The sequence below is a fragment of the Rhinopithecus bieti genome, unplaced genomic scaffold (assembly GCF_001698545.2).
Source record: "Rhinopithecus bieti isolate Rb0 unplaced genomic scaffold, ASM169854v2 scaffold_73130, whole genome shotgun sequence".
NCBI classification, from domain to species: domain Eukaryota; kingdom Metazoa; phylum Chordata; class Mammalia; order Primates; family Cercopithecidae; genus Rhinopithecus; species Rhinopithecus bieti.
Window position 1 is genome coordinate 304,921 of NW_016827546.1, and position 125,911 is coordinate 430,831.

At 36.1% G+C, this 125,911-nt stretch overlaps 1 protein-coding gene across 7 annotated transcripts; it reads left to right on the forward strand.

Moving 5' to 3' along the window:
• The first annotated feature begins 12,036 nt into the window (after window positions 1–12,036).
• Window positions 12,037–116,363, forward strand: PALS2 (protein associated with LIN7 2, MAGUK p55 family member). 7 transcript variants are annotated; one of them, XM_017863938.1, is made up of 15 exons: window positions 32,986–33,415; window positions 57,785–57,914; window positions 58,658–58,816; window positions 61,349–61,470; window positions 75,308–75,460; window positions 80,488–80,640; window positions 81,346–81,573; window positions 92,695–92,736; window positions 94,299–94,430; window positions 96,310–96,409; window positions 96,740–96,808; window positions 99,203–99,364; window positions 107,542–107,744; window positions 108,801–108,929; window positions 115,919–116,363. In XM_017863938.1, the coding sequence occupies exons 3-15, from the start codon at window positions 58,732–58,734 to the stop codon at window positions 116,093–116,095; spliced, it is 1,755 nt and encodes a 584-aa protein (XP_017719427.1). In that variant the 5' UTR covers window positions 32,986–33,415; window positions 57,785–57,914; window positions 58,658–58,731; the 3' UTR covers window positions 116,096–116,363. The 7 variants fall into 7 exon arrangements, with proteins under 7 accessions (XP_017719430.1, XP_017719431.1, XP_017719427.1 ...); XM_017863939.1 differs by having other exon boundaries at window positions 32,987–33,415; window positions 61,352–61,470; XM_017863940.1 differs by lacking the exon at window positions 92,695–92,736 and having other exon boundaries at window positions 33,123–33,415.
• Window positions 116,364–125,911: the final 9,548 nt, after the last annotated feature.

Consider the following 125,911-nt stretch of genomic DNA (forward strand, 5'->3'; position numbering starts at 1 on the left):
TTTGTTCTTTGGTTTCCATCAATGTTTCCTAACAGGTCCTCTCATCTCCAAACAAAAATCCACACGACCACCAGAGCAGCCTTTCCAAATCAGATATCTAATTTTTTGAAAAAGTAATTTGATCTTACCATTGCTCATAGGACAAAGCCACTCCACAAGGTGCTCCCTCTACTCACTGTCTTTCATCTGCATTTCATCTTCTATGCCTCCCTACTAGGTGCTTCCCAAACTGTACACATCAAGTTGTTTCATACCTTCCTGATTTCCCAGTTCTCACCACTATCTCAAATATCTTTCCCTTTTCCTAACCTTATCCAACAACTCCTTGCTACTCATTGCTTAAGTACCACCTTGGCTGGGCACAGTGGCTCACACCTGTAATCCCAGCACTTTGGGAGGCCAAGGCAGAAGGATTGCTTGAGGCCAGGAGTTCTAGACCAGCCTGAGCAACATGGCGACTCCCTGTATCTACGAAAAATTTAAAAACTAGCGGGGTTTGGTGTGTGGTGGTGCATGAACCTGGTTGGGGGCAGGTGGGTGTTGCGAGGAGATCACTTGAGTCCAGGAGTTTGAGGTTACAGTGAGCTATGATCATGCCACTGTACCTAGACTGGGTGACAGAGCAAGGCCCTATCTGTTTGAAAAAAAAAAAAAGTCCCACCTTAACCATCTCCAACTCTAAGAAATTTTCTCTGAATTATTTACATAACTCATCTTACCTCCTTTTTTGTTTCTATTATACTTTGTATAAAACATAAGTACATCCTTTAAAACACTGTAGTGTAACAATTATTTGTGTATCCATTTATCTATCAGACTGCATTACTTGAAGATTAAGAGGACATGTTAAATAGCCTTAAATAGCCAATACCTAAAAAAGAGGAACATTTTAACTCTAACCCATCTAGACTGCATCACGGTTTATACAAAATTAAAATGAACTCACATTTCACAAGTAATATAACTCTTGCTATATTTTGAAAAAATTTTATAATTGTGCTTTGAAAATTATTTAGCTACAAGCAACTGGTTTAATTCTAAGGGCTATGATTTCAAGGCAGTTCTTAAGCAGACCCAAAATTATTGTTAAATATAATGAAATAGTAACTTAACAATAACATTTTTGTAGATATTTGACAAAATACTTCTTCTCTTAAAGTTGCCATTTTTCTAAAATTTGTTTTAGAATCAATAAAAGGTTTTCAAGTCTCAAATATTTTCATACCCTTGAAAAGCTCATGGACCATAGGACTGTTCTTATGGTGTACAATTGGCCACAACAGTCATTCTACTGATACATACTAGGTACTACATAAATAAGTGTTTTCATGAATTAACAAATAGCTATGGCTCTTTTATATTTTTAATATTTTGTTACCATTTATTTTGCCTCTGCCAGGTGCCTTGTACTGTACTAATCAGTTTTTATATGTCTTAACTTAATGCTCACTATTATCTCCATCTTTACAGATGGAAAAACTGGATGCTCAGGAATATCAGGAAACTTGTTCACTCAGTTAATTGATGGCAGGGCCAAAATTCACCAGGCTGCCTGACTCTCAGGCCAGGTCTTAACCACATATAATCTTTAGTAGACCCATCAAACAATCTGACTTACAACTTCCTCACTTATAAACTGGAAATAATTACATATTTCTCAAAATATGTATATTTTGAACAAGAAGTGAAAGGAGTCTAGCATAGTACATGGAACATAGTTGGTATTCAATAAATAATTTTAGTTTGTTAGGGGTTGAAAATAATTCCCCTGTGCAGGGACAGTGAGTGAGTTTGGCACTCCTATTATCTGCTCCCACAGCAGCCTGAACTTTCCCTATTACAGCACCAGTATGGAATCTAATACACTTGTTTGTTTCATTGTATTCCCATCTAGACCATGAGCTCTGTGAGGACAAGAATTATGTCTGTCTCTGTCATCTTTGTAACCTAGTTCCCAGCCCGTTATCTCCCATAGGTATTAGATGCTTGAAATCAGTATTAGTTGAATTGTTAATTTAGAAAGCACTTACCTAGTGGTATGATTCCTTTCCTTTCGAAGAAAGGAATCGAAGTCAAGTCTTATGCTCATAAGTAGCCCACATTTTAGTTGGGATGAAAAGGTCATAGGATGGTATTTCTAAAGCAACACATAGTCAAATCAGTTATACAATAACATCTCACAAAACCTTACCAGTTTTTCTCTCCTTAGAATCTCATTAAGAATACAATATGAAAAAAATTGCCGTAATTTTACTAATGTTCTTTAAGCATACTAAGATATGCTTAAGATGTAAGAAGAAAATGAAAAACATCAAACCCATAATGATATGTAAATGATATTGATCTAATCAGTCATGTTTGCTGTCATAAAGAAGTCCACATGATTACAAAATATTTCACATATTGTGTGAGCATTATTATAGTGTACATCATCATCATTAAACATCCATCTGTGTAAGGCACCCTGGTAAGTACCATGAAAAAGACTTTAATTAAAACAAGTTAAATCCCTACACTTTAGGAATCAAATTTACTCAAATAATCCTCTCTGCTCAAAAAAAGAAGTTCCCTAATACTTTAAGTTTTAAATTTAAAGAAGAATAATTTGAGCAGCTGGATCCTATCCTATTGACACTTTCATTAACCTTCATAAATCATCGAGTGTAAAAAGATGAATCCTAAAGAACACTGATTCAACCAAGCTTACATTTGTCATTTATTAATGTAAACTGGATTTATTTACTTATGTTTATACTAACTTTTAGATATTCTTTGTATACGAAGACTCTGAACACTTTGCCATGACTCAACTTTGTTTCTAAACTTATTATTTCATTTTCAATTTTAATTATAGTATCTTTTTTCCAAAACAAGTCATCTAGTCACAGTTTTTAGTCTTTTAATTATAGTTTCTATCTTGGTATAATGGTGTATTTTCTCCTTTGGATTTAAATCTTTAGTTCATCTGGAATTTATTTTCTGAATGGTAACTTTAACATGTTTTGCTAATTATCTTCACACTATTTATGAAGTGATCCAAACTTTTCTACCAATTAAAATATTCACTTTTGCATTCCTAAATTTCCATATACACATGGATCTATTTCATCACTACTTTATTTCATTAATCTATCTATTCTTTCTCTAGTACTGTATGTTTAAATTGCTTTGGCCTTATATTCCAATTTCTGGTATGGCTCATTTTTGTTTCAATTGTGAATGGGATATTTTCTTTTTCAGTCTAGTTTTCTATCTAGCTATCATATATACAAAAAACCAATTGCATTTCATAAATTTTGATTAGATCTACCAAATCTTTCTTTTTATTATTTAGCTCTTTTACTTGATTATCTTGGATCATCTAGAGAGACAATTTCATCATCAGTAAATAATGATAACTTTATCTCTCCCTTCCAATATTAACACCATATCTCTTACTTATCTCTTTTCTTTCTTATCTTATTGCACTGGCTAGAACTTCCAGATCAAGGCTTAGCAATAGTAGATAAAATGGAAACTTTGTCCTTTTTGGGATGAAAGATAATTTAATTAAGAGCATTCTTAGCTTATAATTATGCACCAAAGTAAATTAGCAAATGACTATTTGCTGTCCTACAACTACACTTTTGTGAAAATAATAATAGTAATTACACTTTTATCTGAAAAAGCAACTATATCAGGCATTTGATAGGTTTAATTAATAATTCTTAAAACACCCTGCAAGGTAGGTCTATTATACTTATTTTGCATTTGAGAAAAGAAAGATTCTTATACACTGAAAAACATTCCTAAGGTTACTCAGCTTATAAGTGGTAAATCTAGAAGTAGAACCTAGACTTCTCTGATTCTAAACTCTTCTTTTGTACCATATTAACTGCACTCTATAAATACTATTAGGATTTAATTCTGATATGTACAAATGGATCTGTCTCATTGGTCAATCGATATAGGGTTGCAATGATATACTTAATATATCTTAGGTATTCAACTTGTGAGAATTATAATACTGACTTTGAATGACAGAAATTATAATCATTACTCTTAATTTAAAAAATAGAATTAATCAAATAAATGTTAAGTACCTACAATATGTCAGTGTCTTCATAATTATTTACCTAACTACATCATTTAATAACATACAGGTTAAGCATCTCTAATCTGAAAATCTGAAACTTCCTCAATGCCAACATGATGCTACAAGTGAAAAATTCCACATATAAGTACTCAGCACAAACATTATTTTATGCATAAAATTTTTTTAAATATTATATAAAATTACCTCAGACTATGCATATAAGGTATATGTGAAACATAAATAAATTTCATGTTTAGACTTGGGTCCCATCCCCAAGACACCTCATTATGTATTCGCAAATATTCTCAAATCCTAAAAAATCTGAAATCTGAAACACTTTTGGTCCCAAGCATTTCAGATAACGGATTGTCAACTTGTATTGATCAGACTGTGACTTAGCATTTCATAAAGGTATAACTTCTGCAACAAATAAATCGTCTGTAAGTCAGAACTCTATTGGTGACAAGTGATGGAAACTCAACTCAAATTATCTTGAATTTAAAAAGGTCTCATGAATTTATGTAACCAGAAAAGTCCAGAAGTAAGGCTGGCCTCAGGCATGACTAAATCTTCCCTTTTTTGAGATTTTCAAAGTGTTGATTTGAAAAGAGGGAAAAAAAACAAATTTATCTTTCTTCCTACTGCAGTACAGAAAAATCCAAAATTTTCTTTATTTAGGTAACATGTCTACGTCTTGCACTAATTCCTGTGGCTGAAGGGATGAGGCGCTCTGATTGGCCAGGCCTGGGTCACATGGCCACTCTTGTAATTTAAGAGTATGGGGAGGATATGGTGATTAGTAGTCCTACCAGAATCTAATGCAAAATAGATAGCCTTTCCACAAATTCTACATTGTTAAAATACATACAGTAAGTCTGCAGATTGTGGTGGTGAATCTGAGTTAAATAACATGCTACAGAGAACCTCTAATTGTGGTGACTCGTACTATAATTCATTCCAGTTGAATTGACCTGAGAGTTGCAAAGCACTCTGTGTATGAAGTGTGGGAATGAGCAGGAGCTTTGCAGAAGAGCTTCTTTAAACACTTCCTGATTCTGGAGCCTGAGCCGTTAACTCCTCTTCACTTGTTTTCTCATTTGTAAAATGGGACTAATAGTAATGATCCCCATGGGATGCTCCATATGAAGGGTATACACCAGTGTCTGCCACACAGGCATGAGCTCAATAGACAGTTGTTACTCACTATTATTACCAAAGCAGGATTTTTTTTTAAAAAGGCCTGGTCTTTCATATTTATAAATAGCTGATATTTTAAGGAAAAATGAAATGCCCTGTATTTCCTAGCATGAAGATGGCATCACTTTAAAATGGGTCATTAACTTCCCAGAGTGTTAACAGCCAAAACAGCTTGCCATGGCTGCCCCAACTCATACACATATACCCCAACTTCCATCGTTGTTTCCAGGTCCCTTATCCTATCCATCTTTCATTCATTTATTTACCAAAAATATCTTAAGAGCCTACTATGCATCTTCATGACTTGATTTTACCCTCATGACTTCTCCTCAGTCCTTTGGAGGAGCATCAGCCCCACAGTTTGACATTTTGCTTTTATGTTCAATCACCATTGACATCCTTTTTGTTTGTCATGCCAGAAGACTCTTCCAGAAGACCTCCACTGCCCTCCAGGACTTCGTGTCTCTCTGTGTTTTCAATGGGGAAAGGTATACACTATATATGTTTACAATTTTTTAAAAAAGTTTTTCCTGTTTTCCTATTTCTTTTACATCTTCTTTTTGATACTTGAGTAGGATTTTTTTTTCAGTTCATATATAATGGGAGAGGTAGAATTTAGAAGCCAATTTTAAATGAGGATCTAAAAGGGTTAATTACATATAGATGCCGGCTCCTGGTGAGATAAAGTCAAGCTGCTCAATTAAGGTCCCCGCTTGAAATCTGACTGTCTTTCTAAGAGCTCTTCATCTGTAACTTGCATATTCTGGAACAAGTGTTCAACTGTAATCAGCAACATTTTTCACTTAATTTTCTTTAATTTTAGAAGTCTACCAACTAACAGGTTTATCTGTTTCAATAAATGAGCAGGTACTATGCCAAGTGCTACAGGCATTCCTGTACACAGCACCCTGGATTTTACCAGCAAGCAAGAAGGGGATGGGACTGAGTGGTCGTAAAAAGAATGCAAAGATAAATAATTGAAAACATAAATGATGCTTTTATGAAGCAGAATAGGAAAGGAGCTATAAGATGCAATTAAAGTGCTACAGGAGTTCAAAGGAGAGCAATTACAGTAGTCCCTTCTTATCCAAGGGTGCAACCATTCCAAGCCCCCCAGTGAATACCTGAAACCATGGCTAGTACTGCACTGTGCATATTATTTATGTATATAATGTGTGTATATATATATAGTACTATGGGTTTTTGGTAGACATAAATACCTATGATAAAGTTTTTAACTTATACATTAGGCACATTAAGAGATTAACAATAATAACTAAAAATAAAATAGATAATTATAACAATATACCGTCATAAAAGTTATGTGAACATAGTGTCTCTCTCAAAATATCTTATTGTACTGAACTGAGGAAAACTGAAACCTTGAAAAGTGCAACCATGAATAAGGGAGGATTGGGGGACTACTGTATCTCTGTTTGAGGTGAGGCAGAAAGGGTTTCATGGAAAAGGAGGGTGTGAGATGAGCACACACGCTTGGATTTTAGCTAGCAGAGATGGCAGAAGGCAAAAACAGGGGTGGAAACATAAAGATACAAGATATGACTAACTAGAATATCCAAACAGGGAAGCTTTGACTGTCATTGTGAATGACCTAGTGAATGGAGTCCCATAGGCAGTGAGGAGACAGGGATAAAATGACTGGCACCTGGCAGTCAGGTACAGATGAGATTAGGGCAAGGAGGCCCTGAGGCAGGGAGATGAGTTAGGAGACTCTGTAGGACTAAAGGAAATAAATAAGAGAATCCATTCCTATAATTTTGAGAAGGTGGGCTGCAAGGGATTTGAATATGTATTTGTTCAGGAGACAGTAAAAGGAGGTAAAGGAAAGGAAGTTGCCAGAAAAACCAGCAGGAGCGACCCACAAGTAGCTTATCTAGATGGAGATTTTCAACAGTGAGTTGAAAATATGCCTCAAGGGAGAATAGATACAGATGTGGAAGCATTGGTGCTAGAGTCCTAAGGATACCTGGGATTCTCAAGATAAACAGTGCTATCTGCTCTTTTTACAGTTTCTCCTCAAACATTTATTGCATTCTAGGGGAATATTTTTCTTTAGGAAGTAGGAGGAGATAATGCAACAAGGTAAGGGTCAGAGATGGAACAGTTAGATCAAAAGAGCTCCCAGGTGGTATGGTATCAGGGAAGTTAAAGGAAAGGAGAGGTTTAGAGAGTGAGGGTATGATAGATTAACCGCCTCAAATACTGCGGAGAAGTTCAATGGCATGAACACTAAGCAAAGACTCTCCCCACTAATTCTGTCATATACTGTTAAGACACCTGGCATAGCACTTATTATGTAATATTTTGCTTATTATTCTTCACCATGAGGTAGGGACTACTTGATATTGCTAATTTTTTATTTTCAGTATGCTTCACTAGTAAATGAGTGAATGACTGAATGAACACATGAATGAAAATGTTAATTGTGATGGAAACAGTAGTTTCAGTGGAGAAGTGGGTGTGGAAACCCAATTCCAATGTCTAAAATAAACAAATAATGGTAAGAAAAGTCAAGGTGATATGCTGAGATGTATAGTTTTCTTTTTTAAGGAAAAACCAAACAACCCCAAAACTCAAGTTCTTACAATGCTTGGCTGTAACTGTGATGATTAAAAAATAAAAAAAAAAAGAACTGCCATTGTATCAGGAAATGTTTTCTCAGACAGCTAGTTTAGAGGAGAAAGTTCTGCTAAGACATTTCTGTTTGAGATAGTTGACCCAGTGGGACTTTTGGAAAGATTTAGATGATTATAAGAAAAGCCTCTGACAGATATCTGTGAAAGTAAGATTAAAACAATGATGCACACAATCAACTGAGGTCCAAGGGTTTGTAAACCAGTGCCACTCAGGATGCTCAGAGCTGGGAACGGTGATCTTCAAGCAGCCAGGTGAGACTAATCTGGAGAAGCTTTAGAAAGGAGATAAATTTAAGCTGTTTTGAAAGGGGACTATTCTAGTCAATTGGCAAAGAGTCTTAAAGCACGGGATTAGGAATTTTAATTTGATTACTCGAGGTAATTTGGAGCTACCCCAGTGTTTTGAGAAGACTTGGTAAAAATGTTGTTTGGAAGATGATTCATTTCCATAGTTCTTAACCCTGTCTGCATATTAGAATTACCTGGAGAGCTCTGAAAACTCCTGGCGCCCAGGCTGTGCTCCAGAGTAATTAAGTCTGGGGTGGTACCAAAGCATCAGTGCTTTGTTTTGTTTCTTAAAGTTCTCTGGGTGATTTCAATAAAGAGCCAAAAATTAAGAAGCACTGCTCTGAGTATGGGATAAATAGCAAGGAAGCAAGAGAAAGGCTAGAATTAGAAAGGTTAGCCAGGAGGCTGGAAATTGGAATCTGACCTAGCTTTGTGAGCAGAGATAAAAGGGGTGAAGCTAAATAAAGTATTCCGGAGGAAAACTTGGTTGAACTTTGTGATGCATGCCAGTTGCATTTTTAAATAAAGCTATCCTCCAGGAGTGTCACTGCTTTACTATAATAGATTAGTTGAAAAACAAGCACACAGGATTTGCTTTTGCTAAAATTTGGGGCTATTAGCAAAATTCCCAATTTCTGTAGGAGCAAAGCAGGTCAGCAGAGAAAAGAAAATGTAATCACATTAAAAGTACATGTTGTTTATATTTGAAGGGGGAAACAAAATTGAGTGATGGATGCTCCTGAATTAAGAATCTAAATTCAGATTTTAAATTGAATTACCATTGGGAGATACCGGGCTGTGGTAAAATTACGATCCCTTTAGAGTAACCTTGAAGGAAATGAAAAGTCAGACTATTAATGAACTGAAGAGAAAGATCCACCATCATTCTCAATCATATTATTCCCCTTTCTTGGAATGAAGAATTTGTAATGGGTATGGGAAATGGATGGTGGTGTCTCAGTTTGATGACCTCTCAGAAAGCTGAGTTAGGAAGCAATGATGGGAGTTCCAATGTTTAATTGAGAACACTTTAAATTTATCCTGGCATGTCCCACCTTTAAAGTTTAGAGGAAGGGCAGAATGTTATAAACTGGGACTATTATTTGTAAAAGGAAATAGTGTTTCCTTATTTAACTGTGTATGAGTATTTGATGAAATAGAGACACTAAGAGAGGAACTTCACCAGCAAGAGCTTCCTGAGGGAAGCAATCGAAGATAGTTATTGGAGCAAAATCATTTTTCTGACTCTAAGAATGAAGCTGAGTCTTACAGCGGTGATAAGCCTCCATCTGATAGCTGCTGTCATTACTTAGAGCACAGACTTGGAACTGTAAATGTAAGATAATTATTCCTGTATTCCTGCTCCCAAATGGTGGGTCTCTGGTAGATGCAGAGATAAAGCAGTTGGCCAGGAATGGTACCAGCTTTAAGTCAGGTACGTCTGCATGTAATTTGAGGGTCAGAGCCTCCCCTAACCCTCCCTCCCTAAAACTTCCTCAGTTAACATCATTCTACTTGCAGGGAGCAGGGGTAGAGTAGGTTAGGACATTGTTTCCAGAAGACCCTTGAGGAAATACAAGTGCAGTATTAAGGATCAGTAACACATCTGGAAATGACATTCATACCCCAACTCCCACCCCAACCCCAGAGGAGCTTAGGGCAAGTAACTAAATAGCTGGGTCCAAGGGGATGTGTTAAGGTAAGGATCAGAAGGGAAGAGTTCACAAGCCTGGGTAGGGTACAGCAGGGAGGACCCATGGGTGTCCTGTGGGAAGCAAGTGGGCCTGGGGCAGCAAGAAGGACCTGAAAGGTCTTGCTGACACCTGAGAGGACAAACCCCATCCTTCCACTTTGTCGCTGCCTTGGGCTCCGAGCCCACTCCACTTCATTTCATCCAGCCACCCTGACTACAGGAGGCCCAAAGCTACTCTGTGCCCTGGGCACGTTTGAGTCTCCTTAAATGCTTCCAATTACCTTTGCCTGGGTTTGTGGTTCCAGGAAAGAAGGTTCTAAAGTAACGCTGTACAAGGCCCCCCTGCATGTTGGTTTGCAAAATTAATGATCCTAATGGAAAAGCAAATTAATTTTTGATGCTTGGTTGAGGATAAACACAAAAATCTCTGTTTTGGACACTGGACCTTCTTAATACATCTCATCAATAGTATTTTCTCTCTCCCTTCCATGCCTGCCACATTCATAAAGAGAGGAGACAATATAACTTATAACTCCATCTCTGAATCCAAAGGGCTACGATGCACGCATTTATTCTGCAAACATTTATCAATGGTCTGGTTTGTGCAAGTTGCCCAAAAGAAGCCAGGAAAGGCTGCACAGAGGAGGCCACCTGATGACATCCCTCACACGTAAAGTTTGACTTGCACTTTCTACATTCATGGTTTGAAAAGACTGCAGTAAGCATTTTGTAACATGTAAATTACATTCTTCAATTTTAGGAAGAGTACAATAGTTTTTCCAAAAGCCGCCTGTCACAGTTCTGAGGGTTTACAGAGCTCTTTTAAGGGGATCGGAAGTTCTCTGGCTGCCTTGCTGTTTTTCTAGCCAGAAGTCTCTGCTGCAGTACATTGCTCAGTTCCTTTCAACTGAAAAATTAAATCTGCACTCCTGTCAAAATGTGTCATCTACACACCCGGACACTCATCACAGTTCACCAGGCTCTACGCAGAGTCCAGCCTGAAAGGATGGCATGCCCTCCCCAACCCCACCCTTTTGAGGTCTGGGAAGCCCAGGTGCTGGGGAGGAGCTGAACAACTGTGTCCAGGGAGTGTCTGGCAAAGCCGGCCCAGGGAGTTCCACGGGAGCCTCGGTGCTATGAAAAGAGCCAGTGTCCATCCATTTCCTCGTTGTGAATCACACTGCCCGGTCGGGCCTTTGGGAGAAAATTAATGAAGGACACACAGTCAGCGCCGTAGAACCTGCCAAATACACATCAGATCCAGGGGAGTCTGTGAAGGGGAGGGGAGATTTTCCAGAGGCTTTTCTTCTCGTTCCTTTTCTCTTTTGTGCCCCACGACCGGGTTCTTGAATGTAAAACTCTCAGAAAGGTCAGGGCGGAGCCTCTTTTATGCCCCGCGGAGTATCTTGCCCACCGGTAAACGCTGAGTGACAGCGGCGATTTCGGCCCAGGAGACCCGGCGGGGACTGGGTCCAACCAGCCCCCTTTCGCAGGCGCGGCAGCGGCCCCAGGGCGTGCGCAGGGACGGGGGCCCTGAAGCTAGGCGGCCGGACGCAGAGCTCAGTCAGCCCAGACGTTCGGAGGCGGGGAGGGGGCTCCACCTGGGCGCCGCACCGCGGCGGGAGGGGCGGGGCCGGGCTTCCCGGAGGCGGTGGCGCCTCCTCGCGCACGAGCGCGCGCTCGGAGGCGGCGGCGGCGGCGCGGGCGGGGAAGCTGCTGGCCGCCCCCAACCCGGCCCGCGCGGAAGGGGTGCTCTGCCGGGCTCCTGGCTCTCTGGCTGCCGGCGAGCGTCCGGCCGGGCCCGAGCTCGGCAACGTGTCTGGCCCATACTGCTGGCAGTCGTTCCCCACGCGCTCCCTGGCGCGGCCCCGGCTGGGGCTAGGGCCGCAGACGCGCGGGGCCCCATCGGGTGCGGAACTCGGGTGCCGACACCTCTGCGGCGGGAGTCGCGGTGGAGCCTGGATGGAGAGCTGGCCCGGGGGCGGCGTTGCTGTGACTGACACCTCCGGGGTCTGTCCCAAGAGGGGGCGATTCTCCCGGCTCCCGCTTCTCTCCCGAGCTCTGAGTTCCTGGGGGAGGAAGCTTTCTGCAACTACCGCCGCTACTTCCGAGGTACGAGACTCCAGTTGTTTGGCCAAAGTGGCTTTGGGCCGAGCACACGCTGCCCCGGGGACGTTCGCTGCTGAGATCGTGCTCGCGGATCCTGGGTATGTTTGTCGGAAACCACATAGGTGCCGGGGCTTTTTTTTATTTTTGGCTGGGTGGAGGGTCAGCAGGGGAGTCGATTGAGGTATCCGATCGTGTGGTGACAGGATGTAGATTGGTTGGTAGATGTTTTTTGCAGAAGGAGTTTTTAATACTTTTTTGGGAGTTTATTCTCAATCCTACCAGTTTCTGGGATTGCAGCTCGAGATTACATTTATTAAACTTCCATCAGTTGGGTGTGCATCTGTGTAGGGGGAGGGGGTGAAGCGAGGAAGAGAATTGAAGACTGACGGGGAAGCTCAGAAAATTCTCCGCATTACTTACAAACAGCCGGGTAAGGTCAGGCTAGCCACGTTTCTTTCCTACGCCTTTGGAGAGTGTTGGAATTTTACTTTGTGCTTCAAGTATATTACAAGTGGTCTTGTAATGTTGCTGAGAACGTTTGGGGTGCGTTAAAATGCTCTGCAATTGGGGTATGATTTAGCAGCCATTTCTTCCCGTGAAATCCTGCAAATCATTTGTAAACTTATGTTGGTCGGATATACCAGGCGAAGTAACATTGTTAGTAATGCGGTATATAGTTTCCGTATATAGGTATAGCAACGAACCTCAAGTAATATTGCTTATTGTAGTCTTCTACTGTGCAATGATGATAGGGTAGTCGGCCTGGTTATAGTTATGTCTTCAGAGGCCTTATTAACAGTAAACAAAGAACTTTTGTGGGTTGTGTCATTTTGAGGTCATCTGTACCTTAAATCTGTCATATATTTAAGTAGGTGTTTGCATGTGTGTTCGCACGATGTGTTACTCTTTAAGGTCCATGTTTCTTTTATTCTAGACTACGGTTACATAATACACAAATGGTAACACTTTTAATTGTTCAATTTCGTCCTATGGAGACTGCACACCATCTTTATGAAAGAGGTGTGTATGTGCCCTTACTGATGCCACTGAATTCTTTTCCATCTGAAATGTCAAAATGAATTATTTTACATTCTAGGTTAAATCAACACTGGAAAAATTAAGGTGCTTAAGCAAGTCTAGTAGCTCTATATAAGACAGAATCTTTTTTTTCCTTTAGGCCAACTGCTGAATTTTTTTAAATGAATCATATTTTTAAACATTTGAGGGAGCAGTTTGCTTCTGAGTCTCATTTTAGGCTGAAATTGTTCCAGAACACTACATAGCCTGCTTCTCTCTTTCTCTCCCGACTCCCCCTCTTTTTAGCTTGAGATAACCAAGAAGACATAATTGTGACTCTGTGTTATCTTTTTTTAAAGTTGTTTTAAAATTGAAGTTGCTTGTTTGAATATTTACTATCCCTTTACATGCTTTACTACTTAATAATGGATTAGCAGAAGACAACAGATGTTTTAATTAAATGCCTTTCATATTTTTGACATCTGAACTTTGTTAAAATTGAGTAGCATCATATTATTGCTGAGAGAGTTACACATAATACAGGGTTGGTGCTAGTCAAAGGCTAATTGTAAAAAAACAGCAAGAAAATAAAATTAGAAGAGGTAAGAGGACCCATTTATACTTTTGACATCACTTACTCTAATATAAATTACCTATTGCTAGGTGGTTTTTGAAAAAGAGTATCTTGTAAAATTCACATTAGGTATATAATAGTTAATAGTTTTTCTTTCCAGAGTGATTCATTTGATGAGTGATTAGATTTTTTTTTTTTTTTAATCAGAACTCTACTGCAGGTAAGTATAGTTAACCATGTAAGTGATGTGCTGTTTATTTCAGGAAGAATGAACACTTACCCGTTTGATAAATATTGAACTAATTGGGAATATGTCAATTATTCCTTAAAACTTATGCAGAGAAAAATTATGCTACTTTTGTTTTAACTGTAGGTTCTTTCTTTAGAAAAGTAGTCTTCACATTTATAAATATAAGAGCAGATAAGCACAAGAGATCTCTTCCTTGATATGGTGCTAGTATTGAATTAAAGATTTTATTTTTTTGTTGTAGGAACCAGTTTTGCTTAGTCTTCCTGTTCAGTCTCACAGAAGCTGCAATGATTTTCCTCCTTTTCTGTTACTTGTATCTGACCACTGGGGGGAGACTTTACAATTGGGCTTGACCATATTCCTCCTTTACATACATTGGCTGCTAATCATCCTGGGCACTTTGCCAAACTGCTCCTAAGTGTGCTGAGGAGGGTGCACTCAGAAGCAAGTCTCAAGGTGTTTAATGACTTTTCTTTCTTTAACTCACACCATGCTTACAAAGTATCATTCTTTATATACTGTATTATTAACAGTCTACTGTTAAGTGGTCTAAGTATGCCTCTAACATAACGAAAGATAAGATTCCTGAATACATTATAGCTTTCAAAGATCCGACTTTACTTGCATTAATCTTAGAGGCAGTGTAGGTTTAATTACTTGCTTGGTGTACACAGATATTAGTTGTCTGGAAGGATCTGGAAAGATCATCACTCTTCTGTGAAGTATATCTATATCCAAACCTCTTTAAACAAATTGGTCTCCTCTTATAAAAAGCTTTTGGAGGAGAAGGTATTGAAGCTAAATTTTAGTGTTCATTTCACCACAGAGGGGAGGTTCTTCCTTCATCATAGTCATAGAGATAAGATTAAAGCCCACAACTTTGTTGACCATTAAGCTGTGACCATTATTACCAGGTGTGATAAGTCAAAAGCCTGGTTTCTGCTTTTTCTTTTCTGACAGTATTTAACCTTGTTAATGTCCAATTCAATAATAATGAATTCAGTAAACAGAGGCTGCTACATTTACGGTACTTTAGAAAGAACTTAAGTTTTATGATCTTCCTTAATTATGATAGACTAATTCAAAGACCTTTCTATAATCTTTATCATAGTAAATATATTCACAGAGTAACGAACAGAACAAAGTTAGTTTCTATGTTCTTTAATCCTTGGTCATTTTCCTTCTTTCCTTTAAGATGACTTTACTCTCCGGCCGGGCAGGGTGGCTCAAGCCTGTATCCCAGCACTTTGGGAGGCTGAAGACGGGCGGACACGTAGGTCAGGAGATGAAGACATCCTGGCTGACACGGTGAAACCCCGTCTCTACTAAAAAAATACAAAATCACCGGCGAGTTGGCGGGCGCCTGTTAGTCCAGCCTACTCAGGAGGCTGAGGCAGGAGAATGGCGAAACCCGGGAGGCGGAGCTTGCAGTGAGTTGAGATCCGGGTCACTGCACTCCAGCCCTGGGACAGAGCCGAGATTCCTCTCAAAAAAAAAAAAAAAAAAAAAAAAAAAGAGTTACTCTCATGCCAAAAATTCCCCCCTTTTTTCCCTCTTTACTTTTATTTTATTTTATTTTTTTAAATGAAGTGTACTAGGAGAGATACTTTCTGCTTAGGAATATTTTCATTTCTGGCTAACTTTAGGATTGTGTTAAGTACTTGGAAATGTAAGTTTCTAAAAGCCTGTCAGAGTTATCTCTGATTCAAGGCAGAATGAGAATTAAAGACAATATAATGAGTATTTCATAAAGCTCAAGTTATTTTCAAATCCTTTCTACTGCTTGCTAGTTTTGTACGTGATTTAATCCCTCCTTCACCAGTTTACATCTTTTCCTCTTAAATCCATCATTTCTTTACCTTCTTCTTCCACTTTTTGCTATATTTCATCTTCGTTGCCCTTCATTTTGTTCCTCATCAATGCTGTGACTTGCTCCTAACTTAGGGCTTTTACACTCTGTTCACTCTTTTGGGAACTCTTTTCCTAAATCATTACATGAGTGACTACTTTTCATCATTTCATGTTGTAGTTCAAATATCACCTTTTCAGACAAGCGTTGCTACCTAACCATCCTTCCAGAATGACACTAGCCTCATCCCCCTCTATCCCTTTACCTTTTTTACTTAAAAATTTCTGCAAACTATTTATCACTATCTGAAATTATATTTTTGTATTATTTTATAATCTCCGTACTCACTAGAATATAAGCCCCATGATATCAATGATCTTGTCTCTCTTTGTTTTTCTTTTTGAGATAGAATCTCACTCTGTCACCCAGGCTGGAGTGCAGTGGTGTGATCATGGCTCACTGCAGCCTGGAACTCCTAGTCTCAAGTGATCCTCCCACCTCAGCCTCCTGGTAGCTAGGACTACAGGCAACAACCACCATGCCCAGCTAATTGGAAAAAAAAAAAAAATTGTGGAGAGAGAGTCTTGCTGTGTGTGTTGCCCAGGCTGCTCTCAAACTCCTGACCTCAAGGGATTCTCTCTCCTCAGTGCCTCAAATACTGGGATCATAAGCATGAACCACCATACCCTGCTGATCTTGTCTCTTTTGATTAACACTGTGTTTCAAGGACTTAGACCTGTTCCTGGCACATAGCTGTCATTAAATAAATCATCCTTTAAAAAAATCTGAGGTCATGTTCTGCCTGAGGTTTCGGTGTTAAAATGCTCCTTTATAAAATGATAGTACTATAGTAAACAGGCCTCTTTTGGCCATAAGTAATAGAAATCCTTTCTAGTTATTATAAAGGGGATTTATCGTTAAGATGCAGCCAGTGTCCGATGGAATGCAAGGACTGGGACTCCAGTGCCTGCAGGGCACATTATATCTTTTCTCTGTTCTTCTCTGTACATTTGCTTCATTCCTTCTCTTGTTGCAGAGGACCACTTCTAGTCCTCTTAGTGGAAAATATGGCCACCAGCAGCTTCTGAGTTTTCATAGTACCAGCCCAGGAAACTGGAGAAAGGTTCATCTAGTTCTTCCCTGTTCAATAAACTATATCTCATTATTAGAACTTGGTTGTACTTGCTGTAACCACATGTAATGGGATTAAACAGACAATCCAAGTAGGTGCCCCTGTGATAATTAATGTTCATACTTGTTCGTCTGCTGCAAAACATTCATCTCTCCTCTTCTTAAATTTGATCTTGAAATCTGAAGTATCTGAAAAGCACTCTCCTGGAAATATAGAAAAGAAATGTGATATCTTTCATGGGGGTGATTTGCGGTTTGATTGAGGAAGATAAAATATATACAAAAAGGAAATAAAATAAAAATAGCATGATGATAATGGAGGAACTGGTAGAAATATTTGCAATTTGTATGATAAACAAGAGTCTAACTTCCTTAATATTTAAAGTGCCTACTAACCAATTAGGAAAAGACCAACCATCAAGTGGGCAGAGATCATGAGTTGAGTAATTCTCGGAAAAGGAAATGCAAGTGTTTTGTAAGCATCTGAAAAGGTATTCAACCTCACACATAGTACAAATATTATAAATAAAAACTATGAGATACTGTTTCACCTACTGACAGATGGAAAATGATAATACTTTTGAAGAGGGTAGAGGTTAACAGGGGCTTTCACGTTGGTGGTGGAAGCACAAATCAATAAAATCTGATGTGGTTGAAATTTCTGAAGAGCATTAAGGTAAATAGAAAAGGCTGGAAATATGCATTAATTGATATAGATGTTTGTGAGAAGGTAAAAAGTTAATACACAACTTATTTGAACACTAACTTGCATTGCTTTGTTTTTGGCTAAAGTCATAAACAAACTGAAACAGCAGGCCTCCTCCCCCAAAAAGAGAGATCTTTGGGTGGTATTTAGTTACCCCTTTCCATCTTCTCCATTCCCCTTTCTTCTATCCCAGTACTGGTAAAGTTGTTTATAAATCTCTTGAGATTTTCAGATACTTTGTATCCTTCACACAGCCCAGCACTTTGTTCACTACTTAGTAGCACTAAGTAAAGATTTAATTGAAGGAGCTTAGCTTACTACATTTTATAGACCCAGTTCATAATTTTATGCTTTTGAAAGAAATCTTTTATAAAAGTGATTTTGAATTTCATTTGATAAATATACTTAGAATATTTATTAGAATAGGCAATAGAGCAATTTTTTATAAATCTTGGTTTATTGTATAGCATATTAATAGAACTTTACTTTTTCATAGTTCCTTTGTTCTGTAGGATATTATTAGATATTAGTTGGGTAGGGTTAATGTTTTTAAAAGGTAGAATAGGGCAGCTGGACATATGTGGGACTTTTAAAGAAAAGTTTATGAGAAAGTGTGGGGAAAGTGATTCTCTGAGCAGACTGGGGGTCATATGCTTAGAAAAGGAAAAGTGAAGGGTGAGGGCTTCATTTACAGAAATTCTGTGGTGGAACTCAGAGGGGTACATCTTGGGAGAAGTTTTAACTTAGGAAAATACTAAGCTGATTTACTTAAATGCATGCTTCAAGGATAAATATATACTTTCTATTTTGTTCTGTAGGTCATTTTTACCATGAAGTGACTCTGGCAGGGATTCTTTACCTAAATGGGCATCAAAATCCTTTGGAGGTATCCTACACTAAAGGATTCTAGTTTAGTAGGTCTGGTATGGGGCAGGAGCATGTTTATATTGTTAAAATCCCCAAGAGCCAGTATTTTAGTGTAAAATAGTACTTCCTGTGGAATATTCCGTTTTAATAATGAAATCATTCAACAAAGCTTTTGAGGTTGTATATCATTTAGGTAACTCTAATGCTGGAACTTGGTCTCACCAGGTCAATACGTTTGCGGATATCTCGTTGATCCCCATTGCTTTACTCTCTTGCGTACTCTTCCCTCCTCTGCCTTCTTCTTTCTTTTCTGCTAATGAATATTCAGGCATGGTTCTCCAAGGAAGCCATCATTAGATGGCCTCATCCATAATTTATCTTTTCAGTACAGAACAAAGTATAACACAGCGCTTATACAATGGGCAAATACACTCATCACATGAGAAGATGATTTGTGTGTTTTCATTCATACCCAGTTTTACTATTTGAGCTTCCTTGTTTTTATCTTCTTGCTATCAGGAGGTTGGCATTTAGTCATAGTTAATGCTGATGTAAGCATTTGGTAATATTATTGATACCACCATGTTTCAAGGTCTGTGTTAAGTGCTCTCCACACATTATCTCATTTGCTTGTTGCAGATTTAAAATTATATTTTAAGTCACTAAAATCTTTTATGATTGTATTAGTTTTTTGTGACTGTTGTGACAAATTGCCACACACTTAGTGACTTATAAATAAATTTATTTTCTTACAATTCTGAAGGCCAGACATCTGAAATCAGTATAATTGGGCCAAAATGAAGGTGTCAACAGGGACAATTTTCCTCCAAAGAATCTAAGGGAGAACTTACTTGTTACCTTTTCCAGTTTCTGGTGGCTTCTGGCATTCCTTGGCTTGTGGCTACACACTGCAGTCTTCAAGGCCAGCATTTCAAATCTCTCTCAACTCTGTGTTTTTCATTTCCCCACGTGTGTGTATGTGTGTCAGAGAGAGAAATCTCCCTCTGCGAAGGACACTTGTGAGGGCATTTAGTGCACTCTGGAATAACCTCCCATCACAAGATCTTTAATCACACCTGTGAAACTTTCCAAATACGGTGACATTCACAGGTGTCAGGAATTAAGACATAGATAGCATGTGGAGGGGGAGACTATTATTCAGCCTACCATAATGGTAATTTAAATGGTTCAAAGAAGGGAGGAGGAGCTGATAAGTCTTTTTGTCCCATCTTCATCACTTTCTAAGTCAGTATTTCTCAACAGGGATGACTTTGCTGAACCCTCTTCAGGAATATTTGTCACAACTGAGAAGGTGTTGCTACTACTATGTATAAGGTATAGGTCAGGGATGCTGCAAACAGTGCACAGGGCAGCCCGTCTCAACAAGGAATCATCCAGCCCAAAATGTCAGAAGTGATGAATCTGAGAAACGTTATTCTAAAGGCAGCTATTGCCAATAGCTTTTTTGGGGTATCCAGAAAAAATTTTGATGCCTCTATTATGAGTAAAAGCATTTAATCTGATATGATCAGAACTTGTGATAGTTTTGGCTGATTGAAAGTGATTTAAGTGAAGAGTCATAAAAAACGATTCACACATATCTTAAATAATATATTACTTAAAAATCTACATTCATGTGTCAGTCTTGTCTTTGAGTATGTGTCTTTTGCCAGGAGCTCTGGGTCATCATTCTTATATAAGCCAATGCATTATCACTGGTTACCAGCTTTCGAGTGAGAACTTAAAAGTTTGTGAAGCAGTCTGCGTATAAGATCTAGATTTCTAATGTTTTATGACTCCTCAATTGTTTATACTTGTTTTACCCTTAATTTACAGCAGTTTATCATTCTGTTTTGTTGTTTTGTCACTTGCTTTTTTGGGGGGGGGGTTTCTTTCCAAAGCATCAGCTGATTTTCATATAAACAATATAACGCCCATCATCTTGTATCAGATACAACATGTGATGCATATAAAGAAAATGAAATCCTATTTTGTAACAATTGCTTACTAAGGAATTGGAAGTACTAATTCTAGTCGCAGTTCATTTGAACAGCATCCAATCTGGTGATATAGTGAGGGCTAATGTCAGTTGTTTACAAATTCTTGAATGTTTCAGAACGTTCTGTTCTAGTTCTGTAATGGCAGAGTTTGTAAATAATCTATAGAATATTACTATAAATACTTTATTGGTATTACCAGCTTAGTGCTTGAGTTACTTTTCTAAAAGAAACATTGATTTTTTTCATTAACTATAATAAATATTATTTGAAGTTTGAATGTGGCTATCTTCGAGTGGATTTGTCTTTTTATTTACTAGAATATGTATGTCTATGTGCACATAATAAATTGTTATATGGAAAATCTAACTTTAGTTACATAAATAAAAAATTATTTGCCTTTAGTTCCTATTTTAATATCCTTCTAGCTCCAAGCTAGAAGGTATAAGAAACTCAGATAATTGGGTTTCTTATAGAGAGCTTTGATATAAGAAACTCAGATAATTGAGTAAAGAAGTTTATTAAAGTTGCTTTTTTTTGAAATGATAATCATGCTTTTTTTTTTTTTTTTTGAGACGGAGTCTTGCTGTGTCGCCCAGGCTGCTGGAGTGCAGTGGCACGATCTCGGCTCCCTGCAACCTCCGCCTCCCGGGTTCAAATGATTTTCCTGCCTCAGCCTCCTGAGTAGCTGGGATTACAGATGTGTGCCACCATGCCCAGCTAATTTTTGTATTTTTAGTAGAGACGGGGTTTCACCGTGTTGGCCAGGATGGTCCTGAACTCCTGACCTCGTGATCTGCCTGCCTTGGCCTCCCAAAGTGCTGGGATTACAAGCGTGAGCCACGATGCCCGGAAATCATGCATATTTTTATACAAATCAATTTAAATGTTTTTTATTTTTTAACTAGTAATCTTTTGGAATGGAGCTTCATAAAAAAACTGTAAACCCCATTTTTAAAGGGTTGGAATATCTTGTGAGACAAAGTAGTCTCGGTTTGTCATCACCAACCCTTAGCATTAAGCTCTTGAAAACCAGTAGGTGGAGAAATTTTCCATGAAGGAATTTAATAATCTTTATAAAGTTTTACTATTCACCCAAATGTTAGATTATCATTTTATGCTACTCAATTTGGAAATACCAGATACTATACAATTAGTTTCCATTCACCATTACTTTCTTGAAAGAAACTTTTCAGGACTTCCAGTAAGGCCCCCCGCCCCCAAATAAAGTGCTTATAAATCCTAGGAGGCATTTTTGAGGGCATTTTATTCAGATCCTTTCTTATGTTCACTTAAAAGTTATTGATTCCAACTTCTGTCCTAGAGATAGCATAACTTGGATGTTTGAGATTAAAAAAAAATAAGCTTTTAGTAACCTTTATTTAACTCGCTCAGCTTGCTATAGCCAAGTTGGTATTTATAGTTTGTTTCCACCCTTGATAATTTCATGCCAGTACTCATCAGAATGTAACCATGGAACACTGACTTGGCTCTGTCTGTCCTTATGAATATCTCCATCCCCTCCTTCCCAACACACTGCAATTCTAGGCTGCAAATTTATTTTATCTCTGCCTCTGTTATCTCTTCTAAGAGTGTGCACTGCTAATATCTTCTACTCCTACTCTGCCATCAATCTAGTTCCCTTCTCTTTTATCATCCAAACCTGGAGTTCCTTCTTTCGCAAATTATCTCCAAAAAGAGCAACTTAGAATTACTCTCCAGTAGAAATTTTCACTAAAAGCGAATCTGTTTATATATGTATATACTGGTATTACACAAATAAAAAGATTATATAGTTTATTTGAGGGAAGAAGCAGTTTCTTTGTATTCCCCCAGTCAGGCATCATCCATTAACATAGGCTTTGCTATTTTTGTTCTTTTTAATTGAAGATGTTAGGCGAAAACACAGTTTAGCCATATAAGTAGTGTTTTATCATGTGTGGCAGACTGTAAGTTCTGAAAGAATTCAGAAGAAGAAATGTTCACCTTTGGGGAGAGACTTGCTACTTGATTGAGTTAATTTTGAGATGAGTTCAGGGACTCATTTTAGCTCTAAAATTTTATTCTACAAAAGCAAGAGATAGGTCATAAACTGGGTAAGTGTGGAATAACCAAGGAAAAAAGTAGTCCTTAGATGGGATGAGTAACAAAAGTGAAGGCATTTAGGTGAGAATTAGATATGTGGTTGTGCATATAGGAAGTAAAATGATCGTTGTGGTTAGAACAGAGAGTTTATATTAAGGCATAAGAGTGCATTAGGTTGAATAGACGGAAAGCTAGATATTAAGAAGAGAAAGTTAAACATCCCCAGAAAATCATGTTTTTCTAATGCAATCTGGTCATTAAAATGGTTTTTTAACATGTTTGGTGTGATAGTCTTACATCGAGTGGATTACAGTGAAGAAGAGAATGGTAGGAAGAGGCTTGTGGTGGTAATTTAAAGGTGAATTAAGGAGAGCCTGAAAGACATTGGTGGCAGAGGGAAGGGAGAGTAAAAGATAAATATAAGGACGTTGCAAATTCACCATGACAAGCCAAATGACATAGGGTATCTTGAGGCTTTCAAGGAATTCCTAGGTGAAGGCAGTCTCTGGATTTTCAGGGTTTGGAAATTCCCCGCACCCACCCCCCAAGATTCTAGTGTTTTCCCCAGAATAAACCCTGGTCTTGTTTTAAAGGTTTTTGTTTTGTTTTGGGGTTTTTTTTTTTTTTTTTTGGTTATTTTATTTTTAAATAAGTTGTTATTGCCCCTAGATTTGAGCAGGTTGTTCTCATGTTTGACTCATTTATTACTAAAGGATGGAAAAGTTCTTTAGAAACTACCTACCTGGGTATTAATTAGTTGGTCAAATATCTTTTATCCCCGCATTATATACTGTTAAAAACAATGGAAGGACGTTAACTGGAATGACGATGGATGAGTGTGGGTACTGTCATATGGGGAGGGAAAGAGCAGAGGAACTTTTAAATTATTAAATTATTATTATTAAATTAGAAGAACTGAGAAGGATACTGATAGGAATATATAATTTTTTATTTTATTTTATTTTATTTTGTTTTATTTTATATTTTTTATTTTATTTTATCTTATTTTTGAGACGGAGTCTCGCTCTGTCGCCCAGGCTGGGGTGCAGTGGCGCATTCTCAACTCACTGCAAGCTCCGCCTCCCGGGTTCACCCCATTCTTCTGCCTCAGCCTCCCAAGTAGCTGGGACTACAGGCGCCTACCACCACGCCCGGCTAATTTTCTGTATTTTTTGTTAGAGACGGGGTTTCACTGTATTAGCCAGGATGGTCTCGATTTCCTCACCTCGTGATCTGTCCCCCAAAGTGCTGGGATTACAGGCGTGAGCCACTGCGCCCAGGTATTTTTCACTTTTTTAAGATAGCGTCTCCCTCTGTCACCCAGTTGAGTGCAGTGGCCTGATTGTAGCTCACTGCAACCTTGAATTTCTGGGCCCTAATGATCCCTCCCAAGTAACTGGGACTACAGGTCCACACCACTATGTGCAGCTATTTTTTTTTTTTTTTAAATTTTTGTAGGGTCCAGGTCTCACTGTGTTGTTGCCTATCCTGGTCTCAGAACTACTGGTCTCAAGCCATCCTCCCTTCTTGGCCTTGCATAGTACTGGGATTACAGGCATGAGCCCACCATGCTAAGTTTTGTGGGGAAGTGTGGAAAGTATGTGGCTTGATTCTTACCAGAAAGTTTCACTTTACTTTTGGTCTGAGCCTTCCTCTTTGACATCTTCTTTTCAATTTCGTAAAAGAACACTATAGCAAATACATCTTAGAACCATGACCATACTGTCTCTAGAAAGCCAGAATATTATGAAGCATTTAGTAGGTGAGCAAGAAAAGTGGAGTGATCCTGATGCCAGAAATAGCACAGAGCTAATACAGTTAGATCTATTTGTTATTTAGAATATACCAGTGATTCTCTAAGGGGGCAGTTTTGCCCCAAAGGGACATTTGGTAATATTTGAAGCCATCTTTGGTTGTCACACCTAAGGGTGGGATGTAACTGACATCTAGCGGGTAGAGGCCAGGGTTGTTACTGAGCAATTCATTGGGACAGACCCCACAACAAAGAATTAATCTGGCTCCAAATGACAGCAGTGCAAAGATTGAAAAAACGTGGAATATGGAGTAGGCAGGTTCTTCCCTGGACACGTTTGGAGACACAGGTCAATTTTTTTACTTCCTTTTCTTCTAGGCTTGACCAGATATCCTACCAACAGCTTACAATACCATATAGATTCTTACTCTTTGTTTCATTGTGTTCTTATCTTAAGGGTGTATCTTAGACACTTCAATTAAATATTTCTCAATATTTCTACTCATCTTCATTTAGGGTTGCTTTTTTCTGCTAAGTTTATTTTTCTGTTTTATCAATTTATCTCTTGAGGGATCACTCTATTTTTAAATAATTGAGGGCCTCGTGATGATGTCTTAGGTATTTTCTTTTACGTTTTCATGTACTTCAAGTCCCAGGTCTGGGTTGAGCTAGTTCTCGAGTCCAGATTTTTCTCATTATAGTGTTTGAACCTGTTCTGATTTTTTAGTATATAAAAGTTTAAACAACAAGGCCCTTAAGGGAAAACTATCTTGGAGTTCTTTTAGAATAATTTTATTCTTGCTTACAGATAAAGATTGCCATACATTTAACAGCTACATACAGAAAGGCTGTATAATGGTTTATAGCACTGAATGGAAAACACTGAAATTCTAGAATGAAACAAGGTTTGCAAGAACTTCTGTTTGGCTTTATTGTTTTTGTTAAGCAGAGCAAAATAATTCATAGTATGAAGATAAAAGTTGAATGACTGTATCATAATTGAGAAAGGGGTATGTTTTTAGAAAAACAGTTTATTTTGTCCTTATCCCACCTCCATTTAATGTTGATGTAAACATATTGGCCATTTAATATAAAATATAATTCCAGTCTGCCTATGTATAACAACTACACTGTACAATAAAAAGAGATGGAAAGCAAAAGTATTTCTATACTGTAGTGGTCAGGATGTGATTTGTAGATCCAGAATTTGTGTGTGTGTGTATTTGGAAAATTTGGGAGGCAAAGTTCTCGAGTAAGTGCAGATCTTCTTTTAGTAGACACTTCCTGTCTGCTTCGTATACAGATCAATTATATCGTCATCTTCCATTTTCACCTGTACAGATGTTTCATTAATTGGCCTCCCATCACATCTAAAACCAAGTTGCCTCACTGATAGATCAGTTGTTAACAATAGGCTCTCATTAGTTTGCTACGTGATGCACTCTTGAGCTGTACCACTGAGCCATTCCACCCCACCACTACAACTCTGTATGGTTATTTTTTTGAGTCTTGACTCCTTTCTTGGGCTTTTTGTCAGCCGTGGAAAGCATTACTGTTGCAGTTGCTGCCTCTCAAAAGAAGTTTTAGGTACCTCATGCATGTGCACACAACCAGCATTAGTAAGTAAGCCTGTTTTAATTCTGGAGATATTTTAACTAAGAAATATTTAAGTGTATGAAGAGACTACTTTTCTGAGCATAGAAATTTCAGGGCAGTCACATACTTTTCTGTATTCTTCATGCTCTGAACAAGCTAGTATACCTGGAGGGAGGAATTTATGTTGGCTAATGAGTGACATAGTTCTCCCATCGCGTTACTTATTTATGATCAATTTATTTTTAAGTAAGCTTTTAAAATTATTAATGCTACATGACATGCAAAGTTAAATCAGCATGGAAGAATGAATGTACCATGAAAGTTAAAGGTTTCTATCCCTACTCTTACTTCATAGAGTTAATCATGGTTAGTAGTTTCAGATTTAGTTATATTAGTAAAGTGGTTCTCAATTCATGACTGGCATTTTTGGCAGTACTATACTTTGCAATGCAGGATTGTCCTGACCTGAACACTACTCAGTGTTTAGTGTCCCTTAATATTTAGTTTTCTACCATAGTTACTGAGACAATAAAAAATGGCATAGTACATTTCCAAATGCTCACTAGGGAGAGGTGGTATGGTAATTTTTAAAAATATACATCTTAGCATATGTTTCTGTTTTCAATTTTACACACTAACTATTGACTCTAGTATGAGTCATTTTAAGTGTGCACAGACTTCTTGAGGGAGGTGCAGAGAAAGTCCACTTGGGAGGAACTGTGCTTACTTCTAAAGTCTTAGATTTTAAGATTTTTCAATCTTACCTGCTTTCTTTCCTGCTAGTATTACTTTCTTGTGTTTTCAGCTACCTGTCTTTTTGTGTTTTATGATTTTTGAATTGTGTGCTCTTGCTTCGCTTGGTTTTATTGAAGGAAATTCTGTGCACCTCGGTTAGAGGACACATTCTTTCCAAGGCTTGCCAAGGCTTTTCTTTGGCATCTTGGGAAGCCACTGACCCAAGATCACTTTGTAGTTTCTCTCCTTGGGGTGTTCTGAACTAGGTAGGTATATTTGGAACCCTGAATCCTTGAGAGTAGGCTGTGATTACTAATTCTCAGGTGATATTCTTTCTGCTAATATGGAGTCCAATCTGAGACAGGCCGACTTCCTTATTGTCTTCCTTTGCCAACAGGCATGTTTTTATTAGACTACTCTTACAAAGTAGGGGTTAGTCCTGTAAGGTCTTAGCTTCATGTGGGGAGGTCTAAGTTGCATTCTTCGTCTTGAACAGGCCAGGGCCTAAATGGCAGCTTCTGAACTCCTGGGTACTGAAATCCTAAACACCCCAGGGCAGTCATAACTTCAATACCTACTTACTAGTTTGTTTTCTCCCCTTCTTGTTGGTCCACAGGGATATTCTTGGGGACTTTTTTTTTTTTTTTAGAGGATGTTTTCAGTGTTTTATTTAGCATTTTAAATGTTTTGTGAGAGAATTATCTTCAATTTTTCAAGTGTACCTTCTTTGCCAAAACAGCAAACTTTTCTTATCTGTTTTCTAACTTCTAAACAGTTCCTAAAACTTCTGGTTTGCTAATCTCTTTCTCTTTTATTTCTGTCTCACCTCCCTTCCAGTATTATTGCTGTTTTATTCTTTTTTAAAATTATAGACCTGCTTTGTCATTTTAGTGGGTCCTCAGGAGGGAGGGAACGTAGGCATATGTGTTCAGTCTTCCACTTTAACTGGAAGTGTGTCTAATAGTTTTGAGGTCTACTATGCCTATTAGGGCCAACTGACCTGAGGAAAAGTCAATGTAAATGCCTTTTGATTTAACTGTCATTTTAAGTTTGAACTTAAAAAGCATAGTCTTTGGCTATAAAAGAGGGACAGGCTCGAGAATGAAGGATGACATTCAGACCATTATGCAATTGAGCAAGGCCTCACTGAAATGGGGGGCCAGTGTGCAGCTTGACCTACGTGGGCTCTTACCATAAAGTATAACTATATAGAGCAAATCACATTACAATGATGAGAAACCAGAATTTTAAAATTTCATTCAATTAGTATTTATTACATGTGGTGTGTCTGGAGTAATACTAAGAATTAGAGTACAAAAATAAATAAAATGCCATATCCACAGTGAGCCCACTAATTTTCTGTAGGAGATAGACATGTAAATTAAAATACAGTTAGTTATTATTCAAGATAGTTATGGTGTATAAAGTCTCTGCAACTGCAGAATTATCAAATACTGAGCTGTTGCTTCTAGGGAAAATGCGGGGTTAGGTTCCTGCAAGTCTTTAATCACAATATTTCATCAACTGGTCAATATATAGCCTTTTTTATGTGTATTTCTCTATAAAGATACTTTATTATATATTATTGATTCATTAACATTGTACTCATAGCCAAGCTCACTATAACTCATGCCTCAACGAAGCTTGTCTAATATGTACATTTTTCTGTAAGGCACACCAGAATCTTGTCATGATAAACACTAGATAGCATTTCAGTGCTATGACTGGGGACCATTTTGTGAAATCAAAAACAACAGAAAAATGCAAAAAAAAAAAAAAAAAGGGGCACAAAATAAACTATAAAAAGGATACTTGCTTTTAGTATGAGAGCCGAAACAAGAAAGCAGAGTGTTGCTTTGTTCCACCTCAGCTGGGACTGTGCAATGTTGGGTGATTCAAATTTTTCACCAGTCCGTGCATATCCACTAATGACCACAAAAGCTCTATAAGTATCGATTATTGGATTATAAGTAAATTTTAGCAAGTAGGCAAATTCGCAAACACAGAATAATGAAGATCAACTGTACTCTATAATGTGGTAAGTGCTCTATATTGTAAATCTGCTAGGACGGGTCAGGGAAGTCTTCATTTGAGACAATTAAGATGAAGTTACAGCAGTATGAAGCAATGGGAATGGCAAATGGTCCAGTGTGGTTGGAATAAAAGGGCCCCTGTAAGGAGAGGCAAGTAGGGATGTTTGGAGTGGTCAGCTAGCAGAGGAGAATGTGAAGGCCCTTATGCTATATTAAGGAATTTTGATTCTGTAGGTGATGGGAAACTATTGAATGATTTTAGCCAGGGGAGAAACATGGTCATATTTGTATTTCAGAAAGCACACACTGCTAGTGGTATTGGGTATAGATGAAGTAAGGAAAATAAATACAGGCATACCTCAGAGATATCATGGGTTCAGTTCTGGACCGCTACAATAAAACACATATCACAATGAAGCAAATCACACAAATTTTTTTGTTTCCCAGTGCATGTAAAAGTATGATTACACTATACTGTAGATTATTAAGTGTATAATAGCATTATGACTAAAAAATGTACATACCTTGATTTAAAAATACTTTAAAGCTTAAAAATGCTAACAATCATCAGAGCCTTCAGAGAGTTGAAATCTTTTGCTGGTGGAGGGTCTTGCCTTGATGCTGATGGCTACTGACTGATCAGGGTGGTGGTTGTTGAAGGTTGGAGTGGCTGTGGTAGTTTCTTAAAATAAGACAAAAATAAAGTTTGCCACATTGATAGACTCTTTTTTCATGAAAGATTTGCTGGTAATACGTGCTGCTGTTTGAGAACATTTTATCTACAGTAGAACTTCATTAAAAATTGGAGTCAATCCTCTCAAACCCTGGTGCTTTACCAGCTAAACTTATGTAATATTCTAAATTCTTTGTTGTCATTTCAACAATATTTACAGCATCTTCACTAGGAGTAGATTCCATCTCAAGAAACCACTTTTTTTGCCCACTTGTAAAGACCAACTCCTCTTCTGTTAACGTTTTATCATGAGATTGTAGCAATTCAGCCTACATCTTCAGGCTCCACTTCTAATTCTCATTCCCTTACTTTTTCCACCACATCCGCAGTGACTTATCCACTAAAGTCTTGAATCCCTCAAAGTCATTGATGAGAGTTGGACTCAACTTCTTCCAGACTCCTGTGAATCAACATTTTAAAGGATGTTTTGACCTTCTCCCATGAATCACAAGTGTTCTTAATGACATAAATGGTGAATCTTTTCCAAAAGGTTTTCAATTTGCCCGCATCCATCAGAGGAATCATTATCTATGGCAGTATTGTCTTATGAGATGTATTTCTTAAATAAGATTTGAAAGTCAGAATTACTCCTTAATCCATGGGCTGCAGAACAAATGTTTTGTTAGCAAGCATGAAAATAACATTCATCTCCTGTACATGTCTGTCAGAGCTCTTGGGTGATAAGGTGAGTTGTCAATGAGCAGTAATATTTTGAAAGGAATCTTTTTTTCTGAACAGTAGGTCTCAACAGTGGACTTAATAAATTCAGTAAACCTTGTTGTAAACCGATGTGCTGTCATCAAGGTTTTGTTCCATTTATAGTGCACAGTTAGAGTAGTTTAGCATAGTTTTTATGGGACATAGGATTTTTCAGAATAGTAAATGAGGATTGGCTTCAGCTTAAAGTCACTACCTGTATTTGCCTCTAACTAGAGTCAAACTGTCCTTGCAAGGTTTGAGGCCAAGCATTGACTTTTCACTAGCTGTGAAATCCTATATAGCTAATACAAAGCTATTTTGTCTGCACTGAAAATCTATCTGTTGTGTAGCATAGTCACCACCTTCATCAATGATCTTAGCTAGATCTTTTGGGTAACTTGTTGCAGCTTCTACATCGGCACTTGCTGCTTCACCTTACACTTTTATGTTATGAGATGACGTCTTTCCGTAAACCTCATGAACAACCTGTGCTAGCTTCAGACTTTTTTCCAGCAGCTCTTCGCCTCTCTCAGGCTTCATAGAATTGAAGGGAGTTAGGGCCTTACTCTGGATTAGACTTTGGTTTAAGAGAATGCTGTGACTGGTTTGATCTCTGGACCACTCAGACTTTCCCCATATCATCAATAATGCTGTTTTGCTTTCTTTTCATCACAGTACTCATCTGAAACACTCCTGTGTTCACTGGAGTAGCACTTTTAATTTCCTTCAAGAACTTTTCCTTTGCATTCGCAACTTGGCTGTTTAGCTCAAGAGGCCTTTCAGCCTCTTTGCTTTCAACTTCCCTTCCTTATTAAATGTAATCATTTGTAGCTTTTGATTTAAAGTGAGAGACTTGCTACTCTTCCTTTCACTTGAACTCTTAGAGATAATTGTAGAATTATTAATTAGCCTCGTTTCAATATCGTTATGTCTCAGGGATTAAGGAAGTCTGAGGAGAGGGAGACGAGGAATGGCCGGTTGGTAGACCAGTCAGAACACACACATTTATCGGCTGTCTTATATGGGGATGATTCATGGTGCCCAAAAGAGTTAACAGTAGTAACATCAGAGAGCACTGATGTGATGGATATGGTAATTACCTTGACCCGATCACCATACGTTATATGTATTGAAATATCACCCCATGAATGTGTGCATTTATTGTCAATTTTAACAAGATTACTGATCATAGATCATCATAACTAGCATAATAATAATGAAAAAGTTTGAAATATTGTGAAAATTACAAAAATGTGACACAAAGACATGAAGTGAGCACATGCTGTTGGAAAAATGGCTTCAGTAGACTTGATCAGTGCGGGGTTGCCACATTCAGTTTTTTAAAAACCACAATATCTGTGAAGCACAATAAAACGAAGTGCAGTAAAATGAAGTATGCCTGTAGAAGGTTTTAGATATTCAGGTGAGAGATGATGAGAGAGTGAACTAAGGCAGTGACAGTGGAGATAGAGAAAATGGGATATTATTTGAGAAATATGCAAGATTTAAATTAAAAATTCTTCATGACAGGTTAGATAGAATAAAGGAGATCGAACAGCTATTCATGGTTGCTATGAAGATAGGCAATACAGGAGGAAGACCAAATTTAGGAAGTAACATGATAATTTCTGGATATACTCATTTTTGTGGTGCCCATGGGAGATTTTCTGTGGAGATGTAGGCAAGGAAATATGAATCTGAAGCTTGGGTGATACAGCTTTGAGAGACATCAGCTATATGTCTACTGTGTGTCAAGCACTGTCCTAGTGCCAGAGGAGACGGAACAATGAGTGAATTTTTAGTGAGGGGAAACATAAACAAAAAATAATTTCAGATGAGTACTGTGATGAAAATGAAACTAATAGGATGGTGAGTGACTATATAGTAAGGGTGGTAGCATAGTTTAGAATGGATGTTTGGGTTTACTTTCTGGGTAGGTAATAGTTACACTGTGACAAAATGAAGAGAATATTGGTATGTGTGCGGATCTCTGGAAGGAGCATTTCAAGGAGAGAGAACAGAAGATGGTAAAGATGGGAAATGAGAGATGGGAGATGAACTGGTCTAGTTTGAAAACAGAAAGGAGCCCAGTGTGACTGGAGACAGCAGACAAAGGGAAAGAGTTGGAGAAGTTGAACACAGAGAGGTAAAATGGGTGCCAAATCCTGAAGGCTCTAAGCGGCCATGGTCAAGAGTGTGGCTAGTTTTCTAAGTACAGTGGGGAAGCCTTTGAATAGTTTTAGCAGGAGAGTAACAAAATCTGTTTTATGTTTCGAAATGATGGCTCTAGCCACTCTGGGGAGAATATTGTTGAGAACTAGAGTGAAAGTAAGGGAACTGGTCAAGTGACTACTACGGCAGACAGGCAAGAGATGATGGTAGCTTAGAGTAGGGAGATAGCAGTGAATGGGCAAGGGAGTCAGATGACTTTTCTTCAGTCACCTCCTTTGTGACTGAATTGAAGAACCAGTTTATCATTGGATCTGTTATGAATTCTAGGTATTTTTGTAAGTACATATATAAAGTATTATTTTGAAAACAGACCCTATCAGTGAAATTTATTCTAAAATTACATAGTTTTGAGATTCAAATTAGAATACTTAATAAACTATCTCAGTGATTCTATAATCATATTTCACATTTATGAATGTTTATTAGGTGTGTGCAACATTTTCAAACAATTTTGATTCATTATACTACATATTTTCTTGTAAAATAATGAAGTTTTGACTTGCTTTGTTAATTGGTGGTTGGGTAAATAAAAATTTGTTCAAAGCAGGACTACTACATTATGAGAGTAATTGGCAACAGTGCTATTTTTTTGAGTTCTAAAAAGAAAAAAAAGGACTCTCCGTATATCTAGCTTTCTCCTATGTGAGCTAAATATCCTATTTAACAAGGATATTTCCGGACATAGTAGGAAGCTTGGACTATGGTAGGGAGAGATTGGGGATTAGTAAACCAGTTAAGAGACTTTTAGAGTAGTCTAGGCAAGAGAAGATTAGAAACTCTAAACCAAACAGTGAAATTTTTAGAGTGAAATTGTGATGATTAGAAACTCTAAACCAGACAGTGAAATGTTTAGAGTAAAATTGTGATGAAGATTACTTTGAGACTTTTATGAAGTAGAATGAAAATATTTGAAGAAGAATTAGATGTCTGGGGGTTAGGGAGAAGAAAAACATTGGGTGATTCTGAGATTATAAGCATCAGAGAATGGGTAGTTGGTGATGTCATAATATAAGTGAGAGGCAGAATCTATAGTCGTGGTAGACTTGGTTAAAGTCAATGAGTAGTTTTGAAAATGGTAAATTAAAGGCACCATCTTTGGGACTCCCAGGGAAAAACGTGAAGAAGGCAGTTGAAGAAAGGTGAGTGCTGTAACTAATACTTGGAAATTATCATCATATGGAAACTAGATGAAGCCTCAGAAATAAATGAGATCACTCAAGAAAAGAATGAAAACCTGAGAGATAGCATCAGCAGTGATAGTCTGTCCTTAAGTAGAATGAAGACGGAGTGTGTGATTGGTTTGTCAGTTGTCATTCCTGATCTTTTCCAAGAAGTTTAAGGAGAGCTGTGGCTGAGATGGCACGGGTGGAGAACTAGAAAGATAATGCACAGCACAGACTACTCTTTGAAAAGTGTGGTGGGGAAAAGGAGAGAGATAAGGCTGTGACTTAGAAGTGAGGTTTCATATAGGGATTTTTAAAAGTTATTATTTAAGGATGGAGAAGATGTCAGCATATTTGTAGATGCAGAAATATCAAATGAAAAAATATTGAAGTTTTAGAGGAATAACCCATGGATCATGGTCCCACAGTGAGTAGGAGGAGTTGATTGATTGACAGGTAGTAGCCTTGTAGAGGAGGAAGGGCATACCTTCTCCTGAGATACAAGGAATAAAGAGTGGTGGTAATGTGTTTGATTCTGCAAGTGAAAGGGAATTTCAATAAATCGTAGGTGATAGACTCTTTTTTTACTTTTTCTTCTGACAGAATCTTTTAACAATTTAGTGTGGTAAATGTTTGAAATAGAGAATATGAGAGAACTTGAGAAGGGGCAAGTAATAGAACTGTGCAGCAGTATTTGGGAGATTCTTTTTGTAGGACCAGGGCAATTTGAGAATATTGCAATATTTGGGGATAAGAATAGGAAGGCAGGCCCTGGAATGGAGGAAAGAGCTGTGGAAAACAAGAGGTGAGGGGAGATGATTACTTCATGATTTGCCTAGGGCTACCTATATTAAAATATGTGCGGGCAAGCTATTTCTAGGCCAATGGGCAGATCTTTTCACTGAGTCCAAATGTGAACTACATCATTAATGCTGTTTTATCAAACCAAAGTATATAAAGGAAGTTCTGTTAAAGCAGAAAATTATCATTATGGAAAAGGACTTGTGAAAAGTTCTACAACATTTGAGACAGGTATTTTCATGTAAAGTAAATTTACGAAGGACAAGTTATTGTCTTTTTAGTTCATATTTTTAGTTCATTTTGTTACCAGTATTTTCAAAATGTACCCAGCTCAATCTTTAATTGTTAGAAGTGAAGGGCTAGCAAGGATGTCCAGTTGTCTATAGTGTTGATGCTTGCCATAGAGAAATTTGCAGTGAGAAAAGTAATTTCATCTATTTAAAGTGTTCTTTCACTGTATTGAACAAATTATCAGATTGCCTAAGTTTCTTATAACCAGAAGTCTTTCATATAAGAAATGTGAGGTTAAAACTTAAAATAACCTGTTCATTATAGATTGTATAATCTGCTGTTTCACTGAGTTAGGACCTCTTTGGACTTTGCGAATTTCTGAAACTGTGCTAAATAAATAAGGCTATTATGAGCAAGGTTTTATCTGGACACACAGAATCAAAGTTTTCTAGTATTTGAACTGTGTTTTTATATTCCATCCTAGGATTCTGTGTATGGTGTGTCTGTGTTTCACTGTCTTGTTAATGTGAGCATTCACGTCCAGAAGGGATGACTGGGAGGCATTATACCTTTGAAGAAGATAATTTGTTTCCAACTTATTTTACTGTCAAAATATTTTTTGTGCTTATTTTTAATGCAGTGCTTTGTATATACTTTTGTGAAATATTTCACCCAGTACTTTAAAGGGTGATATAAGCAAAAGTAAAAAACACACTGAGTGTTGAACGAGGCAGGAATAAAATACAGTCGTGCATCACTTAACAAAGGGGATACATTCTGAGAAATGCATCATTGGGTGATTTCATGATCGTGCAAACATAGAGTGTACTAACACAAACATAGATTGTACTACCACACACATAGATGGTATAGTCTGTTTTACATGTAGGCTGTTTGGCCTGTCATTCATAGGCTACAAACCTGTGTAACATTTTACACCTGTGGCTTACCATGAATGCAGCTTGCAGAACTGGAAGTTGCTCTGGGTGAGTCTACTATATGTAGGCTATTATGGCCTGTTGTTCCTAGGCTACAAACTGTACTCTGTGACATTGTATACTTGTGGCTTACCATGAATGGAGCTTGCAGAACTGGCAGTTGCTCTGGGTGAGTGAGTGGTGAGTGAATGTGAAGGCCTAGGATATTATTGTATGCTACTTTAGACTATAAGTAATTTATTTTTAAAAATTTTTTCTTCAGTATTAAATTAACCTTATCTTACTATAACTTTTTTACTTTATAAACTCCAACTCTTGTGTAATAATACTTAACTTAAAATACAAATGCATTGTACAGCTGTACAAAAATATTTTCTTTTTTAATGTCTTTATTCTATAAGCTTTTTTTTTTTTTTTTTTTTTTTTAAAGATGGAGTCTTGCTCTGTCACCCAAGCTGGAGTAGAGTGGCTCAAGTGATTCTCCTGTCTCAGCCTCCCAAGTAGCTGGACTTATAGGTGTGCACCACCACACCTGGCTATTTTTTGTATTTTTAGTAGTCGAGGTTTCACCATGTTGGCCAGGCTGGTCTTGAACTCCTGACCTCAAGTGGTCCATCTGCCTCAGCCTCCCAAAGTGCTGGGATTATGGTCATGAGCCACTGCACCCAGTCCTATAAGCTTTTTTCTATTAATTTTGTTTTAACCTTTTAATCTTTTTTGTTAACGAAGATGGAAACACATTAGCCTTGGCCTACACAGGGTCAGGATCATCAATATCAGTGTCTTCTACCTTCACATCCTGTCCCACTGGAAGGTCTTCAGGGGCAATAACACCCATGGAGCTATCATTTCCTATGATAACAGTGCCTTCTTTTGGAATCTCCTGAAGAACCTGCCTGAGGATCTTCTTGAGGGGGTATCACTCTTTTCAGAAATCTGTTCATGGTGGTTTCCTTGGGTTTGTTTCTTTTTTTCATCATAGATTTGCTTATAAGCAGATCTATGAACATTCCTGTCTAGTAATGAAAACCTTTCATTGTCGGGGTTCATGTTTTCAAACTTTTAAGGAGCTTGTTGAAGTCAGCAAAAACTTCTAAACCCTTCACTGTACATTTTCTTGAGATAATTTTTCTTTCTTTCTTTCTTTTTTTTTTTGAGACGGAGTCTCGCTCTGTCGCCTGGGCTGGAGTGCAGTGGCCGGATCTCAGCTCACTGCAAGCTCCGCCTCCCGGGTTTACGCCATTCTCCTGCCTCAGCCTCCTGAGTAGCTGGGACTACAGGTGCCCACCACCTCGCCCGGCTAGTTTTTTTTTGTATTTTTTTTAGTAGAGACGGGGTTTCACCATGTTAGCCAGGATGGTCTCGATCTCCTGACCTCGTGATCCGCCCGTCTCGGCCTCCCAAAGTGCTGGGATTATAGGCTTGAGCCACCGCGCCTGGCCGAGATAATTTTTCAACTGCATTATAATTTTTTGGAACCACTGTTGTATATGTGGTCTGTGGTCGACTGAAATAATGTTATGTGGCACCTGACTGTATCCAAACTGATGAGGTAATTCTAGTAGCTTATAAAATATCTTACGTATCAAGATCCATGTCATTTCCCCCTGAATCAAGGGCGAAGAAGAAAAAAGATCTGTTATTTTAAGTATAACATATTCAAATATAAATTATGTTTGATTATAGGTCAATAATTTTTGAGCCCCAGTTTCTTATGAGAATGGAATTGGTAGTGTGCCAGTTAAGGAAAGTTTAGAGTGACACTAGATAAACATGGCAGTAAGTAGAAGCAGTTCATTTTGTATAAGTTAAATCATTACGTTTATAAATGTAAAGAATAGCCGTTTAACTATTTTATAGGTTTTAATTATAGTTTTATATCTTAGGTTGTAGTTGAATGTTCTATTGAAATATATTTCATGTCATAGTATATAGAAAAAATAATTTAACAAACCATGTCATCTAAGGATAACTTTGTGTTCTCCAGGTTTCTGTCCTCAAGCGAAAAAATCTTGCCTGTTTTTAACTCTAGAAAAGTGGTTATAATTATTTGATTTTTCAGCATGCAAACTAGTACTATTTACACATTTTATATATACATATATATTTTTTAGGTTTTTATATTTTATTAAAACTATTAATGCACATATGGATGAAAGACCAGAGGTGCACCCCAATTCTATTTCTGTTTCTTCCTCCCAGGAGGCTACTACATTTAACATTTTTAGCTGATTCTTTTGGTATGTCAGTAAATGGTGTGCAAATGTTGCTGATTCTTGATTTTTTTGGTTTTAACCATTATGGAGGATGAGGATTTAGCTCTTTTCATTTTCCTTCACCACATATACATATCATATACTCTTCCAATCCCTCAGTTCTTTCACCTAATTATATTCGTAATTTTGATTAGATTAGTATTTGTTAGCAGATCCATTAGTAAATTGTAGTTGGTATTCTCTATTCCTGTATTTTCATTTTCTCAGACTTAATTTATTTGCTTCGTTTTTTGTATATACTACTTGGCTATAATTCAACCCCCAAATCTGTGCTTGTTTTCAAAATCAACTCTCAGTGTGTTGATTCAGATTTGTCAACTTCATTTTCTTGAAGATGTCACTCCTGGAGCCTTCTAAGCTGAAGACAGATTCATTTTCTGTAGCTGGTGTACACATGTCATCAATCTTCTCGGAAATCATCTTTGTCTTTTTCATGAGTTGGGCCTTCTAGATCCGGTATTCTCTATCTCCCTCTTTATGTTTTGCTTGTTTCATGCTTAGAGAGCAGCATGTCTTTTGTTTTGTTTTGTTTTAATCTTTCTGAGGAATAGTGTTTGTGGTAGGTTAATTTTGTGAAACCTTGTGAGCAAGACTGAAAATTGTTTTTAACTGTCCTCACACTTGATTGATAGTTTGGCAGGGTAAAGAATTCCTGGGGGAAAATGTTTTTAAAGGCATCATTGCATCATCTTCTATCTTTAGATGTCATCACTGAGCAGTTCAAAATCATTCCTGATTCTTGACATGTTATTTTTTTCTTTTTTCTCAGTATTCTGATATTTCACAACAAAATATCTTAATATGAGTCTGTTTTCATCTGTTTTGCTGGGTGCTCAGTGTACCATTTATTCCAGCAACTTACATCTTTCATTTCTGGAAAATGTTAAATATTTCATTATTGTTTTTCTCCCCTCCATTTTCTCTCTCCTTTCTTTCCAAAACCCATCTGGTTTAGATGCCCTCTAATCGGGTTCTCTAATTTTCTTCTATTTTTCTACTCCTCTGCTTTTCTACATTTTGTGGTATTTCCCCATATTTACCTTCCATGATTTCCGTTGAATTTTTTCTTTCTGCTTTTGTATTTTTATTTTCTAAGAGCTCTTTTGTTTCCTCTATAACTATCTTATTCTAGTTTCATGAGTACAATATTCTTCTTTTCTTTGATAATTTTATGACTGTTGCTTTTTTCAGCCTGAGTAATTTTTACCTATTTATTTTAATCTCTTCCATTTACTAGGCTTTTCTCAGCTGTTCAGTATCCCAAGATTCTTAGCTCATTAAGAGTCAGGGGCTAAAAACTTGATGCTCTGATTTCATGTTGAATGTCACTGTAGCTAGTTTGTAGCTGGGTTATTTGGGGGTAATACCTGATCTTCATGTCTGTGTCTTTCTTGTTGACTAGTCATATTCTGTAGAGTATGAAGAAGACTTCACATCTGCCTTGAAGGTAAAGACCAAGCTGAAGGCTTCAGATAGTCGAGGGAGAATCAGGTGGAGGGGTTTGCATCAGCATTTAATAATCCTGTCTTCCATATTATTTCATTGTCTTTGGTTGAGAGGTACCTCTTATCTTACTCTCTCCAGAAAATAAGCCCCTGGTTTTCAGTCCTGTGTAGTGGAGGAAGGTAGGTGATATAGTTTGGCTTTGTGTCCCACTTATATCTCATCTTGAATTGTAATCCCATACTACATGACGTGGGAGGGACCTGGTAGGAGGTAGTTGAATCATGAGGGTGGTTTCCTGTTCTCGTGATAGTAGGTGAGTTCTCACAAGATCTGATGGTTATATAAGCATCTGGTATTTTCCCTGCTGGCACTCATTCTCTCTCCTGCTGCCCTGTGAAGAGGTGTCTTCCACCACCATTGTAAATTTCCTGAGGCTGGGGAGCCATGTGGAACTGTGAGTCAATTAAACCTCTTTTCTTCATGAATTACCCCGTCTTGGGTCATAGCAGCATGAGAACAGACTAATACACTAAGAAGGCATCCCTCTGCAAACTAGGAAGTGAGCCAGCACCTTGATCTTGGACTTCCCAACCTTCAGACCTGTGAGAAATAAATTTCTGTCATTTAAGCTACCCAGGCTATGATATTTTTGTCATAGCAGCCTGAATTAACTGAGACAGTGAGATTAGGACTAGCTGAGAAAACCAGCAGCTTTGCTGCCCAAGAGTTGTGGAGTGACTTGATTCAGGCTAGGAAGGAAAGAGAAGACACACAAACTAAACCTGCGACTTTGCTGGTGAAAAGTGGTGGATTTGGTTGGAAACAAATAGAGAAAACCTGCTGCTGTGCTAATTTGACATTGTGGCCCAGGAGAAATTTAGTAGGGAAATCCTAGAAATGAGAGAGCCATGGAAGGGTTAAGATGAGCTCTCCACATAGGGAGACCCAAGAGAACCTGGAAAAAAGTGAAAGCGATGGGGACTTGAGAACTGGTTGCAACTTTGAATGCATTTATTTCCCAGTCCATCACAGCTCAACTCACTGAGAGTGAAGTCTTATAAACTTGAGGTTTTTGAACATAACCTTTGCTGATTTGGCCACAACATTGACTCAAATTGCTGTTGGAGTACAAGATTGGTCCATCATTAAGCTTTACAGACATAGGTACAACCCCAGGAGAGAGAGACTAAAATGTAAAAATAAGAATTAAAATGTTAAACCGATGTCCTGACAGCATACCTTGGAGGGAAACCGATTCTGCAGTTTAAGTCCAGAACAATTATTTAAAAACTCAATAACTCTGAAAAAAAAAAAAAAAAAAATCTAGAGTTACTGTTAAGGGTTCCGTATTCAACCCCAAACTGCTAGACATGGCAAAGAAAAGAAATACCGGGAAAACGTGACTCATCATCAGGAAAAATAGTCAATAAAACTTACTCTGACTGGGCTCAGTGTTGGATTTATTCAAGACTTCAAATTGGCTATTTAAAATATGTTGAAAGAATTAAAGGAAAATATAGTCTGGGCATGGTGACATGTGCCTGTAGCCCTAGCTACACAGGAGGCTGAGGCGGGAGGATTACTTGAGCCCAGTAGTTCAAGGCTGTGATCACACCTGTGAATAGCCACATCGGTCTAGCCTGGGCAGTAAAGATACTGTTTCTTTCAAAAAAAAAAGAAAAGAAAAGAAAAGAAAATACGTGAACAAGATGCTAACAGGACACAATAAATAGAGAACCTCAGTAAAGAAGCAAACTCGAAAAGAACCAAGTAGAGATTTTAGATTTGAAAAGCACAGTGTTTGAAATGAAAATTTCATTAGATAGACTCAACAGATTTAAGATGGCAGAGAAAATATGAAGATCAATAAAAAGTATTTGTTCCAACAAGAGAAAGAGATTTGTAAGAATAGGGAACAAAGCCTTGGAGACCTGTGGGACAATGTCAAACATTCCAACATACATGTAATGGGAGTTTCAGACAGAAAGGAAAGAGAGAGAAAAAAATATTTGAAGTAATAGTGGTCCCAAACCATCTCAAAGTTTTACTAAATTTTGTTCGAAAATAAAACCTAAAAAGAATTTCAGTAAGATGAAGTAAGCACACTATACCCTAACATGGTGGAGAGAGTGAGCTCTGGTCCTTTCAGCTTCTGAAAAGGGCATTCCAGCCAAGATGGGGGCTCCACCCTCATGACCTTTTCTAACCCTAATCACCTCCCCCAAAGACTCCACCTGAAAATACCATCCCACTGGGAATCGGGGTTTTAGCATATGAATTTGGGAGGGACACAAATGCCTAGGCCATAGCATTGATAAAGCTTCAGTTACCACCAACTGAGCTGGGACCCTGGGGAGGTACATGGGGACAGCCCTAGGCAAGAAGGCCACAGAGTCACACTGTTACCTCAAGCTCTAGCAGTTTTGCAAGAATAAATGTGCCTCATTTTTCTAACGGTCTGGGCAATTTTCAGCACCCTTAAAAGGCTGTCTTTGATGATGATGTCCAGTTTTATATTTGCTTTTTGCAGAGGGGAACTGTCGATCTCTTCATGCCAGTATTATCAGAATTTGAGTAATGTTTTTAATAAAAGATTTTCAATGTTTTAATATTACTGAACTTTCATAGTCACAACTTAATTATTAAGTGAAAGAAATTGTGATATGGGCAATATTGTTTCTAATGATGCAATTCATTAGGATGTTCACTGCAGCATTTCTTGAAGACATGGGAAAAATAGAAACAACTGCCATGTTTCTCAGAAGCTAAATAAACTACACTCATCCTATGAATCTGCAACAGCTAAAAGAATAACATGGTTTCATATGTACTAACCTGAAAAGTTCTCCAAAATACATTTTTCTGTGGGAAAATAAGCAAGTTTCATATATCACTAATATAGTAAGATATTACTTGTATAAATATAGTAGCATATTATGTTTTAGATATATTTAAGTATTTATAGAAATGAAGCATACATAACAATACTTCATATTTTCTACAGGTACAAATATGTAAATATATAGGAATAGGTCTGTAGAGACATAAAAACAAAGTGTAACAGGCATTATCCCTAGGGAAAGAGCAGAGATGGAAAGCTGGCCGAGTTAAAAAGACTCTTGTCTCTATCCAGTAATACCTGAAATTTTTTACAAAATTAATTTATGTACACCTGTGTAATGAAACAATAATTTAACAAATGGATTGCCCAAGATATCAGATATGTATATGCAAAGTCGATATCATGAGGATTTCTAGAAGTTTCTATACAAATTCAAAGGGAATAAAGAAAACCATTTTACCAAATAAAATTAAGCACCCTTATATAAAAGATTTTATTAGGCAAAACATGCTTGACATCATTTCTGAAGTCATGGATTTGTCAACCCAAAGATAATCTCCTTATATAGAACATTTCATCTTTTAAAATCCCATGCCTTATATGTTAGTTTGTACTTTGTATCATGGATTTCTTTCCTAATAAGCCATTTCAGTCTGTGTCACATTAAACAATATCTTTTTATAACTTTAACACGTACATTTCAAGTTACAAGATTTCTTTAATGGGTACAGTTAAGAATTACTATGAGTGAAACTTATTAGCAAATTACTCTTAATTCTTTAAATCATCTTATGAATCAAATATTTTCTGCTAGAAATACTTTAATTACAACCTTCATAGATTTTAAAAGGAAACAGACTCCAAGACACTGTGGCAATAAATGGAAATAATTTATCTTCCACAGTTCTTTTAAGAACAGAATGATTTTATAGGTGATAGGAGAGGCCTTGAGATACTATGTCAAAGTGAATTTAAGTACTATCTTCATATTTTGAGCTCTGGTTTTCATATTCTAGCATTTGTTGTTGAGATTAGTTTTCATTGACACTTTGAAAAATTAGTATAGTCACAAAGAGATGGTTGATGAGGTGCAGAATATAGATAAAACAGAATAGCATTTATGTTTTTTGTAAAGTAGCCATTTAATTAGGTTTTTTGTTTTGTTTTGTTTTTTGAGATGGGGTCTTGCTCTGTTGCCCAGACTGGTCTTGAATTTGGGCTTAAGCAGTCCTCCTGCCTCAGCCTCCCAAAGTTCTGGGATTATAGGAATGAGCCACTGCTCCTGGCCTATTTACTTTTATTATACAGGTTGAGTATCCCTAATCTGAAATGCTTGAGACCAGAAGTGTTTCAGATTTGGGATTTTTCTGGATTTTGGAATATTTGCAAATACATAATAAGTTGTCTGGGGAGAGGACCCAAGTCTAAACAAAATTCATTTATGCTTCATGTACACCCTGTGTACATAGCATGAAAGTACTTTGATATCGTATTTTTAATTTTGTGCATGAAACAAAGTTTTGACTGTGATCTGTCACGTGAGGTCAGGTGTGGAATTTTCCACTTGTGGTGTCATGTTGGTGTTCAAGAAATTTTGGAGTTTGGAGCATTTCAGATTTTTGGATTAGAGATGTTCAACCTGTATAACCTTATGAGTTCTATCAATGTCGTTTATATTTTTCAAGTAAGGAGATAAATGTGTGGTTAGATTTTTTAAAAATACTACGTTGGGGAAAATGAGATTAGAATTCAGAATTTCGTTTTTACTCTATTTTAATCACTCCTTTTGCCACACATGTCCTCAGCATTTATACTGGAGTGTTTTATGAGGCAATTCATTATTATTATTTTAACATATAATGAAATGAAGCCCTCTTAATGAAAATGTCATTGCTACAACGTGTTTAAAGGATAGTATGACAATATCTGACAATTGAAAAATCACGTATCCTTTGATCTAGCAATTCTACTTTTAGCTCTTAGTGTTTACTTGCTAATGTGTGTGTGTGTGTATATATATATGTTCAGAGAGAAATATATATATATATATATATATATATATATATATATATATTTAAAATCAGCTTCTGTGTGATACTGGGCCCTGGGAGCAATTGAGTTTCTGACCGTGGGATGTCAAATACCCACGAAATCAGAGCTATTCTCCAGTTTACTAAATCACAAGGGGCAGCACACCCAGCAGCAATCCATTTTAAGACAGGGCACATCCGGGATCGGGCAGAAACGGAATCAGAGTAAACAGCATAGACAGGTGGTGCAGATGTCCCGTGAGTGCAGACTGCAGTGGCCTCTGCCTCAGCTCACATCTAAGGGTACATAGAGAATCTTTGCTTGACTCCCGGATGGGTCATCTTATAATGCTTACATTAGGGCGCACTGGAAGAGTCCTGCCGAACTTCAAGCTATGATTGCTCTCTGGTCACTTCAACCTCCTCATACTAAAAGACCATCAGATGAAGAAAAGGGTTCCTATACTCACAGAGATAATTGACACTGATTGTCAGGAAAAGACAGGACTTTTATTTCACAATAAGAACAGGGTCAGATGCTGCATTGAGTCTCCACTGATACTTCATTTTAATATTGAATGAAAACATTCAATAACTACAGACTGAGATTGGCATAATAAAAAGGGGCTTAAACCTTCTANATATATATATCTCTTGTGTGTGTATATGTATTTGTTTTGGATGCTGATTGCCACACTAATTACAACTGCAAAAATGGAAGCAGCCTGTATGTCTTTCAGTAGAGGACAGACTAGATAAATTTTTATGCATGCATACAATGAAGTACTAGGTGTCTCTAAAAGAATGAGCTTCAATATGGAAAAATTACTAAGATTTTATTAAATAAAACAATTGCATTCATGTAAATAAAGATTGATGTATTCAATTTTGTCTGAAAATCTTGTGTAAATTTGTCTAAAACGCTAGAAAGAGACTTCTTTAGGGGAGAAGATCGTTTTGTTTTTTGATTTTTAAATATTTCAGTATAATTAGACTACATCTTTTATCACATACACGTGTGTTTATATACACATACATACACATGTTTATATACATATGTGTGAACCTATAATGGATTTTTTTAAATGTTATATGTAAAGATTTTTTTACTCGCTTTTCATCAGAACTTTGGCATCTACTCCATTATCTCCGGGTATTCAGTACTATCAGTAATAAATGTTGTGCAGGTTTGATTATTGTTCCTTTAACATTAACACCTTTTTTTCTGGAAATCCCCACTTTTTGTGTTTTAAATATTCTGCAGTTTCACTTAGTGTTTCTAGATTTGGGCCATTTTCATTCCATCTGCTCTGCACATGGTAGACCCCTTCATTCTAAAGTTTTCTATGTCATTTAAACTCAAATACATTTTCTTCTGTTACTTCTTCAACTATTTCCTCACACTTATTCTCTTCTTGTCTTATGAAACTCTTAATAGGTAGTGTTGGATTTGCTTCTGGGTTCTAACTTCACTCTCATATTTTTCATCTTTGTTCTACATTTGGAAGATTAACTTGACTTGATTTTCTGGATTAGCAGTTTCAACTTTATTCCATCATTAGTCTGCTGTTACATTTTAATTTTAATTTTTTTTTTTTTTTATAGAAACCCGGTAGCACAATCACAGCTCACTATAACCTTGAACTCTTCAGTTCAAGTGATTCTGCTGTCTCAGCCTCCCAAGTATCTGGGACTACAGGCACGTGCCACCATGCCCAGCTAATTAATTTATTTATATTTTCTTTTTGTAGAGACGAGATCTTGCTCTGTTGCCCAGGCTGGTCTCAAATTCCTGGCCTTAAGCCGTTCTCCCACCTCAGCCTCCTGAAGTGCTGGCATTACAGGTGTGAGGTAGCATGGCCAACCTTAGATTTAAATTTGACAATAATGTTTTTAAGTGCCAGGAACTTTCTTATTTTTTGGTTGCTCCTTTGCTCCCTTTTAGTGACTTTTTCTTTTATGAATGCAGTAGCGTCTCACATGTCTCTCAGAATGCTAACAAAAATAAAATGTTAAAATTCTCTTCTATTCTCAGCACCATCTGTTTTTCCCCCAGTTTAGTTTGTTTAGTTTTACCCACTATCACTGATGTTTTCTTCAAATGCCTGGTGGGTGATACAATTGCTAGGTTTTATTTATAAATGAAGGACTAGGGTGACGATTCAGAATATGTGTCTGAGGAGGATTTCCTCTGTATTTGTGGAGGGTGCTCCTCCCCTCCTCCCACCAGCCTTCTACCTGGAATGGGAGGCCATGGTCAGGCACTGAGTAAGTGGTGGATTTGTCCTCAGGCAGACTGCTGCTTCAGATTTATAGGCAGAGAGCAGGTGGGAGCCCTGAAAATAACTAAATTAAGAAGGAAGAATACTCTGGATATTGGACTTATTAGGGTAAGGCTACAATGGGAGGACGGAAGAGAAGAAAGTGGCACCACCCCTAGAGTTATTGGGAAATGTAGTAAGGGGAACTTTTGGTTGTTATAACACCTGTGGAAGACAACAGGCATTTGATGAATAAAGGAATTTTTTTTCTCCCTAAATGGCTGTGGTTTCCTGTTTGAAAAACCCTGCTTTAGTGCATTCACTCCTAGGCAATCTCCCTTCCTCCATCCCGTCTCCTCTAGTATCCTTTACAAAGAACCAGATCTACCTCAGCCTCTCCTCTCTTTTTTTCAAGTTCCTTCATCCCCATTCAGAGCCCTCCCCAAAGAGAATAAACCCTCACTGTCTTTGGAAAGAAGTTTGTGGTATTTAGTCAGGCCAAAATGGGTGTTCTTCTATATGGGATTCCTTCATGGCCCGGAATGACTGCCCCTCCACTGTGCCTGCACTTTGTTGTTGTTGACTCCAAGCTCGGATTTTCTCTAGGAATGCTTTAGGAAATTCAGCTCTACATTTGTTTTAAGGCTTTAAATACTGTCAGAAATTCAGTGTTTTTAAGATGAAATTCGGTTTGCTTTTTTCCACTAAGATACTTGCAGTGGTGTCTCCCCATGTGTCTCATCTTAACACCCTGCCCAACCCATCAAATAAAGAGTTAACTGCTTTCCCGTATTTCCACAATACTAATAATGCAGTAGGAAGTATTGTTCTAGGAGTTTTCCATGTATTATTTAGCAATAACAACCCTGTGAGTTAGATACCATTGTCATTCCCCCATTTAACAGGTGAAAGAAACCCGCTTTAAGAGGGTAAGTAATTTACCCAGGTTTTCAGGACTAGGTAAGTGATAGAATGCAGGTTCTTTACCACTGTGCTGTATCACCTTTTTCTGTGATTACTTCATGATGATCTTATCACCAGTTTCATAACATGTGTTTGTACATTTTGGTCTACTCTAATAAATTGAGTTTTTGGAGAACAAATAGTTTGTCCATATATTTTCTTCAACATCTAACAACACGTCTGCCTAGCGTCTACCTCTGAGTAAATACCTATGGAATTATCTGTGCACAGAGTCCTACTTTTCTTCTTTGATTCAATATAATAATACTAAATTACAGTTTCAAGATAGTAGTTTGAGAGGGAAGGTTTGGATAGCATATTGTCATTTTATAGAAAAGTATTTTAATTGATTTAACTAATGTTTTAAATGAACTCTGGTTATAGTCAAATCAGTATGTGAAAATAGTTGCATCAAAATTTAATCTTAAGAAAATGAAATTTCAATCAGTTCTTTTCTATATCATCTCTTGGAAATGTACTTTACAAAAGAATGTTGCTGCTCTATTGCAAAAACATTAGAAATAGTGCAGGTGACTTTTAAGTGCTTCCTTTAAGAATATGCTTAAATCTTTCCAAATAATGCATAGAATGAGATTTTGTTTTTCATTTCATAGATACTGTAAGTTATGCAACATGGATCTGGTAAAATAATTATTTTATCTGTAAAATGTAAGAGCAGAAGTAATTTTTAACGTCTTATGAATGCTTAATTTAGCTGTCATATTTTCAATGGAAATTCAGTTTGTGGAATTAATTGGGTGTGAACCTATCACCTAATGTGGTTACAAAAGGATTTTTAATATTAAAATAGGCACGGCCTAGTATATTAAGAATAGCTCATTTACTTACAGTTCTAAACCTGGGTAGAAATGCTTTTGTAAACCAGTTGTTACAGAAAAATTCTGGGACAGAATATAGGCAAATAAATACCACTTTTATTACAATTGCTTTACATAATGGACTGTATTGTAAAGAGCTAGAAATACATTTATAGGCAGGAATTATTACCATAAAAGCTTGCCATTTTAGTAGACTAAAGATACCACTTCTATCTTTATGCCTTATTACGCAATTCATGGGAAGTTGAGAGCTTTAAGAGTACTACTCTGTAAACAATATCACCTTTTACTGCTTCCAAGTATTACACAATTTTATTTATAAATAGTAATATATACATTGAAAACTATTCTTGATTTTAGTAACAGAAAATGTAACATTTTGTGACTGTGAAGCTATGCCACCAAGAAGTAATGATGTCCCAGATGTGGCCTAGTTGTTGGGGATGCAAAGATGATTTCTGCACTCACAAGACTTAGAGTTTAGAAAAGAAGTTGTGCATTAAATACCAAAAAATTTATATAGGTTTATCAGAATTGTGAAGTATAGAGTACTATGAAAGTATGTATTAGGAGAAGTTATCCTAATTAGGGCAGTTAGGGACATTGATATTTTGCCCTTAAAGGATGAGTGTGAATTAGGTATGCAAAGGTGGTTGTGTATAGATGGTGGTAAGTGCAGGGAGGATTTTGCATCAGGGCTGGGATAATACTGGTATGTCTGACGCTGTGGGGTGGAGCAAATTGAATCTAGCAGTATATTAAAATGCTTATAAGCCATAAAATCAAATTTTAATTAATTCCTCATGGGTTATATGTAGATACTAGGCAGTTGGTGTAGTCTGGGTACGATATGATAATGGCAAGGACTCATTAGGGGGTGATGGAAAGAAACTGATAGATTCTAGATTCTAGAAATATTTATGAGGTAGAATTTACTGCTTCCTTTGCTGTGTTTGTTTCTACTCCTACCATTTTTAAGCTTTGAAATACTTTTGAATATTTTTGTCCAGTGTTTCTCTTTAGCTATTCCCTTTGTTCATGTGGTTTTTTGCCTTCATTAATACTTTGCTGCTGTTTTAATATAGATTGTGAAGAGAAAGAATATAAACTCAGGTAGTCAGTCTAACATATTTTACTGAACCCTAGCCCACTGATTTGAAATGTCACCTTTATTGTATGTTGTTTCATTTGACTACTCTGAAGATTTGTCTGTTCCTAGGACAATACTGCACTATTTGAATATACAGTGTTTTTACAGTTGATAGCAGGTACCTCCTTTACATTTATGCTTTCCTAAAAATCATGTTGGCTAGTTTTACATACTTTCCCTTTCAGGTAAATTTTAGGATAAATTTACCCAAAATACTTTTGGGATTTCTATTAGGATTTATTCATTTTTTTAAAAGAATAATTTGGAGAGAATTGGCATTTTGACAGTATTGAATCTTATTACCTCAGAATGTGTTTCTCTCCATTTAATTAATTTAATTTAAATGTCTCAGCATAATTTTAATGACTTTCATACCTGTCTGAACATTTTAGCCTTATTTGGTTATTACTGTTATTTAGGAAAACTGTTGATTTTTTCTGTGTTGCTCTTATGTGTAGTAAGCCAAACTCTCATAAATAACTTCACTAATTTTTTCACTGATTTCTTCAGACCTTTCGCAATTCCTTGAGAATGCACTTATATCATCTGCATTTCTTAAAATGCTATGTCTTACTACATTACTTAAAACTTAAAAGTTTGAAAAGTAGTCATTGTAGTGGGCATTCTTGTCTAGTCCCTGACTTCAGTAGTAAAGCTTCTGACATTTCTCCATTAAATGTGATGCTTCATATAGAACCTGGTATAAAATGACTCTTATTTCCTTCTATTTTTACTAAGGTGAGATTTTTTCCATCGGAATTGGGATTTGAATTCTGATATATGTCTAAGCATTGAGATAACGTTTGGGGTTTTTCCTTAATTCTATGATATATCTTAAATGCAAAGCCAGACATTATACATTTTTAACCTGAGTTTTTGAAGTCTGTGTAGAAAATCTGAAAAGCTTTCAGTCTTTTGTTCTGTTTTGTTTAAAAATGTGAGTTAACCTCTATCTTAAGAAGCTTTGATAGGCCGGGCGGCGGTGGCTCAAGCCCTGTAATCCCCGCAGCTTTGGAGGCCCGAGACCCGCGGATCCACGAGGTCACGAGAGATTGAGCACGCCATCCCCCTGGCTAAGCACAGTGAAACCCCGTCTCTACTAAAACTAATACAATAAAAAACATAGCCGGTGAGGTGGCGGGCGCCTGTAAGTCCCAGCTACCGGGAGGCTGGGCAGGGAGAAAGGGGGGGGGGAGGGGGGGGGTGGGTAAACGGGCGGGAGGCGGAGCTTCCGGCAGTGAGTGAGATCGGCAGCCACTGGCACTCCCCAGTCCCTGGGCCCCGACAGAGCCGAGCTCCGGGCCTCAAAAAAAAAAAAAAAAAAAAAAGCTTTGATAGAATTTAGTTCTTAAATCTATCCAGATCTCATGCGCATTTTTTAAAGAGAAGGACCTTGAAAACCTTTCAGTTTCTTCTAATTTGATCTATTTTCATTTTTTACTTCTTTCTTTGATAATTGACTTTTTTTTAGAAAATCATCTACTTGACTAGATTTTAAAATAAAGTGTTCATTATATTCTTAAAAGAGATTTAAAAATCTGTACCTACAGTTATTTTCTCATCTCATTTCTAGTGTTACTTGTGTCTTGCCTTTTTTTTTATTGACACATAATCATTGTACATATTTATCAGGTACTTAGTGATGTTTCAGTACTTAAACTGTTTAGTGATCAGATCAGGATAATTAGCATATCCACTATCTCAAACATTTTTCATTTATTTGTGTTGGGAGCATTCGAACATCCTCTCTTCAGCCATTTGAAAATGTAAAATATTGTCAACTACAGTCACCTTATGGTCCTATAAAACACTAGAACTTATTCCTCATATCTAGCTGTAATTTTGTGTCCTTTATCACATCTTTCTACCCCTTCTTTCCCCCATTCTTCCCTGCCTCTAGTAACCTCTGTTCTACTTTCTACTTCTGTAAGATCATCTTTTTTAGCTTCCACATAAGAGTGTGAACATGTGATGTTTAACTTTCTGTTCCTGATTTATTTCACTTAATGTCCTCCAGTTCCATCCAGGTGGCTGCACATGACAGGATTTTATTCCTTTTTATGGCTGAATAGTATTCCATTATGTATATATACCACATTTGCTTTATCCATTTATCTGTTATTGGACACTTTGATTCTGTATGTTGACTATTATGAATAGTGCTGCAGTAAACATGGGGGTGGTACAGATATCATTAATATACTGATTTCCTGTACTTTGAATAAATGCCCAGTAGTGGCATTACTGGATCATGTGGTAGTTCTGTTTGTGGATTTTAAGGGATCTCCCTACTGTCCTCCTTTGTGACTGTACTAGTTTACATTTCCACCAATAGTATAAAAGAGTTCCCTTTTCTCCACATCCTAGGTTGAATTTATTCTTAGGGTTTTTGTTTTTTGTTTTTTTTTTAGTTATTATAAATATAATGGCTTTCTTGATTTTTAATATGTGGTGTTTGTGTAAAGAAATACTAATGATTTTTGTGTGTTGGTTTTGTATTCTGAAAACTTACTGAATTTATCAGTTCTAAGAGTCTTTTTGGTAGAGTCTTTTAGGCTTTTCTATATTGTAAGATTATGTCATATGTAAACAGTAACAATTTGACTTCTCCCTTTCCAATTTGGATGCCCTTTATTTCTTTCTCTTTTCTGTCACTCTTGCTGGAATTACCAGTACTATGTTGAATAAGACTGGTGAGAGTGGATACTCTTGTCTTGTTCCAATCCTTAGAGGGAAAGCTGAAAGCCTTTCAGCTTTCAGTGGGATATTATTAGCTGTGGATTTGCCATATATGGCCATTATTTTGTTAAGGTACATTTCTTCTCTATCTAATTTATTGAGTTTTTATCAGGAAGGAATGTTGAATTTTGTGAAATGCTTTTTCTGCATCTATTGAGATGATTATGTGGTTTTTATTTTTCATTGTGTTCGTGTGTCACATTTACTGATTTGTGTATATTGAACCATCGTTGCATCCCTGTAATCCCACTTGATCATGTTGTTTGATCTTTTTGACGTATTGTTGGATTTGGTTTGATGATAATGTTGAGGATTTTTGCATTTATGTTCAGTAGGGATACTGGTCTGTAGTTTTCTTTTTGTGTGATGTCCTTGTCTCGTATTGGTATCAAGGTTATTTTGGCCTTGTAGAATGAGTTTAAAAGAATTCCCTCCCCTTCAATTTTTGGAGTAGTTTGAGAAGATAATTTAGTGGTGAAGTCATCCAGTCCTGGACTTTCCTTTGTTGGGAGAGTTTTTTTGTTAGTGATTCAGTTGTATTATACATTGTTGGTCTGTTGAGGTTTTCTGTTTCTTCTTGACTCAATCTTGATAGGTTTTATATGTCCAGGAATTTATTATCTATTTTTTCTAGATTTTCAAATGTATTGGCATATAGTTGTTCATAATAGTCTTCAATGATCCTTTGTATTTCTGTAATATCAGTTGTGACATGTTTTGTTTCTGATTTTATTTGGATTTGCTCTCTTTTTTCTTGTTGATTTTATTTTTTCAAAAAACCAACTTGTTTTGTGTACTTTGTATTATTTTAGTCTTTAATTTCTGCTCTGATCCTTATTTTCTTCCTTTTACTACCTTTGAGGTTGGTTTGTTCTTTGTTTTTCTAGTTCCTTCAGATGCATCATTAGGTTATTTGAAATCTTTCTCCTTTTTTTTTTTTTGAGACGGAGTCTTGCTCTGTCACCCAGGCTGGAGCGCAGTGGCGCGATCTCTGCTCACTGCAAGCTCCACCGCCTCCCGGGTTCACGCCATTCTCCTGCCTCAGCCTCCCGAGAAGCTGGGACTACAGGCGCCCGCCACCACGCCCGGCTTACTTTTTTGTATTTTTTAGTAGAGACGGGGTTTCACCGCGTTTGCCAGGATGGTCTCGATGTCCTGACCTCGTGATCCGCCTGCCTCGGCCTCCCAAAGTGCTGGGATTACAGACATGAGCCACCGCGCCTGGCCAATCTTTCTCCTTTTTTGATGCAGGAATTTACTGCTATAAACTAGTCTCTTACTACTGCTTTTGCTGTATCTCACAGGTTTTGGTATATTGTGTTTCTATTTTTATTTGTTTCAAGGAATTTTTTAAATTTCCTTTTAAATTTATTTACTCATTGGTCATTCAGGATCATGTGGTTGAAATTCCATGTTTTCTTACAGTTTTATATGTTTCTCTTGTTCTTGGTTTCTAGTTTTATTTCGTTGTGGTCAGATAAGATACTTGATATTATTTTGATTAAAAAAAAAATTTTGTGACTTTTGTGCCCTAACTATATGGTCATAAATGTGGTTCGCAGTACTTCTCATTACTTACTTTTCTTTCCTTTGACATTGTACATTTGTCTTTATTTTTCCTAGAAAATGTTTCATGTGCTGATGAAAAAAATGTGTATTCTGCAGCTGTTGGGTGAAATGTTCTGTAAATGTCTGTTAGGTCTGTTTGGCCTATGGTGCAGTTTAAATCTGATACCTCGTTGATTTTCTGACTAGGTGATCTGTCCAATGCAGAGAGTGGGATGCTGAGGTTTCCAGCTGTTATTGTATTAGGGTCTATCTCTCATTTTAGATGTAATAATATCTGCTTTATATATCTGGTGCTCCAGGGTTGTGTGCATTTATAATTGTTTTAGCCTGTTGCTTAATTTACACTTTTACTACAATGTCCTTATTTGTCTCTTATCACAGCTTTTAAAGTCTGTTTTATCTGAAATGAAATAAGTGTAGCTATTTGCATGGAATATCTTTTTTCATCTCTTTGCTTTCCCTCTGTGTGTCTTCACAGTTGAAGTGAGTTTCTCGTAGGCAACATGTAGTTGACTCTTGTTTTTTTAAATCCATTCAGCCAGTTTATTTTTTTTAATTGAGGAATCCAATCCATTTACAGCCAAGGGTGGTGTTGATGCGTGAGGACTTACTCCTGTCATTTTGTTATTTTCTTTTCTCTTGAAAAAATATCCCTTGTTTCTTACATTCTCTTATTGTTTATTTTTGTGGATGAGTGGTTCTCTGTAGTGATGTTTTGATTTCCTCGTCTATGACTTGATACTTTTCTTTTGCTGTTTTTAGAACTCTTTGTCTTTGACTTTTGACAGTTTGAGTATAATGTGCCCCAGAGAGGACTGTTTGGATTTTTATCAATTCGAGGACTTTTGTGCTTCCTGGATCTGGATGTCCATTATCTCCCAAGACTTGGGAAGTTTTTTACAACTAGCTCATTAAATATTTCCTATGATGTTTCCCTTCTCTTCTTCTTCTGGAACTCTCATAATGTGAATATTTGTTCACTTAATGGTGTTCCTTACATTATTCTTTTTTTCTTTTTGTCTGCCTTAGTTATTTCAACAGACCTATCCTAAGTTCAGAAATTAATTCTGCCTGGTCTAGTCTTTTGTTGATGCTCTTCGTTGTATTTTCTTTTAATTTCATTCATTGAATTCTTCAGTTCTAAGATTTCTGTTTGTTTTCTAGTATCTCTCTCTTTGTTGAATTTCTCATTCAAATAATGAATCATTTTTCCTAATTTTGTTGAATTATGTATCTGTATTTTGTTTCTCACTGAGTTTCCTTAAGATTGTTTTGAATTCTTTTTCTGATATTTTGTATATTTCCTAATAATTGGGATCTGTTGTTGGAGAATTACTGTATTCCTTTGGAAGTGTCACGTTTCCTTGTATTTGCATGTTCGATGTAGCTCTACATTGATTTATTTCTACACATATGGTAAAAAAGTTGCCTTTTCCAGTTCTATGGAGGTGTTGAAAAAACTTGGAGTATTGGTTGCTGGGGTGCATTCACTGTTTTTAGGTAGACCCAGTAGTGCAGTCTCTGCAGATTCTTCAGCAGTAATCAATTTTAGTGATGTTTGTAAGTGTTTCAGTGGCCTAGGCTGCAAGAGTTTGTGGCAGCGATGGTGCAGCTCTGCCAGGGGTGGGCTCACTGGGCTGTTTCTCAGGTGCATGAGTGAATAATGTGATGAGGCAACCAACTTGGTGTCTGGCTTGCCGGGATTATGGCCATGGGGCTGTTACTCTGGCTGGTGGCATGGGCACATGCCTGCTTGGCTGGCTTGGAGACACAACACCTGGGTTGGAGCCACTGGGCTATTTCTCAAGTTCTGAGGGATGGTGTGTAGCCACTTGGCCAGTCTAGGGGCATGTCTGCCAGAGGAGAACCCACTAGTCTGTTGTTTAGGTTCTGGATTGGGTGCACAACTGCTCAGCCAGTCTGTGGGCATGTTTGTTGAGTTCAGGCCTCCTGGAGTATCTTAGGGCCTAGGTGCCAATATGCAGCCAGTCCAAGGACATCTTCACCAGAGGCTAGCCTGCCAGGCTCTTTTTCAGGCTCAGGACATGGATGTGCAACCATCTAGCCACCATGGGGACATGTCAGCTGCTCAGTTGCTCAGGGACCTCTGCTGCTCAGGGGAGGGCATACAATGGTGTGACTGGCTCAAGGGTGGGTTCTCCCTGGGTGTGTCCACCAGATTGTTTGGCCGGAAGTGCTGGCAGCAGGGATTGGTTTCCTTGCTCTGCAGGACCAGAGTCACAGCAGATCCTGGGCTCAGGCTCTATGCAGCTGGGGTTGTGGCATTCAGACACCTGTGTGGACGTAGTGGAATGAAAACAACTCCTAGGCTGGAAAAGTGGATGGTGTACTTCAGAAATGGTTCTGGTCTCGAGATGATGGGTGACATGCTGCAGCAGCTTGGCTCACAGGGAGTAAGTGGTGGGTGAGGAGTGCAGATCTTGTGCTCCCAGTCTAGGGGAATACAACTGTGTAAATTCACAGCAGCTCCCCAAACTGGGCTCAGGGCTTGCAAGGACTGTGGATTCTCTTAGTAAGGATTGCGTGTGTTTGCAGTGGGAGTGGAGGCTGCTGAGGTTCCTCTGATTACCTTCCTCCCCTACCCAAGCCCCCAACCCCGCAAGAAGTCCCTCCTGACTCTGGGCCATTCCAGGTTTGGGGGATGGGATGGCAGAGGCAGGATGCCTCCGCACTGGCCTTGTGGGCTTCCAATCATCACAGGTATCTCTCCACTTCCCTACTGTACTTCAGCACTCTCCCTTAAACACTACAGTCAAATCTTAGCTGTTTATTTATTGCCTTGGTCCTTTCTTGAAGCGGAAGAATGTGTACCAGACACTTATAGTCAGCCATCTTACTGACGTCACTCTTCATGTCTTGTCGTTTCTTGATTAAACTAGCCGAGTATTTGTCTATTTTAATTGGTCATTCGAAAAAGCCAGCTATTTATTGACTTACTGATTGAATATATCTCTTTTGATTGAATGACTTTTGCTTTTCCTTTTATTAATTCATTTCTGGATTTGATTACCTTGTAAATTTTGGTCTTTCATGATCCATGACAATTTACTCATACTTTCCCACTCTTCGCCCTTTTTTAGTGGGAGTATTCTTCAGCTTGATCTTTCTGCGTATCACAATTTAATCTTGTTTTTGTTTTTCCGTCTTTTTGTTTCCTGGTAATTCTGTTTCTCTGGAGGTTCATGCTTTTGTTTGTTGAATTTGGTTAGTCTAATGCATGCTGCTAGTTTTCATAAGTGATTGGTGATTCATGGTTTTATTCATATTTGTAACTAAAGAGTCTAGATTAAATCTGTTAATTTTTCTCTAGCCCATGTGAGAATCCCATTTATGGCCGGGCGCGGTGGCTCACGCCCATAATCCCAGCACTTTGGGAGGCCGAGGCGAGCGGATCAGGAGGTCAGGAGATGGAGACCATGCTGGCTAACACGGTGAAACCCCGTCTCTACTAAAAATAGAAAAAAAAAAAAAAGCTGGGTGTGGTGGCGGGCACCTGTAGTCCAGGAGAATGGCGTGAACCCAGGAAGTGGAGCTTGCGGTGAGCCGAGATCGCACCACTGCACTCCAGCCTGGGCGACAGAGCGAGACTCTCTCTCAACAACAAAAAAAGAATCCCATTTATGTGTTATTGAATCTAGGGTCTGATTAAAATATTTATCTCCGGCCGGGCACGGTGGCTCACGCCTGTAATCCCAGCACTTTGGTAGGCCGAGGCAGACGGATCACGAGGTCAGGAGATCGAGACCATCCTGGCGAACATGGTGAAACCCCGTCTCTACTAAAAATACAAAAAAATTAGCCAGGCGTGGTGGCGGGCACCTGTAGCCCCAGCTCCTGGGGAGGCTGAGGCAGGAGAATGACGTGAACCTGGGAGGTGGAGCTTGCAGTGAGCCGAGATCGCGCCACTGCACTCCAGCCTGGGCGACAGAGCGAGACTCCGTCTCAAAAAAAAAAAAAAAAGAAAGAAAAAAGAAAAAATTTATCTCCTCTAGAGATTATTAAGAAGGAGTGGAACTTGTAGGTGACTTACCTGTTGAGTTTAGAGTCTCCTTTCTTCCTGCAATCTCTAAGTAAATTGGAAAAACTTCCCTGTTTTTCTGGCTCCTGTCTTAACTTTGTAACCCTCCCCTTCCAGAGAGCCTCATATTTTATATATTAAGTATTTACATATGCTAGAGTTGTCTAGTGTTTATCGATATGTGAATAATCATTATAGATTTATGTTTTAATATTTTATAGGACTAAATCATTTTGCCACTTTAAAAAAATCATGAAGGTACATTATTTGAAGTTTGAGGAAGAAAGGACTTTGGTAACAAAGGACAGCTATTTTAAGCAGAGAAACAGCAGGAGAGATTTCTGTAAGAAGGTACCAGCTCAGATTCCACTGTTCATAATTTTGGTGAGGGACTCTGCAGAATCACGTTTACTAAGTTGGGTTAGGCCCATCTCTCATTATTTGTTATAATTTTCTCACATGATTTTTCTTTATTGTTTCATATGCTTTTAGGATAATGTAGTTAAAAAGAACTATGTATTGTATTTTGACTATAAATCTACCAAATATACAAACTTAATTTGAGAATGATTGACAGCATTATAATATTGGAGATTTCCAGGACAAGGGATGTTGTCAAGTTTATCCATTTCTAGATTAAATTCTATATGATTAAGAATCAATAACAACTTAGGAAGATCTTTAAAATAACCAAAGATCTATTTCACAATTTCCATCACTTTTCTACTGACTTAAACACCAATTTAAAAAAAAAAAAAAGGCAAGCACCTCAAGAATCAATATAGAAGGTACATTTAAAAATCATCTTCAGTACAACTGGAGTTATGAACACTGACTAAACATTTGATAACATTAAGGAATTACTGTTAATTTGTTAGGTATTGCTAATTTGATACTACTGCTAACAGTATTTAGGTTATGTTGTTTAAAAAGAGTACTGATCTTTGAGACATATACATTGAAATAGGATTTCTGGAATTTGCTTCAAAGTTATATAAGGTAGAAAGTATATAGGAGTATGAAACAAGATTGACCATGAGTTGCTAATTGTTGATCATTGTGTGGTTTATTATATTATTCTGTTTTCTTCATAGATGTTTGAAGTTTTCCATAATAAAAGTTAAAAATAAAGACAAATGTGCAATATCAAAAGGAAGAAAAATAAGTAATGAGAAGTACTGCTAACCACATTTATAGCCACAAGACCAAAGTACTTTTAAAATTTGATTCTATTGTTCCCTGCCCACTTAAAGGTAACCTGTTGACCTTAAGCAAAATTACAAAGTAGGTGTAGTTTATATTATTTATTTCTTATGTCATCTTTCTTCATCTTAGTCCAATACTTGTTTTCCTTCTCCTTTGTCAAGTGCACATTGTCCTCTTGTTCACCTCTTTACCTTCAAAAATTGTCAGTAATCCATGAAACTCCCATAGATGAACCTGTCCAAGTTAACATACAAGAGAAGAATGCTTTGTGAGGGAGATCAGGGATAGAAGACAGGAAATAGGTCTGATAGAGTATTAGAAAAAGATTTGAACATTTAGAAAAGTACTGGTAAAAATGTGAGAAGCTTGTTGGAACATTTGGAAAAAACAAGAGTTCCGTATGAAAAACACTATTGATTTTATTTTTAAAAATTGAGAATCTGAAGATAGAGAAGGTAAAAGCTGAAACCTCTAGTATTCTAACAGAAAATAGATAATGTCCAAAATGAGTCGATCACAAAGTAGCAATATTAGCATATTATCCAGAAAGAAGAGAAACTACGAACAGATCTGATTAGAAGGAACAATTAAGTTCCTAGTAATTAATTATGGGAGTAGGATAAGTTGGGAGAAGGGTAAGTAGCATGGAACAGAAAACTGTATTTGTAAGCCATTTAGTAGTACAATCTGACGTTTAACAGTGTTTGCATTTTATTTTAATAAAATAAAATATTAAAAACGACTTCTGTATTTATTGTTGATTTATTCTAAGAAACATCAACAAGAGATAAAACTAATAAAATTAAGATTATAATAGGAGGGGTCTAGCATCAGTCTCTTACGTGTATATATGTTGTCCCAGCATCAGTTGTTGAAAAGACTGTTTTTTCTTTATTGCATTGTCTTGGCACATTGTCAGAATCAATTGACCATAAATTTATGGATTTGTTTCTAGCCTCTTGTTTAGTTGTGTGTCTGTCTATATGCTAGTTCCACGCAGTCTTGATTACTGTAGCTTTTTAGTAAGTTTTGAAATTGAGAAGTGTGGGGTCTCCAACTTTGTTGTTCTTTTTGAAGACTCTTTTGGGTATTCTGGGTTTTTTCGAGTTTCCGTATGAATGGAATGAGCTTGTCAATTTCTACAAAAAAAAAGAAAAGGCAGTTGAGATTTTGATAGGGAGTATATTAAACCTGTAGGTTAATTTGGGAACTGTTGCCATTTTAATAATAAGTCCTCTGATCCATGAACATGGGATGTCATTCCCTTTATTTAGGTCTTCTTTCAATGATGTTTTATAGTTTCATTGTACAAATTTTGTACTACTTCTTTTACATCTATTTCTCAGTATTTTATTGTTTTTGATGCTACTATAAAAGGAATGGTTTTCTTCATTTTTGGATGGTTTGTCACTAGTGTATAGAAATACACTGTATGTAACAACATATTGATTGTTTCGTATTAATCTTGTGTACTGAAACCTTGGCGAACGCACTTATTAATGATAATAAATTTTTGTATATTAGGATTTTCCATATACAAAATAATATGATCTGCAAATATAAATTGTTTTACTTATTGCTTTCCAGTCTGAATGCCTTTTCTTTATTTTCTTTTTCTTTTCTTTTTTTGCTTAACAGCCCTGTCTAGAACCTCCAATACAAAGTTGAATAAAAATGCCAAAAGTGTACAGCCTTATTTTATTCCTTATTAGGAGTAAAAGCACCATTAAGTATGATGCTAGCTGTGGGTTTTTCATAGAGAAGCCTTTTATCAGTGAAGAATTTCCCTTCTATTTTTAGTTTGGTGAATGTTTTTATTATGAAAGGGTTTTGGGTTTTGTCTAATGATTTTCTTTGTCTGAAATGTCATTTGGTTTTGTTCTTTGTTCTATTAATAGAGTATATTGATTGAGTTTTTCTATGTTGAACCACTCTTGCATTTCTGGGATAAAATGAACTTGGCCATTATGTACAGTTGTTTGTATATGTCACTGGATTCAGTTTGCCAGTATTTTGTTTAAGATTTTTGCATTTGTATTTCTAGGAGAGATTGGCGGTAATTTTTTTGTGTGTGATGTTGTTGGGTTTAGTATCAGGGTAATTGGTCTCATAGAATGAGTTGAAAGGTGTTTCTTTTTCTTCTCTTTTTTTTTTTGAAGGAGTTTGTGAAGTATTGGTTTTAATTCTTTTTTAATTAATTGATAGAATTCAGCGAAGGCTGGTTCTGAGCTTGCAGGAAGTTTCTGATTCCTAAATTAGACTTTTCCTTCTTATAAGTCTATTTGAATTTTCTATTTTTTTCCTCGAGTAACGTTTTAAATTTGAAAATATAAAGCAAGTGCAAAGTTGTAGGTGTATATAAGGTAGTCTGATAAAGTCCAAATTGCATATAAAATCTATCCTGCTTTTAATTCCTGGGAAGTCAATTTGAAACTCATACTGTTTAACAGTTTCATTTTTTAAAATATTATTTTTCAAAAGAGTATTCTTAATGTCTATTTGCATTATTAAAATAATTTTACTTCACAACGGCTTGAAATTTACATTTTTTGTTGTTTTTTATGTTACTTTTATCTCAGCAGCAATGCAGCAAGTCTTGGAAAACCTTACAGAGCTGCCCTCATCTACTGGAGCAGAAGAAATAGACCTAATTTTCCTCAAGGGAATTATGGAGAATCCTATTGTAAAATCACTTGCTAAGGTATATAGATTTATTCATAGGATTACTGAATTATTTTGGACATAGTTTTTACAGAGATATTTTCAGATATTACTGTTTTAGAAGTTGGTTGATATACATTAGGTTTAGTTAGCAAATAAAACACTTAGCACATAATGAATTCTTAGTATATGCAAAATTAGGCCACTTTTCTCTTTTCTATTCTGACTTTAAATACAGGATGAAATGACTCTTAGTTTTGCCATAATGCCTTTAAGGTTTAGAGAAATCATACCTGCACAGTTGTGTTTTAACAGGACCTGTGAAAAAGATCCTGATCCTATTTCCATTTTCAACAATGGCAAGGTACTGATTTTCTTTTTTTGCATTACACCGTGTACCTACTTTTCATTTAAGTTATTGACTTCCTTTATCTAGTGCTGTTTTGAAATTTTGTTATTTGTTGCATAAGCCTGATATTTTAAGCCTGTTTCCCTAGTCAACTGTGGAGTAATCTCTTTAACTCATTGATAAATATACTTTACAAGCATTTTTATTAAATAATTATTATATACTAAAGCTTAATGTATTATCTGTTTTACAAACCTGCTATACACTTCTTTAGAGCCCCCCCAAATGACTCTTGCTTTCAAGAATCTATGCCACATGCCTTCTTTGACCTTTTCTTCGTAGAGCCATCTTGTGCCTTTTAGTTTTTGCACTACGAGAATGTTGATTTCACTCTCTTCTGTGATTTTTTCTTAGCCACAGTTTATTATTTGTTTTCTTCCAAGATCTCTGAAAAATACCTTTTACCGGGTTTTCTACTAGTGAGAGTGAGTTAATGATGCAGATTCTTTTTTTTTTTTTTTTTTTTTTTTTTGAGAGGAAGTCTCACTTTGTCGCCCAGGCTAGAGTGCACTGGCACAATCTTGGCTTACTGAAACCTCTGCCTTCTGAGTTCAAGTGATTCTTCTGCCTCAGCCTCCCAAGTAGCTGGGACTACAGGCATGTGCCACCACTCCTGGCTATTTTTGTATTTTTAGCAGAGGAGGGGGTTTCATCCTGTTGGCCAGGCTGGTCTCGAACTCCTGACCTCAAATGAGCCACCAGGCCTGGACAATGATACAGATTCTTCATTTTACTTACATATTTACTCATGCTAAAATCACATGGTATAAAGGTCCTTAAGCAGAAACGAATCCTCTTGCAGATCATCCAACTGGAATTTTTATTTTAGTCATTTTTTACTATATTTTCCAATGTTCATTAGATATTTTTATATTTTAATAATAATATACAGGGTATTATTTCAGATTCAAACTTGTCATAAACATTAATTCCTGCTGTGTTAAAGTAATAGCTCCAGGGTCTGTTGAAATTAGTAGGAACTGTTTAAGTTTATGTTAAGTAGTTTACCTGGGTTCTTATTGTACTTTTAAAATAGTTTTTTACTCTTTTCTTGATGTTATTCTGTTGATTGTCAGTTTATTGTCCATGTATCTGTTACACTGTTATGTCCATGTTTGTTTGATTTATAGCTTTTGATCTATAAATTTAAAAACTATATAATAAGGCACTTATAACATGCTTACAGTTTACAAAGGTCTTTAAAATACACTGTTTTGTCTTAACAACTTTATGAATTTAAAATATACTGTTTTATCTTTCAACAGCTTTTGAATCGAAAAGTAAGACTCAGAGTAAATAAGTGTTGTATCTAAGGTCTCTCTGCTAGCAAATGACAGATGAGGTTTTAGGCCATGTGTTCTATCGTCAAATTCTGTGTTCTAACTGCTACAACACAGGGTAATGGGGTATGTGTGTGTATGTGTATACTTATCTTAAAACTGGTGTGAGTAAAATTTGCTGGTTTTGTGCCATTAATGTTGGCATTTCAGAGGATCATCTTGTTCATTATTCTTAACAGTTGCAATGGTTGGATGACTTTTGAGCAGGTAAGGTGCTACTGTACTCTTTTGAGGATAAAAATGAAATAAAGCAAAGAATTACCCAATAATATGCAACATCCAAGCAGACTCTTAATAAGGAAAAACAATGGTAGTTCAATATTCCTATAATATAGGTTAAAAAGAATCCCAGAAATAGGGGAGGAATTCCGCTTCCAAGAAAGAAATAGTAAGTCACAGCAGGTTAGCACTCTCATTTAACAAGTAAAGGGATAAAAGAGGCACACATTGCTAGATATACAGAGAGGCAGGAATATCTGGCCACTAATCATGAGAAAAACAACAGAGGCAGTCCCAAAAATGGTTCTTTTATTAGCATTTATACACTAGGATTTGAAAATAACTTATTAATGTATTTTTAATAGAAGAAAAGGGAGAAAAGGCATGTAAAATAGTATTAGAAAATCAATAAAAAAAATCAAATGAACAATTTAGGATCAAGAATACAGTATCTGAAATTAGTTCACGGATAGAAGACTAGACACAACAGAAGAGGGAATAAGTGAGTTTAAAGATAGGTTATTAGAAAATATTCAAACAAAAGCTAATAGAAAAGAAAGAATGAAAAAAAGGTAACAGAATATGTGAAATATACTGAAAATGTTTAATATATATGTAGTTTGTAATTCCAGAAAGAAAGGAGAGAGGGAAGAAGAAATATAGGCAAACCCTATACTTTTGCATTTTACTTTATTCCCCTGTGGAGATACTGCCTTTTTAATAAATAATCAGCTAATGGGCAAAATAACCAGCTAGCACTATAATGACGGGATCAAATTTACACATAACAATATTAACCTTAGATGTAAATGGCTAAATATCCCAATTAAAAGACATAGACCAGCAAATTGGATAAAGAATCAAGACCCACCAGTCTGCTGTATTCAGGAGACACATCTCATGTGCAGTGACACACATAGGCTCAAAATAAAGGGATGGAGGAAGATTTACCATACAAATGTAAAGCAAAAAAAAGCAGGTATTGCAATCCCAATCTCTGATAAAACAGACGTTAAATCAACAAAGATCAAAAAAGACAAAGAAGGGCATTACATAATGGTAAAGGGATCAATGCAACAAGAAGAGCTAACTATCCTAAATATATATGCAGCCAATACAGGAGTACCCAGATTCATAAAGCAAGTTCTTAGAGACCTACAGAAACTTAGACTCCCACACAATAATAATGGGAGACTTTTACACTCCANGGATCAAATTTACACATAACAATATTAACCTTAGATGTAAATGGCTAAATATCCCAATTAAAAGACATAGACCAGCAAATTGGATAAAGAATCAAGACCCACCAGTCTGCTGTATTCAGGAGACACATCTCATGTGCAGTGACACACATAGGCTCAAAATAAAGGGATGGAGGAAGATTTACCATACAAATGTAAAGCAAAAAAAAGCAGGTATTGCAATCCCAATCTCTGATAAAACAGACGTTAAATCAACAAAGATCAAAAAAGACAAAGAAGGGCATTACATAATGGTAAAGGGATCAATGCAACAAGAAGAGCTAACTATCCTAAATATATATGCAGCCAATACAGGAGTACCCAGATTCATAAAGCAAGTTCTTAGAGACCTACAGAAACTTAGACTCCCACACAATAATAATGGGAGACTTTTACACTCCACCGTCAATATTAGACAGATCAACAAGACAGAAAATTAACAAGGATATTCAGGACTTGAACTCAGCTTTGGACCAAGTGGACCTAATAGACATCTACAGAACTCTCCACCCCAAATCAGCAGAATATACGTTCTTCTCGGCATTGCATAGCACTTATTCTAAAATCAACCACATAATTGGAAGTAAAACACTCCTCAGCAAATGCAAAAGAACGGAAATCATAACAAAGAGTCTCTCAGACCACGGTGCAATCAAATTAGAACTCAAGATTGAGAAACTCAAAACCATACAACTACATGGAAATTGAACAACCTACTCCTAAATGACTACTGAGTAAATAAGAAAATTAAGGCAGAAATAAATAAGTTCTTTGAAACCAATGAGAACAAAGACACAGTGTACCAGAATCTCTGGGACACAGCTAAAGCAGTGTTTGGAGGGAAATTTATAGCACTAAATACCCACAGGAGAAAGCAGGAAAGATGTAAAATCAACACCCTCCAATTTTGCAAGAAGTTTTGCTTGGATAAAATGCTCTCAAACAACATTACGTGCTATGGAGAAATCTTTCATGAAAGGAGAGTCCATCAATTTGGCAAACCTTATTATTGTCTTATTTTAAGAAATTGCCACAGCCACCCAAGCCTTCAGCAACCACCACCTTGATCGGTCGGCAGCCATCAGCATCAAGGCACGACCTTACGCTAGCAAAAAGATTTCGACTTCCTGAAGGCTCTGATCATTAGCATTTTAACCTTTCAAGTATTTTTAAATTAAGATATGTACATCGTCTTTTAGACATATTGCAGTTGCACACTTAATAGACTGCCTTGTCATGTAAACATAATTTTTATATGCACAGGGAAACAAAAAAAAGTTGTGTGACTTACTTTGTTGCAGTATTTGCTTTATTGTGGTTATCTGGAACAGAACCTGCAGTATCTCTGAGCTATGCCTATACTGCTAGTAGAATGTTGAAACCTTCGACTATAATAGTAGATTAACCTATCTCTTTTTGCAGTTCTGTCATTTTACCTCCCATATTTTAATGCTCTTTTGTTAAACACACATTCACTAAGATTGTTATATCATCTCAGAAAATTAACTCTTATCATTATGTAATTCCTCTCTTTGTTCCCAATAATTTTTCTTGCTCTGAAGTCTGCCCTGTCTGAAATTAATATAGCTACTCCAGTTTTCTTTTAGTTAATGTTAGCATGATGTGTCTTTCTCCATACCTTTAGTTTTAATCTCTCTGTATCTTTGTATTTAAAGTAAGTTTCTGGTAGAAAACATGTAATTCCATCTTTTTTTATTCACTCTGACAGTCTGGTTTTTTTTGTTTGTTTTTTTTTATTTTAGATGGAGTCTCACTCTGTTGCCAGGCTTGAGAATGCAGTGGCGCCATCTTGGCTCACTACAACCTCAGACTCCCTGGTTCAAGCAATTCTCCTGCCTCAGCCTCCCAAGTAGCTGGGATTACAGGCACGCCCAGCTAATTTTTGTATTTTTAGTAGTGATGGGTTTCACCACGTTGGCCAGAGTGGTCTCGATATCTTGCCCTTGTGATCCGCCCACCTCAGCCTCCCGAAATGCTGGGATTAAGGCGCGAGCCACCGCACCCAGCTGACAGTCTCTTTTAAGTGCTTTAGATCATTGATGTTTACATGTTTATTGGTGTAATTTGATTAATATCTTTCATACTATTACTGTTTTGTATTTGTTGCCTGCTTGCCTGCCTGCCTTCCTTTTTTCCTTGTGTCTCTCACTCATTTTGTGTTTTCTGTTTTAACTAAACATTGTATGTGATTTCAACTTTTTCTCCTCTCTTAGCATGTTAATTAGACTTTTAAAAAAACCTTTTAGCAGTTCTTGATTTCGAAGACGTTTGCAGTCTAATGTACTTTCAAATAACACCATACCACTTCATGGGTAGTGCAACTACCTTATAAATAACAGTGTTTCCAGTTTCTCTCTCCTGTCCCATATAATATTGCTATCATTCATTTCATTTACTCATAAGCTATAATAATCAAATACCTTGTTGTGAATAAAACTATTATCTATTAAATCAATTAGGAATAAGAAAAGTAAAAGATTTTATTTTACCTTTTTTTCCTCTCTCTCTAGCACTCTTCTTTATATAGACCCAAGTTTTGCACTTACATCATTTTCCTTCTTTCTGATGAATGTCTTTTAACATTTCTTGCAAGACAGGTATACTAGTAACAAATATTCTCAATTTTGTTTGAAAAGTCCTTTTGTTCTGTCTTGTTTTGTTTTTTACTTTTGAATGATAACTTTACTGGATAGATAATTCCAGGTTGGTGGAGTTTTTTTTTTTTTTTTTTTCAACATTTTAAAGATTTCACTCTATTCTCTGCATGTTTCCTGAAGAGTTCAGTATAATTCTTATGCTGGCTTCTCTACAGGTAAGGTTCCCCCCAACACCTGTTGTTTCAATATTTTGTTTTGAATTTTCTGCAGTTTGAATATAATACACCTACACTTAGAATTGTGGGTTTTTATCTTGCACAATGTTCTGTGAGCCTCCTGGATCTGTGGTTTGGTGTCCATCATTAATTTAGGAAAATTCTCAGTTTCAGATTTTGTAACATTTTGGATTTTAAATTTTTGGATTAGAGATACTCAACCTATATTATGAATAGTGCTGCCATAAATGTTGTTGGATACACTTTTATGTAGACATAGTTTTTATTTCTCCTGGGTTTATAACTAGGTAACTCTGTCTCATTGAGGAACTGCCGGACTGTTATCTATAGTAGCTGTACCATTTTTTATTCCCACCAGGAGTGTACAAGAATTCTAATATCTCTGTATCATCTTCAACACTTGTTATTTGATTTTTTGGTTCTTAATTGTCCTAGTGGGTATGAAGTGGTATTTTATTAGGTTTTGATATGTTTTTCCCTGGAGACTTAATAATGTTGAGCATCTTTTCATGTGCTTATTGACCATTTGTACATATTTTTTGGAGAAATATCTATTTAGATTCTTTGCCCATTTTTAAATTGAGTCATATTTATTATTATGAAGTTATAAGAGTCTTTTATGTATTCTAGGTACAAGTCTTTTATCAGATATATGATTTGCAAATATTTCTCCCATTATATAGATTGTCTTTTTACTTTTCATCATAGTGCCTTTTGAAGCACAGAAGTAGTTGTTTTTTTGTTTTTTTTTTTTTTTGAGATGGAGTCTCGCTCTGTCGCCTAGGCTGTAGTGTAGTGGCACGATATCGGCCCACTGCAAACTCTGCCTCCCAGGTTCATGCCATTCTCCTGCCTCAGCCTCCTGAGTAGCTGGGACTACAGGCACCCGCCACCATGCCCTGCTAATTTTTTGTATTTTTAGTAGAGATAGGGTTTCACCATGTTAGCCAGGATGGTCTCGATCTCCTGACCTCATGATCTATCCACCTCGGCCTTCCAAAATGCTGGGATTACACTTGTGAGCCACCATGCCCGGCCAAAGCACAGAAGCTTTTAATTTGATGAAGTCCAAGTTGTCTTTTTGTCTTTTGTTGCCTTGTGATTTTGGTCTCGTATGTAAGAATCCTTTGCTAAATCCATGGTCATGAAGATTTACCCATGTTTCGCAAGAGTTTTATAGTTTTAGCTCTTACATTTAGGTGTTGGATCTATTTTAAGTTAGTTTTTTGTATATGATATGTTAGGCACCAACTCTGTCTTTTACATATGCATCTTTAGTCCATTTGTTGAAGAGACTATCGTTTCAAATGGTGTTTCAGCACCATTTGTTGAAAGGAATATTTTTCCCCATTGAGTGGTTGTGGGCACCTTTGTCTAACATGCAACAGTTGGCCACTGACATGTTTTTTTTTTTTTTACTTCCAGTTCTATTCCGTTGATCTATTGATCTTTCCTTGTGTCAACATCATGTTTTGATAACTCTTGTGTAGTATACGTTTTGAAATCAGGAAATGTAAGTACTCCTACTTTGTTCTTTTTCAGGATTGTTTTCACTGTTCTGGATCCCTTTGCAACTCTGTAAGAATTTTAGAATCAGTTTGTCCATTTCTATAAACGTGTCACTGAGGATTCCAATAGGCCTTGCATTGAATCCGTAGTTCATTCTGGGGAGTATTGCCATCTTAACAGTGATAAGTCTTCTGATCCATGAACATTTATTTAAATCTTTAATTTCTTTCAACAATGTTTTGTAATTTTCAGAGCGTAAGTCTTGCACTTATTTCGTTAATTATACTCCTAGGTATTTATTCTTTTGAATGCTGTTGTGAATGGACTTGTTTTTTAAATTTCATTTTCAGATTTTTCATTGCTAGTGTATAGAAATATAATTGAGTTTTGTAATTTGATCTTATATATCTTGCAACCTTGCTGAACTTAATTTTTTATTCAAATAGTCTTTTAGTGAATTCCTTCGGATTTTCTAAATACAAGGTCATGTCATCTGAATATAGACAGTTTTATTTCTTTTCAACCTGAATGACTCTTTTATTTTTCTTGCCTAATTGTCCTGGCTGTAACCTCCAGTACAGATGTTAAATAGAAGTGATGAGAGTGGACATCTTTGTCTTGTTTCTGCTCTTAAGGGGAAGTACCTAATCTTTAACTAGTAAATATAATGGAAGCTGTGGGTTTATACTGCTATCCTAAACCTTGACTTTTTACATAAAATTTTGTATCAGTACCTGTGTAACAACTTTATTCTTTGTAAATGTGACATAGTATTTTATTGTGTGGATATGTCAGGTCTTTTGAGTCAGCCTTCTGATATTTAGATGGCCTTTTTCTTACAAGTTATGCTGTAATGTGTAATCTTACTACATGTTATTTTGTACATACACATGCACACACACACACACACACCCCTTTTTATGATAGATCTGAAAAGAATCAGTGTAAGGCTGGGCATGGTGGCTCACACCTGTAATCCTAGCACTTTGGGAGGCTGAGGTGGGTGGATCTCCTGAGGTCAGGAGTTCGAGTCCAGGCTGACCAACATGGAGAAACCCCGTCTCTACTAAAGATACAAAAATTAGCCAAGCGTGGTGGCGCATGCCTGTAATCCCAGCTACTCGGGAGGCTGAGGCAGGAGAATCGCTTGAACCCAGGAGGCAAAGATTGCAGTGAGCCGCGATTGTGCCATTGCACTCCAGCCTGGGCAACAAGAGTGAAGCTCCATCTCAAAAAAAAAAAAAAAAGAATCTCTGTAATTTTGGTGGATATGGTCAGTTTGCTTACCAGTGTATGTTCCCACTAGAAAAAATACGTCAAAATGTCTGTCTTCTCCCACATTCTCACTGATCAGAATTTTTATCTCTGCCAATCTGATAAAGAGAAAAGGTATTTCATTATAGTTTTAGTTTGCACTTCTCTTATGAGTGAAGTTGTGTGTCTTTTCATATGTTTGAGATATTTGATACACAGTAGGTGACTATTGCAAATAACAGTGTAATACATATTTCAAAATAGCTAGAAGAGAAGATTTTGAATGTTGTCATCCCCCAAAAAAAATATTTAAAATAGTGGATATGGTAATTACACCATTTGATCATTATACTATGTATATACATGTATTGAAACATCACATTGTACACCATAAATATGTACAATATGTGTCAATTAGAAATATAAAATTAAATTTTAAAGACAGGTTCCTGAATTTTCTTTCTGTGAATTTTTTGCTCAAACTCTTCACCCAGTTCTCTTAATGAGTCATTGATCCTTTTCTTATTGATTTGTAGAAGTCCTTCATAAGTAGTGATATTAGCTTTCTGTCTTGAATATGATTTGTGTTTTGACATTAGTTTGTCATTTGTATTTTGACTTTGTCGATTTTTGATGAGAAATTTATGCTGTTCATGAAGTTAATTTTATTGGGCCTTTTTTGAAATAATGTATGTATCTTTCAGATTTTGTGTTCTAGTTAGAAAGATCTTTCCCACTCAGAGGTTATAAAAAGGTTATTTTGTATTTCCTCTGAATACTATTAAAGCCAAGCTTTTAAAATGTTCTTTTTCTTTTAAAAATTTAACAGATTCCCTTTTCTAGTTGTTTGACATGTGTGGCTCTCCTAATTCTACAGATGTATCTAAGAGAAACTCAACAGTGCTATTTAGAAGTTTCCTGAGTACCTTGATATGTAACTTATCTAATCTCTGAGTTTGTGTTTTGGTTAACTAGGTGATTTCTGCTATATTCTTTACTCACTAGAGAATTCCATTCTGATTTACTTATGCTTACTCTTTTTTTTTCCAGAGCAACAGAGCTCATTCTTTTTGATATAATGTATGCAGAAACAAAATAGAAATTGAGTTCTCCATTCTCTCTGTCCCATTTCTACTCTCTGCTCAAAAATTCTTCTTTATTTTTGAATATTTGTGGACCTATGTTGATCTTGAGTTTTAGGTCTCTAGAATAAAAGAAGAGGGTGGTGCTTGATCATAGCCAAACTTATTTCCCATTTACTTAGCTTTTTCAAGATATCATAAGTAACTACTACATACATAACTCTTTTCTCAAAATATAGAAACAAAATTTATGTTATTGCCCTTGTGTTTTGGAAAGACCAGTTTTCTACACATAATAATAATAATATGATTATTATTTCAAAATGGTATTTGTCACTTTAGATATAGCCCACAACTTTTGTTTGCAAGCATGGTTGGATTGTCCTTGAGTGAAATGCCCAGAAGTTCTGAAAGAACATTTTCTTCTCTGAAGTTCATTTCTCAAAGGTGCAATGGTGAATAAAATCCTCAGAACAGGATATTTAAGAAGGCTAGGCCATATTTGTATCAGCTGCAGATATTCAATGCCAGTCATAGAATGTTCTTCCAACCACTTGTGGCAAGTGAAATATATTTTTATTGAGTTAAGCTAGTGTTGCAATAGTGGTCTTTAATTAAAAAAAAAAAAAAAGGAAACAAGAAGTATTTATTTAAATAGCATATGGCTCACTTGCTCCTCTGATTATTTTTTTGTGTTTTCTTTGTCTTTTTTAGTTTAATTAGTTAAAGTTGGTACTTGCCTCTTGGCAGCTAATTAAAAAAAATCTGACCTTAAAGTGAATTAGAGGTTCCAAGTTTCTGACAACATCTCAGAGCTTAAAAAGCTATATGTTAATAAATGTGGACCTGCATTTGCTTTCTTAGAAAAAGTAAAATTGATCCCAGTTGAACCCAAGTATGTTGGTTTTCCATGTTAATATATTTATACCTGCAGTTTCAAAAAAAAACTTTTTTCTCCCTTCAAGTTTTGTATTTTCTAGTGAGATTCTCTTCTTCCGTAGAACCAAACTGTGAGGCTGATATGAAGAAATCTTCAGATATTTTGGGGTTCTCTTCTAACATGATTCTGCCCTCTCACATGACTCTCCCGCCCGACCCCCAACCTCTTACCATCGGTCTTTCCACATTCCTACTTCTCCTCACCCAATTTGGGAGCATCGGGTTAATACACATACTAAGGAATGGAGTTTTCAAGTCATTGATCATTTCTGTTCCTTAACTTGTCCCAAAGTCCTGAATTAAACCAAGGACTGCTGATGTCTAAAGTACCGTTGCTGATCATATAACATTTTCCTGAAGAAATAAATGGTCTTTTTTTTTTTTTTTTTGAGACGGAGTCTCGCTCTGTCGCCCAGGCTGGAGTGCAGTGGCCGGATCTCAGCTCACTGCAAGCTCCGCCTCCCGGGTTTACGCCATTCTCCTGCCTCAGCCTCCTGAGTAGCTGGGCCTACAGGCGCCCGCCACCCTCGCCCGGCTAGTTTTTTGTATTTTTTAGTAGAGACGGGGTTTCACTGTATTAGCCAGGATGGTCTCGATCTACTGACCTTGTGATCCACCCGTCTCGGCCTCCCAAATGAATGGTCTTTATAGCTCTTACTTAGGGCAAAGGAGTGAAAGTCTAAGGGACAAGTAGTATTCTGAACCATAGAAGTATAAAATAACTATGAGGATAGATACGGTGTAATGGAATTAACACATCTAGACTGGAACAGTCATGCTAATAAGCAACAACTAAATTAAACTGACTGAGATATGTGTCATACATTTAAGTGAATGAGAATAATGCATCATTTATTGGATTGAATAATTAACTGCAATTTAATGTTAGAGTGGCTCTCTATATAAAGAAGAAGTCAAGTAAGCTTTAGTAGATAGGAGTTCAAGTCTTGGTATTAGAGTACCCGACTCTGCCATTCACCAGTAATGTGAACTCATACAAATCACTTCACCTTTTTTTGCATCAGTTTCTTCGTCCATAATGTGAGTATAATATACCTACCTTTGCTGAATACACACACGCACACACACACTACTTAGAATATAGTATCCAACACAGAAAAAAAGTCCTTCAGTAGATGTTAAGGTTCTTCCCTTCCTTTTTTTTTTTTCTTTGAAGCTTTCTTTTTATACTACGTTAAAATAATTCGAGTATTACAAGGTTAAAGATGCTAAATCAGGTAGTGGCTGTTTATTCCAGCAAATATTTCTATCTGAATAATTGGCGATTCTAGCTTATTTCATAAGAGTTAACTAATTCTGTAGATTATTTTCTGTTTTTTTCCAATGGTGATAATCTTTTTATGATAAATATTGAGTGTCCTCATCTTCTCATCCTTATCTGGCTTGTATTATATGTTCAGAAAATTGCAAATTTACCCATTTTCATTTTTTGTGGCATTTTCTAGTCTAATTTTTTTTTTTTTTTTTTTTTTTTTTTTTTTTTTTTTTTTTTTTTTTTTTTTTTTTTTTTTTTTTTTTGAGACAGAGTCTCTGTCGCCCAGGCTGTTGTGCAGTGGCATGATCTCGGCTCACTGCAACCTCTGCCTCCTGGGTTCAAGCAGTTCTCCTGCCTCAGCCTCCTGAGTAGCTGGGTAGCTGGGATTATAGGTGCCTGCCACCACGCCTGGCTAATTTTTGTATTCTTAGTAGAGATGGGGTTTCACCATGTTGGCCACGCTGATCTTGAACTTCTGAGCTCAAGTGATCCTCCCGTCTTGGTCTCCCAAAGTGCTGGGATTACAGGCATGAGCCACCATAGTTTAATTTGTTTTAATCTAAATCTCATAAAACTTCTTCTTCTATTTAAATTACATTTGGTCTTTTGATACTTTTCTGTTTAGTAAGAGTTTTTTCTTCTTTCTCAGTATTTCATATGACTTTTAGAATTTCTTCTTTTAAGGTCTTTCTTTAAAATCTTAATATGTAGCTCTCTTTTCCACTTAAGAACTTATTTTACTCCTGTGAATTACCTAGAAAAAATAGATTTAAACAAGAAAATTGTCTTTTAAAATTAGAATGTTTTATTTGGACTCTGAAGGATCTACTCTGTATGAAAAAAAAAACCATCTGAAGTATTATAGTTCAGGTATCTGAAAAAGTTTAGTTGATACTGTTACCATTTGAAATGTGGATTTTTCTTTAGCAATCCTGGAAATGAATCCTAAGATACAAGATTTGCCATCCACATGGTTTTATTTATGAATTAAATTTTAATAATTATGCTTTTCCTGTCTTCAAAATTGTATAGCAACCATTTATCAGAAAAGCAAGGAATGCTTAAAAGATGGAGCCTGCTTAGTGTTCATTCTCAGTTTGAACTTAAAACTCGGCTTTACTCCTACTATGAAAGGATGATTAGAATTACTTACTTTCTGTAACAGTGTGGTTCGTGGTCTATTTTCTGTGAAAAAAGATTGTGAGATTAAGAAAAAAACAACTTTACTTGTAAAGACAGGAGAGGATCATTTCCCTAATTATGTAGTCTTTCAAAATCCAATTTAAGGACCACCTGCTCTAAACTGACTTTTTTTTCCCGCTGATTTTCAACATTGGAAGATACAAGCTTCTGGATTCTGGGGTTTCCAAAATTATTTTTATCATTTAAAAAAATATTCGCATATATAATTATCACATTCCTATTCCTTGTTTTTATTATGCATTCTCTTGGTGGCAAGGGACTGTAATAGGTTTTGTAAATAGTCAGCTGACCTGTCTGGTTTTTTCATGGTTTAGTTACAAAATGAGTTTTCATGACTTTCAGGATAGAACTAGAGGCCAAGATTTATTATATTTCTTGATATACTTACTGTAAAATCTATGTATTGCCTCTGGTTGAAATACTAAATTTGGTTTATATGAATTAAACCTCCAAGTAATATATTTTAAAACTTTATGGAAAAGAAATAAACCATGGTCTGGTGCAAAACAAATAAGTATTATTACTTTAATACACTGTTATTTTTTCAGGCTCATGAGAGGCTAGAAGATTCCAAACTAGAAGCTGTCAGTGACAATAACTTGGAATTAGTCAATGAAATTCTTGAAGACATCACTCCTCTAATAAATGTGGATGAAAATGTGGCAGAACTGGTTGGTATACTCAAAGAGCCTCACTTCCAGGTGACTTTCCCTATCATTCAACTCTCAAGTTCCCTATATTCCCAAAGTATTCTCCTTTACTTTCCACTTTAAGGTGATGTTTTCTTCCAAGACTATTTAGGGCTATAATAGGTAAGTATGTAAATTCCAACCTTGGTATTTTAATGTCCTGATATACTGAGGATATATAAACAGACGTATATAACTACAATGCTACATAAATGTACACTGTTGCAGAAATACATCACAATGGATTTTCCTTTGTGCCGTTAAAGAAAACAACCTTAATTCACCATCAGACCACATGCTGGAGCCATTTTCCTCACTATGATAATGGATTTTTTTCTTCCTCACTACCATTCTGTTTCTTAGTCAATACTTTTTAGTATTGCTTCTCAAGATTGTTGTGCAGTCAGTGACCATGGAACATAAGAGAGCTGTGACAGTATAGAAACCATTATATAACATAATCTCCACAGGTACAGAAGTAAGTATGATTTTAGTAATGGCCTGTACCAGTGACGAGTTCATCAGTTTTACAAAGAAGAATGCATTTCAGAAGAGAAAAGGCAGGCAAGATTTCTTGTAACATATAATAATTAAGACAGTGTGGTATTGGGGAAGGTGTTAGAAAAATTAACTCACTGAAAAGAAGGAAATCCCCGATAAATACATCCCAGCCATATATGGTAACTTGATTTATGACTGGGACATTGCATTTTAGTGGAAAAAGAGTGGTGCTGGGATAGAATAAAGTAAACATCACCTGCTCTCTGCAAATCTTGGCACTGAAAATCAAATGGTAACAGCCTTTTGCTCTTTCTCAGCCAAAGATTTTATGTGACTCTTCAACAATGTTACTGCAAAATATGAAGGTTTATAGTGAGATGGTTCCGACATAAATTAGTATCTTAGGTACAAAAGAAATATGGACACATGTCTCAGAGACATCTCCTGTGCTGGTCCCTGTTGACTGAGTCCTTATGAAGACAAACTGAGTTATTTGGACTTTATCCTAAGGGCAATGGGAAACTTTAGGTATGGGTTGGATATTAACCAGGGAAAGGTCAGGTTTGTGAAATGAGATGGTTAAGTTCCAAAGCAAGAAATTACGATGGCAGTACATATAGATAGTAAGAAATTTAAACATTTTCAAGCTTTAATCAGTAAAATCAACAGGGTTTAGTGATTGATTGCATATGACAGTTGTGGAAGAGAGATGGGAAGTTGATAACACTATTTATGACTTAAACAATTGATGGCTGTTCAATGAGATAAGGAACACTAGAAGAGAATGTTTTGGACATATTTATGTTAAGGAAACTGGCCATCTTAGGTTTGTGATACATTGGAAGGATCTAGGTTTTCAGGAATGCCGCATATCAGTAATAAATATTTATAATTTAATAAATATATAAGCACATACATTTTATGAAGTGTAACATATAAAAATTTTAGAATACCAGCAAATAAAAACACAAAAATGAAAACATCGCCTTTCTTCTACCCAGATCACTACTCTACTGTCTTAGTGCATATTTGTCCATATTTTTCTATGCACAAATGTATGTATATAATTTTTTTACTAATTTGAGATCATTTTGTACAAACGTGTTTTACTCTTTTTTTAGTTATTTCTAATTTTCTATTTCAGTGAACTTCCATCTCATATAATACACATACCACATTTAGACTTCTCCATTTGATACCACAGTATTATTTACAGGTGCCCATTCAGTATAATGTTGGCTGTGGGTTTATCATAGATGGCTCTTATTATTTTGAGGTATGTTCCTTTAATACTTAGTTAATTGATAATTTTTAACATGAAGGGTTGTTGAATTTTATTGAAAGCCTTTTCTACTCTATTGAGGTAATTATGTAGTGTTTGTCTTTAGTTCTGTTTATGTGATGAGTCACATTTATTGATTTGCAAATGTTGAACAGACCTTGCATTCTGGGGATGAAGCCTACTTGATCATGGTGCATTAGCTTTTTGATGTGCTGATTGATTTGGTTTGCAGGTATTTTGTTGAGGATTTTGGCATTAATGTTTGTCAAGGATATTGGCCTAAAGTTTTCTTTTTTTGTTGGGTCCCTGCCAGGTTTTGATATAAAGATGAGGCTGGCCTCATAGAATTAGTTGGGGAGGAGTTCCTCCTCAGTTTTTTGGAATAGCTTTTCTATGGGAATGGTACCAGCTCTTATTTGTACATCTGGTAGAATTCAGCTGTGAATCCATTAGGTCCCAGGCTTTTTTTGGTTGATAGACTATTTATTACTGATTCAATTTCGGAGGTTGTTACTGGTCTATTCAGGGAATCAGTTTATTCCAGGCTCAGTCTTTGGAGGTTGTATATGTCTAGGAATTTATCTGCCTCTTTTAGGTTTTCTGGTTTGTGTGCATGGAAGTGTTCATAGTAGTTTCTCATGGTTGTTTTTATTTATGTGGGTTCATTAGTAACATTCCCTTCATCATTTCTAATTATGTTTATTTGGCTCTCCTCTCTTCTTTATTAGTCTAGCTAGTGACTTGTCTATTAATTTTTTCAAAAAACCAACTCCTGGATTCGTTGATTTTTTAAAAAAAAATTTATTTATGTATTTATTTATTTTTTGAAATAGAGTCACTGTGTTACCTAGGCTGGAGCACAGTGGCACGATCTTGGTTCTCTGCAACCTCCACCTCCCAGGTTTAAGCGATTCTTCTGCCTCAGCCTCCTGAGTAGCTGGGACTACAGGCGCGTGCCACGATGCCCAGCTAATTTTTGTATTTTTAGTAGAGATGGTGTTTCATTCTGTTGGCCAGGCTGGTCTCAAACTCCTGACCTCAGGTGATCTGCCCGCCTCGGCCTCCCAAAGTGCTGGGATTACAGGTGTGACCCATCATGCCCAGCCTCGTTGATCTTTTGAAAGGTTTTTTGTGTCTCAGTTTTCTTCAGCTCAGCTCTAATTTTTGTTATTTCTCATCTTCTTCTAGCTTTTGGGTTGTAAATCAGCATTTTCATCAGAGGTTGCAAAATGATGTTTTTCTATTCTACATTATTTGCTAGTATTCTTCCATAATGTTGAGCTTCTCATCAACTGGGCTGCTTAGTGCATTTCCTACTGAAGAGGCAGGAATGTACTTGATCCTTCCTTTTACTAAGTTTCAAAGTGAAGAGCTGTTTAAAATTGTGGTTTCAAGTGGTAACAAATGAGTTTTTTCAGTCTTTTTTTTTTAATAGAATTGTGGATCTATGGATTTTTTATTCAATGTTTTAATCTTTTACAGTCCCTTTTTTAAATTTTCAAATTGCCATGACTTTGACAAGTTGTGGGCAAATTTTTACTATAAAAATCTGAAGCACATGAGAGTTCTGAACTAGAGATAGAAATTTAAGAGTTGTCAATGCGTAAGTAGTGGCTCAAGTCATGGGAGAAAATAATACTGCCTAAGGAGGATATAGGGTGGAAAACTAAGCAGCCCAGGTTAGCAATTTCCAGCATTTATAGGAAGAATCCTTACATATGTATTTGTGAGTTGTTTTTATTGAATTTTTTTCTCCACTGTTTTGCGAATTGTTTTATGAAATGACCAGAAATTACCAATTATCCTGATTGCTTTTATCCCGAACCTGTTAATGTTTTCTGCTTTTATTTTGATTTGTTTTTGAACTTGAATTCTATCCAGCCCCTCAAGAATGTTTAAACTTAGTTTTATGTTGAATATGCACAGTTGCAGTAAAAATTATCCTTTTTTTTTTTTTTTTTTTTGAGACAGAGTTTCACTCTTGTTGCCCAGGCTGGAGTACAATGGTGCAATCTCAGCTCACTGCAACCTCCGCCTCCCAGGTTCAAGCAGTTCTGCCTCAGCCTTCAGAGTAGCTGGGATTACAGGCACATGCCACCATGTCCAGCTAATTTTTTGTGTTTTTAGTAGAGACAGAGTTTCGCCATGTTGGCCAGGCTGGTCTTGAACTCCTGACCTCACATGATCCACCTGCCTCGGCCTCCCAAACTGCTGGGATTACGCCTGGCCTAAAAAGTATTCTTTTAGGATAAGAAATGAAAAAAAAAATTAACATTTTAGTATTAATTAAGAAATTCCTTGGGAGGCCAAGATGGGTGGATCGCGAGGTCAGGAGATCGAAACCATCCTGGCTAACGTGGTGAAACCCCCCATCTCTACTAAAAATACAAAAAATTAGCTGGGCATGGTAGCACACACCTGTAGTCACAGCTACTTGGGAGGCTGAGGCAGGAGAATCACTTGAACCTGGGAAGTGGGGATTGCAGTGAGCTGAGATTGTATCACTGTACTCCACCCTAGGTGACAGAGTAAGACTCTGTCTCAAAAAAAAAAAAGAAAAAAAAGCAATTCCTAGAAAGCTGGATCAAAACTACCCATACTGATAGCACATGCATAGTAAATTTGGGAGTTAAAAAAATACATTGTATTCAGGACTATTTACTGACTTGTTTTTTCCTCAAAAAATATTCTTTTTATAAACTAAAACCTTTATTGGTAATATAAAATTTTCTGTCACTGATATAAAATGCTAATATTTGTCCATTTTCTATTGAACATCTTTTAACAGACATTTTGTACATATAAAAAGTATATCATATTACTAACATACCAATATTAGGTAAAAATGTCATTTGAATTTGAATTTTTATGATATTTTAATAAATACGATTGATGGTAAATATTGAATGATATGATGACAATGGTGGCAATGAAATCCAGTACCTTCCTTACACCAGACTGGAAACCTAGGTTCGGTTTCCAGTAAACTTGCCAGTTTTTAAAAAGCATCACTAAACTCTGTCAATCTCTTCATGTCTCAAAGAAGGAATATGATATTGTTTGATAATAAAACTGGATATTTTTATATCTCTTAAAATTATGTATTTATTTGATCAACCTGATATTTCGAAATTTAATACTATGTGCCTTGGAAATTTTTAGTAAGCCCTTGGAATAATGAACTAACAAAGTACTTTTAGTAACATATTTCATCAACATATTGTAAATAACCACAGGCTATTTTGACTCCTCATAGTCACTGTTGGAGGCCCATGATATTGTGGCATCAAAATGTTATGATTCACCTCCATCAAGCCCAGAAATGAATAATTCTTCTATCAATAATCAGTTATTACCAGTAGATGCCATTCGTATTCTTGGTATTCACAAAAGAGCTGGGGAACCTTTGGTGAGTATAGATAAATCAGTGCCCTATTAAATCTGAAATATGACATAATTTGTGGTTCAGTCACTATTTCATTTTTTTTCCTTTTCATAATGTTATGAAAGCTGTATTCTTATTTGGCCTGTGTATAAAGACACAGCTGATGCTGTCTCAATTTGGTTTAGTCTGCAAAATTAAACCAAAATGAAAAGTTAAACTGAGCTAGAAGTAGAAATATGGCAAGGGGTAGCAAAAAATTTCAGAAGATGACTACTATGTTTCTTCCTACCCTTAGAAGGCATGAACTGCCCTTGGAAGAAATGGTGACAGTATCAAAATATAGAAGGAAGTTGTTATTAAAAATCGAAGCCGTACTAGGACTAAGTAGTGAAGTTTACTATTCCTTGGTAAAATTTTTACTTCTGGATCTGACTATAAGAACGGTGAGTGCAAAAAAGGAAAAGCCAGGAATAAGTCCATCAGAATGCACAAAATACCTTTTTTTGCTCTGAGTTTCCATTTAGACTGTAAGATACATCCTATCCACTAGTGTAGTAAACTATACTAGTACACAGTTTAATGGGAGTGAAATACTGAAACAGGAGAGAACATAGGAAAAGTAAGAATGATTCCTTTTACCTAGTTTTAGAATTATTTTCTTACATATGTTCATTAATATTTAAGCATTTCTCCCTAATAAATGAGAAATCTCTTTCTTATTTCTCATAGGGTGTGACATTTAGGGTTGAGAATAATGATCTGGTAATCGCCCGAATCCTCCATGGGGGAATGATAGATCGACAAGGTCTACTTCATGTGGGAGATATAATTAAAGAAGTCAATGGCCATGAGGTTGGAAACAATCCAAAGGAATTACAAGAATTACTGAAAAATATTAGTGGAAGTGTCACCCTAAAAATTTTGCCAAGTTATAGAGATACCATTACTCCTCAACAGGTGAGTAATAAAATTTTGGTAGTATTAAAATACTTTCATGTTCTTAATCACAGTGTTGGAAATAGCTATCAGTTGCTACTATTTTGCTAAAGAAAAGAGAAAAACAATCGATTTGAGTGTTCTGAAATGCCTTATTTTGTCATGGGTGAATTTTTGAATGTGTAAACAATGCTATTTTACTATTATAAAGGAAGTAGTAAGATTTCTTTGTGAACACCAGGAACCCTGGCATAGCAGTAACCTACAGCCAGGTATCAGAAGAACCATAAAGTCTTTGAATTATTAATGTAGCAAACATTTCTGACAGCTGTTATGTTCAGGCATTGTATTAGGCCCTGGGAGAGGATAAAAATGCAGTCCAGATCACCTCCAGCTTAGTGTTTGTGTGATGGATGAAATGACTGATGAGGCCAGAAAAGAGAATGGGTATAAAGAAAATCTTGGGCCCCTGGTTTGCACACATTTGGTCTGTATTTTAAAACTAATTTTAGGTAAACTAGATAATTGAATGGGAAAATGTTTTAGTTATAGAGATTGTCTAGGCTTGGTATGTTAAGTGAATTCAAAAAGAAGAGAGATGAGATTATGTAACCAGGTGGCAGATATTTGAAGGTGTGAGGTGATTTGCGAACAATAGCTCTAATGAATGGTTAAAATGACCACTTAGGTTGAAATACTATTGCTGCCAATTATCAGCTTACCTTCTCTGTGCTTCATTTTTCTCATCTATATAGTTAGGAAAAAATTTTTCTCAGAAGTTTTTTATGAGGATTAAATGAGTTAATTCATGGAGTGCTGTCACAGCAACACCTGGCACATAGTGAGTGCTCAAGAAGTGGCTGCACTTCTGTGGTGATGAGGCAGTAGTGGTAAAATGGAACCGTAAAGAAAGAGTAAGAAAGTAATTGCAGAGGAAGAATTGAAAAGTATGATAGTGTTGGAACCAAAGAGAGGGTTTTCAAGCCTAAGTAATGTAGAAGTAGATACCTCTGATGTTCAGGTTTATTCCAGAAATGTATTGTTTGATGTATGAATGAAATTATAAGTTTTCTTACATAAGATACTGCCAGTGTATCTTATTTCATATTGTTAAAATGAGAGCTTAAAAGTCTAGTTCTTACATTTCCGTACAGTTATTTGAAATAACATTTCATTGTCTATTTTAAACTGTTCTTTCAAAGGTAAGGATGGATTATTTAGTCATGAATATTAGCATGTAAATTGAACTTCTGAAAATAGATAGGCTTGTAATTAACTTCGGTTGAAATGAAAAGGTAGTTTCGTGGTCCTCAAGGAAAAGAATTGTGAAAAATAAATGATATTAGTACTTAGACATTTCGTATCAGTAGTACCTCTCAGACTACCTTTATTCCTCAGTTGGCAAATTTTGATTTGTGACACCTGAGGCCTTATCTTGGACTTGCGTAGGTTGGAAGAGTAAGATCTAGAATTTACGTATTTTATTTATTATTATGTGTTAGTTGTAGTAGGAAGATTTTATTTTCCCTCTGTAGTCCAAACTCCAGACTTCCTCTAGCTCACCATGGCTGTAATAGACTTTTATAGGCAAAATAAAATTTTATAGTATTAATAACTAGGGCTTTGGCCCAAATTCCTACGTAGATTTTGCATCTGGTAAACTAACTGAATACGATGAAATGCAAGGATATTTAGCCTTGGTTTAAACATAAGTTTTCCCTGTTCCATACCCTCTCAAACTCTGCTTTTCACTTAGCATTTAGAGCTGGGGGAATGAATTCACGTAGGAGAGGAGGAGTCTTACAAGCCTGAGGCAACCTGAGGCCTGTCTTGCCATAAAGAAGAAGAGAAACTATAACATGAAGGCTTCCAAAAGAACATCCAAATTGAGACTTTTTTTTTTTTTTACATGAAAAAGGGAACATTACTTATATGCTGGAATCATAGACATAAACCAGGGCATCTGCAAACCGTGGGCATCCTATTAAGATGCTATAGGGAAGCAAGGGCATTTTGCCTCTTCAACTCTTACACTAAAATCTCCACTGTGTAGTACTGTGGAGATTGTCTCAGGTCTGGATTGCTGCAAGAGCAAATGAAAGCCAAGAACTCTTCCGTACCATGGTAATGTTTTTCAAAAGCATAGTCAGTAGATTATCTTTATCAGAATCATTTCAGGTGCTTGGTAAAAGTCCAGAATCTGCTATGGGACATAAGTATCTATATTTAAATTTTGAAGACCAGAGTGAGTTAGAAGTAGCCAATTCTGAAGTTCTTCAACTTATATATAGCTTAGATTCCCAGAGGCTATTCATAATTCCATTTGTTTTATTAAGGCCAACTGATAGGAATTCTTTCTTATTCTTTGGAACCAACATGACCTGGACAACTAGAAACAATATAACAAAATATATCACAGGACTATTTCACTCAAGGATATTCATTAAAAATTCTCAACAAAGTATTAGCAAATCAGATTTGATTGTGTATATAACAAAGATAATACAACATATCCAAGTTAGATTTATTATCCCAGGTATGCTAGGAGAGTTTCATATTAGAAAATCCATATGTAACTAAGCACATTAACAGACGAAAAGAGAATAACCTCAATGGAGAATTTGATAAAATTCAATGATTTTTAAAAATTATTAGTAAATTAGAAATAGAAGGGAAAAGCCTTAATTTTATTACAAAAGAAAAAAAACTAGAACAAACGTTATTGTGAATTAACTAATGTTAGAAGCTTTCCCTTTAAAGTCAGAAACTGGCCTTTCATCTGGTCTGCCTGAGACCTCTAGTGCCAACCCCAATACCACATGAAGTTTTATTTCCACTCACGAAATTCCACTTTCGTTTTCATTATAAAATGAAAAAGCCTTCACAAACCGAGAAGAACTTGCCAAATTTCAAGCACAATTGTACATTGGTAAAAAGGAACTGCCCTCAGATGATACAGCAGACATTATCTATTGCAACAGATGATTAAAAAAATCTTTAGTTCTCCTGAAAGAAAGTAGAAATAAGCAATATCTCTGATATTAAAGAGGTATGTTTACAAACCAAGGAATGGGGATCTACACTAACAATCGCAATGTTCAGACATCTCTAGCAGCAAACACTTTGACCATTATACCAGCCATGCTGAGACAAAGCAGCTAACAGAAATGCCACCCAGTGTCTTAAACCAGCTTGGTGTCAACAAGCTTAACGAAACTGGCAGAAGCTGGATGGGGAAGTACCACTCACTTTTGGGGAAGTGGTGATCTTGTTCAGAATTTTGATGAAGCTTCCAACAATGAGGCAAACTGAATTGATTCAACTTCTAAAAAATAATAAAATTTCAAGAATTTTAACTGCTTTTAAAATGTTTTATATACGATAAAATGTAAACCTATGATATTTTAAATTCCAAGGCCCTTGGACACTGGGACAATGCTACTTTTTAATTATTGATTATACACAGTTATTTATTTGCAATTAGCCAGAAAATAGTTTAAAACAAAGATAAAGGCTTTGCCTAGTTAAAAAAAAGAGAAAGAAACTAGAGAAGGGTGCTCACTAGCACCACTTCTATTTAATATTTTCTTGAAGGATCCATAAGTACAGTCTGACAAAAATAAATTATAGAAGCAAAATGTTTGGAAAGGAGGCAATAAAACTTTTTATTTACAAATATGAGTTTTTGCATAGAAACCCCTCAAAACTACAACTTATTAGAAATAATAAAGTTTACCAAGGTACCTGAAAATAAGATTAAGACACAAAACTCAATTGCATTTCTGTATGTCATCAACAAACGTCTAGAAATGTAACTATGACATCATTTATAGTACAGTCAGAGAATGTCACATTTATGTCTGGGAATAAATCTAACCTAAAAAATTCAAGACCTCTACACAAAGGAATTATGAAGAGGATCTAAATAAGCAGGTATATCATATCATGGACAGGAAGACAATATTGTGAAGATGTTGATTTTTCACGCATTGACTTGCAGATTTAATGGAATTCCAGTCAAAACAGGGTTTTCCATGGAATTTGATAAGATGAATAGCCAAGACACTTTTGAACCAGAAAAGCAGGAATGGGGTCTGATTATTAATGTTTAGGAATTAAGATACTGTGATGTTGGCATAGGAAGAGACAGCATGATCAGTGGACTTTTAGGGAGCTCAGAAAGAGACTTACACATACATATTACTTTGATATGTGACAGAGATAATGTCTTTCAATGTGGAAAGGAGAGATGATCCAATGAATGGGGGGAAACTGGTTATTCTAGGGATACTGTTTGAAATTGTGTTTCATTCTGCATAGAAAAATCAAGTAAAAGGGGACATATGTTCAGTAAACATGTAAAGATGTATTAAAAATCATAATGTGATATACCATTAAGTTGGTAAAAATTGTAGCTGTGAATCAACAGCATCTTTTCTACATTGTTGGTGGCAGTGTGTATTGTTATAAACACATTAGGAAGAAAAGTTTAATAATGTCTCTTAGAGTTCAATATTCACGTATATCCAGCTGCAATAATTCCCTAGAGCAATTCTTATGTATGTACAGCTGGAAACATGTTAATAAGCATGTAAACCCCAGAAGATTACATGTATATAGCATGATACTTCTTTTAAGTTTAAAATAACTAAATATATAATTTTAAAGAGTACATATAGATGCAATAGAACTATATACAAAATGAAAAGTAAGGAGTTTGTGAACCCAAGATTCAGGGTGAAGTGTGCCTTGGTTGGGAAAATCAGAATGATGGGATGGGATGGAATGAGGGCAGGAGAATCAAGTAGGATTTTAATGTTAGTTTTAGGTGGCAAGTGCGTTGCTGTCTATTATATTATTAAAACTAATTAAATCAACAAAAGCAGTCCTTGCATGAACCAGTGATATAAACATAATAATTGTGATTGGTATAATTTTGGCTTAGGTTAGTAGTTAGTAGATTTTTTTTTTTTTTTTTTTTTTTTTTTTTTGACGGAATCTAGCTCTGTCACCCAGGCTGGAGTGCAGTGGCGTGATCTTGGCTCACTGCATTCTCCACTGCCCGGGTTCAAGCAATTTTCCTGCCTCAGCCTCCCAAGTAGCTGGGACTACAGGTGTGTGCCATCATGCCCAGCTAATTTTTGTATGATTTTTAAAATAAAATTTTCTATATGGCTAAGGCTTGAATTTGTGGCCCTCAGATATTTATCAGAGAGGAACATGGATTGCCCTTCAAAACTTTTTTAACCAAACGTATATTCTTGTTACCTTACTGTTCTCAAAAATGTGTGTGTACATCTGTATGTAAAACCAAGTTCATACACTGAAAATTTGTAGAAAAAGCATCCTTCCTTGACCATCTCAGCTAGTGTTGTGGAAAATCTCTTAGCAATGATAATCACTTTGTTCACCATCTTGTTACTCACTCTGAAGTGCAGATTCAGATGGACCTGGAACTATGATTTAAGAACTAGGTTCTATAAGCAACATGTGCACCATGTTTAGCCAGCACATTCTCAAATGAATTACTAGCCGCCTTCTGATTTAACATCAGGGTCAAGGTGGAACTGGTTTTCTAGCCATTTCATCCATTTAATTTTTTTTCCCACTAATTATTGTCATTTGCATAAGCATAGTGTATTCCTGTGCCATATTTTCTCAATACTTCTACTGTTTTTATCTTTACTTTTAAAAATATCCTTGAGATAAAGTTTATATAAATAAAGTGTACAATTTGATACATGTGGACATACATAATGTACCCGTGAAATCAACACAGTTGAGATGGTGAACACTCCCAGAAATGTATTTGTGTCCATTTCTTTTTCTTTCTTCCTTTTTTGAGACAGGGCCTCACTCCTTCACCCAGGCTGGAGTGCAGTGACATGATCACAGCTCACTGCAGCCTCAGCCTCCCAGGGCTCAAATAATCCTTCCACCTCAGCCTTCTGAGGAGCTGGGACCACAGACATGCACCACCACACCTGGCTAGTTTTTTTTTTTTTTTTTTTTTTTTTTTTTTTGTAGACACAGGGTTTCGCCACGTTGTCCAGGCTGTCTTGAACTCCTGTGCTCAAGCAATCTGCCTGCCTCAGCCTCCTAAAGTGCTAGGATTACCGGCATGAGTCATTGCTCCTGGCCTCCCAGCTTCTTTGTGTCCACTTCTCATCCTTCCCTCCTGCTCCCTTTTTCTCTCCCACCACTGACTCCAGGCAGCTACTGCTCTGCTTTTTGTCACTTTAAATTATTTTGCATTTTCCATATTTTTATATAAATGGAATACATGTATTCTTTTTTGGATATTGTTTGATTCATTTGTTTAGCTTCCCTCAGCATAGTTGTTTGGGGATTCATTCATGTTATGTGTATTGATAGTTCATTTATTTTTATTGACAAGTAATATTCCATTGCATGGCTGTACCACAGTTTGTTTAGCCATTACCTGGCTGATGAATATTTTTTTGTTGCCAGTTTGGGGCTTTTACAAATAAAGCTGCTATGGACATTTACATATAAGTCTCTTGAGTATATACCAGGAGTTGAAGGATTGAGTCATATGGTAGGTATATGTTGAACTTCTGAAGAAGTTAGTATACCAACTTAAATTTCCACCAACATTGTATGAAAGTTCCAATTACTCTGCAGTTTGGACAACATGTGGTATGGCCAGTCTTTAAAGTTTTAGCCATTCTAATAGTGTGTAGTGGTATCTCATTGTGATTTTAATTTCCATTTTCCTAATAACTAATAATATTGAACATATTTTTATGTGTTTATTTGCCATACTTATGTGCACTTTGGTGAAGTGTCTTCAAATCTTTTGTCCATTTTTTGTTGAATTGTTTTTCTTAGTTTTGAGTATTCTTTATGTATTCATGATACAAGTGCTTCATCAGAATTGGGATTTGCCAAGACTTTCTTCCAGTCTCTATCTTGTCTTTTCATTCTCTTAACAATGTCATTCAAAGAGCAGAAGTTCTGAATTTTTATGAAATCCAATTTATCATTTTTTTTCTTTGAGTCATCCTTTTGTGGCTTTGTTTAAGAAGTCTTTGTATAACCTAAGGTCATGAAGATTTTCTCCAATTTTTTTTCCCACAAGTTTTACAGTTCTATCTATGCTATACATCTGAGTCTATGATACATGTACTGTATGTTAATTTTTATATAGGATGTGAGGAAAGGATCAAAGTTTATATTTTGCATATGAATATTCAATTTTCCAGCTCAGTTTTTTGAAAAGACTATTTCTTTCATCAAATTTGGAAAAACTTTGACAGTAGTTTCTTCAGACATTTTTTCTATTTTTCTGTTTCTCCTGTCCTCCGGTGACTTTAGTTACACGCATATTAGGCCTCTTGAAGTTGTCCCGTGGCTCACTGATTAGTTCATTTATTTCAGCCTTTTTTCTCTGTATTTTTCATGTTGGATATTTTCTATTGTTTTGTCTTCAAGTTAACTGATCTTTTCTTTTGCAACTTCTAATCTGCTGTTAATCACACCTAGTGGGTATTTTTCATCTCAGATATTTTGGCTTTCATTTCTAGAAGTTCAGATTGCCTCTTTTTTATATCTGCATGTGTTTAATAGACTTAATCCTTCCTATAGTTTCTTGAACCATGAATATAATATGTAAAGTTAAAACAATTACTGTAATGTCCTTGTCTACTAATTCTAGCGTATTTGTCATTTCTGGGTCACTTGATTTTTCTCCTTGTTGTAGGTTATATTTTCCTCCCTTTTTGCATGCTTGGTCATTTTTGATTGGCTGCCAGGCATGAATTTCACCTTGTTGGGTACTGGATATTTTTGTATTAGTAAATACTCTATTTTTTTTTTCTTCCAACTCTTTTTTTTTTTTTTTTTTTTGGAGTCTCTGTCACCAGGCTGGAGTACAGTGGCGCAATCTCGGCTCACTGCAACCTCTACCTCCTGGGTACAAGCGATTCTCCTGCCTCAGCCTCCCAAGTAGCTGGGACTACAGGCACGTGCCACCAGGCCTAGCTAATTTTTTTATTTTTAGTAGAGACAGGGTTTCATCATGTTGGCCAGGATGGTCTCGATCTCTTGACCTCATGATCCATCTGCCTCAGCCTCCCAAAGTGCTAGGATTACAGGCATGAGCCACTGCTCCCGGCCCTTCCAACTTTTAGGCTCAAGAGGTGTGTATACAGGTATGTTACATGGATAAATTGCATGTTTCTGGAGTGTAGTGTACAAATGATTTTGTCACCCAGGTAGTGAGCATGATACCTGATAGGTAGTTTTTCATTCCTCACCCTCCTCTTATCATCTGGCTTCAAGTAAGCCTCAGAGTCTGTTGTTCCTCTCTTTGTGTCGATATGTACTCAATGTTTAGCACCCACTTACAAGTGAGAACATGTAGTAATCTGGTTTTCTGTTCCTGCATTAATTGGCTTAAGATAATGGCCTCCAGCTATGTACATGATGCTCAAAGGACATGATTTTATTCTGTTTATGGCTGCATAGTACTCCATGATGTATATATGCCAAAATTTCTTTATCCAGTCCACCATTATTGGGCATCTTGGTTGATTCTATATCTTTGCTGTTGTGAAAAGTGCTATGTTGAACATATGTGTACATGTGTCTTTATGGTAGAACGATATATATTCCTTTGGGTATATACCCGCTAATGGGATTGCTGGGTCAAATAGTAGTTCTGTTTTAAGTTCTTTGAGAAATCTCCAAAATGCTTTCCACAGTGGCTGAACTAATTTACATTTCCACTAGCAGTTCCCTTTTCTCTGCAACTTTGCCAACATCTGTTATTTTTTGACATTTTAGTAATAACCATTCTTAACCTTTGTTCTAGGATACAGATGATTCTTTTAAATCTTCCTTTTTAAGATTTATTAGATATGATTGCAGGATGTAGTTTAGCTCATAACCCTTCTAAGTATTCACGGCCTGTGAATTATGAAGGTTTTTCCACCTGTCCTGGTGAGAACAGAAACTTCTTGACTGTATACAACTTCCCTATATTGTTCCCTGTAATGCTTTCAAATGATTCTTTACCATCATTGAGGAAAGAGTTACACAGAGAGAGGGTGCAGGTAGCTTCCTCATACACATGCATTGATTAAGTACTCAGCTGAAAACAGAAGGAGTCCCTCACAATTCTCTCTGCAGTCCTTCCTCACTGATACTGTGTTCCATGCACTGTAACCACCTTGATCTCCCAGGTCTCCCAGTGCATCTCATGAACTTGGAGACCATCAGGCTTCACCTTTCTCCCTTTCTGAGTTGCAGCCTGGAAACTCTCTGTCCTGTTAGCTGGGGCAATTGTGTAGCTCATCTTGTTTCTTCCCATCTTTTGGGATCACTGTCTTCATTGCCTGATCTCTGACATCTTGAAAGACATTGTTCCACATATTTTATCAACGTAGTTTTTAGTTATTTCAAGTTGGAGGGTCCTTGTTACTTCATCTGAATCCAAATGGGAGTCATTTATCTTTATTACCTTAAAATTTAATTTTTGTATAGGTGAATCATTCCCATGGTTCGAAAATCAAAAAGTGTAAATATGTATTCAGTTGAGATCTCCCTCTGAATCCTTCCCACTACCAACCTAGTCCTCATCCCCCCACCAGTACAAACTATGCTATTAGTTTATCTTTCCAGAATTTCTTCATTCATATGCGAGTAAATAAAAATTACATATCCTTTTTCACCTTCCACCTCCTTTTTCATAGAAAGGTTGCATAGTATACATGCTATCCTGAACCTTATTTTTTTTACTTAACCATCTATCTTGAGGATATTTCCTTATTGCTGCATACACTTCCTGTTGACACACACCACCTACATACACACACTTTTTTAACGACTAAATATAGTGCCACATCATGTAGACATACCGTCATTTGTTTAACCAGTTCCTTTTTTGTTAAACAATTAGGTTGCTTCCAATCTTTTGCTGTTAGGAATAATGTAGTCTTATGCATAAGTCATTTTGGATGTATCTGCATAACATAGCTGTTGAATACATTCCCAGACATGGATTACTAGGTCAGAGGGTTTATGCATTTGTAATCTTGATAGCTATTGCCAAATTGGCCTCCCAAGAGGTTGAACCATTCTTCCACAAGCCATTTAGAAAGAAAATGCCTATTAACCCACAGTTCTTTTATAGAATGTTATAAAATACAAGGATTTCTGCTAATCTGATAGGAAAAAAGTGTTATAAGGTAGTTTTAATTTGTATTTCTACTCTGAATGAGGTTGTTGAACATCTCTTATGCTTAAAAGCCATTTGTACTTCCTTTTCCTTGTACTTTAAATTGTTTTGGTCATGCAGTTTTTAGTAATAAGAATATGAAATAGAAATATTTTAGTAGGTGGTGTTTAGTCATTTCTTAATGATGAATGAGCAGTTAACATCCATAGCCTATAAGTGCAACACTTTAAATTGCATTTAATAAAATATAATTATACTAAGTCTAGTCGTATCTTTAATGGTTTTAGAGTCATTACAAAATGGTTAGATCAAAGGTTGGGTTAATTGATTTTGTCAGAAAAATTTTCAAAGTCAAAGTAAAATCAGGTTAATCCCCCCCCCTGAGTTTTTTGACCTAAGAGTAAGTTCTAAAACTACGTTTGATAAATGAAAAACAAAAAAATAGAAATTGTTCTAGAAATCTTTTACCTTTGAGAGATGTGGTTTGTATTCCACAAATAATGGCATGTCCGTAACAATTCCATGGATGTTGGAGGAATGAATATTTGAAATTTGGACTATCTTGTAAAGTCTGAGCTTTATGGTTACAATATATATTCTGTTCCACACAAAAGAATGGTAATCACATTCATGGTTAGATGACAGGATTCTCTTGCTATTCTTCAATCATTGCATCTTTCTTGAGAAGTAAGGAGTATGCAGGTATTTTTATAACTTTGCATACCAATCCTTTCTTTCTGCTTGATCTCAAATACCTTTAACTTTTTGTTCTATCATTTATAACTTGCAGGTATTGTACTTTGTGGACAATTAATTAGGGAGGTAGTTGTCTTACCAAATGAGTGAAGTAATAAAATGGTCTAGTAGTTTGTTTATATTTTCTTAATTTATTATAAATTAAAAGTCTGGCTTTATTTATGCAATTACAAATATATTTTTAGAGTTGCATCAATATGGAGAGGCATCCAGCACACATCCATCAGGTATGCTGTCATTCCAGAACATTCTCTGGTACTTCATTTTTCTGTCTTATCAGCCAACTAAATTTTCTTTGATTAAATTTAATTATTTTGGTTTTTTCCCGTTGTCAAAACATGGAGCTGCATGACATTATCAAGTTAGCCAATTGTCACACTTTAGCAATCTTAATGTTTGTATGCTTGCTTTTTAGATCTAAAATTATATATCAGGAAAAAAAATTATTGACTTACTGATTTAAGGATTAATATTTAGCTTTTCTAGAGTAGTTGAAAATGTTCTGAATGCTTTCTGTGAAAATCATCTAATTATAAATAAGATTTTATTACATGTTCCCAGATTTAGTTATTTTAAAATTATTTTGTATGCATTGATCACAATACTTTTACCACACTAATAATATAATATGTCTACTTGTGTTATTTGAATTGTTTGATTACAGAAATATGATAAACAAATAGAAAAAGAACATTGTTATTTTGACTAATTGTGTGCTTTCTTGCTTATTAAAGTTTACATGCTGATTAATGCTAAGGCGATTCTTTAGAAGATAACATTTGAATTTCTATAAATATGTATAAAACAAGTCTGTTTTAAGAAAGCAATTGGGCTGGGCACAGTGGCTTATGCCTGTAATCCCCATACTTTGGGAGGCCGAGGAGGGCAGATCGCTTGAGATCAGGAGTTTGAGACCATCCTGGCCAACATGGTGAAATCTGATCTCTACTAAAAATACAAAAATTAGCCAGGCGTGGTAGCACATACCTGTAATTTCAGCTATTTGGGAGGCTGAGGCAGGAGAATCACTTGAACCTGGGAGGCAGAGGTTGCAGTGAGCAGAGATCACGCCGCTGCACTCCAGCCTGGGTAAAAGAGTGAGACTCCATCTGAAAAAAAAAAAGAAAGCAATTGGTCTGAACTTTCCATCAAATACCAAAAATGCATAATTTAATTAGAATTTAAATTAAAGCAAATAAGCCAAATAGTCCCAGTTTTGGAAATCATAACTAACAGTGTTAACTGACATACTTTTATTAATAAAGCAAATGTGAAAGAAATATATGTACACAAATGAATTTAAAATGGAAAATAGTTTCAAGACTTTTTCAGTATTTGTCTTACAATGAATTTAATGTTGATCATTTAAATTTAAGATGAGCATATAAATCAGAGCAAGGTGATTCGAGAAAAGTATTTAAGACTACCAAATATATTTCATATCTGACTTCGACATGAACTTTTATTAATTTTGGTTTCAGGGCCTTTTCACAGAGTTCTAATACATCTGAAATATATACCTTAAATCAACTACCTATATTATTTCAGGATGTTAATTGGATCATAGCATTTGCTTGCTTTAAAAATTATGCGGTGCTGGTTGGAAAATTAAGTGAAAAGATTGAAGGAAAGTGGAAGAATGGTGGGATAGAATGATTATCAAACTCTTATTGATTTAAAGTTAGATATTAGAGATGAAGTTTTATTATCTTTGATACCAAAATCTGTTAAATTAAATTCAGTGGAAGTGATACAACTATAGTATTTTTAATTGTGCTGTGTGTTTTAGGTATTTGTGAAGTGTCATTTTGATTATAATCCATACAATGATAACCTAATACCTTGCAAAGAAGCAGGATTGAAGTTTTCCAAAGGAGAAATTCTTCAGATTGTAAATAGAGAAGATCCAAATTGGTGGCAGGTTAGTATGCTTCTCAGAAGTTCCTCAACTACTTTTCTAATTTTAATCTTAGATCTGGTTAATGTCTGAATATTCAGGAAGAATATTAGCATTTGTTACAATGATTTTTCCCACATGAACAGCTCCTGCTTCATGGCTACTAATTTTGTGGACATAAGATCAAATTGGGAGGAGATTTGCAAGTAGCTCTTAATAAGTGCAGAATTAACCAGCCTGTGGCACTAACCAGTTGGTTTAGGGAATAGACCAATTGGTTTTTTTCACATGGGTAATTGCATTAAAATATGCTATTGACCAAGAAGAACTCACTTAGGTCATCCCTTTTAAAAAGATATTTGGGTTTTGTTTATTTTAATAGGAGTCTTTTACTATGAAGTAAGTCTTTCTCTTGTCTCCTCTCCCTCATGTTCGTTCATAGCAAGTAAAGCATAATTTCTTAAGGTCTTAATGTCTATTTGCTCACCTCTTCTCAGATACTGGGAAATGGAGGTTCACTCTATCGGTTTTGTTTGGTTTTGGATTAAAATCTGTGTATATGGAAAGAGATGTGTATTATCACTGCATTTTTCCCTCCTTTTTTCAGAAGATCTGTTTAATGGTATTCTTTTTTCTTCTCCTAATGTAGCTTTCAGAAACCCCTAGCAGCAGTAATAAGTCTGTTTTTGTAATTATTTATATTAGCTAACAACCACAGTATTCAGAACTGGAGAAACTGACAAATCAGGAAGTCTGAAATGCCTTAAACTATCAAAGCAAATGAGAGTTTTACTAAAGAACAAGGAGTAAGAGGAAAGGATCCAGGACTTAGCACCAAATTCTAAAATTAACTAAAATATTGGTAACTCACATTAGCTCTAAAATATAGATCTACTTCTAAGGAGAAACAAATCACAGAATGACAGCAGTCTTACTAACGTGTCCTTAAATTTAAATTAAGACATTATTACCTATAGGTGCACTGTGTGTTGAGACAGCTAAGAAATGGGTAAATTAAACAGAATCCATGATTTCAAGAGGTTTCCCCTGAACTTTTTAGATCCCTCATTTAAAAAATCTCTCTGTGGCTGTGTCCTTTATTGAATTATTCTAGTTTTCCTTCTTTGTTCTTTTTCCTATGAATGCGATCTCTTAGTTTTCTCTTCTAACCTCAATTCTTCTCTCAGTTTCTCCCTGCATTTTGATGGTTGGTTACTTTAATTCTGTTTTTCAGGATTTTAATTGCTAAAAGTTATACTAGATTTTCTATGCTAGTTGTAAGGTTAGAAATACTAACTTTGTGAGATAAATCACTAACAGCCAGTTCTCCAGCCACTATTTTAAAATATTTCTCTTTGGAGCTTATTTTAAAAGTTAGCTATTTTACATTAGGTAGAGTTTTGCCTAGTTTAAATTTACAAGCTCTTGGGATATTCATACTCCTGGTAGCATAAATTAAAATCTACACTTTATATTCCAAATAGTATCTCCTTTTCATTTGATTTGGCTTGAAATACCAGCATAGTAGGATTAAGGTTGACAGTAAATGTCTTTTAAAGGGTGCTAGATAAAATGTCGTGTTGATACATCTTATTATAGAATAGTGTTTATTTTCCTTTTCCAACTTAGTATTATAAATAAGAAGTTTGAGCAATTTAACTTGTATTTTGGTCCCCAAATTTCACTACCAGATATCAGATATGAAGAATTTTAGGTGCCAATTGATTCCTCAGTGCTGAATTGTTTAAATATCTTAACTGACAATGCTATGGATGTAAATCTCAAGGTTGTTTTTAAGAGTAAATATGACTTTTTTTTTAACTGACCACTGCTTGTCCTACTTAATAGAATATGGTCTCAAATTTTGGTCACTGAGATATACAATTCGTTAATTTGATTCTAGGCTAGCCATGTAAAAGAGGGAGGAAGCGCTGGTCTCATTCCAAGCCAGTTCCTGGAAGAGAAGAGAAAGGCATTTGTTAGAAGAGACTGGGACAATTCAGGTGATGAGCTCGACACAATAAGTAACAAGGAGTCCTTTGTGACCACCTTTCTTTGTCTCTTTTGTCTAAATAAGCAAATGCATTTATTTAAAATATGTCTAGAATGAATCCCTCCCTCTGCTTTAGCTCTCATAAGTAATCTTTTTGTTCCCGTTCTGCCACCTCCTGGTAGAGTATCAAAATTCAGTGGCTTAACTCACCCCCACCCTCTTTTGCTTCCTAGGATGCAACATTGGGAAGATAATTCTCCCACCCCTATAAAATACTACAGGGCAATTTTTTCATGTTCTGACATACTGCTTAAGTTATATTTGTTTTATCATCCTTCAGGACCTTTTTGTGGAACTATAAGTAGCAAAAAGAAGAAGAAGATGATGTATCTCACAACCAGAAATGCAGGTAGGTTTTAAATACTTTTTGAGAAGTCCAAGTGAAGTAGCTATATGTCATTTAGCGTGGCATAAACTCTGAATATACAGCTTTAAGTGAATGTAATTCAGATTAGTACCTACTTGCAAGGGGCTGGCATATGAACACATGGTGCAATATAATATAAATTATTTAAATCCTGATATATACTACCATGTGCTTTATTTTGTGAGTATAGTTTACAACAAAACAAATTGGTTAGGATTTTTACTTGTCTTAATGAAGAAGCAGTATTATAATTGAAACTATTTGTCCAGAGAATTTTGAAATAGTAATTTATGTGCCATTTCTAAAGGGTAGAATGCCTTTGTCAAGATGTTAAAAGAGTTATGTTTAAGGGCAACTGTATCCTGCTATAACACTGACCATGGTACTTTTAGGAAAATAGCACTGGACCAAATAAATATTGGTCTGATATAATAGAATTCCTTCTTAAATCTTTTAGTCATGCAGAAAGAAATACTTTTAAAAAGAAAGATATGGTAACTGTGTGAGATGATGGATATGTTTAATAATTAAGCTTGATTGAAGTAATCATTCACAGTGTACACATTCATGAAAACATCAAGTTGTACACTTCATATACAATTCCTATTTGTCAGTTATACCTCAGTAAAGCTGAAAGGATTTTTAAAAACAATTTAGAATAAAACCCCAGACCTGTATTGGCTACTCATTTGATGTTAAAATAAATAAATAAAAGGAAGGAAGGGAAAGAATGGAAACTACTATATTTATTCTTCCCAGTTGCAGAGGATGACAGGAGTAAAAGCAGCTCTATGAATCAGAAATTTCTGGAGGCTTAAAAGCAGTTGGCAATTTTAAAAGTACTTTCTTGAATTCAGAGCTACCTCTATACTGGTAATAAACTAAACAGCACACCCTAAAAGAAAATAATATAGAAGGCAGAAGTAGGCTTGTTTTCTCTTAATATTGGTTTAATCTACTGTGGAGAAATTGTGCAAAGAAAGAATTGCTATTAGGATAATAAGCTAAGGAAGGAGTGTTATTACTACAGATTGAGAGTTACAGTAACAACAGGTAATATAATATTTCAAATCATCACTTTGGCTCTATTATTCATAAAATATATGCCCATAAGGCTTTTTTGCAAAATAGAAAATTCATAATTTTCCCACTAAGATTATACTTTTGGATTATGTTTCTAGTGAAAACAGTGGATCTAAAATTTGTTTTATATGTAAATTTCAAAATCTTAATATTTAAATGTATGTTGTCAGTAAATGTCAGTATGTTGAATTTTCTAATCAAACTGATAATTGTAGATTTGCCATACAATATTCATTTATATAATTGGAAGGTCACTCGTTCCGTGGAACTTAAGCAACCACACTAGGTTTGCTCCTGTCCTCTGTATTTGATACATACTTTCTATATAAACTGGTCTGTAATTTGATTATTTATATTATGGGATTTCTACTGACAAATTGATAATAGATTTCAGTGGATAGAATCTCTGATAAATAAGGATAAAACATAGAATTTTTCTAGCTTGATTAATCAGACTAATTTTTTCTTTTTTTTTTTTTTTTGAGACGGAGTCTCACTCTGTCACCAGGCTGGAGTGCACTGGCACAATCTCAGCTTACTGCAGTCTCCACTTCCTGGATTCAAGTGATTCTCCTACCTCAGCCTCCCGAGTAGCTGGGACTACAGGTGCGCACCACCATGCCCGGCTAATTTTTTGTATTTTTTTAGTAGAGACGGGGTTTCACCATGTTGGCCAGGATGGTCTCGATCTCTTGACTTCGTGATCCCCCCACCTCGACCTCCAAAAGTGCTGGTATTACAGACATGAGCCACGATGCCCAGCCCGATTAGACAAATTTTTAAGGGCAAATGGATGGACCAGATGTTTAAAGCAAGATATAAAATAATTTACTGGGTGAGGCACAGTGGCTCATGCCTATAATCCCAGCACTTTGAGAGGCTGAGGCAGGAGGATCACTTGAGGCCAGTAGTTTGAGACTAGCCTGGGCAACATAGCAAGATCCCATCTCTACAAAAAAAAATTAAAAATTAGCTGGGTATGGTGGCCCATGCCTGTGGTTTCATCTACTTGGGAGACTTCCTTGAGCCCAGGAGTTCAAGGGTACGGTGAGCTAAGATTGCAACACTATACCCTGGGTGACAGTGAGCCCTGGTCTTAAAAACAATAATAAAATAATTATTGTTTATTATACTTTACCAAATTTGTAAAAACAAATCTATGCTAAGTGGGTACAAGTCAAGTGATATTTAACTATCAAGACAGCTAAGCCATTACTGGACAGAATTGCAGAGATTCCTTTCATGTATATAAAAGATGACTAAATATATATTCCTATTTCCTTTTTCATTTAGAATTTGATCGTCACGAAATCCAGATATATGAGGAGGTAGCCAAAATGCCTCCCTTCCAGAGAAAAACATTAGTATTGATAGGAGCTCAAGGTGTAGGCCGAAGAAGCTTGAAAAACAGGTTTATAGTATTGAATCCCACTAGATTTGGAACTACGGTGCCATGTAAGTTTTCTGTTTTCCTTGCTATGCATTTGGCAGGAAAGAGTATGGGCATATGGAGGAGAGGGGGATTATTATCATTAATTATTGCTATTCCCAAATAAGTTTTCTTTATTGCAGTGAAAATGAACAAGTAAAAGACATTGAAAAATTTAGTAATTCTATAGCTGTTATGAAATAGTGCTGCAGTGCTGTTGGCTTGCTGTCTGGTGGCAAGTGCTTCTCTAAACTATTCAGTTCAGAAATCTTAGAATTAAATGCCTGTATTTAAGAATTGTGGCAAGATAGGCATTTAGAATTTTCTTGTACTGATGTGTATCTAAAAGTTGGATTTTCAACCATTTTAGTGTAAAGAAAAGGAGAAAGTTTCTGACCCTCAGACATAGCCAATGTGGCAACAGCTGTATGAATTTACGTGGCCTGGCTTGTAGCTCTCAGTCGTGCAAGATCGTAAACCTGATTTTTGATAGCACATCAAGAGTGATTTATCTTTTACTGCAGGCAGCATTAATTAAGGTTACAAAGTCTGATGTATAGAATAAAATAATATTGATGAGAAGTATAACCATTAATTAATGCAAAGACCACTCATTTTATGGTCTTTGCATTCATTTCTCTATTTGCATATTTACATAGAAAGTTTAATAATCATGTCAGAAGTATGCTTGATGAGAATGGAGTTAGGTCAAGGAATTGGATGATGTTAGTGACTTACTGTAGTGACTAATACACATTTGTCTATAACTGTGGGGACTATTATACATTTGTCTTTGTTTTTGAAATACATGAATCTTTACTTGTGAACTTAGATGTTCTGTCCCTTGAAGAAAGCAGGAGATACGCTAACGTTGCTTTCTTAATTTCCTTTGCTATGCTTCTATTTCTGACCAAGCCCCCTTTTAATACGGCATTCCTTTAGGTATATTAATGCCTTCAAGCTATTTTGAGTCAAATCCTAGCCTAACTTTAACCTCATCTCTTTTAATTGAATTTTAGAGTTTCTCTGGTTTTGTCCAGTATATTTTGGGTTTAATTCTCAGTGAGTACTCCTATTGCTAAAATTCTTAAAAGTTAGGGAAATAGCCTTGTCATTGCCCCCATGTGCTGCTTGTAATCCCTTCACAGTAAGTCTTCTGATTCTACTGTAGGCATTGTAAAACGCTAAATTTAGACAAATCCTAGTAAAGTGATTAACAAAACAAAAACTTCACTGTAATCAAAGTATGTTAAAGCTGCAATTGTGAAATAAAGAAAAAGTTTTTCGCTTTTATCAAATGAATATGTGCCCAATATTTTTGGCAAGTAGTTCTTAAAGACATATAATGAGGGAAAAAATAACCCCTTCTCTTCCCCTGCCTCACCACTGGTTCACTTATGAAAACAGTCACTTTTCATTGTTTTGCTATTTCTTTTGGTAGTGTTCCATATTTCTTAATAATGTCTTTAGTCTGCTCTTTCCTGGTTTATCCAGTTTAGACCTTATCTGTTCACTTCCTGACTGTCTTTCCAATATAAAGATAGCTGTATTTTCAGTTAGTTCAATTTTACTTTCTTGAATAAGCCTTTCCCCTTCTGTGACCCAGGAATCTCTGGAGTTCTGTTTTTCCTTATACTACCTGATTTTATGTGTATGTGTATACAATTTTTTGTTTTTTAAACTAAAGACTTGTTTATCCAGTAAGTTGTATTTGTTTTTTTTTCCTGGAGACCTCTGTCTCAGAACCCTCTGTCTTTCTGCTTCAATGAAGACTACATGCTGTCTCTCTGGCTGCCCACCTGTTAACACTGGAGTAGTTCCCTTTGTTGTTATCCTGGATTGAAGCTGTTGTTCCTCCATCCCATTCTTTCTCTTTCTTGGTTTATCACCTTGTTTTGCTGGAGTACATCCTCTTGTATGTGGAATGTAATGTCTGCATCTTTGTGTTGTAAAATATGTATTTTCTGCCCTTTATTTGACTATTTAGCTGAGAATAGAATTCTGGATTGTAAAATTCAAAAGCTATTACAATGTCTTCATCATCGCCAAAAGAATCTCTGTACCCATTTCCCACCAACCTCCTCACCCCCTGCTGCCATGAACAATCATGAATCTTTCTGTAAAAATAGATTTGCTTATTTTGGACATTTTATATACTGGAGTTATACAATATGTGGTATTTTGTGACTGGCTTCTTAACATGTCAGATCTCATATGTGTTGTAGCATGTATCAGTACTTATTTTCTTTCCCTTGCTAAGTGATTGTTACATGGCTGTACCACATTTTATTGATATATTCATTAGTTGATGGACATTTGGATTATTTTATTTTTAGCTATTGTGAATAATGCCGCAGTCAGCATTTGTATACAGGTATTTTTGTGGACATATGCCTATTTCTCTTGGGTATATACCTAGGAATGGAATTTGTAGGTTATATGGTGACTATATGTTGAGCCTTTAGAAGAACTTCCACACTGTCTTCCACAGCAGCTGTATATGTACCCTTTCACAATCCCAGCAGCGTATGAAGTTTCCAGTTTCTCTACATCCTCACCAACATTTGTCATCTGACTTTTTGATTATAGTCATCCTAGTGGGTGTGAAGTTGTATCTTATTTTGGTTCTCATTTGCATTTCCCTAATGGCTGATAATGTCAAACAACTTTTCATGTACATATTTGCCATTTATGCATTTTCTTTGGAGGAATGTCTGTTTAAACTGGTTGCCCATTTTTCAGTTAGGTTATTTGTCTTTTTCTTAAGCTGTAAGAGAAGGTCATATTATATTCTGGATACAAGTTCCTTATTAGATATATGATTTGCACATATTAATATTTTCTCTCATTCTTTGGTGACTTCTTATGTTTTTGATGGTGTCCTTTGATATACAAAAGTTTTTCATTTTGATGAAATCCAATTTTGTATATCTTTTGTTGCCCATCATGCTTTTCATATCTTACCAAATATGATACCATATCAAGGCTTTCCCTAACCTGAGGCCACAAAATTTTACCCTCCTGTATTTTATTTTAAGAGTTTATACTACTAACTCTTATATGCAGATTATATGATCCATTTTGTGTTCATTTTTGTGTTGAGTGTGAGGAGGAGATTTCAACTTTATTCTTCTGCTTGCACTTTTCCAGTTGTCACAACACAATTTGTCAAAAAGAATAGTTCTTTCCTCCAGTGAATTGTCTTGCCACCCTTTTTGAAAATTGATTGTAAATGTGAAGATGGATTTATAAACCCTCAATTCTATTCCATTAATCTAGATGTCTGTCCTTATGCCAGTCCCACATTGTCTCGATTACTGTATATTTGTATTAAATTTCAAAACCAGGAATTGTGAACCTTCCCAACTTGTTCTTTCTTTTGAAGTTTGTTTTGGCTCTTCTGGGTTCCTGACATTTCTATATAAATTATAAGATAAGCTTCCAGTTTCTGCAGAAAAGGTAGCTAGAATTTTAAGAGGGATTATATTGAATTCTAGCTACCTTTTCTGCAGCAACTGGAAGTTTATCTTATAATTTGTATAGAAATGCCAGTAAGTTGACTTGAGGACTACTGCCAACTGTTTTGTTTTGTTTTATTTTGTTTTGTTTTATTTTGTTTTGTTTTGTTTTGTTTTGTTTGAGATAGAGTCTTGCTCTGTCGCCCAGGCTGGAGTGCAGTGGTGTGGTCTTGGCTCACTGCAGCCTCCGCCTCCTGGATTCAAGCCATTCTCCTGCCTCAGCCTCCTGAGTATCTGGGATTACAGGCACCCACCATCCTGCCTGGCTAATTTTTTTTGTATATTTAGTAGAGACTTACTTTCACCATGCTGGCCAGGCTGGTTTCGAACTCCTGACCTCAGGTGATCTACCCGCCTCAGACTCCCAAAGTGCTGGGATTACAGGTGCTATCTTAACAGTATTAATTCTTCCAGTCTGTGAGCATAGATGTCTTTCCATTTATTTAGGTCTTCATTTTAATGCTGTTTATGGTTTTCATTGTACAAATGTTATGCTTCTTTTGTCACATTTATTCCTGAGTATTTTGTTCTTTTTTATTCTATAGCAAAAGTATTTTCTTAATTTCCTTTTGGATTGTTCCTTGCTAGTGTATAGAAATAAACTGATTTTTGTGTGTTGGCTTTGTCTTTTAGCCTTACTGACCTCATTGATTCTAATGATGATTTTTTTGTGTGGGTTCCTCAGGGTTTTCTATATACAAAATCATGTCATTTGCAAATAGAGATCGTTTTACTTGTTTCTTTCTAGTCTGGGTGCTGTTTATGTCTTTGTCTTATCTAATTGCCTCAACTAGAACCTGCAGTGTAATGTGTAATAGTGTAATAGAAGTGGCAAAAGTGAACATCCTTGTCTTGTTCATGATCTTAAGGAGAAAGGAGAAAGCATTCCATCTTTCCATTTTAGCTGTGGGGGGTTTTTCACAGATGCCTTTCATCAGATTGGAGAAGTTCCCTTGTGTTCCTACTTTGTTGGCTTTTTACCGAGAAAGGGTACTGGATCTTGCCAAATACTTTTCTTTGTTGATAGTTCATATGATTTTGTTTTTTATTGTCTTCTATTGATATGATGTATTACATTCCTTGATTTTATATATTGAACCAACCTTGTCTTTTTATGGTAAATTCCATTTGGTTATGATGTGCCGTCTTTTTTATATACTTCTAGATTCAGTTGTTTGTAATTTGTAAGGATTTTTGTATCTATATTTATAAGGGATATTGGTGTATAGTTTTCATTGTTATGATGTCATTGTCTAGCTTTGATATGGTAATACAGGACTCATAGAATGAGTTGTGAAGTATTCTTTCCTCTTTCATTGTTTGGGAAGAGTGTGTAAAGAATTAATTATAATTCGTTCAATGTTTGATGAAATTCACCCATGAAGCCATTTGACCCTGGGCTTTACTTTGTGGGAAGTTTTGATTATTAATTCAGTCTCTTTACTTGTTATAGGTCAACTTGGATTTTTTTTTTTAATCAGTTTCAGGATTTCTGCAGTGTTCATAGTAATATTTTTTCTTTCATTTCTGATTTTAGATATTTGAGTCTTTCCTCTTTTATTCTTAGTCTATGTAAAGATTTGTCAATTTTGTTGATCTTTTCAGACAATCAAATTTTGCCTTTGCTGATTTTCTGTATTTTTTCTACTTTCTAATTTTTGCTATAATCTTTATTATTTTCTTTCTACTTGTACTTTGGGTTTATTTTACTCTCTTTCTGTTTTTTTAGATAGAAAATTAGATTATTGATTTGAGATCTTTTTTAACATAGGCTTTCACAGCTATAGATTTCCCTCTAAGCACTTAGTTGCATCTTAAAGTTTTTGATATGCTGCGTTTTTGTTTACATTCATCTCAAAATACTTTTGTTTTGAGTGGGCGATATATATGTGTGTGTGTGTATATATATATATATATGTTCAATGATACTTGTCTCTGTAGATGGCTACAGAGACTTTAAAACCATAATCCTGAATATACAACTATGCAACACAGACCAGTTAGCCAGATCTAAAATAATAAACTGGCTTCTTATGACAACTATTCTGTTCCAACCCTTCTTTCCTCCACAATGACCCTAAATCTTACATGAATACAGTTACTCTGGCAGAACGGAAACCCATCTTTGTGACCAAAAGTAAAAACCAAAGAAGAAATAGCAATTCATCCGTTAGTTGGTGAAAGCAAGAAACGTAGTGCCCTTCACTGTGCTGCTTAGTCTTAACTCATTTTGTCCCTGTTATTCAGCCCATCCGTTTAGCTCTTAATATGTTTGAATTAGCCATATGATTCAGCTCTTTAGTGCTCATCACAGTGCTGATCTTTTTCCCATCAGTAGCTTTTAAGACAGTTATCAAGGGCTTAAAGCCCTCCACAGAACCTTTTCTTAGCATGAATGGGTTTCGTTCAACCATCATATATCTTCAAGGTAATGAACATGCTGCTGGACAACTGGCACTCTGGAAGCGCCTGGTCAGCTCTATCTGTAACTGTGCTCTTCAACAGCACCATCTCCTCTCAGAGTATTTTCTTTCACTTGTGATTGCTTATTTGATCCATTGGTTATTTGGGAGTATATTGCTTATTTTCCATATATTTTTGAATTTCTAAAATTTTCTCTGTTATAAAATTAAGGTGATTTAACTTTCTTTATATATTACAAAATGATCCTAAAATAAAATAGAAAAACATTGTTATTTTAGGGAGATAGGCTATGTTACGAATCCTGTTTTCTCTTTAACACTGACATCCTGAGCTTAGTTAACAAATTAAGTATTACTTTGTTGATTGTTTCTTCATTATTTGAATAGCAGCTAAAATTAATAGTTTTGCCTGTCATAAAAAATTACTTCTAAAAAATCACGTTATGTAGTTGCTCAGTATAGAAGTCTAAGGAATCAGTTGTAGTCAAACCATGTTCTAATTTCTCTGTTCTAGACATGGAAAGCAGTTTAAATATGTGACAACGTGGATTGTTTTTTGGAGTGTTAGTAGAGAATAGGATTGTAGTTAAAGTTCACTTGTAAACTGAAGAACATTTCTCTAAGAATTAAGATTCCCTCAGCATGGGGTGGGGGTAGTACATGTACATATACGTATTTATTTCAAGCAATGCATTCCCTTGTATGGTTTCACTGTAGTACTTCACAAAAAAAACAAAACAAAACTATTTTTTAAAATTAATGTTCACAATGTTGAAGCAAGTCCTATTATGCATTTATTTGGAGCATTAAAAGTTGCCTTTGAAGTTTTATTATACACCTTTGGTGACTAATTCCAGAAACCTTAAAGATCACACAATTTTATATATGAGAAGCCATCATAGCGTCTTGAAGATTCTTGAAGATACTTTATAAACACTCTTTACAGTAGTCTAAGATGACCACTCCCAAGGTTGAGCCAGAAAACAAGGGAAAAGTGGGAGTCCTATTATACATAATGATCTCATTTGACCCTTATGTTTGAGCATGAGTTTGAAGTTAATTTTGTTCTTATAAAAGTTTTCTATGTCTTATGCCTACTAGAATTAGTCAAAACACTGTCATCTTTTTATTTGGATTACTTTCTTAGTTTAGTTTGGTGTACTTAATAATTCCATCAGTTATTCTGCAACTACTTAGCTAATAGAAACAATACTTCTTGTCTCTGATCCAGCAAAGCCCAGGGTAAGGCTAAGCTTGAAATAACACACTCAAAAATTACTTTTCTTCTTCAAAGTTATTGTTAACAAAGTTGTCAGAGAGTACACATTTGCAACAGTTTAGAAAGTGGTAATAACCGTTCCTAGCACAGACCAACTTGCAGAGGATTGTATGTCTCTGAAAGTATTCAAAGCTATAAAATATCAGACAAAAGGATCTCCTACTTCTAAATTTTGACTTGAGCTATTCAATCTCATTTTCCCAGAAATAATATGTTGGGTCAGAGGAGAGGAGTTTAATAGACCATAATAATAATGAGGTGGCTAGCTCTACCACTGAAGTGTAAAATAGAACAGTTAACATTTGGGAGTATCAATAAACAGGAAGCTAAAAGAAAGGGTTGGTTTTGAGGTAAGATAAAGGATAGATAATTTGTGGGTAAACTGCACTTTACAAAATTGGTATTACAACTAAGAATAGGTGAACTTTGCTTACTCACCTTTTGGGACACTTAGGAAGTGTTAATGTGGAAAGAAAGGATGTGATGGATTCCTGAGGAGAAGGAGAGTGCTCGTCAGTTGAAAAGACTCACTCACAACATGCCTCACACTTATTAACACTTACCATAATTAAGAATGTCATTGAAGGCTCTGCTGCTAGGTAAAATTTTGAGTTTCAAAGTGATTTTAAGAAGCCTGTTTTTGGATGCGAATTTTGTTTAGGGGACTACCTCTTAAAATATTCCTCTAAGGTATCAAGAAACTTTTTCTATTAAAGGGCCACATGGTAAAGTTTTAGGCTTTGCAGTCCACACAGTCTGTCACAATTACTACCACCGTTTTAATGGGAAAGAAACCATGTATGATACATAAACAAATGAGTATGGCTGTAGTCCAATAAAACTTAAAGAAGCAGATCAGATTTGGTCATAGGCTGTAGTTTGCTGCACCAAGTGGAAAAATGTTAAGCCACCCTATGTATTTTAGTCTATTTTTTATGCGCTACAATTTCTTTGTACAAAAACCTCAACACTATTTTATTTAGTTACTTCACGGAAACCAAGGGAAGATGAAAAAGATGGCCAGGCATATAAGTTTGTGTCACGATCTGAGATGGAAGCAGATATTAAAGCTGGAAAGTATTTGGAACATGGGGAATATGAAGGAAATCTCTATGGAACCAAAATTGATTCTATTCTTGAGGTTGTCCAGACTGGACGGACTTGCATTCTGGATGTCAACCCACAAGTAAGCTGCTTGGATTCCAAAGCTGTTTTTCATATTTTATTTTCTGTGGAGTTTTTTTCATGTATGTCGGGGATGTTGGGTTGGGGTTTGTTTTGTCAGGGTAGAAAGGTGACTCTTTCCCTCCATTACCTTTAGGTGATAGAGAATGTTATTATGTATACATAGCTAGTTAAATAAATCTCTGAACAATTAGCCAACAGCGGCTTGGGTGGCAATAGAAACTGTGTAATTAGATCTACGGTAGAAGTTTAGGATATATTTTACCTGTTCAAGTAATGCATAAATGCATATGTTAAAAAATGTTAATTTTAAAACTCAAGTCTGCAATATAAAGAATAAAAAGTTAAAGTCACTCCCCCTCGTACCTGACACACATGCACACCTCTTATTATCACTCTGTGTTTCTCTCTCACCTACCCCTTCCCACTCCACTACACTCAGCCCAACCTCACCTCCCTACTCAGAGATAAGAGTTGTTAATAGTTTCTTATGTCTCTTCTAGTCATTTCACTATGCCTTAAATACAAATATATATAAGGTAATGAGTTTTCTGTTTTTGTTGTCTCTTTTGCAAAATGGAAAATTCTACATAGAATTTTCAGGGGTTTTATGAAATAGTACTGTTTCTTGAAGATCTTTTTATGGTTACTGTAGAGCTTTTTTTTCTTTGTAATTGCTATATAGTACTTTATAGTATGAATATATATTCATTTAACCACTCTCCAATAAATCAACATTGAGGTTATTTCTACTTTTCGGTATTAACAGAATTCTACAATTAACATAAAAGAGTTTACATCACTCTTGATGATTTTTTGATCATTGTTTTATACTTTCGTTTCTTCAAGAGGAACAGACTGAATTTAGAACAAAATAAATGGATCAATATTTTAAGAAAGTACTATATGGAATGAGAATGACAAAACGGAGATAGGTATTAAATTATGTCCTTTACTCCATAGAACAAGTGCAAACAGCCTTTGATTTATACTAAAGGGTAGCAGAATTCTAGTTCTAATATTGTATAAATTGGCTTATAATTATTCTTTTACACAGGCACTGAAAATATTGAGGACGTCAGAGTTTATGCCCTATGTGGTATTTATTGCGGCTCCAGAGCTAGAGACGTTGCGTGCCATGCACAAGGCTGTGGTGGATGCAGGAATCACTACCAAGCTTCTGACCGTGAGCTAACCATATGATTTTCCTTCTAAAATCTTTCCTTTTCTTTTGAGCATGTTTAACTCTTATCTAACTTATTTTTATTTATTTATTTTTGAGGCAGAGTCTTGCCTTCTTGTCCAGGCTGGAATGCGTTGACACGATCTAAGCTCACTGCAACCTCACCCTCCCAGGTTCAAGCGATTCTCCTGCCTCAGCCTCCCAAGTAGCTGGGATTACAGGCGTGCGCCACCAGGCCCAGCTAATTTTTGTATTTTTAGTAGAGACAGGGTTTCCCCATGTTGGCCAGACTGGTCTTGAACTCCTGACTTCGAACTCCTGATCTGCCCACCTTGGCCTCCCAAAGTGCTGGGATTACAGGCGGGAGCCACCATGCCTGGCCAACTCTTAGCTAATTATGCTATGAAACAAACATGCTATATAAGGTGACACAGAATAAAAATTAATTTGATGTAGTTAGGATCTGGAACAGTGTTCTTTTACTTGAAAATCATTGTACACTTTATTTTAAATCAAAAGTTTAGTTCCCCTTTGTAAAATGAAATGGACCAATATTAAAATATGCATATTAATTGAATACCTTCATTTTACTAGTGGGGTGACTGGGCTCCAAGATCATTAACAGACATGTTTATTATATGGTTTATCATTGGTAAAGTTAGGTGTTCTGATGTTTAGTTTCTATTACATGTTTTTTCCTTTTTTTCCTCTCTCCTTTTTCACTTATGGAAATTCAAAAATATATGCAAAAGAGGGGAAAAATGAGCCCTTATGCCCATCGCCTAGCTTCAATAATCATGGCAATTTCTTGTTTTAATTAGACTCCTCCCCACTTCCTCCTCTCCTTGAATTATTTTGAAGCAAATCTTTGATATCATGTCATCCATAAATATCTCAATATTTATATCTAAAAGATAAAGACATTTAAAACATACCATTAGTACAACAAAAAATAATAAGCAGTATCTTACTGTCATCTACATGCAGTCTATATTTGAGTTTCTCCAAGGTTTTTGTTGTTGTTGTTGTTGTTGTTGTTCAAATCAGTATTTGAACAAGATCAACACATTGAATTTACTTGTTGTCACCTAAATCTTTTTCCCAGCTTAAAATTGATACACAGTAAGCTGTGCGTACCTAACGTGTCCCACTTGATCAATTTGGCCATACATTTGTACTCGTGAAAGCCATTACAACCAAAATAATGAACGTGTCCATCATCTCCACACATTTCCCTGTGCTCCTTTGTAACCTGCTCCCTGCACCCTTCCTCCCACCACTCTCACCGTTTCCCCCCACTGTACTTGGTTATATGCCATGAAATCAGGTAGTAGTAGTTTTCTTTGTTCTTTTTCAAGTTGATCCATGTCTCTGCTTTCTGAATGTATGAAACATAGTAAGTGTTTAATGTCTTTGCAGATTCTAACATGTGAGTCAGTTCTGGATTGGTTTTGATTGAATGATTTTTCTCTTTATTATGGGTATATCTTCCTGCTTCTTTGCAATCCTGGTAACTTTTTTGGATGCCAGACATTGTGAGCTTTGTTCTAGGATGCAGTTATTTGGAAATAGTTTGGGTTTTTCAGGTCTCACTTTTTAAATTTGTTAGGTAAGACCCAAGCATTTCTTATTTTAGGGCCAGTTATTCCCCCACAAATAAGGCAAGACCTATTTGGTACTCCTACCACAGGGCCTGTGAGTCATGAGGTTTTCTATTCTGGCTAAGGGGGAATAGGTGCCATCCTTGGGTACCTCTAATCCTTTCTGGTGGTTCTTTCTCAGCTTCAGGTCATACTTGTGTGTGGGTTGGTACTAAGCTGAATGCTGGACAAGGACCTTCTACAAATCAAAGTCTGTCTCTGCTGCTCTTCCCCTCCGGCGTTCCGTTCTGCAAACTCTTGCCACCTGGGTCTCCCTGGGCTCAGCTCTGTCTTCAACTCAGAGTCCTGTAGGCTCCTCTGGGCTCACTCTCTCTATCCTACTAACCATAAATTCTTTCAAGCCAGTAAACTGGAGTAATCGTAGGACTCACTTCATTTGTTTTCTATCTTTCTGTGATCTGTTTTTAATATCTTGATGTATAGTATCTTAAAAACTATTTCATACATTTTGTCCATAAATTAATTGTTAGGTGGGAGAGGTAGTCTGGTGCCTGTTATTCCACCTTGGCTAGAAGCAGATGTCCCTTTAGCACCTTTTAATCTGTAAATTCTCACTGCCACCCTCCCTCCCCTCTCTTTTCACATTGTTTTAGTTGTTTAAAAAAAAAAAAAAAAAAAAAAAGTAGATCATTTATCCTACAGCATGTTCCATAATCTGGATTTTACCCATTCTGCCCCCATTGTATCATATTCCTCTATCCCTTCTATTTCCTGTAAACTGATAGGTCGATCTAGAGGGTTGGTCAGACACAGATTCAGGTTATTCACGGTTTTGGTTGGTGGTTGGTTGGTTTTTGCAAGAATAATTCACAGGTGGTACTTGTTTTATTACATCATGAGGCATACGTCAGACTTTTTGTCATAAGATTAATCAGTGGGGTCAGAAGTTGTTAGTCTGATCTATAAAGTTTCTCAGTAACTCTTTACCTAATGGTTTTAGCAAACTTTATTAATCTTTGCCTTGGATAAGTTTTTTTTTTAGGGATGGCAAAGTGGTAGTATTCTAAGTTTGTCATTCCTTCTACGTTTATAAAATAGAATTCTTAAAAAGAACTTTTCCTCATCAAGTAGTTGATTATTCTGAGGTACAGTTGATACAGGAAAGGCAGGATACATCTTTGATACTGTCCTTTGTAGGTCAGCTTTCAGAATAATGAGTTTATTCCCCAGGAGCCTCTAGAGGTTACAGGTGACCAGCTGAGATTGGCTTTGTTTTTTCAATTTCTTGAGCACATGTGTTCAAACTTATTTGATGTGCTTTATTCTGTTGCAGTGATTATTCTTGTTGGTGCTAAGATTGTCCCATCATTGACCAATAGGAGCTTTTTCTAGTTGGCCCTTGAGACCTTTTTTTTTTTCATGACCCTGATAGTCTTGGATAGCTTCCTTGCTACAAATGTTCCAGGCTCATCTTGTACATTTTCTGTTCTAGGCCAGGAACCAGCCATTTTTCCAAGATACTCTGATTTCTTTTAGAGTAAATGGTGTTTTAAGACCATAATACTAACAGTGCCCATTGTCACAGAGTTGATCACTGCTTCTTGCTGACCTTTTTATGTGGACAGTGCTAGCATATATGCTTTTCTGTTTGTATGTTTGAAGGAAAATATATCATGAATTTATTCTGATATTTTCCAATCAAATTCAAGATCATAGGATTTTTATTTAACTTATTTTATCTTATATGCCTAATTCCTTTCTCTTATGCTGAACATCCCAGTTCTCATAAACACTGGAAATGTTAGAATTAGAATATCATATAATTCATACCGTCGTTCTCATCGGAACTGAGGTCCAGCACATTTGTCTAAAAAAAAAAAAAAGAATATCATATAATTGCTCATTTGCTTTATTCCACAGTACAAATACAACATTCTGGGAATAAGTATATCAACACAACCACCACTAGTATCATTACTGTGAACAGTCCCCCCAGCTCCCCACCAAGTATATACAGTCAGATCAGTATGGGTTTTGTTTTTTTGTTTTTTTCTGTCACCAGGCTGGAGTGCAGTGGTGCAATCTCGGCTCATTGCAACCTCTGCCTCCCGAGTTCAAGCGATTCTCCTGCCTCAGCCTCCCGGGTAGCTGGGTCTACAGGCACGTGCTACCACACCCAGCTAACTTTTGTATTTTTAGTAGAAATGGGGTTTCACCCTGTTGGCCAGGAAGATCACTATGTTTTAAAGTCACTTGAAGTACCTTCTCTCTGTGTATTTAGGTCGGTTGTTCTTTTTAATGTTTAAATTATTGTGTCTTCAGCTAGTGGGAGCCTATTCAACTTGGCTTCTGAGTCTTTTTAACACGATTCTAGTAGTGTTTGATAATTTCTTGCTTTCTGATATGACAAGATGCTCCAGATTATTCTACATTTCCTGGCCCAGACCTGGAACCAGCCATCCAGAAGCCCTTGTTTCTTTTAGTGGGAGATAGCATTTAAAGATAATTCAGACAGTAAGAGTATACATTAAACTCAGTTGGGCATTGTTTTTAGACCTTTTCAGTAACCAGAGGTAGGAAATAAGTTTTTTGTTTTTAGAAAACATACATCGTTCGTTCAATTTGAAAGCTTCAAATGAAATTTTACATTACTCTTCTTCAGCTTTATATTTGCCTGTTTTTCCTCTTATCCTGAAAACCTTGGTTTGTGATTATATTAACATCATTTCTTTTCTTACATGTATATAAATGTAATTTAAGTACATGCACATATGTAATTTCTGAGTAATATCTGTATTAACAATATGATTAGTGAAAAGATTTAAGTTTCAGTCTTTTATTAATTGTTCTTAAGATATATCCCACTAGATTTTTTTTTTCCTTCAACTTTTGTTTTGAGTTCCAGGGTACATGTACAGGATGTGCAGGTTTGTTACATAGGTGAACGTGTGCCATGGTGGTTGGCTGCACAGATCAACCCATCACCTACGTATTAAGCCCAGCATCCATTGGCTGTTCTTCCTGATGCTGTCTCTCCCCTGTGCTCCTACCCTGACAGGCCCCGGTGTGTGTTATTCCCACCATGTGTCCATGTGTTCTCATTGTACACCTCCCACTTATAACCCACTAGATACTATCTTCTTTTAAAGCCACTGAAATAATTCCTTGTGGCGTGGTTAAACCACCAACTTGGAACACAGGTTTATTTGTTTTATTTTGCTTCTGATTTTTAAGAATGGCTTTTATTTGAATTTAAATTTTGTTGTATAATTCTGTACAGCATTTTCATTGCTCCAACATAAATCTTAAAACAAATCTAGCTTTTCTGTGCCCTCTCCCTTTGTTTCCTCCCACCCTCATTGGCTACCATTATTGCTAGCCATTTTACCATATTAGTTTCCAATATAAGCAAGTGTGCCTGTGTATCCCCCCCATTTTATACATAAATCGTACTTTATGTACAAAATGTACCTGCATTTTTCCCTTATCATTATATCCTGGAGACCACTCTATAGCCAGAGAGAGAATCTTTATTTCCTGTTCCATCTGTATGGCATACTCCATTATTGTTAACAGGTTGTTTTTTTTTTTTAAACAAATCAAATTGCTAATGGCTGTAATAGGCAAGAATTGCTTTCAAGTTGAATTGTGGCATGTTTACATATCTATGATCAGAGGTATTTTAGTTGTTTCAAACTCATTTAGAAATCTCAGTATTAGCTGAAATGTAAGTATTAGGGTCCTTCAGGCCTGGCAGTGAATCCACTTCTCTCTCTACACTTTCTACACAAATGACATTGTTGGGTGCTTCCATCAACATCATTTATATTCGTGCCATTGTTATGCTAATGATTTATATACAGCTAGCTCAGACCTCAGAGCTCTGATTTGCATAACCAGTAGCCTGCTGTACATCTCCACTTGGATGTCTCACAAACATCTTAAGCTTACCATATTACAAAGTAGCACACTTCGTTTCCCCCAGAAATTGTACTCTCCCCACCCCTCCACTCTGTATCTCCCACAGCCACCCATTTACCTTAGTTAGAAACCTAAGAGCAATTCATGACTCATTCATTTTCCTCCCTTTTCAAATCCTAGATGATGTAAAAAACTAATCCTGATTATTTTATCACCAAAATAAATTTCCAGTCTCGTGTCATTTTCATCTCCTCTGTCACCATCATAATCTAGGCAACCCTTTTCTCTGACCTGGATTCCTGCCATCAGTCTCCCTGCTTCTACTCGTGTCATACCACATTTTCATTTGAGGCCCACAGAGGTCTTTCGATCACATAGGGGTCCTCCATGACCTACCTGGTTCCCCAGCCCTTCACCCATTCCGGTCTTCTTTCAGTATCTTGAACGTGCCAGGATCGTTTCCTTCCTCTGGGTTTTGCCCTGCTGTTTCCTCTGCCTGGATGCTGACCTCCTTATTTTCATTTAGTTCTCAGCTTAACTGTCATTTACTACTCAGTCTCTTTCTAATCACTTTATCTAAAGTAGATCTCTTAAAATTCTTTGTGCCTGTTTTGTTTCTTTCATGATAGTTATCACAACTTGGAATTTTTTATATTTATTTCTTCTTTATCTCCTCCACTAAAGGATAGGAACCCTCTCTGTTATTCATTGTTATACCCACTGATTCTGAAACGTAGTAGACACCTTAATAGGAACTCAATAAATATTTGTAGAATATATAGAAGTATAGTGAAATTCAAAACACCATCTTACAAAAAGCTTTACTTACGTAGAACCCATTGCTTATGTACTCCCCACATCATTCCACAATGACTAAAACTACTTTATGAAATATGAACAGTGCCTGGACAAAAACATAAATAAACGTATGTGAGTATGTGTTTTGGTGGAGGATGGGCAGCATGTAAGGTTAATCTTCAAAAAACACTTCTAAGATTCTCTGATCTTATCTTAGAGAAAGGTAGCAAATCTGGCTTTGAGCTTAACAGCCACTACAAATTGGGTTCCATGATGTACATAGGCCATAAGATAAAAATCTTTTGAAAAGGATGATATAGTGGAGCTAGAAACCAGTCATCTACAGTAATTCTTTTGTTACTGTAGATTCACTGCAGTATTATTCACTCCAAGATTATTGTCAGCAGTCTTTTAATTAGGAATTTTATCTTAATATCAGTCAAACAGAAGATGCAGAATACTCATAAATGTAAACATGAGTATTGTTGGAAAGAATAAGACATGAACAGATGGCAGCATTGTCTTTAACACTATATGGATTGGATTTTGAGGATTAATACCAGAATTACCAGAAATAGATCTAACCTATTTATTATATTCACTTATAGTTGGAGTTTGAGCAAGTAAATATGCATTGTAATACAAACATTTCCTTTTAAAACTCTTCAACAGGATTCTGACTTGAAGAAAACAGTGGATGAAAGTGCACGGATTCAGAGAGCATACAACCACTATTTTGATTTGATCATCGTAAATGACAATCTAGACAAAGCCTTTGAAAAACTACAAACTGCCATAGAGAAACTGAGAATGGAACCGCAGTGGGTCCCAATCAGCTGGGTTTACTGATGATTCAGTAAGGTTAACAATGAAAATTAAACTTTTAAAAAGTGACTGCAACAATTAAACCTTCTACTGAGAAAATACATCACAGTTAGAAGATCATCTGCCAAGTCCGGGCGTTTTTATGGTGTAGATTGAAATAACAGTACACTGTTCTGAATTTTTATATAAATTGTGGTTGGGAAGGTGTACTAATATATAATTTATCTTAATTTTTCTAACTTTGTATGGATAATCTTTCTATTCATATCACATAAAGAAATGCGTTGAAGCATTTTGTATATGTTTTGATTTAGTACCCTTGCCTTTTCATCAAAGGAGTTTTCAAATCATTCACTCTTAAGATTGGTCTCATATTTTCACTGTGATAATGAATATTACTTGAAATAGTTTTGTAAAGCTGTCATTTAGTTCAGTATTGAAATAGTGAAAGGTTAGTCTTAATAGAAGAAAATACAGTTATTGACCTTCCTTCTTATAAATTTCTTACAAAAGCAGAATTTTAATGTCAGTGTTACAGCTAGTCTACTACCATCTAAATCTGACATCAAAAGTCTGATCAGTTTACGTATTTTCATTATTTCAGAGATGTATGGCTATCCATTCTAATTTATGCAGTTGTTTTAGTTTTGTCTCTTCATTTCTATCTTTACTGAAAAATTGAAGAGCAATACCTTGCACTCTCTTATGAGGTTATTCTTTTTATTTGTTGCAATGTTATGATACTAATTTAATGTGTACACGGTAAGCTCTGAGGCTGGAAGCAAGGTCATGCAGACTGAGAGAGTGCCTTATCCTGTAAAACCTTACAGCAAAATGACACTTGAAGAAAGCTTATTTTCACATGTAAAATTTTAACTAACAAAAGGAACCTACTACTTTAAACAATGTTTTTATTAGAACATGGTCAGCAAATGTATCATGCCTCTGCAAATTTTAGTGATGTTTAAAGATGCCTCTAAGTTTGCAGTTGTAGGTTTTTGTGAATAATCAATGTGCTTTTGGAAATGTGATGTGATCCTTAGGGTGCCTGTTCTGTCTGTTGTGTTGAGAACCAAATCCATTGAACAACTTAAAAAATTGGGAAATAATTGTCAGCTGTTTTGTATACATACACACAAAATATATACATTATATAATATGTATATTATGTATTATATAATATATATTAAATAATGTTTTGTATATTTTTTACATATCTGTTAAGAAATGTACTTTGTTTTTTGTTTGTTTGTTTGTTTGTTTTGAGATGGAGTCTGTCTCTGTCACCCATGCTGGAGTACAGTGGCACGATCTCAGCTCGCTGCAACCTCTGCCTCCTGGGTTCATGTGATTCTTGTGCCTCAGCCTCCCAAGTAGCTGGGATTACAGGTGCATGCCACCATGCCCGGCTGATTTTTGTATTTTTAGTAGAGACGAGGTTTCACCATGTTGGCCAGGCTGGTCTCGAACTCCTGACCTCAAGTGATCTGCCCACCTTGGCCCCCCAAAATGCTGGGATTACAGGCATGAGCCACCGCACCTAACCAAGAAATGTACTTTTTGTTTAATGATTACCAAAAGAAGTTGTCCTTTAGATGCATTGACGTATACAAATTCCCACATTCATCTCAGTTAATATCTTCGTTTAGGATTCTTGGATAATAGAAATTCTTCCTAAAACATATTCAGAGATGCAACTCATTATTAAATTAAGGTAACCACATTCTGTATTGTTGCCAGCTTTTCATATAAACATTATTCACACTTTAAAGGATTAGGTGCTTAAATATTGATGGTCATCTTTGTCTAGTGTTAGGTGCCAGACACCTGGCTGCTGAATTTGTTTTTTCCCTCACCAAGGTTGTCATATGGAATGCCAGCTGGGAGAACTTGGAGGGATCTTTTTCACAATAAAACAAAACACCCAAGTTGTCATATTGCTAAAACTGGAAATCTATAGGTTTCTCTTTTTTTCTTTTTTTTTTTGATTCTAGCTTTCATTGCCAGAACACAAATTCACGTTTCTTGTCCCAGGACAGGGAATTGGTGACAAAATGGATTATACTATTTTAATAACTGTGGAAACTTTCAAACTACATGTATTTACACCAAATTTTTGGCTTCTCAAAGCAACATGAATTAAAGCACAGTATCAAGGTGATGCCCTATGACTTAATGTTTTAACACACACTTGAAATTTTAAGAGAAATTTCAGTTCTGCACTCAGGAAATGTGCTGTATTCTCTAATGTACTTTCATGCTGCAGCATGGAGCCTCTTTAAACAGCTTTGGGATAATCATAGCAGCACAAGAAGTTTATCTGCCAAATATTTCAATCATCTTGGTACAATAGATGACTTTTACATAATGTATATTGTTAGCCTTATGTGATATAAAATGTATTACTTAGAAAATATACTTAAAGGAATTATTTCTTATAAATGGTATTCATGATTGACTATCTAATTAATGCATATTAGATTTCTCCTAATATGAAATGATGCAGTTTAGTTCATTTCAGTCTAGATGCCAGTGCTAACAAGAATACATTTAGATAAGTTCATTGTATCTCAATGAAGAATCATTGAACTTGAAACCCAAGTCCCATATGAATCTGCAGGAATGAGCAGTGCTATGCTGGGGCAAGAAGCCCAGGGGTCCCAGGGTTCTTCCTAGGTAATGAGAGTATAGCTGTGATCAAGGAAATGTGAACTTCTCTTTTAGGAAGATCTGTGATAATTAGCTTTATGGAAGAGAAAATGGTTTAGAGTGATGTTGAGCAATTGTTAAGGGTTGAAATAGACACACACATGCATGTGCTTTTGGGAAACATGATGTGCCAGCACATTAATGTGCCTGAGGGCTCCTTGTGGATAGGTGAATGTCCACATTTCAGCACTCAAGCATGATTGTACACAACTGAAGACTATATATGTATATTTTTTCATTTTCAATTGTACAAATACCCATAGAGGTGATATCCCTGGATAAGTCATTTAACCGTAACTTAGTGAAATAAATGTGCTGGCCCTACAAAGTAGAATTTTCACCTTCATTACAGCCTTGCCTTTATTATGCAGTCTCCATTTCTGTGTGGTATTTGGTAATATCACATGTCAGATACATCAGGACTTTGTTTATTTTGGCTAACTCTAACTATACAATTGCTGAACATAGCTTTCTGAAATGGAAATTATATCAGAAACCCAGTATGCCTACAGCAGTAGTAGCCTAAACCCTAGATTCTAGAATCCAATAAATTTATAATAGTTTTTAAGAAGTTTCCTTTAAAGCAACAAATAGATTATTAAGGCAAATTTAGATAATAACCCAAGTTAGCGATAAAACCGTGTGACATTACAGATTATATCCAGATACTAACTGCTTTGACCATATCCCAATGACAATAAAAAATGATCCTTGCTTTAAAAATTATTTAATGGTACTTATTTTTCTGTATAACAAGTGTCATGATCCCAGTGATTGGAGTTGATTTTCAAGGTGGATAGCCATAGAGTTAGGTAAAATTATTTTGAATTGGCAAACTAAAGATAACAATTTTGAAAACTGCTCAAAATAATAATCTACTTACATTTTACTTTTGTAACCTCTGAAACAGTACTCCATTATCCAGAAATCACAGGCTAGAGAGCCAATAATTTTATAGTAATTAACCTTAACTAAACATGAAAAAGGCAATCCTGAAGTTTTATGTACATAGATAGCAGTTCAATTTTTAAATGTTTGAGTTGCCATATATTATGTATGTGTGTGTGTGTATATATATACAGCTATGTGTATAATATATAAAATTATCCCAAAATATATGAATATAAAACTGAATGCATTCATGTAATTATAACTAGCATTCTAAAATTTTTAATTACTCCCATTTCTTTGACATTCTGAAACTTTTTTTAGATTGTTTTTAAAGGCTCTGGTTCCACCTTGAAGCTGAGAATCTTTCTGAAAATATATGAGAAACTCAGAAAGTAGTCATTATTATAATAAATTTAATTTTCTTAGGGAAAAGGACAGGGTTCCGGATGGAAACCCCTTGGGAAATTCTTAAACTTTTGAATGAATCTATAATATGATTCAGGTTGAGATTATGGTACCTGCCCTTGTCTTATTTCAAGAGATTTGCTGTGAGAATTCATGTAATAACATCTGTAATGTATTTGGAATTCTTGGGAGAAATTCATTCTTTTGAATAATGGGATTATTGTATATAGTACAAATGAATACTCACAAAATTTAAGAATACATTTGACTAATAATTGAGCATCTTGTCAGTTTTTATGCCAGTATATATTGTATACCTGAGGAAGATGACAGTTCTATAATTTTTTTAAGGTAAGGTTATTTTTAAATTGCATATTTGTTCTAGCGTTTTGCAGTTTATATTCTTTTTAAAATATTTCCCATAATTCATCATGCTACCTTCTGTGTTCTTGGAATGGTTTTTGAAAAATGCACAGATTCAAACATGAGTCCTTAATGTACTAAACAGTGAAAGAATGATGATATATCATTTCTAAAGTAAGCATGGTTCAGACCACTTTGGCAAGACACTGCAGTACTTTTAAAAAAATATTCTCTACTGATAAAAGTAAAGACAGGGTAGATCCTAATTCTGACTTCTGACTGTGTGATCTTCGATGAAATTTATACTTCCCTTTATCATTACTATTCTACTTGTTAAGTAAGGCTAAGTTAATATTTGTCTTCGCCTTAAATTCTAATTTGTAATTTGTAACTGTGATGTGGTAACTGATATGCTGAACTGAAAAATCCTTATTTAGTTATTTTAAAGTGTACCTCTTTCTGAAGTAATGTAGTGGATGGTGAATACTTTTCAGGAATTCTTCTTCCAGTTTTAAAATAGCCCCAAAGATAAAGTTTCAGCCGGAAGAAGGTCTGTTCTCTTAGTCCTAATCAGAAAGTCCCTTTTAGCTTATAAACCCGTACTAAATCCAAACCCTTAACAAATCCTTGCTGCCAGTCAGACCACTCACAAGTCAAAAAAATGTAAGCAAACATTCCAGTACTTGGTTACATCAGAAGACTGTGATCTTTGCCCCTCAAAACTGTCCTACTTTATCCTTATACCTGAAATCACTGTAGCCCTGTTGTTTTACCCATGCCATTAATTTAAAAAGGCGTCTATTTCTTTGTAGAAAGAAACATTCACAATGAGGTCTTAGTTTGTGAACCTCAAAATCCAGATATTAATCCACTTTAGTTACTACTTTCTAATTGCTTCTCAGTTATTGGCTGATAATGCAGTGGTGTGATAAATCTGACTTATCTCCACATACAAAAGTCGATCAGAAGGGATAGTTCTCTTCCTTTTTTCCCCTCCTACTGGCTCTGTTTTCTAATCTTCAATGTAAACAGAATGAACACATCTATAGTTAAGGTAAATGCCACCAATAAAATCAGAAGATTGAGTGATTTACTGCTTGTAAAACAACTGTCTTTGAATCTTATGAAATAGGTGGTGGTGCTACCACAGAAGCCAAAAAGGTCTTAAAATTGGAAATAGATGTCTTTATTGTACTTCAGCCAACAGCAAGCCGGGAGAAGAAACATCAATATGGCAGGCCATATATGAAATTTGGCTTTCCTCCTATCAAAGTAGCCTGGGAGCTTGGAGGAAGCCTAATTAATTAACTTAAACAGGAAAAAAGTATACTCATCTGATGTATGTAAAAACTCATCAGCTGTAAATTATCAACATTAAACCAGAAGTCATTACCATTTAAAATGTGTGGTTTTCATCTTATTCTTAAATAGGAGAGGTGGACAGTAGTGTAAGTAACATTGCTTTAAAGACACGAAACTTGTCCTGGTAAACATAGTCCAAATGAGAAATGCCTCCATCTTTTCAGGTAGAACCAGATTTCAGGCATAGCTTAGCTAATCTGTATTTGAAATACAATATAAATAGTGCTTATGTCTCTGTATCCTCTTAAAAAGAATTGCTGACTGGCTCCTGTTTCTTCAGTAACATTTTTTTTTTTTTTTTAAAGAAGTGATATATTGGACTCTGTTGTAGAAGAATGAGCACTAGTATTCAGCAACAAGTGCAATTTCTCCATGTAATGTTGAGCTCTGTTAGAGCTTATGGTGAGTATTTGATGTGAAAACCTTGCTGTGGGAATTTTTTATTCTTCCTTTTCCCCCCATGCCAGTTCGTTTTGGTAAATCTTTTCTTTGAACACAGACGCATGCTTTTTTAAACCTCTAGTTTTCGAAGTAACTGTAGAAGAGAATCTTTAAAAAAAAAAAAAATGGAGGGCAGAATGCTTGTTAGCAATCTGAAAATCAAAGCTGAACAAGCTGCTTAAGTTTCTGATTAAGAAGTTTAAAAGAAAAATTAATTGCTGCTGCTTTCCAGGTAATTGTATTATTAGTTTCTGTATAAAAGAAACATTATTGCTGTTGTTGTATAAATAAAATTTTCCTGCAGTACAATTAAGTATTGATTTTTCAGAAACTGTCCCTATAAAGCTTTTCACATATTTCCATGTGCTGTCCAAAACAAAAATTATTGAAATGTCTAATCTGTGAGATTACATACTCCTGGTAAGATATTTTTGTATATATAAAGAAATATTTACTATTGGAAAAAAGTGTTTCATTTATAGGTAGAACTAAGGTTTAGAGATAATAATGGAGGATATCTGATTAGCTTTGATAATTTTCTTTTAACTGTTTGCATTTTTTTTAACTTTCAGGTTTGGGGGTACATGTGAAGGTTTGTTACATAGGTAAACACGTGTCACAGGGGTGTATTGTACACATTATTTCATCGTCCAGATACTGAGCCCGGTACCCAATAGTTATCTCTTCTGCTTCTCTCCCTCCTCCCCCTCTCCCCACTCAAGTAGACCCCAGTGTCTGTTGTTTCCTTCTTTGTATTCATAAGATATTATCATTTAGCTCTAACTTAGAAGTGAAAACATGCAATATTTGGTTTTCTATTCCTGTTTTAATTTGCTAAGGATACTGGCCTCCATCTTCATCCATGTTCCTGCAAAAGACATGCTCTCATTCTTTTTTATGGCTGCATAGTATTCCATGGCATATATATGTGTATGTATATATATGGGCATTTAGGTTGATTTGTGTTTTTGCTATTGTGAATAGTGCTGCAATGAACATTTGCATGCATGTCTTTATGGCAGGAAGATTTATATTCCTCTGGGTATATACCCAGTAATGGGATTGCTGGGTCAAATGGTAGTTTGCTACCTTTTAACTCTGAGGAATCTCCATACTGCTTTCCACAATAGTTGAACTAATATACACTCCCACCAACAAGGTATGAGGGTTCCCTTTTCTCTACAACCACGCCAGCATCTGATAGTTTTTGACTTTTTAGTAATATCCATCCTGACTGGCGTGAGATGGTATCTCATTGTGGTTTTGATTTGTATTTCTCTAATGATCAGTGATATTGAGCTATTCTACATGTGGTTGTTGGTCACACACGTCTTCTTTTGAGAAGTATCTGTTCGTGTCCTTTGCCCATTCTTTAAATGGGGGCAGGGGGGTGTTTTTCTCTTGTAAATTTAAGTTCCTTGTAGATGCTGGATATTAGGCCTTTGTCAGATGCATAGTTTGCAAATATTTTCTCCCATTCTGTAGGCTGTCTGTTTACTCTGTTCAGTTTCTTTTGCTGTGGAGAAGTTCTTAAGATTAATTAGATCTCACTTGTCAATTTTTGCCTTTGTTGCCATTGCTTTTGGTATCTTTGTCATGAAATTTTTACCTGTTCCTATGTCCAGGATGCTATTGCCAAGGTTGTCTTCCAGGGTTTTTATAGTTTTGAGTTTTGCATTTAAGTCTTTAATCCATCTTGAGTGATTTTTGTATATGGTTTAAGGAAGTGGTCCAGCTTCAGTCTTCTGCAGGTAATTTCTTTTAAGTGCTAAAGGTCTTTGTAAAATGCCCCTAAAGTCATTTAGTTTTTCCCACCTAAATAAATAAATTGATCACCTGCCTCTACAACAGAGGCCCTAATCATTGTTTTCTCTATCCCAGCCCGATTTGGTGATTTTCAAAGACACACTCAAGGAAAGAATTTCAGTGTTGGGGAAGGTTAAAATATAGGACCAAGAAAACGAGGCTTCTATGCTGAGATGGCATGGAATACTCTTGACCATTTCCCAGCTAGCCAGGAATGTAAGAAACCCTGGTGAGAAAGAGAATGAACTGACCCACTGTGGCACACAGCTCAGCACTGCAGCCTGCAGTGAGAGGGGATGGGGGCCCACCAGGCTGGCAAGAGAGACAGAGGTGTGGCGCTGGGTACATGCAGGAAGCCTCCTTCCAGACAGGGCCCTTTGCAACTTTTGCCCAAGCTAACTTCCAGGATTACCTACCTCATACTTAAGAAATTGCTAGTACAGTGTACCTCTGATGTCTCCAGAAGAATTAGATGTTATCTTCTTCGTCCTTCCATCTTATACTACCTTAGTTTTCTGTCACAACCACAAATTTACCAGCTTAAGAGAACACAAATTTATTATCTTTTCTGTAGGTCTGAAGTCCAACACAGATATCACCAAGCTAAAATCAAGGTGTCGGCCGGGGCCCGTTGGGGTTCTTACCTGGAGATCTGAGGAAGAACCCACGTCAGGCTTGTGCAGGTTGTTGGCTGACTTCATTTCCATGCAGCTATAGGACTGAGGTCCCTGTTTCCTTGCGGGCTGTCAGACGGGACTGCGTTCTTCTCTTGCTCTGGTCCCTTCCATCTTCAGAGCTAGCAGCAGCACATAGATCTTTCTTTTTTCCTTTTTTTTTTTCGAGATGGAGTTTTGCTCTTATTGCCCAGGCTGGAGGGCAATGGCACGATCTCAGCTCACTGCCACCTGTGCCTCCTGGGTTCAAGTGATTCTCCTACCTTAGCCTCCTGAGTAGCTGGGATTACAGGCATGCGCCACCACACCCAGCAATTTTTTTTTTTTTTTTTTTTTTTTTTTTGTATTTTTAGTAGAGATGGGGTTTCACCATGTTGGCCAGGATGGTCTCAATCTCTTGACCTCGTGATACGCCCACCTCAGCCTCCCAAAGTGCTGGGATTACAGGCATGATTACAGGCCACCGCGCCTGGCCGGCACATAGATTCTTTCTATTGGCCTCACCTTTCCTGCGTTTTCTTGGGCCAAGTCTCCCTCACAGTCTCTTCTGCCTTCTTTCCTTTAAGGTCCCACCCACATAATCCAGGATAATGGGTCCATGTCAGGTCCATAACTTTAAAAGCATTTGCCAAGTCCGTTTCTGCCATGTAAAATAACATACGGGTTCCAGGGACTAGGTCTTGGACATCTTTAAGGAGTCATTAATGGACCACCAAGAGTAGCTATGTCAGTGGTACTCTTTTCATCCGTTTATGAAGAAGTGGTCCTCTTATGAATGGAAATATCAGAATTAAGGGGGCTGTCCTGTGCTATTTTAGGAAGTATTCATTTTATTTACTGTTTTCCAGATGACCTGAGCTAATAGACTTGTTTGCAAATCTAATTATGAAAATAAAGTATGGTTCTTAATGTCAATGGGGCATTTTTTAAAAAACATTTAATGAGGAAGAAGTTGGAGATATTATCAGTTAGAAACCTCTAAAGATGATATCTCCAACTTCCTCATTAAATCTTTTTAAACCTTTGGAAGCCCAATTCCACCTCACTGTAAGCACACCTAGCCTTGTTGGACTCACATCTCTACAGGTGTCTGCCAAGATGCCTGGCAGTAACTGGAGGCTGGGAACAACTGTAGTTGCATAAAGCTACCTCCTTTTTAATAGCTAGTTCTTAAAACACAATCCAGCAT

Excerpts from the sequence above, each read along its gene's own strand:
- PALS2 (XM_017863938.1), top strand. The coding sequence starts at position 58,732 with ATGAGAAGTACTGCTAACCACATTTATAGCCACAAGACCAAAGTACTT. Across the intron at positions 58,817-61,348 it reads TGTTCCCTGCCCACTTAAAG|CAGCAATGCAGCAAGTCTTG; the intron begins GTAACCTGTTGA and ends CTTTTATCTCAG. Across the intron at positions 99,365-107,541 it reads ATTTGGAACTACGGTGCCAT|TTACTTCACGGAAACCAAGG; the intron begins GTAAGTTTTCTG and ends TATTTTATTTAG.